We start from the raw sequence: 144179 nt of genomic DNA on the forward strand, positions 1-144179 counted from the left end.
TAATAACTGTCAAGTGTGAACACTCTACTGATATATTTGTGTTTCACTGTGTGTAACTAATACAATATGTTTATGAACATTGACTATAAAGGACGACATTGTAAGTCATTGACAGTTATGATTTGTTTTTGTATGTTATGATACAATTAAATAAATAACAAGTACATGTTCAGAACTGTTTTAAAATGTAATTAAATATATGTTGAATATGTAAGAGGTCTGTAGGAATGTTTGGCAAATTATTTATGTATTTAAGGTCTAATGTAATGTTATATTACATTAGTACGTTTATTTGAAAATAGTACAGTAGTGCTGCAAAAACAAGTAAATGTTGACTTATTTTTTTCATACTTGACGGCTATACAAATGTATGTATTTATTTTATTTCTAAGGGGCCATGTATGATATTTTATAACATAAATGTTACCATTTGACATAGTCTGCCAGAGTTAGCTTAAAGCTCATTTTCATCTGCAGTCACAGTGACACAGCAGCATTAAACTAGACCAAATGACCTCGTTCTGTCTCAAAGACCCCATGCAAATGTGTCCGATCAAGCCGCTGGGTGTGAAGTGACCAATGCTGTGCCAGAGAGATAAGCCAGAGCTGAGAGTAAGGCCTGTCCATTTGGCCAGGTCAAGACATCTCAGTCAGACACACGGCAAATGGCACACTGTCTGTCTCACGTTACCACTGTCAATGAAGAGGCCGAGAAGCATTTTTCACCGGACACCAATGGCAATTTCTGTGGGGCTCCACTAACACACATACACACACACACACACACACACACACACACACACACACACACACACACACACACACACACACACACACACACACACACACACACACCGTGTGCAGGAAGTACCTCATCCCTGCGCTGTTTCTAACATTTTCCCCTCCTGATTTTATTCCGTTAAAAGTGAATAAAATCTCTCTCTCTCTCTTAAAAACATTACACCACCAAATGGGGGTTGTTTGATTTTGTGAGACACCCTGGGGTCCTGTCTGCTGTGAAGTTTCTCCTTCACTGACACATGTACTGTATATTAAAGTTATAAAACAAACCATAAAACTGATACATCAAACAGTTGTTCAGCCAGTTTTCTGTAAGCTGCCTCTTCCCTCCAACATAAACCACAGTATGTCACTAATGCGTGGGTCAAAGCTGAAAGGACTGCCAGAGTTTTTAGTAGCCTTGTAAATATTAAAGTCTGCTTGTAAAGTTTCATAAAGTGCTGAAATCTCTAACAGCTAATTTATTTTACTGTCTGTGTGCGAAAAATGACAAAGCGGTTGATGTGAAACCCTGTGCGGATTGACAAGTCATCTCATTACTATGTTCAAACTGTTAACTGTGGGTTCATGCACACTGGCTGCCTGGTGGTGTATTACAGGAGGTATGGGTTCATGTCTGTGTGGACTCTGACACTGTGAGTTACCACTAGAGGGCAAAGCAGCTCCAAAAATCTCTCAAGATTCAAGACACCATCAGTTATTTGTGACTGCTGAGATATTGGAGATGAAAAAAGACTTTGTTTGGCAGATCATTCATTCAAAATGATGTAAATTACTAATTACAATATGTAATATATAACACATAAATCCTCAATATAATGAATGCTTGTTACAGGAACAAGCCAATGCATTTTCCACAATGAGACCTTTACATCAATCTAGCCTGATAGTTCATTTTTGAGGAGGAATAATCTCTTTTCATTTTAACTAATATATAACTGCCTGTTTGTAACACATGCTGCTGCTGCTGTGTAGTTCATAGGTCACCCTCTTGCTTTTTAGCTCTAAATCTTTGTTGCAGTCAAAGCACAGTTGAATTTCAATGAAAACAGGATTGTGGGCCTATAAATAAGGCAGCATATATCCTTCGTAGACACAGAAGGTGCTGAGATGTATTGTATTAAGTGCTTCCTGCCATGGAGGGATGTGCCATGGCTGTGGTATGGAGCTGGATCTGCTGGTCTGCAGCTGCTCCTGTGCATTATGTGCTGCTCCCCTTGGCTGTGCTGTGCTCCACAGAGAGCCTCTGCTCCTGTGAGTCTGGGCCTCAGGCCCCACAGCCACCTGGGCCACAGGGAGAAGGAATGCACCGACTTAATGGTACCGTAAATCAGTCGAGCCACACAGCGATCCCGCCTTTGCCATTGGACGACAGTGTTCCTCTGAAAGCCCAGCCCACTGTGAACTCGAGCCCCCATACAAAAGCCATGTGGAATGAGAGTATGTGGATCCACTCGCAATCCGTTTGCACGGGAACATGTTCTGCATGACTACGCTCTCGGTTGCTCCACTTCTCCAGTCACCTCTGCAGAGGTCGAGGAGGTCTCAGCGAGGCAAGACAGAGAGCAGGAGGGTTGAAACTGAGTGCGAGGAGATCTACCCCCCCAAGGCTGATGGGAAACTAGTTGGGGGCACGGAGGGGTTGAGCACTGAGGCAGACTGCCATAAGTGATTGCAGCTGCTGTTGAGGCCTTGAAGTTGGCTACAATAACATCCAGCAAGTCAGGCAGATGACAAGGTGTGAGGGAGGTTGTTTGTTTTAATCCTCCTGTAGGTGCCAATTCAAAAGAGACACTCCGAGAGTCAATACAACAGAGGTGAAATCCAGAGTTTATTTTGGTAATAGTGGTTTTATCATATTCATTCATATATCAACTGTCTATGGATGAGTCCATACTCTCATAAAAGGTTTCGTTCAAAATATTCTGGAGCATGTTTTATGTTTTGGACAGTTGCACGTTTGCAGCAACTGTAAGAATTGATTGGTGCTATTATCTCAGCTGTTGCACATGCGTCAACTTTTATATTCAGTAAAGTGTGTCAAATACGTTGTATTTACTATTATTCTATATTTTTATGTTATTCTAAATTGGGAATTTGTCTCTCAGGTGGCATAACCTGCATCAATGATGAATCTCACAAGAAGATATTTATATTCACTGTGCAGAGCTGCTGCTTCTTCTTCTTAGGCTGCCTATTCTCTATCAGGACCAGCTGAATGGAGGTGCAGTAGCTGCAGCAGCAGAGATGTTGGTGGTAAAAGATGCTTCATTTTTCTCCCCAGGACTAACTTCTCCATGCAGTGTGGGACAGGACTAATGACAGTCATGTTAATGATGTTGACACTCCCACCAGCGCCAGCCAGCGTACAGTAATGAGGGGAAGTAAATAGCAGGTAGCTGACAACACGGCTGCTTCCGCTGCTACACAACTAATGATCCCTTTCACACCCCCTGAACATACTTTGTAAAGATGACAGCACACAGTTTAGGAGGGTAAATCCTGCCTTTCTTACACCTTCACTCCACCTGTCATTGGAGAACACCTCTGTTAAAACATGATACACCATCAAATCTACATCTGTATTGTCCTCCTCGATGCCAGAGATCCAAAGGGTGGGGGGAAAACAGATCTGCAGCCATGTGCAGGCCAGATCTTTCAATTGAGGATTAGCTCTACTAAACCTGTGAAGCCCAGTGGGTAGAGCATGGCATTAACACTGCAGGGTTACAGACTGTATTACCACTGCATCTCCCTTGGTTAAAGAAGCATTTCAATGATCTTATAAAGGATGCACACATGCGAGGGGCTTGGGATCAAATATAATGTTGGACTTTACCAAAACTTTGATCCAGCTGATGATTTGATTGCATACATCTGCTGTTGTTGAACTTGATAGCATAATACTTTCATCAGTAACATATCAGTCTGCTGAGTGGAAAAATTAAAAACAAGCCCAAGTAATTTGATACCGTGGAGGAAAAAAAGAAAGGGAAGAAAAATGAGTGTTTACCTGCTGTGCTCCTCTCATATCTGAGGGTATGTGTCTGCGTGACCCCGCTCTGAACTCCAAAGTGAAAAATTCATTCACCTCAGGAGCGTCTGTACAGCATGTGAAGATTGATGCATGTGGCAGAATCCATGAGTAATGATGTCAACAGTCATCTCGGCAGTAGCAGCCATTATTATCATCTCTAGCATGAAATGACACAGGGCCTAATCTGATCCCTAAACAACCTATCACGGCAAACCCAGAGCACTCCGCCATGCTCTCGGCTCACAGAAAATAATTTACATACTGGAATCAGTGGGACTGTGAGATCTGCAGTATTAATGGCTTCCCCGAACGAAAATGATCTCCATGTTACGGCAGCATATCACATGTAAAGGACATGGTAGATGTTCTGCCTAGCTGCATGTTATGTCTCATGTGATGAGCATCAACCCCATTTGCCAGTGGTCGTGCCCTCCACAGAGCACAGGAAAATACATGAATCTGCCCCGGCAACGGAGGCCCTGAAAGCTGCACCGTGACACTTACTATGAGCAGGTATCGTTGATCACTGTGTGAAAACACGGGCTTCCTTTTTAAAAATGTATGCAGATACTGCATATTTAATTAATTTGACAATTATTGATATAAATCGTTCAATCTGATCATTTAATTTAATTAATATTAGCTTCTTTATGTAGTGTTTTGCACATGTTACCCAATATTTCCTGCTCAGTGTCCTGCAATAAACAAATGACCAAACACTGTCAGAGCTGAACATTTTCTGAACCTCATGCTCACATTGTGACCAGGTTTTGTTTGTTTGGTTTGTGTGTGTGTGTCTGACTGAGACAGACAGACAGACAGACAGATTTACTGTGGGGGTGGACAACATGGGGGGTGGAGTTTCCATCAACACAGTGTCTGTAGAGGACTCTCTGACCCTCTTGTGAACTTTCGCGGGGGTTGCAGAGGCCACTGGCGGGGCCAGAGGTCAGCATTCATGCTCATCACAAACAATGCACATCTTTGCCCACATGACAGAGAGAAGACAGTCACCACAGGCTGCTCATATGAGCCAGAATGTAGTTACGAAAAAACCTTCTTTTATGATATCTCTCCCTTAAGTATTCATTGATTGCTCAATACATTTTGGTTTTCCTCAAAAAGAAACTAATTTAGTGTTTATTTAGTATGTTTCATTCAGAAGTGCACCACAAAACATATGCAGAAATAGTGAGTCTCGTGGTGTATATATATACAAATATATATATATATATATATATATATATATATATGTATACTATAGAGAATTGGATTTCTTTAATTCCTGATTTAATTAAGCATCAGATCTGTTTAATGTGCAACACCTTGAACTACTAAAAAGCCTTTGTTAGTGAAATCAGTTTTCATTTTATCTTGGACATATCTATTTCTGTAAAAAAAACATATATGAAACAACCCTTTTTATGTTGGCTGATGTTTGTGTGCACATGCATGATTATAAAAAAGACAAAAACAATATTGCTAAGAGACAGAAATTTTATATGTCAGCATTATGAATTCCCCAATTTTTATACCTTGCATCTCTGTACAAAGAATTATCACAGCATCAATAAATCACTGCATGGTCATGTCAATGTTAAAGAGTGATCCAAACATAGTATGGGCTGGTGGGTGGTAAATTGTTATGTCAGCACAGAGCTTTGCCGAGAAAGGAGTGCAGAAATGTCCATTTTGCCCTTGTGGCAACATGTGCACCTGCTCTTTAGTCTCCAGCTCTGAAATGTGAGGGATCTGGAGCTGCTAACTAACAGGGAGGGGAACATCAGGCTCATCGCCATGTCTGCTGCCGTGCTGAGGAGTGGGCTGACAATGAGGAGACAGAAGGACGCCAAAGGGATGTGTCTGTTGCGGAACGGTAGGAGTGACTAGCTCAGCTTTGCATGGCCCAGTCATATGTCCCCCCTTGTGTCCCCCCGAGGCCCTGCGAAATGCTGAGCAGCAGGAAACCAGCACACCAGAACAGACAGGCCCAGCGGTGCACCCATTCCACAACAACACAACAACATATCCCACAATCACAGCCTTTCCTGGCATATGCACATATGAACATCTGCACATAAAAGCACATAGAGAAACTTCTAGGATGGTTGCTGCAGCATAAACCCTGGAATTCACATTGTTCCGCTGTATTGAACTCAACTGAATTTCACAAAAATAAATCGAAACCCCTGAGATGCTTTCTAGGCATTTGTGGGTGTTTCACTCTATTGCAGTAATCAGCATATAAACACATTTTCCATAATGTGTATTAAAAGCAGCTCAGGCTTGTATTCCTCCTCTAAACCACTAGGGGGTAAACCTCCCCACACTAGAGGGCTGCTGATGTATGCAGCAGGTCTAACTGCAACTAACCCTGATCCCCAGGACCAGACCTCCCTCTGCTCTGTTATCCAGCGGTCTAAATGAACCAGCCCACCTCCTCTACACTATCATGATGTAAGGCTCTCTTAATTCGATTATCCGCAGCGTGAGGACTTGTTATTGTAATGCGTTATCTTTTCTCTTGATTTCTTCTTGCAGCATCTGGGAGATGTTGTCATTCCAATGATAAACACCATTTTCACTTGAGCCTTTATTACTAGACACTGTGTGTGTGTGAAATGGAGATAAATGAGCGTGAATCCCAGAGCTCTGATATGCTACTATAAGCTTTCACCTCCTGTATACCCCCCAACACTCTGCCAGGGGCCTCGTCTGCACATGGGAGATGCACCAGCTAACAAATGACCAGCAGAGTTACACACTTTGAGCAGGAGGGGAAATTGTTTTGTGACCACACATCGACAAAACACTCTTCAAGAAAAGATACATGTGCTGTTTGACTATTTGGCCTCTCTAATCCTTATCTAAACTTTGGATAGATTGCTCAGTTAAACTACCCCTGTCCATGAGCTGCCCATTTCTGTACCCATATATTATAATATGGTTGTGCACTCACTGGTTTGGCTCTTTGACATGTGTATGAAAGAGGATATTCATCTTAAAGTCCAGTAATATGATGAACTGATGCTCCCCCAGCTTTTTAGGGGCTACATTTTTGAGCAGACATTGATGCAGTGTGGGAGATATGAAGAAACAGTGAAACATAAAGGGACACCATGTGACCTTCAGTGTGAGTGATTGTATTTGAATAAGCTCCACATCTGTTTTTTGCAGGCTGGAATGTCAGAATAACATTCGCTTGTGTCCTGGTGTGACTCCTGACCCAATGCCCTCCTGACTCAAAAACCTGTAGGAACCTACTGTAGGAAACCACCTCACTGCATGCGCAATGACTGTCCACTGCCACAATGAAAATAATCTTTTTACATCGTGGATCATATTGGAATCTAATAAGAGCAGCAATTTTTGGCCCACCTTAACCTGGTGGTGAACTCTGCAGTTAATACGCAGCGGTTATTATTTTACCATCAATCAACAGCGAGGCAGGCAGGGTGCTCTCTCACCTCACAGCACTGCACTGCCTTGCAATCTAATTGTGCCCAAGCTTCATCAGTTTCCAGAACAATCAATTCCTCCTCTAGCTTGATGCATGCAGCCGTGCCCTCGACCACTACACAGCCTTTAATATGAGCTCCATCGTCCAGGCCCCCGGACCAGAGAGCCAGGAGGCAGCGCTGAAGGGCCCTGGCTCCAAACCTGTGTTCCATCATGATTTTTTTGTGGTATCTCTCCTGACAGGTCGAGTCTCTCTGCGTAGCTTTGAAAATCAAGATGTGGCGAGAATGTGATGAGACCCTTGAGGAAGTGGCTGAACTTTTGAACCAGCGTTCCGGGGACAGTCAGGGCTACACAGACAATATTAAGTGGCCTACTGCCTCAGAGCTGTCACTAATGGGGTAAACATTGACATACGAGCGCAGTCTCAAACAGCCATTCATCTGAGCAACTTCGCTAACCTTGAGAGGAGGCAACCTCCTCCTGTCTGTGACAATCCCAAACAAATAGAGAATTATTTCCATGCACACATTTCAAAGAGGAATCCCGCTTGACTAAGATGCATGGTCCCTGAAACCACACACCGTGTTTTTCTTCCCAAGCTGCACTATAAAAGTTATAAGTGTATTATGATATTGTATTTATTACAGTGCAATAAGTGCACACCTGTCTCATAAAGAACTCATTTGTATTTCAATAACAAACTTTTCCCTCCTTTTTTTTTATGGATGAGCTTGTCAAGAAAAAGGCTTGTATTCATTTATTTTGCTAATTCATGCAAGAATCCCACTATAATGACACGCGATATAATGGAGTAACCCTGTGATGTGTATCAGAACCTTAAAATGTTGCCTTTGGGTTTCACACAGCGTCGTACACTTATTTGTTATACGTGTGTCATTGCTGAAGATGAAGACATATGGCTCTTTTAAAGTTGCTAACAATACCAATCAATAATCATGAATGTCTCTGTATTGTCATATTTCATAAATCAGCTCCATTGGCTCCGGATGACAGTGATCATTCTCTACAGAGTCGCAGCAGGAATGCATGCAAATAATCCTTACACTGACAGTCCTCTGCACTGACCAAACTGACATCCATTATTTTAAGGGGTTTAACAGTCATGTAATCTTGTATCTTGGATTTAAGTCATTGAAGGCTTTAGATTTAAACCTAGACTGTAAGATAATCCTTTACTACATGTGACAGGAACAGTAAAGAGGCTCACACTGAGATTGAGACACATTTCAGATTTACATGCAGTGGGAAACATTTTCGACCTGTTCTTCTCATCTATTCAGTCCCTTATGGTTAACCCAACACCAATCCAACATCCCAAAAGTTGTTTTTTATTCAGGCTACTTAGATCAACATGTCTGCATGTCAAGGAGTTACTATTTAGCAGTAGATTTATGTTTAAGAGCACAGCGGGATAACCTGCTTGGCAAACTGTTCTGGTTCCCAGCCAAAGCTATCTGTAACACACACTTTGAATCAGAGGAGCGGGCTGAGCCTGAAAACAACCCAGAGGTATTGTCACAAACTATGTTTTTTTTTTCTCTAAATGAAGGAAATGCTCACATGGACGCAAACCGACCCCTGTGCTGCATGGAAGTCACGGCTTCCTCTCAAATACAGTAAGTGATGATGGACGAAAGGGAAAATGAATAGGCCTGTCGTAAACACACAACACCTCACGGACACATTCATACACCAAAAATAACAGAGAGGCTCTTCCTCGTGCTGGTACACAAAGCACAATTGAGAGTGATGTGTGTTGCAGTCAGGCAAAGGTTGAAGTACGTGGGAAAAAGCACAAGCACATAACCGCCGAGAGGCATTCAGCAGGAGAGCGATCCGTCACTGGTCTTTTTTGCAGGGCTGTGACAGAGCAGCTAAAAATGACAATGTAATAGCTGGGATGACATTTTGTTTAAAAACCTGATGACAGAATGATCCCATGTCTCTGTAACTGTAGCTGCTGCCGGCCCAGGAGTCAGCCATTATTCTCTACTTAGCCACTGTCTGTCTTGGTGGTCACTGGGAGCGCTGCTTGTAATGGGCTATGATGAGTTTGTATGACTTATGATAGGATCTCCCATGTCAGCCCATGTCATGCAAATATTTATGTCAAGTAGGAGCACTTGAGTGTGCGAGCACATGCTCTGATAGATGTGAATTCCCTGTTGGTTCTGAAAACGTTTCTGAGGCAGTGGCCTACTTCCTCTCCCACTCCCCAGGCCCGGCCACCAGCACCGTGCCAGGGCACTGCCCCCTCTTCCTCTGAGAGATCCTGTGATTGAAAGCGCTGAACATGGTGTTTACTTTGGCCGCACCTCAGAGAGAAGCAGATGGAGGGAGAGAGAGAGAGAAAGAGAGATATGAGGGCAGAAGAAGACAGATAAAAGACAGAGGAAGAGACAAACAGGCAGGCCGCAACAATCTTATTTCTCAACAGGCAACAATCACTGTCTTCTCTGTGCTTATTTAAGCCCTCATGTTGCTGCAAAACCACATTCAAGAAGCAGGCAAGTGGCCAAAAACATCTACAGACATAATATGATGTAATGGCATCAAAAACATTGCTGGTTTGTGCGATTGTATAAGTCAGCTTTATTTATTCACTGGTACAAGAAGGCATTTAAAGAGAATAATTTGAAGTGTGAGAGTTGATAAATAGTAGTTGTGTCCCCCCATTGTGAGGAAGCAGTCTAAGTGGTGAACTCTCTCTTTCATCCTCTTCCATTGCCTGTGGCTTTCCCGAGCGTCAACATTCTTCCACTTATCTTTATAGCCATTAGCGCTGTCAGCCTCCCTGCTTCTCTGCTCAGGCTCACTGTGAAGTTCCTCGTCGAAATTCCATGAATATCAGTTGACAAGCGAGATGCCTTAAAACGTAAGTCGCAAACAAATTGAGTTATTTGTGTTTCTGGAGGAGGAAACAATGAAGAACACGAGAGAGAGGAGTGTGCTGGCCTTTGGTTACACCTCCGGCCTCGTAGCAAACACACACTTACACAAACAAACAAACAGTACAGCCTGAAATCGAGAGTTTAGGAAAGTGGCCTCTGAGTGTCTCATAGAGGACAAGTAGGAGGTGATGGTGTTGGGAGGGTTCTTCAGTGAGACTATACATGTGATAACTGACTCTGCGTATGCTCTACTGGGTGATATTATAGATTTCATTGTCATCTAAACATGAATTAAATTGACACATTTCAGTTTCACCAAGCTAAAAGGAATACATTCTAATACAATCCTATGAGATCAAACATATCAACTGTGGATTATATAAATTTATATGCTGATTTTTATTCATTTATTGTCTCGTTCAGTTGGAGAAATCATTAGCTGCAATCCTGCAATTAATCCTACTTTCATTAAAGTAATTATTTGTTAAGTGTTGATTCTTCTTTATGATTAATTTGAGGGATGTAGTTTGCAATGTTCAACTGAATTTCATTAGATTGAGAGGCGTTCCTAATATAAATGAGGTGGACAAAATATTGGAAACACCTCTCGGTATAATGGAATACAGTTCAACAGCAGCAACACAAACTATGAACCATTTGCTGGACATGTAAACAATACAATGTTTTGTTATAAGTTGTTATAACAGACATGCATTACTTCACTAATAAATAAATAAAAAGATAAGACAAGCCTTTATTGATTCCATAAGGGGAAATAAAAAAAAAGAAGGTGTTTCCTATTTTTTTCCTAGTTGAATTGCTTTATTCATTGGGGAGGGTCGTTTCCACCCTTCACTGAAGTATTGAAGTACTGGTGGAGTCCTATAGGGGGAGTATGGCATCACCTCTGTCTGTCATGCACTCACACACACACACACACACACACACACACACACACACACACACACACACACACACACACACACACACACACACACACACACACACACACACACACACACAAAACACACACAGGACCACACACTGATGGAATGAGCAATCCTGTCATCGGCTTGTAATTACAGACTTTATCCAGCAAAATCCAACCAAAAAAGAGAGGGAAATACATTTTCTTCAGTCTGCTGGTGTGACGTCTTTCAAACCTTACCACTGTTAGCTGATTTCAGTGGAAAGTGGCAGCCTACCCTTTAATTTGACACTCTGTTGTGAAGCTTACAAGCTGTTTAAGTCCAATTAGGTCGAGGAGAGCAACACCACCCTCTTAACCCAGCTGCCTTCAACTATTGTTGATGGTCTAATCCCTGGGTGCAATAGAGTTTGGGACAGACAACATGAGGATTTGGCTAATCCCCCATTAAGGACTTCTGTAATCCTCTCAAAAATCCTTTGTAAACACGCCAGGTTAAATACTGTAGCAACAGCAAAGGTCAAAAGGATTAACCTCACAGAAAGTGATCTGATGGTGTTTCCAAAAAGAAAAAAAGTAGCACTAGTTTAAAGGGGATTCTTGGCAAGATTGCATGTAAAAAAGGTACAGATTTACTAGAAATCATTTAAGTTATGTCTTTCATTGTATTACACATGGTTTTACAGAGAAAATGGTATTATTCCAACGTTTTCTCTTTTATTATGCAAAGAATAAAGTGATTCAACATGAAACCCAAACATAATGCAAACAGTGATACAGTTTATTTAAGCACAATTTGCATAATTACAAGTTAATGTTTATTTTGTTATGTTTAATGGGCAAGTTTTCCACCCATAATCTGCTATCATTGAGTAATTATTTATCATAACTGTGATTATCTTCTAATTCCAGTAATAAAAATTCCCTGTACGATGGTAAAAGTCCCTGTGAATTCCTCTGTGGATGGAAAATGTATACGCTCCATATGCTCTCTGGCTACTGATGTCAAGGCAGAGTGATTAGGTGGAAGTGGAGTTTATGTAAGCAACAGTGAGCGCAAATCGGCCCCAGATCTCCCCACAAGATGCTCGCACTCACTGAGCCTGCAGCACTTCACACAGAGGATTGAGATATGTGATATTAAGTAGACGGCCATAAAACCTTGTCTGGACCCATGCGGTCGACTACAAGTAATAGGGAACAGTCAAATATATATTCAAGTTTTCAATAAAAGCCTGTTGAAAGTGTAATGATGTTAAAGCGCTGTCAGGGGAGTCCCAGCCTGATGTTTTATTGGCTGTTTATTTTATTGGAGGACTAGCCATGAATCTAGGTAGCCTTCACTGATATTGCCACAGTGTGGTTGAGCCCCTCAGTCTGCATGAGAGATTATGTTAGCCAAACATTTGTTTCTCCGTACTAAAAGTAACCCAGGACTGTGTCTTTCCAGTTCAATGGTGAAAAGAGCAAACAGATGTGTTCGGTCTTCAGCCTCCTCTACATGTCAGGTTTTACTGCGTTCTTTATGATGTTTTATTCACAGGAAAAAGCAAAAATGTACTGTTATAACAAAAAAATAGAAGCCTCTACCTTTGCTGCGTTTGTTGCCAAGCTGTTCATGGGGAAATTAGTGGAATAAAATGTGCAGTTATGGTTAACGCAGCAAACACTCGCTGTTTGTACTGAGTGGAATTAATTCTTATGGAATAACTGAAGTCCAACAGGATCTGAGTTAATATCATAGCCAACATGAATTCCTGCTCGCATGGAAAGCTGTGTGATTGTTTATGAGCAATTCAAATCCCCAGTGATAAAATAATCATTTTTACTACAATGCAGAATGCTCACTTCCATAAATGTGGATGGGATGTTGGGCAATTTGTGTTTCATCTTCGCAGCTCACTAACTGTTGGCTACACTGCAATATGTGATAACTACAGAGGTAATATTTGGTCCATGGGACTAAATCCATTACAATGAGCATTTGCATAATACAGTAGTGTCGTTGAGCAAATGAGGAATATGTAATGATCCAATCTGTGTGGAGCAGAATGAACACTGCAAGTAAATATGTAATGATTTCCACATGGCTGCACATCTGACGGGAGGAAGAAGAGCCCTCACTGTGCTTCCCCAATGACCCTGATCATGCAGTTCTCAGTGTGGTCAGCACTAAAAGTATCCATGACCTCACTACAGCCATTGGCAGGAAGTGCTGTAAATTTGGTAAGCATCAAGTGTGCATCTTAAGAGACCAGCAAGTCAGTGCAGCACACATAATCAGTACAAAAAATACTTACTAGCTGTTTGTGCAAACTGACAGGCTGGTGACTGATGTGGTTGCAAGAGAGTGGGCTGCATGGATGGCACAGATCAGCCCGATGAGGTCAGAAAGCAAAGCTCTCGCTGCATTTGGCCCAGCTGATCTCCAATTAAACAGGACATTGACATCACACAACAGAGCAGAACATGAGAGCCACCTCTGCATCACTAGCCAAGACTTGTCACACACACCCTCTTAGCTTTCCCCACAAGCCTGTGAAGGAAACACACACACACATAAGAAGCACAGAAGAAATGGTTGCACCTAATTGTGTCTTTATATTCAGGAAAAGCCACTGGAAGCATAGTGGAGGTTCATCCCAGGAGTCTTCTGCTCTGATGTTCGGTACATGATCTAGTTTCTGTGTTGGTCTGCACCGCTCTGGCATTCCCTGTGGGGAGGGAATAGCAAACCCTTTAAGGCGTCCTTAGCTATCAAATTTCTGGCCTCAAAATACAGAGCCCCCCAGCCAATATATCTATGACTATTATCTATCAATTAATACATCTGTCTCCATTGTAGGGGTCCACTGCCCTGCTAGCGGCCTGACCAGGCTGTGAACTCTTGCATTCCTAAAAAACACGGTCATCCAGCCTCTGTAATTTGTCATGTTAGAAGTTGACAGTAAAAGGTCATCCACTCCCATCGCTGGAGGCAAGAAAAAGCACCAGGATGAAAGTGCACGTTCAGACGATGGCTATTGCTGGGCTCTCCCTATTTGTATAAGACTGGGAAGACACACACACAGCTTTATCTAATCTAGACCACCTATCTGTCTTATACTTCCCAGACTATCTGAAGGCAGAAGCACTAGAGGGCCCATTAAAAGGCACTCCAGTGACGAATAATACAACTACTATATGCCTTACTAAACTAAACTTTCAAAACAGGCAATGTTTGTGAAGCGTCTTGTTTATGAGAGTTTTTCTAATATGTGGAAAATGAGCCTCCTCTGTGCAACAAGTCACACCTCTGTCTGTTTTAAATTTATTATCTGCAGATTTTAGACGAAACACTTTCCAAGACATGAAATGAAATATATCCCATCTGAGGGGTAGTTTGAATTGAAGAAGGGCCTTTGTCTTACATAGATGTATCCTGACATAGATGTAAGCTAACACCACCCTCCACTAGATGTGTATATTATATATTTATCCTCCTGTATAGTCGCACATTTAGTTTCCAAGCCGACAAGCTATCCATTAAATTGGGCCACCTCTGACTCCACTCCAAAGAGAGGGCATGTCTGCCAACAGGTCATCCATCATGCACAATATCAATTGATTCACAAACATAAACAGAACATCTTTGATATAAGGGACAGCTGGATCAGAGGGGGCACGTCGGAGGAAATGCACTTAGGCATCACAGCAGAATAGTCCAACTCCTGTCTGCTGCCCTCACTCCCCCAGACTGGCATGATTTAGCTGGGTCGCTCGCTTCCTGCAATTATTTTACTTCCGAAGCACAACACGATCGGAGCCTATAGCACCATGACACTGTGGGGTTGACTCTAATGACTCCTCCGGTTCACCTATAGAAGAGCCTCGATGAATATTAACCCATTACCTTCACTATATTACTCCCAATAAAACAGCAGACCTATGCAAAACAAAGTACGCTGCTAATAGCATGGAGGTTAAAAGGGCAAACGTTTCAGACACCATTAAATAGACATATACAAGGATGTTGTGTATGTATGAGAGGCCCAGTTTGGGCTACTGTAGGATCTCTACCGTTAAGATAAAAGACTTCTTATAACAAACTATTGAGGGAAATGTGGAGGAACAGACAGGTTTGTGAGCAGCTTTATTCATAACAGCGATATTTGGAATTCATAAAAAGCAGCAAATAAAACAAACCCAGGCAGCATAACATTGAGTACATCCTGTTCTTAAAACACTCATATTTCGAGAATTATTTTTCATTGTGAGCCTTTGTTTTATCCTGTACTTCAGCCATTACGTCAAGCAGAACAACAGCCAATGCTCATATATTTTAATTATGAAATTCTTGTATGTTTTATTAATTATTCATTGATAATCCTGCTGAAAATGATATGAAGCAATTCCGTTAAGCTACATTGAAATATTATCAACTGTCGTGTTTTAATTCTCACCCAAGTGGCTCCCCTATCTCCATTTACATTAGCCTCCTCTGCTCCAGCATGCAGCATTAGAGAGACGTCATTAAGTGAGGACCAGTGGGAAAGCTGCCCGCATGGGAGCAAATGGAAGTCGTAAAGCAGCACTACTCATCGCATGGACATTACACACTGACCCTCCCAATCTCTCAGCCCCTGCAATTGGCTGACAGTGTGCATCAATGACACGGTAAACCACAGGCTTTTCAAACTCACTTAAGTCTGGCATTAATTATTCCTCTAAGTATTCTGTGCCCCTGTTAATATTGAAATTCATAAATGCATAAGGTTAGGGGCGAGCACGTTGTGGTACACTTACCAATGTGATGATACAATTCCCATTTGATGGTGGTCACCTAATTAAGACTAGCGAGCTGTGTACTGAAAGACTCATATGTCTTTGTTATAACAGACACATTTGTCTCACAAGCAGAACAAGTTCAGAGTTTTTTGATGACTTGAAACTTCCATTAACTTTCATTTAAAATGTACTCGCTATAGTGTCTGAGGAACCACCATACGTCCATGTCCATCTATATCTCCATATACCGGACGAAAATGAATTACCCGTGGTGCTAAATTGAATTTGTTGCAGCGCAGCCTCAAAATCCTCTGAATGTTTGGTGCCATAAGTGGATTAAAATCTTTCCATGATGTAAAAATATTCAATACAACTAGTGGGTCTCTCTATTTCAGGAAAACACTGCACTGCTGATGCACTTTAGCTTTGTCATTTAAGGTAGGAAGGGTTCAGATTTACTGCCCGAGGGCCATGTTGTCCATCTGAACCCTTGGCCTTTGCTCCAGGGTTCAGAGGTGCAGACTCTGCTTCGGGTTCAGACATCCACAGCATTGCTCTGTATGCAAATGAGCTGATCACAGGTATGAGTCAATTGTCTGCCATACCAGTGCAGTATTGTGTTAACAATACTAACACAAAAATCAGAATGATAGGCATGTTATAATTTCATAGTCTAGATCTAAATTAAATCCAAATGTATAATATGGTTTAAAGCAATATATTTATATTGTGGAAAACTCACAGTCTGCATGTGGTTGGAATGAGCCTTAGCCCTTCCCAAACGCATAGCAGTTGCTGCAAAGCTGCTGTTATTTTTAGCATAATACAGTACAGCTGGTTTCTTTTGCATGACCTTTTTTTAGAAGTTATGAACTTGGTGACCCAGAACCAACTACAGCTCTGACTTGAGTTAACAGTCAGCATCCGCCCATTTGGGATCAGAGCTTGTGCACAACGTCGTTCAGTCTCTGACACGAGACAACTTTGACCAAAGATTTAATGTCTATATGTTTAATGTTTATATAAAGAATGTAGATTTAGAGTTAAGTAGGCCAGGAGTAATGTTGCATCAGATCATAATGTAATTCATGATGTGTTTAACACTGTTTGCCTTGAATGTAGGTCAAACACTGAATGTGTAAGCAAGTTATGAAACTGACTGCAATAAAGCTGTGTGTTTGTAATAATGTGGGAAAACAGGACTCTTGGTCATTTTTGCTTTTAAATGTAATGCTTATTATTTTATTTTTGATAGTTGTGGAAGATCATATAACTGTTGATGCAACTTTTGAAAAAAAGTAATACTCATACTGTTTTGAATAAACAATTTGATCGTATATCCTGTCTTTGCTGATCAAGAGTTTTGTGTAAAATAAATTAAAGGGCTGTTCCATAAGTACACCTGTACCAAATATAGGCTGGTTAAGTTCAGTGATTGAAGAAAATACAAGCGCGTTGTTAATTGCTGTTTTACAGTATAACATTTTTTATCAGTTCGTACAAACTAGTTTGTGTTGTGCATACCTCCACCTTAAGAAAAACAAGCTAATTTTCTGAACCAGTGATTCACTCGTTAGCACTCTGTTTTCTGGTGATAATATGCAGATAGCTTACGTTCATTCAAAAATCAAGTGTAGGTGCATCTTATGGCTTTGAATCATTCTACTTCTAGTATGTGGGGGAGGGAAGGAGTCGAATAAGGTGCAAAAGAGATGTTGAATCCCTTTCTTTCCACACAGTCTGTGGGGATCCTATTCTGCAATAATGGTGTAGGGCTTGTGACATTCACTGCTGATAGAGGACATCATTTCACAGGAGACCTCACAGAGCAGCTAGACCAGGAAGAATGTGTCCAGACGGAACCGGGCTGAATTGTCAACATTTCCCTGTTGACTAGCCAGCTAAGCAAGTTCTACAGTGCAGGCAGATTTTAACATCCAGGAGGCTAACAGACACCACACATGCACACACCTCCCTAAAAAAGCCACTAAAACCAAACTAAAGTGAGTACACAGAGCCTCCTGAGTGCCTTGTCTGAGAGGGAGAGGACAAAGGTGAGGACTGGCTGTAATAAAGCAGTATGCCCGCTGTTAAGAAATGAAATGTAAAGCCATCACCGTGATCCATCTTCATTAAACAATTTCCCCTCTCCCTTGCTTGCGAGGGTATCAGTTTCAAGGGGTCAGGTGCTATTTCTCCTCCTCTTGGGTGTCGGCATGTGTTTAAATATACTATAGAGTGCAGCACCAGTGCAGTGAAGCAGAGGAATGGGAGGCCATTGGTCCCGTGCCGATTGGCTGCCATTCAAGGTTACTCTTGGAGGGTTTCCCATCACCCCCCTCTAAGTGATACATTGCAATCTGACAAATGCAAACTGTGACATTTAGGAAAGCACTGGGAGAATAACTACTGTTGTGTGGTTAATATTGGCTCCTCACTGCCAAACTAGATTGTTGAGCAGGCAGCTTTACAAGCCTGATGTCCATTACACAGCCGGATCATTTCATAATTACACGGCATGCACTTTTCTCTTTTTTTCAGCATTTTTTTCCCTCAAATATTTTAATAGTTTCATGGCAGAGGAATAAACCGCCTGAACGACCGTAGCAACTGCTGTGAAATAGTCAAAATAAAATGGTACACTGTGCAGATACTGAGAATAAACTATCTTTACCATCTGTGAAAACAAGAGATTATTTGTTTTGGATGCAAAGTTCATGTTTTGCCTCAAATTCAGGGAGCGAGTGGCAAGTGCGATAGCTAGATTAATTAGGAACGTCTAAATAGAGCATAAAGATGAAAGTGCTTTTTTATAGGTAAATAAAAGTGTGTGTGCAAAGATCAGATGTTGTTGTTGACAACGTAATTACATGATTTATGCCCTTTTTCTAATCTAAGTCAGGGATGGCCTCTCTGTTTTTGCTGATTCATAGGGAAAATACACCAGGACAGATCAGATGAATTGCCTTTTCCTCTAAGTCTTGTTTGTCTAAATAAGAACTCTGTGATCAATCTTCAGTCTTCAAGTTTATGGTCTTGACTGGCTCCTCGTTGTCTGAGTAATGGCAAGGCATTTTCGAATAGCTGATTACCTCATCGCGGGGAAAATCTGTTATAATTTGAGTAAGCAGGGACCCATCTCACTGCCTTATGCAGCCAAAATAAACACACAAGATAGGACGTGTAAATCCTTTTGGAACTTTTATATAATTCTGTATGCAGAGATTTAACCAAAACATAACAACTATGGCAGCAAAATCATATTTTTTTTATGCAGACAGAATTACAGTAAGCAAGAGAGAACCAGAAGACTCATGGGAGAAATTTCTCTCTTTTTGTTCCCACATGCTCTGAGCTGTTCCCCATGTAAGGTTGCAAGGCATACATTAATTATACCGCTCACAGGAATTGCTCTGCTGCCATTGTCGCCGAATTACCGCCTTTCGCTACAGATAGGCTTCCTCTTCTTTAATGTGCCATTTAATGCAGTTTCTCCTAATCCAGTTCATAGATAGAGGTGAATGGAAATGGTGCTGTGTGTGTTTTATGCAAATTGCAAGACGAGGTGATTAATTTATAATGGCTTTCAGTGCAATTGAAGGCAGCGGGAACTGATCAAGGGCAAGGACATTATAGAATGGTACAGGCTGCATAGGGGTGGCTCTGCTTGTTCTGCACTGTACCACAGCATGACAGTATCTCATTACATCTAGACAAAACACCTCCCCCATTGATAATGAGCATTTTTCATGAGGAGGGACCGTTTTTCGTCTCTCTCCGTATTTTTCCTGCACTGAGCTGCACATCATTCTCCATCTGGCTAAATCACGTATTGATCCAGCACTATATCTCATATCCATGCACTATAATGTGTTGTGTACTGTGCATGCAATGTGTCGGAGCCTTTTTTTTAAATCAAGCCACCTTTTCTTTACTGTGGATGCTTCATATGAACTGCAATGCATCACCATCCAGAATTTAATAACAATAGCCTTTACATTGGCTAACTAAATTGTGTTTCATACTGACATTGGCAAGCTCTTTGAAAGTAAACCAAATACTCATGCACGTGAACTAACATTGTTTTCTCTCAGGGTCTCTTACTCTCAGTCTCACATGCATGCAGCCACCACTGTTAATGGAGCGGCATGCTGGATGTAATTCCCTTGCCTGGGGAAATAAGACTGGGAAACTCTATTTATATGTTGGATGCCATTCATAACTGATTGCAAACTGCTGAGCAGGCCTGGACGGATTGAGCAGAGTCAGTTGAGATTTTCACTTTTGCCTGATGATGTACAAAATGTGCTGGCATAATTCAAATATACAGAATCTGATGCAGCGCCAACCAGCTGTGGCGTTCTTTCTCACAGTCAGTTGATCATAACATACAGTGTGTTTGTATTTAAAACCCTCTGGAGTCCCTCTATTGGTTTGTGAATACACTGGGCATGTTTTATTTATAGTTACATAACTTTATTTATACATCATCTTGAGACAAGTAAGAGAAAACCAGTTGAAAGTGAAAATGTGGAGCATTCAGGCTGTATCTCATTTAAGTAACATAAAAAAGAGAGAAATTATGAAAAATGATTAAAGTTATCAGTGATTAACAGGCATGCATTGACTTTAATTGAAAAAGGCACACAAAGGAATTGGGATAAAACCATGTATGTTTAACTAAACAGTTAGACAATATTTTTACAAACTAGAACTGCTCTATACTACTATTTTGAGTGATTCAATATTTTTCCTTTTTATAGGTGCCTGTATAATTTCTCAATGTATTTTGGGTTCCTGACAGCTTTGTTAAATTCCCAAATTGATTAGTCGGACTGATAGCAGAGTAAGTGCTGAAGAAAAAGATACCATGTATGTGGGTTTTGTAAAGGAAAGAAAAATGAATCATAAAAAGTCAGTGAAAGTAAATCAAAATGAACCTTGGCTTCAGAGGGTTTAAAATGGAAAAACCCAGTTAAAGCCATTTTATAACTAAAAGCACTGCAGAGGTGAAGAAGACTTCAGTGCCATTGAAACAGGGTTATTTAATATCGCAGCTGGCTATCTGTCCCTGCTGCTTCTCTTGAGTTCATGATATTAAATATTTACTAGTGCTTCAACAACAGTAAGACGACGGCATTTCATAAGTGTTCCTTAAAGCGAGTAACCTGGCTGCTGATGAGCAAAACGTGTGTCAGCTGAACAATAAGGTGTCGGTGCAGTTACCATTTTTGTTTAATTACTTGACTGGCCTTGTGTTTGTTTATGTTTATGTTTTTGTTTTGTTTGCACATGTGTAATTAGAAGCTCTAGAATTCAATAGCATGATTGTGAAACATTCCTCCTTGCTGCTTGGATGAAAGGTGCATTGTCGTATTTTTACAGGAGCCCTGAACAGCCCAAGAGGTTTAGCACAGAGACACAAAGCAGCAGTGGCACCGTTCATACCTTCAGGTGACAGAGTGCTGATGATTATAGCAAGGACAATGCCCTGCATGTGTCAAACAATTGGCAAATAATTTATGTCATCTTTTCCACTGTTATTTCCGTGGAGGGCACTAACTGTGTTGCCAATATCAAACCTCCTGCAGAGGAGAGGCAAAAAAAAGGGGACGTGCTACAAAAGACTGATGGAGGGAGAAAGGAAGAGGGAGCAAGAGGAGCGGATTGGGGGAGGGGAATAAGTGCCAGGCTCAGCTTTTTCCTGACTGAAGATGCACAGCCATCTGTGAGGAGACAAACACACGTATGGCCATCATTTGTCCAACATCTTACGTGATGTGAAGGCTTTTCACTCGCCATGCCAACCTGTGTGGCAGATGATGTATGTGTTTCTTCAGTCCCGTGATTACTAGCATGGAGCTGCAGAGCAATGCTCTTCACCTCATCAGTTCCACAGGCTGCGCTCCAAGGTGGGTGAGGGATTCGCTGCAAGATGGCTTCTGACACACAGCACAACCAAGGCGTACCAGCATGAATATTATACAGTGCATTTCACCACAGCCACCCACTGTGAACAGATCAATCGAGGTGGATGAGGTGAATTAGAATTTTAATAGAGTGCCTAGGTGCAGTAATTAAAAAGAATGATTATATTTTCCCTAAATGTATGAAAAAGTTTGGGTCCATTGGGGTGGTGCTAGCTGCTTTGGTCTTCTATATAGAGTGTAAGTGAACACTACCTATTTGTTTCTCATACAGTCTTTCGTGGAAACTTTTAAAGTATGTGTTGGTAATCTTGACAAACTAAGCTGGATTCTAAAATGCATCCAACAGAAAAAAACAGCCCAGTGCCCAACTTGTTTCCAATGAAAGAAGCTATAACAGCACGAGATCCAAAAGTCCTTAAATCCACCAAGAACGTCGCCAAGTCTGTAACAGTGACAGCCAATCCCTTCAGGCCTCCCTCAAAAGCCACTTAGTGATCATTATGAGGGTAAAAAATATAATAACAAACGTAAACAACGAATGTGGCTATTGTTAATACTCCCAGCTGTTAAGCTAGCAGCTTGTGGAAGACTCCCGTGACGAGCAATGAGTGGACGGGCAGAATATGCACAGACAGGCAGGCAGTAAGGTTATTAAAGTCCTCCGTCAGACACAGATACCACATTATTTTCTTCTTTTTTTTTGTCAGAGCATTAAATGAATTGATTGCTGACAGGATGTAATGAAAATTTCAATACAAATATAAAAAATGTTTTTGAAGAAAATTACAACCCTACTTTTAAGTGACACTGAAATTACAACAAACGATATAATGTGCTTATATTATCGGTATCTGAATCAGTATCATTTCCTTTCCTCATTATAGTTTTCTTCCGTGTAATGGTGGTTAATATTTCTTTTTAAAAACAAAGCTTTGTTTATCTACCATAAAAAGCAGTTAACCTGCATGTAAATCACATTGTTTCCTAGTCCACTCACAGCCATTAATCACTGGTAGAAATTAGGAGAGATTTATTAAATTTCACTTAATTTGGAAAATTAAGCCCATTGCTCCTTTTGGTCTATAATTATCTTTCATGGCCGGTGGGTGATGCATAACAGGTTTATGTACAACTAACACCGCACAACCGATAAGGTAAATACAAACAAGAGGAGGAGGAGAAAAGAAGCAGAGACTTCAACACAGTGTCACCTGATAAGCTGAGAGACAAGCCGGTGATAATTGTTGTGGGAGCCACGGGAGCAATAGGCTCTTTGAGAGAAAGGTAACAAACCAGCACAACAATACAGATGAATCACAGTGGAGGAGCTGCTGCTGCAGTTTACCTTCCACTGAGGCCCCATTAGAGTCAGCTCACAAGTTTTATGTTTCAGACTTCTAGTTACAAGACCAGGCTTCAAATGAAACATATCCCTGCTTTTGAAAGTTTAAGGTAAGGTTTGATTCTTTTTCTGGGAAAGATTAACAATTTACCTTTGCTGTTAAGCATCAAATATTCAATTATTGAGCTCCAGAGATGAGATAATGTGACCTGATACACCATCTAACAGAACAAGTCTCTTGCTAAGTTGAACAGCAGGACAGGATGTTATTGCTTTAAAGTTCACTACAAAATCTGTGAGACAATTCAAGACTTAATCTCAATTAGAGCACCATGGGCTGTCTGTCAACGAAAAAATGGCATTGTTTAGTGGCTTCATCCAGAAAGAGAGCGATGTTTTTGTAAGTTGACCCGGGCAACTATGCTGTGTCAACTGGTGTCAGGCTACAAGTGCAATATACCAGCTTGCCCGCAGGCTCATCCCCAATCGGGGCCCCTTGTGTCCCAAACAACACAACCAAAGATAAGGCTCCAAGCCTCCTCCTTGTCAAATGTTTCTGGTTGAAAGCGCCAGAAGAGGTGACACTGCCACGCCGACTAGACAGGAAACCGGTTAGCCAACCTCTGTTTGGTATGTCATCAGATCGCAGTTGAACTGGAGAGCGAGAACGAACATGGGGGCAAGAAAAAGAACTTGAAGTGGTATCCTTATCAGGCGGTGGGAACAGGAGTTCATCATCTAAATTGATAATTCTCTAATGCTTAAGGTTTGTTCTTTTGTTCCTCCAGGGCAGAAGTCGAGGGCTCTCCTCTAATGGGACCCTACACGACAGAGGAAGCTTTGTCTCTTATCAAAGAAGAAGAAGTCCTCTGCTGCTCTTCGATGTGCCCCTCAGAGAGCATGTTAAAGACGACGCAGCATCTTTCATGTTCCAGTTAAGGGGAAGAGGGACAAGTGAACAACCCAACCTTTAACCCTCATGTGACTTTTCAGAGCATGTGGTGATTTGTCTCAAGTTTGAGCCTCAGAAACAATGACCAATCATTGACTGACCAGAGCAGCAGACAATAATTAATTATTTTTTTGAATTTAGAATTGAGTAGATATTCAGGTCTAATTAATTTCCCTTGAACAATGCAAGTTTTTGAATTTCGGATACAAACCAGGCCATCCAGTTCAGTGGCTCTCAAAATGGGACGCTGGAAAAACTCATTAGGGTTTCCCTTCACCTCCCTCAGCTGTGGTTGAGCTACAGCAGGTTAAGTGTCACTCAGAAATTAGCGTTCTCCTGGTAGAGCAGTGGACGCCACATCAGCTGCTACCATTTTTGTAACTACATTAAACAAACCCTCTGAAGGCCCCAATGATGCATGCAATCTTAATTTTTATTACAGCAATTTATTATACACTCCCCAAGCTTATGACAGCCCCGACTGTCATTAACAGATTAATTATAATTTCCCCCCGCGCTCAGAGTTAAAGAGAAACGTATAACACATACAGGCGCCCTTTAAAAACAATGTGAGTTGGGTAACCGTATTTCATCATTCCAGTGGCTTTACCCTTCACCCATCCTGAAAGTAAATGAGATGAAGTAACCAGGGGTCTTGCCCCTGAGGTCCTCCATGCAGCCACTGTGCATAACAAAGTGATCAGACACAACTAATGCACTTCAAAGATGAGAATCTCCTCCTAGTTCATCTTGTGACAAGAAACTCTTAGTAGAGGAGCCGACAAAACCTGCCTTTTGGTTCCATCTCCTTTGTGCCACTGTCCCTAAAATATGGCACATGTACAGCACTAGTTTCCATGAAGGATTTCAGCCTGACTCAAAGTTTTGGTAAAGATAAAAATTGCAAAAACCCTCTGCAAAAGGTAAGGTCGCCTGACTTCAAATAGCTCCCTTTTATTTGCTGTTTTAAGTTGTTTACCACCAAGGCCACAGCAGACAGGACATTTTTGTTCAGTACTTATAGTTGTTTCCTCAAGCCTGAAATAATAGACAAAATCCTGCACTGATAAACATTTCCCAGCTCTCATTAGGGCTTGTTATAATGTCAACTCAGATTTAAATTAGAGAAAGTTGTATTTAGTCTACAGAGAAGGTTGAGAGCACACATACTGACATTTAAAAATGTATTTCAGAGGCAAACTCCTCAACGGCTACAGAGAAACAAGCTGCTTGTCTAAATGTATAGACTTTTGCACTTCAAAAAACTCTGTTATCATAAAACTTAATGATAATATAATGCATAGCTTCTCAGAAAAGTTAGGAATACATATACATGTCACAAGCACCCAAAGCTGCTGTGAACCAGCTCACATTAGCAGCTGCGCTAACATGAACAGCCACTCAATGAATGTCTGTCTCCTGCAAATTAAAGCAAGAGCAAAAAGATATTGAGGTCAGAGTAAGTTTAGCTAATTTGTATTAAAGGCTGTAAGGCAAGTCCATTAAAACGCTAGTTGGGCGTAAGGTAATAGCCCAATATTGGACAAAGGTGGGGCTTTAAACTCATTAGATCACCCTTAATCATCTGTAATGACCCTCACCTGTAATTTGCACCTCATAAAAGATCTTCCATCTTAGAATTCATCATCTTTGGTTACACTGATGAATTTAAAAACACGGTAAGATTGAGAGAGGGCAAGTGTTGGTCTTTAAATGGTTGAATATGTTATATAATATTTAATGGTCATGGAAAATACTGCCAAACTATGATGGGCATCTCGATCATAGGTCAACTCAACAGTTAGAAGCACAAGAGCCCCTTCACACACATAACGCATCTAGAATAAAAATGTAACTTTAGCATGTAGGGAAATCCTAGTGTTTACCATCAAAATATACAAGAGACATTATCCAACATCGTATGTTCGTTCAAACAGCGAAGGCAAAGCTTCGCTCATAACAAACTGTGTCAATAAATGATGTACATATACCACATCTTATTTATCAGACACACAGGATCATCACAAGAGACTTCGCACAGCTGGTTGTGATTGTTCTCTGAAGTGTTACAAGTGTAACAACATGATGTATTTTCCATCTAAAGCCATAAATCTGACACCTCTTTCAACTGTCACCAAGTCACACACTGAACAACTCATCACCAAAGCATTGATCATAGAGCTTGATAAGGTTTTATTAAACAAACAGAGTAACAGAGTAAGCAGTTTTACCTTAAAACATGAGTTTATTGTCACCCATTTCTGTGCAAAAACATTCGCTACCTTATAATAATCCAGGACTATGACAAAATTACTAGATGCTAATATCTATGCACACACTCTGAACTAACAGATAAATATCCTTGAGATATTGAACATGTTCCACACATTACTTTAGTAATTCATGTAGTTTGTGGCCACAAACTAACTTCTTATGATAATCTACCCATGAGGAGTTTGGCAGGAGCCAGTATAAAAATATTTATTGTCATCATGTGAAGAACTATTACAGCGATTTTATATCTCAGACAAAGTTACATTATAGGAATATAATATAACATATAACATATAGAATATAAAATATTTTATTTTTTGGTAGACACTAATTGCAATATGAATAAACTGTACGGTTAACAGGGGTGTATGTGTAATGAGAAGTAATACTAATATATATATATACAAAGATGTTGTGGCCTGAAACAGTAGGTAAAAGTATATAAAGGTAAATTGATGGCAGGCAGAGAATCATCAATACAAAGATCAGGCAGTAGGTCAGGCAGTCTGGCAGGGAATATGTGGAGATGGGCTGGTGTTCTGCAAGGCTGATCAGGGAAAAGGGAAACAGGTGAGTAGGTCGGCAGGGAAGGTCAGGTGCAGGGAATGCTGGGAGAGGGTCAGGCCATGGTCACACCAGGGCAGAATTAACATTAGTGAAAATAAGCCTACCATTTACTTCCATTTTATGCAAGTGAAGAGGTGAAGAAAACATTCGCTTTCAGTGGTAAAACAAATTTGCTTTAAGTGGTTTTCAACTTTGTGGTTAACCCGACTTGGCACTGCCCACATTCTGTTTATAGCCTTGGCAGGCAACGGTCACTCGCCTACGTGTGAAGGTGCCCTTACTGCAGGGCAGGAGGGAGTGGCTGGATCTGAAATGACAGGAAAGTTAGTATGGTGTCAGGGAAAAATCTGCACACAACAGAATAAAAACTATAGGAGCTGGCAGGGATTGAGATGATCTATCTTGAAATATAGAAAATAAAGAACAGGTTTATTTTATTTTTTTCAGAAAGACATTTTTTAGGTCACAGAAGCTTTTGGAAAAGTTGCTATAGCCTGAAGGTGAGGGCAGGAAAACAGGTAGTAAAGTGAGTCTGTGTCAGTCTTCCCCAGGCTACTTTCTGCATAAATGATACATTACAACTGTTCTTTGACCCTCAGCTGCACATTTGAGAAAACAAGAGTGGTTGCTAGAAGTTGCATACAGTATTCCTCAAAATACACAATCCATTACAATGCAGCACTCCTTAAAACAAATATCCCTTGACTTTGAAAACTTCATTAAATGCTCCAGCTGTGTTTTCGAAGGCACTGATTGAGAATCTATTGTACTGGCTTCACTATTTGTTGCAGAGAGCTTAAATAAACAATGTGTGGAGCGCTGTGTGAGTAATGCTACAAAGTACAATGTTTCATTTATGAGCTGCAAGACACAATAGTAAAGAGAGCCACATTTCATTAAATGTTAATTAAGACAAACGATCTGCGAGGGCACAACATCTCTTAGGTGGCTCTCCCACGTCACGTGACAACCAGATGGACACGACCAATAAATAGAGAAGACACTAAGAGAAGGAGGAAATTATGGCAACCAATGAATGATAACCCTCATCCCTGAAGTATTTTGGATTAGACTCCCTCTAGGTCTGTTTGTTTATCTAAATTAAATTAAATAAATACAGAGCTCAGTGCATGGTGAGGGAGAAAGACGTTGCTGTGGAAGAGTGGCATGACTGCGGGAGCAAGCCGAACTCGCCAAGGTACAGCTAAGACCTGCATACTTCTCTTTTTTGGAAATCATGGAATTCAGTTTATGTTGTCGCCTGTTAGTTGCAAATACAGGCAAAAGGCTTGATGGTAATTATATCTAACCACCTAACCACAAAACATTTTAAAGTGCTATCCGTGCCGTAACAATTTGTTGGCAAACAGTTGTTTATTTTATACACCCAGCACTTACGGAGCAACATTGTCATTCATTTAAAGTCGTGTTTCTGGTCACCTGATGATTTTAAGTCCATAATTCACTCTCCTTTTGGCTCAGTTTTTGGTCTCCACCAGCTAGGTACCAGGTAGTGTCGAAAACATTTCCGGTTAAAGGATACCTGCTTTCGATCCTTTTTGTACCCGGATTCAGAAAACGATGACAATTTGTATGATTTAGCTTCCATGCCAACCACCAGAAGCGTTCTTTGGTTTTCTAGCAACATGTTTTGGCCCACTACCATAGCAACTACAACCAATATATACCTGATTATCATTTAATTTGATAAGTGTTCCATTTCGTTCTGCTCAAAACTTCTACCATCTACCTTATGATGATGAGAGCCGTGAGAGTGGACCAAAACAGTTTTTCATATGAAATATGACCTTTAAAAGCTTTAAGTAAAAGACATTAATGAGGTTGATGATGTAGTTTTTTTCATAATTGTTTTACTTATGCAGGTTTTTTGACGATTTCATATATAAGAAATCAGAAGTACGCTTGTTGGGCTCTCTTGGAGTTTAAGGCAGATCAGATTCTAAATACATGGGGCATGATACAGATATGCTCACTGAGACAAAATATTATTTGGTGCTGCTCTGTGCACAGATTCACTATGAGGAAACAGCTCAGAATGTAAGTCACATTAGTAAAAAATCCCATTCCTCCAACCCTCGACTAAAGAAGTCTAATGTCAGCACTTCCCAAGTAGAAAATCACTTAATTTATTTTCCTGTCGGTCAGACCTGACTAGAGTTCTGTCAGTCACCATAAGCAAAAAAGAGCCATGAACACACTGCTCTGCTACATACCATTAGGAACGGAGCAGACATATTTTAAAGAGTTACTGGTTGTCAGCAACACATTTTTCATGAGAGAGACTTTTGGACTTGATCCAGTGTTCAACATGCTGCTTCAGGACAAGAGGTCTGAGGATGTAACACCATGTGGGGTCCTTATGATTTGTACAAGACAGCGCAGCTAGAAGCATTTACAGCAATTAGTAAACTATCTAAGTACAAAATCACTCTAGAAATAATGTAATTTAACATTATATATTTAAAGAAACAACAAATTTCATATCCTCAAATCTTGGAGAAGATGGTTCTGTTATGTATGCAGTCATTAGAGGCAGTGGAGAACAGAAAAGAGATTGATGGACTCGTGTGCAGTCTGTGCTGCCTGGTCATACTAAGGCGAGCTCCAAAGTGCTTTCCCCAGGGCAAGCGAGACTATTGGTCGAAGTTCAGATATAACTTCATTTTCTATGTGGATGAAATGCACCTTAAGGGCACAGGCAGCGGGTGGAAGAGTGGAAGGGGCTGTGCAGAAACTGTGTTTCCAGCTCACACAGATGCTCGGTGAGAGTCAGAGGCTAGGGCATAAAAGAAATCCATTGTGGCTGTGGAGCCTGACTGCTGACAGAAATTAAATTGTGTCCACAGACTTTTCATATAACAACCCAAGGTCTATGTCAATAGTGCCAGAGTCTCAGTACCATTACTGAGCAGGGAAAAAAAGCTTTTTGTTTGTACTCCAAATGTCAACCTTTCAGTTTCCTTTATCTGTCTCTCATGTGAGCCATTTTTAATTAAGAAAAAACATCCCAATTTCTGTTGTGAAACATAATTCAGGACAATACACATAACGGCCTTTGAGTAGTTAATAACAAATCTGCCGTATTTATGTATTTTTGTATTATTGTTTCTTAGTGATAACATGAGGACTCTCATCAAATCACCATTGTTTTTATTTAGTCAACAGAAATGATGATAAAACCTAAACCATGTTACATATTTCCATTATGACATTCATATGCTACTGAAATATGAAATACTAAAAAAGTAAATATAAAGATGTCACATTACCATTGCTAAAAAGGCCATTGCTCTCAGTACAGCTATGGTTTCATGCTGTGTCCATCTCATTTTACTTTCCTACTTTTTCTGTAAAACACAACCTTTCTCATTGAGCCTACCACATTGTGTAGCTTTTATATAACGCACAAATTTGAATGGCTGGTAGTACCGAACACCATCAGTACATTGGCACGGTAAGTAAGCCAACTTCCCAAGGGAGTGCTGTATTTGAGTATTTTTGTAATCAATCACAATCCCACAACAATAGCATGTTAACTAGTGGTAGCTAGTTTAAGCTAGCTAACTCGCTACTCACCTAAACTAACATTAAACATTGTAATGCCGGAAGTTTTCTTTTTACTTTTCTTCGTTAGATTGAAAGATCAATACCACTCTAATATATGTTTGGTAAATATAAAGTCACAGCCAGCAGCTGGTTAGCATAGCTTAGCGTAAAGACCCGAAACAGCTAGGCCGGCCACTAAAACTTCATTTTCTTCAAAAGGAATTGATTATGATGGAATACAAATTCATCCTGGTATTATCCTGGTATTATTGTATTATACATTTAGAATTACCAGGAAAAAAAGTTTAGTTTCAGTTTTAAATATAAAATAAATGCCCAACTGTTTTCACAACCATATCCACAGAAACCACTGTGTCTAACTGTAGCTATTTTTTTTAAATATATCTTAACAGACTGGCAGTGAAATCTTGATTCAACAAGACAAGATAGTCACAAAACTCCCAGCTCAGTCTTAATCTCTATTAAATCTTTGAAGACAGATACAGTGCTCAAAAGAATATCAGATTGACAGATTGATACATGAGGGGTCCGGACATGTTGATAGCAGCAATCTGTATGAAACACAGGCCAGAGCAGCGAGGATAAATTACTTATTTTTTTGGATGCATGGATCCCGCTGTTCAGCCTAGTTCACGAAAAGTTCAGTTGAGCAGCAGGCTCTGCTTTGGTCCTTTTGAATGGATTCACTCTCCACTATCTCTCTGGCAGGCCGAGGGTAATGGATGAGGTGCAAGGTTCCAACAAAAAGCACATCTGCATCCACACGATAAAGTGTCTCACAAAGGAGAGGCTGGTTTCTTTGAACAGGGACCCTCTTGGAGTTTCCCACACATGGTCCTCATAAACAGTTGGAAGTCCACAAAGTAACCAAAATGTTGCTCTTTTAACAAAGGCTGTTGAAGTTACAAAATAAATACAGATGCATTCACACATTTTCACAACTGACAGATACGTTACATGCAATAATGATAATATCTGACCAAGAATATTCCAGTTATGGTGTGGCCATTGGTGCAAACTGTTCCGAGAAATGTTTTTTCTCTTTGCCTTTGGTCCATTATTGAGCACATGCCATTGCTCAGGGTAGACAGTATTGTGTAATTGACTGGCTGGCCCTGAGGCAACTGGAGATGTTAGGCATCTCTGTGGTCACACCTCAGTGCCTCACAGTTGGCAAGGCTGGGCTTGCAACAAATCACACTCCACTGACAGCCACGCTCGTCTTTCGCTACTCGCATCCTGTGGAACTGCAGCAACAGCAACAAAACAGCCTGGAAGCCAAGGGCAGCACATTTAAATATTACTCAGCAACAAAAAATTAGCCCAACTCTATCTGCAAAAAAAAGGACCAACTAGTTCCGATCAGAGAACTGTGAGCACAGTGTGGGAGCGCTTACCCTGCCTGTAACCTTAGAAATGGCTGGGAAACCTCTGCTCCAGCAAATGGGAAGGTCTGGCGGGGGAAATGTATTGTCTGGGCACTCCTGAGAGAGAACAGATGGGGACCTGCTCCTGTCGTTGGGCCAACAGGACACTTGAACAGGCAGATTGCACATTTACATTTACGCCTCGGAACTGGAGACATTGTGCGCCAGTGCTTTATACAGCCTAACATGCATCATTGCATCCAACATATAAGAGCTGATACACATAGTCAGTGCATGAATGTATAGGTTTTCAATGCGGGACGTTAAACAAATCAAATTGAAATGGTTGTATAAGAAATGGGATGATGTAAATAATTGCTTGCAAAATGATCTATATAAAATCAGTTATTCTGTCACGGACAGACTCGAGGCAGGAGAGACACAAGCACAAACAATACCAGGCTTCGTTCCTGGGGACACAAATGTATTCAGATTATGCCCAGTGGTCAGAGTGCATCTCCAAAAATCCTCTAGTTTGATTTTATCCCATCTATCATTATTCTCTTTGGCAAACACAATGCCATTGGTTCCCAGAAGAATTATAGGGCAGCACTGCAGAAGACAAACAATTTACTGGCACTTTGCCTCACTGAACAGCACTGTCAGCCTGCCAGAAACCATCCATTCTAAACAATACATGTTTTAGTCACCAAGCTGCACATTTCTTAGACACATAACTCACAGTATTCATAGAACCATTGAAGTTAAGCCAACTACTTAAAATAATAGAAGCTATTCAAACACTTGGAAATGTGTACTCTCATCACACAGATTCAATTGTATGCTTAAAGCGTTTCGATAAAGGAATATTAATATATTTAAATGAGCGGACTGGATGTTCTGGAAATACCCCATCACCTTCCACACCTCTATTCAATATGTTGTGCTCTAACCTACCTCACCTTTAAAGGGGAAGAGCAGATAAGATTCTCCTTGGCAGGCTTTCTGCATTAACTCCCTCTTCTACCAGAGTGTAAATTAAGAGGGGAGCTAGTGCAGTGTGCCGAAGCAGGAATGTGGGCCTGAGGCAGAGCAGAGCCAAGCAGCGGGATGCTCCAGGGGAGCCGGAGGCCACATTATGCTGCAGCAGGGCCAGAGAGCTCAGTGTCTGACAGCCCTGCGCCCTCGGCGGACACACCAGGACCACTGCCACCGTATTCTCAGGACATTTACATTATTCAAAGATAAATGCATTGTCAATTTTGTGTCTCCCAGCACTAGATATGTGTGCCGCTTCACTCCTCCCGCAGCCAAAGGTGTGCTCACCTCCGCCCGCTGAAAGACACGCTACAAATGAAATCAAATGTCTTTCTCGATGGTGCAGAATTACTTAACCCTGCACACTGCCACTGTGCTCTAGATTGTGATGCAGAGGGCTGTAGGTAAGGAGAACAATAGAGGTAGGGAATGTGTCTTTGCGTTAGGGTAGTTTTAGAATGTAAAATACACATTGTGGAGTAGCAAACAGAGACTTAACACTTTTCCTGTATGTTATTTTTACATAATGAAACACGTCATCTCGTCAAAGTCATATCAGCCTGGGTGAATGGGAGACTTGATAAGGTGCTCTTGTTTGAAAAAAAAATAATATAATTTGACCTTTTTTGTGGCTTAATAGCAACACAAAGCTTACAACTTGTTTACATTTACAAAAAGGTCAAATCTAACCAAGTTATATGCTTTGAGGAAATTAACTACCTTCTCTAAAGGCAATTCAACTGCCCACTACTTGCAATGTGATACTCAGAAGAGCTGTCTTAGAGCAACTGAATCATTTACAAGAGTAAGGCATCATGGATACTCACTTTCAATTTGTAACAGATTTGTTTCAGTTGTAAATCTATGCAAAGGATACTTTCTTTGATGAAAAAGCTAAAGCCAAAAATGAGTTGTGGCACAAGGTTACCTTTTAGGATTAGATACATAGTGTGTCACATTTAATGTTTTAAAAGATGTGTGCTCAAAGCCAAGTTGCTTCTTTTTGTTCCAACAGTTAAATGATATGTCTAGTGATTGTCTGTATTTTTATTAATGTCAACAAATACCATGAAAAGACCAAAAACAACATTGATATATCTTATTCCTCTGTTGTTGTCCATAAACTATTTAAAACACATCAGCGTTGCAGACTATTGCACTTGGTGCCACCCTTGCTTCATTTTCATGACCATGGGCAATGCAGTTTATTTTGAGTCAATCCCACCTACATCCTGCGGCTGCTGTAATACTTGCTTGAGCAAATGTGGATTAATCCGCCGCTGAAAATAGTCCCCTACAAATGTGCAGTTTACTCCTTTTTTGAATACCATTTGTTAAAACACCCAGTGCCCAGCTGTTTTAGGAATTGATTTAGCCGTTTATGAAAATGAAAGTACATGTTTGTCATAGTTATTTAAATAATTACATGGGCATTGGACTTATTGCCACATACAGGGAAAGACAGAATTGTCTGAGAGATATACTAACACATAGTTGGTTGTTTGTTTGTTTTTTCATGGAATTTGTTAAAAAGAGGAGAACAGAAATAGGAAACATCACCCACCTCATCCTTCAGATGTGCCTGTCAATTGATTTTCATGCCACATGCTCCAAGCCATTCTTAATATACAAAACAATTTCTCTGTCGTGAATTTTAATTTAGTAGAATATTATTTCTGCTGTCCACAGTAAACCATCCCGTACAGATCATGTGTTTCACACTGATAGAGATCTACATCCTCAGCAGAGGTCAGACCTCCAGTGACGCAAGATCCGGTTTCTGTCCAATGTGAAGGAAAAGTTACAAAGGACAGACTGTTGGACTGATGTTGAAACTTCCCTCCATGGATGAATTCTTAACTTTAATACTAAAACTTATGAATATACTTATTCATTCAACAATCCATCTCTCATATCTAAAAGTCACAGACTATTTTACTGAAATAATGTGTCCGGGATTACAAATGAAAACCACACAGGATCATTCTTTATCCAGCAGACAGATTAAATTCCAAACCCTGTTACTGTAATAGGCACACTTGTAGCTTGCCATGAATTAGAGCTCTAATTATATTAGGTACTATTTTAAACAAAATAACACATTTCTTATGATCCATAGGTGTAATTTATAGCAAAGCCAGGTTCATTTTCCTAGGCAATCAATTTTGTGGTGTAGCAGAAGACTAATATAATTATGTAAAGCGCTGAGAGCTGAGTATCGCAGTCAGCACAGAAGGGTTTTTCGAAGATAAATGAAGATGCAATTTATTCACTCATAATTTCATACAGAAAATGCCGTGAAAGAAATCCATATGAGCATCAGAAAAGGGTTGAGCCACTAATACTTTTTGATATAGACTACCAGAGCATTGTAGTCAAGGCTTGGGTAATGTATGACTTCAAGTTTCCTCACATCAGTGAGCTATCTTTCACACGAAGAAGGAGGAGAAGAGCCTTTTTGGCCAAGCCCTCTAAATCATACCCCGAGGAGCGAGTCATTTATTATAGTTACAATTATATCAATATCACTAACACATAAGAGCTGCGATAAATCCACGCACATCAGTTTCTGTGACAACATGCGTGATCAATGTAGGGAGGCTCCTCAGCTACAGTTATTCTTAGCAATTTAGTTACAGCTTTATGAATCAGCAAGCCTACGTGCTCAACTCAAACCTCAATGTGTTAAAAATAAGATTCAGATTTTCAGTTTCTTTCAATTCTCATCATTCTTTATGGTTCCTCCTGATATTTTGCATGCACTAACCTATAACCCTGCTGTTTTGGCATACTGAGCCTCCAAAACCAAGCACCACCTACGATTCACTGGAAAATCATTTTAGAGGTGTTTGAAATGTAGATCGTGCAAAATGTGAAGCGACTCTACATCACTCAGTTGTTCCTCAGCGAATGGAGTCTAGGGCTGCCGTCTTATTTCAGGCTCTTCACCATTAACAAATAATTTATGTGGCCATTTAGTGATGCGTTTACTTTGCTCGGTGTGTGTGGACTGACTTATCTCATGCAATATGCCCTCTTTAATAATATACCAAAAGAAGGACAGATGTAGCCCCTTGCAACTAATACACAAATAATGAGTATGCACATGGGTGTGATGTAGACCTGTAGTAGCTGTATAATCTGTTTCCTTTCAGAAGGAAAATGCAGTGTAGACTTTATGAGTTTGCAAACAGCACAGATGCCTCCACCATGAACAGAGTGTGTGTGTGTCTCCTTGCTCATTCACCTACACACTGTGTGTTGAATTCTTAATGACAGCAGAGGCTGGAGTACATGAAGGACTTCTGACAATGGTGTCCTCCAACATTCACATCCTCTGTCAGTATTTGCGGATGGTAAGGGTTTTTGATAAAAAAAAATCAGTTGTCCTTCCTATTCACATCTGATACCAAAGATTTACTGGACATCAACACAAACAAGGAAAAACATTAAATCCTGTCAGTTCAATGGACTGACTGACAGGATTACAATAATTGCGTATAAAGCACTTTATACAAACCCTGTATATAAAATGTGAACTGTGTAGGTGCATGGAAAGCCAAAAGATGGCATCTTCTTTACATAATTAAACAAATATATTTTTGCTCCCCTGTAATTTGTATGAATAGATAAGGTGAGTATCAACTGAAATAAACAACTTCAAGGCATTTTAGGTCCTTTATTTGAGGAAAAATGTGCATTTAAGATATCAATACATTTTCTTTTATCAATATACATTAAATAGGGTCACTGGCAATTTCATTTAGCAACTTTTACATCACATAATTTCAATTAGGCTCTCTACTTTATTCATATAATCAATAACATCCTGTTATCCTTGTAAACATGTGGAAATGAATTAAACACACAAATTGAATTATTTAGTTTGCATTCAAAACATTTTGTTGTTCAGACTGGAAGAGACATACAACGTGTAAATAAATAAACAAGTGAATAAACAAACGTACACATGTCCACAGCAATGCATAGTAACTTCCTCATTATCATACAAAGGTGGCAACATATTTTAAAGCAAATCTCCCTGATACTGGATCCTGCAATATTAGGAATTTAAGCAATTTGTTGTGTACTAGTTTGATTGGACTAGATTAAAGTCAACAACAATAATAAATATACACTTTACAGTTAGATTCATCAGACCAACACAGTTCGAGCTTTCCATCACAGTTTTGAGAGAGCAGCACATTTCACCGACAAAACACAAACTATTGCCTCATTACAGGAAATAAACGAGTTGAGGGGAGCTGGGATAAAAACCGAAAACAAACTGAAGACCTTCAGCCCCCTTTTTCCTTCACGTCCTCTGCTCGTCTCCTCTCTTTAGGTCTGGACACAAACTACGGACCAGTCCTTCTAGTTTTCGTCAGATGTTGTAGAGATTGAAATCCTTTCTCTGTTCTCTCCCGTGTTGTGAATGTCAGTCTTGATCCGATGTTAATCCACTGGAACTTCGCTCAACAGGACGCGTTTAATAAAAGTTAAAGAACGAGACACTTTCCTACTCATCTTACTTTCTTCTGCGACGTTTCCACAGCTCCTGCTGCCTCCTGTCTCTCGAGCCAGCGCGTGTAGAAAAATAAAAGCCCTCTTGGGGATGAAGGGAGATGAATGCTACTGGCTTACACAGAGGAACCATCGCGATATGTTCTGTGAACTTTCATCGAGGTCTGATTAAAGAATTGTCTTGTGTCGGTGCCGTGGGAAATGATATTTTCTTCCTGCACCCTATAAATTAAGAAGAAGAAGCTGTGACTACTCCTTTTTTATTCTACTTACATTACTTGGAATAAAAGGCTGACTCGCTGCAAGTTCTCTTTCAAGGATGCTTAACAAAAAAAAAAAGCGTATCAAAGTGTTTTAATGAGTTAACTGCCTCCAGTTAGGGTGACCTATGTATAGATGAGCCAATGGCTGTTAACACCTACTGATCTCATTAATACTAAGCCTACAGTAGGACTAGGCTACTTCCCCCACATGTAAATATTACCCTCCACTGAGCAGGCGTGGTCTGCTCTGCTTTTATCCAATCAGGAACACAAAATAAACTCCCATCTGCACTGCTTGCTCCAACAAAGCGTCTCTTCTTTTACTTATTTATGACTGTGATTTAATTTTTACTAAATTGCAAATCAAAATTGAAGCATAACCTCAAGAAGTGCATATTGACAGCAGTTGAACTGTCAAATCGTAATCTGTTTACATACAAAGATTTAGACTCATTCATAGCAACAAAAGACTCTGTAAAGTCACATGTTTTAATAAAGTTTTGTAACCAGACCAGCTTTATAATGCAGTGTTTTTTTTGCAGTGCAAAGGGACTATGCTATTTCCAAATGGGGTTAAACTTCCTTTCTGCGTGCCACATTGTTGATCCCAGCTACTCTCATGTCCAAACAGTCATGGGCGTGATGGAGACGATAACATCTGAAACTCCAATTACTCCATTTGGTGCTACAGCAGTGAGATTTCGACTTTTAAACTATATATATCATGTCCTAGTTTGATAGCCTCTGGTGGCCTATATTTTCGTTATAAGGTCTAAGACTTAATAATTGAAAAATAAAAAAATCCATAAATGATTTATTTTTCATATTACATTTTTGAATATATATTTTCTCACACAAGAAAGAAGTTTATATGTTGGTTAAATAATTGAATAAATACATAAATAAGAATGAATATTTAAAAATGCAATGCTTTTTCATTTGAACAAGTTAATTGTATGCGAAATAATGCAGATCACATGCAAGTATCTTATTACCCTAATATTCAGCATGTTTTTGGGGAGAAATACTATTTCGTTCATTTTTAAAAAATGCTTTTTTAATGAAAACTATTAGGGTCTCAATAATTGACTAGCGGTGCAGAAAGCTGCAGTGGGGGAGCTGAAAGAAGAAAGAGCTCACCCGGGGTTAAAATGGCCGCCATCCACTGAATACTGAGGTGATTTGTAGCCTATTGTAGCAGATCAGAGCCAGAATCCAGGAATAAATTCATTATGCAATAAGATGAAATCAACCTAAAAGCCATGTTGTTAAAGGCTTTGGGATGATAGTTCCGTGCTGAGTCACATTCAGATGAAACTTTCTGGGACCAGTGGGGCTGTGGGACCTGCACAAATGTAATATCACTGATGATTTCATTTACCTTGATGGCGCTTTTAAATCAGAGATATCTCAGACACTGAACACACTAGGTTTTTATAAAAAAAACTCTCCCCCACCACTAACGATTGGGGCTTCTCGGTTTGAAATGTGTTACTTGGATTTGGAATGCAAATGCTTTGTTCAGGAGGAGGAGGGATCAGCAAGGAGTCTGAAAGCGACGAGTTTTTGATTAATGAGCTTTGAAATGGCTCTCCAGGAGCAATAAAGGATGAACTGCTCTCTCACTCCCCCTCTCTCTCTCTCTCTTTCTCTTTCTCCCACACAGACACGTACAAATACACGCATATCCATCGTTGCATCATTTCCCAATGTCAAAGTATGTTTATTTTTTGTTCTTTTGCTTTTATTGTCACCTGTCTGCTCGGCCTTACCCATCAGTACATGGGCATATTTATTTACTTCCACGTCCTGCGTCAATTTATGAAACAATATTGTGAAGATGTGTACCAATCAATTAGACAGCCAGCGATTAGACTTTGGTCTACAGGAAAATGGAGCTTTTTCCTCTTGTCCCAGCAGATAATGATGTGGCCGGGTCTAAAAATGATAAGTGACATGTGAGAGATGCAATAAGCCCATAGACTCACTTCCCTCATAGCAATGAGACATCAATAATCTCCAGAGCCCTTTATCCTGCTGAAATGCACTTTGCATTGGAAGCATAGAGCCGTCTGATGAGTTTTAGATATCCTGGTGTCTAATTATTGATTCGGACTGTACAGTAGAGTTGTGGAGTCAATAAGCCTCCTCGGTACTCTTACCTGACAGTTTCACCGGGAGGAGTTAAAATAATCAGATACATTGGGCGACCAGTGCTGCAGGATGTTTTTTTTGTTTTTTTTAAATCAACAAAATGCAATAAAAAAATACAAGTTTGAGCACTTTATTTACAAAATGTTAAACACAATAAAATATAACATTTCAATATCATTAGGGTTTCATAAATTTATGGATATCCAACTGAATGGAATAACAATGGAAGACAAATTAAAAAATAGTAATGGACTACACAAAATGACATGCTGGTGTGTATAATATTTCATACTTCGATAGTCTACGTTTTGCTTTAGGTTTGACACAAGATTAACCATGGACACATAGTGGAGTTTATACACTATCAAATGTCCCATTTATTCCAGATTTACAACTAGAAATGCTCTTCTTTCAACAATACACTGCGAGTCATAGCATTTTTTTTCAAACCCTGTTTTGCCAACACTTCCAAGTGCACTGATCTTTCCAATCTTACAAAAAACTCCACACTTATAAATATTCGCATATAAACGATAAATAATGTGCAATACGAGAAGTAATTAAATAATAAATAGGCTATATGCTAGTACGAAAGATTATGCAAAATAATACAAAATAAATAAATAGGATGCCCGTGAGGAGAAAGAGATCCTACAAAACAGACGAAAATTTCCCTACAAAAGTCCTTCACTCTAAAGATGAGCGTCTACTTTCGTGATACAAGACTTACCTTCAAGTAACGGCATGAAATATTCAGTCAAAATTTGCGCATTGCACTTGAGAAAAAAAAAAAAAAAAAAAAAAAAACAAAGAGAAGGAACAACTGACAACCAGGCTAGTCTGCCTCTACGCATCCCCAAATATTCAACAGAAATGGACAAAGCTGTATTATTTAGAAAATAATTACACAATAGCATTAATAGTAATATCAATAATACTGTAATAATAGACACGACTCGCTTGGAGTGTAGTTATTAGACTAGTGAGGTAATAAAAAGAGCGCAACATAATTTTGGCACACATACACACACGCGCGCGCGCACAGACACGCACACGCACACGCACACACACACACACACACACACACACACACACACACACACACACACACACACACACGCACACACAGAAACCACATATTACAAATGCGTGAGTTTAGGCGCTTCCTGAATCCTTCCCTGAGACGCTTGGTGAGAGGTGAGGTCTGTGTATGTGGGATGGGGATCACAGGGTCCATGATGGTGGTTTCCTGGGATCTGAGCGGCGCAGCTGTAGTCCACACTGGTGGATGAGGGGTGGGGAAGGTGGCCGAGGTTGAACATGGGGCCAGAGGCTGGCATGGAATCAACAAAATTCCCACCCACATAAACGGGGCTGCCTTGCAAATTGGCGTTGGCAAAGCTCCCGTTGCTCTGCATGCCGTGGTGCTCGTACTCGGAGCCCGGGTACCTCTTCTGTTGCGGGATGCAGCCACCCAAGGGTGCCGTGTACGCAGCCAAACCGTACATGTTTTGCTGGGGTTTGGCGAAGGACGGGGGCGAGGGCGCGTCATAGCTGAGGCTGCTCACGTTCTGGAGCTGGCCAGAGTATCCAATGTGGTTTGGGCCACTCAGCGGCGGGCTTCTGTCCGGGGAGTGTCCCAGGGGAGAGTGAGCGAGCCCTTTAGACTTCTGGTCCTTTTTGTATTTCATCCTCCTGTTTTGAAACCAGATCTTTATTTGACGCTCGGTGAGATTCAACAGATTGGCCATCTCCACTCTCCGGGGGCGACAGAGATAGCGGTTAAAGTGAAACTCCTTCTCCAGCTCCACAAGTTGTGCGCTGGTGTAAGCAGTTCTGACCCGTTTGGAGGCCGGTCCGGGTGGGCTCTTCTCGTCACTCAGCTCGCCACCTGTAAAGGAACCACAGCATCATCTTAGCCTCTTTTCAGCCACGTTATTACCAATGCAATCACAAACCAGGAACCAGTCCACCACCACCACCACCACCACCACCCTCCATCCCCCACCCCCACCACCCCTGTCCCCGTAGTCACACGCACCATCATGATCTCTACCTGCGCTGGTGCAGCTGCCGCTCTTCTGCTTTGAGTTCTGCCGGGTCTCCTTCATCCAGGGGAAGATCTGCTTGGTGAGGGTTGGTGTGGCATTACTGGAAGCGCTGCTGGAAGGGGATTTCTTCTTCTGTGGCGCAGAGCTGTTGGAGCTGGGAGAGGTTGCGGACAGTGGAGGTGCCTGCTGCTCCCCAATACTCGTAGCTTGGCTGCTGCTGCTGCTGCTTTGACTGCTGCTCTGTCGCATGCAGTCTCCGTTCAGGTCACTGTCTTTGAGGGTCGGTGGCCGGACAGCAGAGGTCTGGGTGGGACACACTGAGCCCTGGTAGTCATTCTCGATGCTGGGAGCAGCGTAGGGCTGATGAGCGGGGCCGTAGTTGTAAGAGTCTGGTTTGGGGAAGGTGTAGCCTCCAAAAAGTCCAGAGTTATCGTAGTATGTTGCTTTCTGCATTTTGTGGATTCAAAGCCAGTAAGCCAGTGCAACTCTATCCAGTGGCATGGATGTTGTTTATTCACGTGATAGGTGTTTCCCACCGTTGCTCCAGTCTGTGACCTACAAAGACAATTATATCAGACTCATCTGGGTTCACATGCATAAGGCCCACACTCATTGTAGCTGCAACGACCTTAGCATAGTCTAATGTTTGAGAGTCAGGGATTGAATTCCCAATAAACCAGGAGAATCACTCTGCTTGGCCCCAGACACTTATGCTGCAGCAGCTATTGAATTAGAAATGACCAACTGTCTCTAGCTGTGGTACATCTCACAGCCCCAGATTCACTTCTGGCACAAACAAAAAGTTAAAGTTTAACTTGAGATAAAAGGACCCTCTGGGAGGCTTTAGGGGTTCCTCAGAAATAAGCTGAATCAGCATTTGACACACATACACACAATACCCTTTTCACTAATCACTAGGCTTGACAAAGCCCGTCATGCATTGTTCCCTGCAACAGAAATATATCGCCCACCAACGCCGCGCACATGCGTCTGGATCACAAGTTTACGCACACAAGAAGCTACATGCTAATCTCCTCCACTGTTTGTTATTAATGTTAATATAAAACTATAGGGCAGTAATTGTGTGTGTGTGTGTGTGTGTGTGTGTGTGTGTGTGTGTGTGTGTGTGTGTGTGTGTGTGTGTGTGTGTGTGTGTGTGTGTGTGTGTGTGTGTGTGTGTGTGTGGTGTGTGTGTGTGGGTGAGAGACAGGGTTGTTGGGTGGGTGGGAGTTAGATATGATATTCATTAGCCTTAAACATGTCTTAACCCACATATTTGGGCTGGTTGGTTGGTTTTCGGCCTCTGACCCATTCATGCAAAAATGTACCATTCATTTTTGAAAAATAAAAAATATGTAAATGTATCAAATTTTCTGGATATTTTTGATAGCAGCAACATTTGTTTTCCGGAATTTAACAGAGAAACGCAAGTCAGAATTTGAACTATGAGTTGAAACACACATATCAAAGGGCCCTGTGCTGTATGTTGGTGGCTCGAGGAGGTGCAGCCCGCGCCGTGCATAACAATTGCACCTGTCAGTGTGGACCGCGGCACAATTTATGACCACGAATGTTATGGTTGTAAATGGCCTCAGAGAGGAATGAAAAGCAAAACAGTCCTCAAGACTCTCAGCCCTCAGAAGTGTAAAACTAAGCGTAGGAGGAAGGCAAGGGAAAGAATTTCATACTCGGCGACTCCCATACAGAGGCTCGGTTTATAAACGATGCCTCCACGAGTCTGCAGCCAAACACCGAGCTGACAGACCGGAGAGAGTCTGCTGGTGTAACAGAGATTACGCATCGGTTAACGTGTGGGGAACCGTGGGAGGAAATGGTGAAATTCTTCTTGATTTTACGTTTTATAATTCGATTTTTTTCTATTTTTTTGTTAGAATGTTAACATAATAAATGCCATTTTATATTTGAATGTATTGTGGAAAAACGGTTTTAGTTGCGCTGTTGTTTCTGTTCTTATAATTGGACATGTTGGAATGGGACTCTGGCCTGCGCAAATAATTACCCGTACAGGCGAAGTTAAAGCCATCCCTCACGTCTGTGTTTGTGATTTAAGCCTCCTGTGAAACACTGCGAGCGTTAATATGAAGTCTAATAACAAATCACCCTTTCACCTTGTTAGCAGTTGGACTGTGCTGTCCACTCCCTTCATTAAAGAAATGTTACTCACCGAAATCTGCACAAATCTCTTTTATATCCCTCACGCATTCATCACTGCTCCCACCTCGACCTGGAAGAGAAATGAAATAAATGTTTCGTCACATTAGATTTCTTTTAAATCACAGTCAAAAATATAGGCTTCAAATTCGAGGCATATATTTCATACAAAAAATAAAGATTCATATATTTTAGCCCAGTCGTCTTTTAGAAAATACATGGAATTATATTAATTGAATTATAACAGCTCCAATTAAAAATACATTTTTAATTCAAATAATTCCTGCACAATTAATAAATACATTTTGCCCTCTTTAATGTTGAGTGAATTGCCACTGCAGTGACCACATATGACACTTTTTTTTCACCCCCAAGTCTCCGCTTGAGAAGAAAAAAAGTCTTACATGTGCACTTTTTAAACAAAGAGCGAGCCCAAATATTTAGCAGTCATAAGCTTTTTCAGGTGACCTTTGGGTCATTCAGCACTATGTCAAAGTTTAATGAACAACGAACAGTTTGGCTACAAGTAGACTGAAGTCTTAACTAAATTCAAAGCAGATTTTGAAACGTTGGAGAAGATGCTCGACCGACGGCAAGAAATCAGAAATTAAACCTCAGGATATTTCTGTGAGTGTGAAACCAGCTCGGTTTCCCTGCTTGCACTGGAGGATATTTACTTAAAATATCATCATCATGGAGATTCAAGCTTCCTTCGATGTGGAATACTTGTTAAAGCTCGTCGATAATCGCCTGAAGTGCTTCTTTGAGCACACTGGGCTACTAGTAGCAGACATGGTCCTCTTTTCAGACAACAGTGTTCTTCGCCTACGCGTTGTTACGGTGAGTTTGGTTCACACAATGGCCCGGACTCAGTGTGGAGGGTTATTATCCCAGCTAGTAGCTTCTCCTGGTATAAACTCTGTTCACATCAGGTTAAACACCACTTGAGAGGCGTTTTGTTGTTGTTTAAAATGTGTGTTACATGCAAGAAATAACTGCTGTGTGATGTTATTGTCTCTTCTCGTTGTTGTTCCTGGAGGAAGCTGCTAAAATAATTTGAAATCACCAGTTGCAGCAGAAGGTTTCGCTATTATGCTGCTTTTTGTTGATTTGGGTAGAAATTCAGCAGCTGTTCTGCACTATAGGCACAATCACGACTATTAAGATGAAGTGCATATAAATGAATTCCCTTATTCATTGTACATGTAATCTGTTAGCAGATTATGGGGAATAAACAACAACAAATATACAATAAACACGTTTCTATTGGGAGATTCATTTCAATAACCAACACCAAAGAAAATTAAAAAAAAAAACACATGAGATGGAATTAACCGAAGTGAGCAAAAAAAAAAAAAAAAGTATCCAAACAGTAGGAAAATTAAGTATTTGCCTTTATCCTTGTTCACTATCCAGCCCGGTAATCCTTCAAAACATCCAATATGAATTCGTGTATAATATAACGTTGCAGGTTAACAAAGCCATATAGTTGAAAACACATAAATCACGGCAAACGCCACTGTGACGATAAGACAACAAATTAATGTGATTTACGATCCAAGAGTCAAAAAGAAAAAAGTTCCTCTCCTACTTCTTCTCTTCGGAGCCGGTTTTCATCGAAACGTGAAATCAGCTGAAAAGCAGCTGGGCCGCTCGAGCTCAATCTGTCGATAATATTTGAAGGCATTTTTCCTCAAAAAAAAAAAATATATATATATATATGAATGAATGTGCCTTTAAGGAGAAGCGGTGGAGTCCATATCCGCGCGGTCGCCGGCGAGAGCGACATTAACGAGCATCACCTCCTTGAGTGGAATAAATCATATATATTTCCTTGCATTATATTAACCCGTGGTTAAAGGTTGCTTTCTGCCATGCGATTGCTTACCTGCGAATCAATTCATCATAAAGCAGCTTCCCTCTCAGTTGCTTTCCATGCAGTCTCTAGAATAAATCCTTCACCCTTTGTCTGTAGACAATGCTGTCCTAAACCTGATCTTGCTGTTTTTCAGACATTTCCATATACCAATGGAGACAGTATTCCCGAAAGATTGGAAGGACTCGCATTCAACTACCAATAAAAAGCGAACAAGGTATCCTTATTCCAGAAAAAAAAAATCCCTGGCAATCAATCACCCATTCAAATATACAGGAATTCAGAAAAGCATAGGCCTGTATACATTTGGAGCTAAGATTTTGGGATTTTTTTCCTGGTGTTTCGGAAGCTTTGTGATGACAAATAAAGGCGCTGCCTTTAGGTACAAGCATATTTGTTCACGTGATTGTTCTCTTCTACATCCGAGCCTTACCTCACCGATCCGTTTTGATAAAGGGTGGCGTTTATTTCCTCATCTGAACTGTGTGAAAATGTTCCCACTGCCTATTTCCTTTTTTAATCTCCCCCTGAATTACAACTCGCCTGCACTTCAGTATTTAAACACACGCATTTCATTTTATGCTGGTATTAATAATAAAGATGTGAATATTCTCCTGCTACATCAGAGCAATGTTTACAGCATATAGTGCAGTGGGTTTGCGGGCGTTATTATCATTTATTTATGAGCATTTATTATCTAACAGCAGCTTTTAAATTTCCAGCCTTTAGTAGTTTTTCTCTTCACTTGTTCTTGAAAGAGATTTCACATTAAAACGTTCAAAGTGGGCCATAAACGCACCACAATTAAGTCCTTTGGATATTATTATTACACATGCTATAGTTAAACTAAATTCTTCTTCTTGTCGATGTCCTATTTTAGTCGCCAAGCTACTGCAATGATGTGGGACTTGCATTTTGAAAATGATTTATGAAATAAACGACATGTGGGGTTTTCTTCCAGCTGTGGCTGGATTGTATTCAAATAAACCACATTATCATCTTTTGTTTGTTGTGTCTGACTCCACACAGTGCTCAAACACAAAGAAAGGGAGAGGGAATGTATTCTCCTGCATTGTTTTTAAAATCAATCACAGATAGATTAAAAAAAAAAAGAAAAAATGGCAGAGTTTGATAACCAATAAATAAATATTTTGGAAAAGACTAGAATGGATTGGAAGAGGACGATTTGGAGCTGCAGAGAGCGTCGGCTGCTTCAGCGGCAGGTTATCTTTGCTGAGGAGAAGAAGAAGAAAAGAAGAAGAAAAGAAGAAGAAGAGACGCAGGACTACCGTCGCAGCATATGTTCAGAGGGTAATAAAAGTGAAAGATTTACAGTTTTCGTCCGGCCCCCCAACAGCCTCGAACCCTTTCAGGAATTACTGGGAATGATTTACAAGGCGGCAGAACTGTCAGCCTGCCCAAACTTCTACGACTTCTCAAGTCAGATCAAAATCAAATCACACCCCCTACTAACAATAAAAACAGTAGAAATCCACCTCTGTCCTCTCAAGCAAAAAGTAAAGACAACCTTTTATTTATCTTTTGATGAAAACTTCGACTACATAAATCATGAAGTGTTCAGTTCTACTAAGTCATTTCTAATCAACCCGTTTCTTTTTTTTAAAAATGTTTTTTTATAGTACCTTTTTTAAATTTTTTTTGCACTAAAGTGGTATAAATCTCAGTAAGACACTGAATAAAGAGTCAGTGGGCCCTGTGGAGGGGCCACTCTCAGCTCTGTCCGAAAGAGCATTTATTCAGAGCGAGCAGCCATAAATACATGTCATTGCCCTTTAGTTTTTACCATTCATCCTATCAATCCAGCAAGCCAAGACATTCTACCTCTCCTAATAAATGATACATAAAAAAAGAAGACATGCGTACAGCGACAAAACCACAGCATACAGTCCTGCTCACAGCGCACACATCAAAAGGCATCAATTTGTCAAATATCAAGACATTTGATATCGTCATTTACCAGCTATGGCAAACATGAAAAATGCTGAAATATTTACCTACCCAAGCATCCATCGGTTCGGATGTGTTGCTAAAGTGCGGGACTACGGTTGCGCCGGGTATCGGATATTATTTTCTTGGGGGATCTCTTCAGTTTTCAAGTCTGATAGAGTCCTTGCGATTAATGACGACGCCGTGTTTCTAGGGGGACGTGCTGCATTAATTATTTAGACAATCACGTGGTCGAGAGGAGAGAGCGGAGCGGTATAGTCTCTGGATTATATCTCTGGATGCAGACGGCGCACTTTAATATATCTTAGGGGGGTTGTCTGGCTCGGAGAGGCTTCTGCGAAAAAACAGCTGGAAATCAAATATGGCCGGATGGAGAGCAACGACGTTGTATTCCTGCACTGGGTGCAGTGTCATTGAAAATGGCACTGCCTTTGGCTCCCATTTATTGCTGTTCAGACATGTAGGTCAGTGTGGCTGCACACTGTACGTGGTAGTAGGCTGCTCTCACCTGATTACTGCTGGAGGGAACTGGGTTGTGATACTGTTTGATTTCAATTCACGTTTATACACCAGCAGGTGAGACTCCGCTAAGGTTTAATATAGCAGCTTTTAAATAATGAAATAAATAAAGATACACTTTAATATCATTTATAAGTAACAATCACTGGTTATCTCAACAGTTATGTATTAGATAGGTTAGTTTTTCCAATAATGCTAATAGCAGCCCCCCCCCCACACACACACACACACACACACACACACACAGACAGACAGACCCCCCCTACCCTCCCCCTCTCTCGCTCATCCTCTCTTCAGCATCTATGTGCAGATCATTTATGGCAGGATGGTGGATTGGTAGCATCACTTTGTCTCAGCTTCTCTCTAAATCCATATGACACGCACGCGTATTTTTACACGTACACAAACATATGAGCGCCATGTGCACGCCCGTATGCCAGCGTGCGCTCAAAGGGTTTGACACAGTGGTCACTGGGGATGAAAACACTGCTGAGTGACTAGAGATTGTCTTTCCACATGTCCGTTTATGATCACTTTTGTTTGTATCAGCACTGATTCTGCACTGAGAAGGTTGGAGGTCAGTGTAACAGTGGGTCATATCCAATAAAGGCTTAGCGTGAAGCATGATGGGGGATAATATCAAACATAAAGGCCTGGTAGCCAATATATGTGTTATCAACCCATTTCATATGGTAGGTCATTATGTGTGTATGTATACTTAATGATAAATGTGGCGTTTTTGATTTTGCATCTGAAAAAGTTATTTGTTATTTCAATCAGGCCAGTGTATCTCATGTGTGTTTCTATTCTGTGATACAGACTCATGTAAATCACTACTTTGCAATAAAGTCACGTTAAAATCTTCCAAGAACCCAACTGCAGTTTTCATTGAATAAAATCACCTTGAAAAGCTCCACTCAGAGCTTATGTTGATGTTTTTGCGCAATCGCTCCTTTCGATAACAGCTAATAAGATAAAACTAAGACAAACTCCTTCTTTAACATGCTTTTTAAAGATAAGCTACCCTTATGGTAGACCAATGATATATTTATGCTCCCTAATTTCATGCTTGACAAGAGAAGAGGCTGAATTAGCCCATGCAGCGCACATTTGGTGCATTTGTGGATGTTTTTTTTTTAAAGGGTGCTGAATGTCCATATGGCTCCACACGCGTGTTACCACCCAAGAAAAACTCTTTTCCCACCAAAAGTGATCCTTTTGAAATTGCCACCTAACAAATGACACCCAATAACCCCATAACAACAAAATAACTTAAAAAAGAGAATAAACTTTTTACCAATAAGAAACATTGTAAAATACCTCTGTGTGCCGGGAAAATACGTTTCCTTTGCAATCTAATTATTTCTCGAATGGAGAAACCTTTTTAAAAACCGCGACAAAGTGCTCTCTGCAGTCATTTAAATGCATATTCAGTAGAAATCTTTATTTTTCCAATATACTTCTCGCATCTCAATGCACAATACAAGGTAAAAAGCATGTACAAAAATAAAACTGAAAGATTGCATATTGACATGAGGAGAAAAATACACAAATCAGAAGCTTTTGAATAGGCCTGTTGTTAAAACACGTGTAAAAACTATGGAATTCACTCACTGGCTCTTGATTTGAATGCTTTGGCTTTTTAAGTGTGGAAAACCCCTCCAAACCAAAGCGAGCAGCGCCTGGGAGGGAAAATGCTGCTTGTCCGGCGGGTCAGGGGTGTTGGGGTCAGTCCTCGCGGCTGAAATGTGTCCCCTGGATGAACCTGCCACTGCTGCTTTGTCGACCTTCGTTTGAAATACCTTTTCAAGCCTCTCATCGCAAAAGGCTTCACAGAGAAGACCTTTTTCGTACTGGGAGAGCTTCTGTGCTTTTTTTTGTCCGAAGACAATGACGGTATTAAACAAGAAATATCTGTCTTGAAACGTGACGTGAAAGCCCCCCTCGGTTTGCTCTGAGTAAATGAAAAACTAGAAGATTCCCACATTAACTAAAGACTAAAACTTTGCATAAAGCCATGCTAATAATCCACAAGAGTTCCAACATATTTTTAGATTAATTAAAATTTAACGAATACTTTCAATTTAAATTGTATGTGTGCTACAGGAAAATGTACACGTTTTTAAACAAATAAATAATGACGTAAACAAATCGTATCAAAACGAAATAAACAATTATACTCCTAAATATTCTGAATTTGATTATTTCCGATGAGAAACATCCAATATCAATTTGATGCCATGCAGGAACAAATGATCTTTCATATAAGTATTTCAATGGCACGAGAGAGCCTCTGAAAATGTACACTGTTTACAAAGATGTCACGAGAGATTTATAAGGGCACTCAGAATAGTATGAACACAGGAATGTCTTGCTTTTTGGGAATAATATTTAGGCTAAGAAATATCTAAGCTTTATTGTACAAAATAAGTTAAAACATACTAGTCACAAATAAACGTAGAACTAAAAGATCAACGGGTTTTTTTGCAACTCACGAAAGTAGGTCGCGTTTGGCGTGCTCTTTGCAAATATTGGTTCCTTCAAGTATAAAAGTATATATTGTGCATTTAAAGTGAGGATTGAATAGGAAGATAAACTGAAATAACCTTTGTGTGCGTGTTTAATTTGAACCAAGGGCTTTCTTGTTCTGCTTAAAGACATTTCAATCTTTAAACCAACGTGAATCCACGTGGGAAGAGCTGCAACACTTTTTTAAAATCCATGAAATCAACCGAGGTTGCTCATTAAATGTCCTCGGATGGGCAACGTCCAAAAAATAAAAATAAAAGTTTCTTTCTTTCGTTTTTGTGTCTCTTTGAAGAAATGAAGACAATGAAGAACTTTCAAACCTTTCACTCTCACAAAGACTGATTGTTTTTCTGACTCTTGAGTCAACACTGCTGGGGTCTTTGTTAAATTAAAAAAAAAAGGCTAAAAACAACATCAGTCCATGCAAAAGTCAGATGCAACCTCTGTCTTATATATGTACAGTTTATTTCTAAAGGTGGTACACCTTCCTCCTCTCTTATAATGCTGTGATATCAGTCTGGTTATCCTTCTGGATGCTTTGCAGATGGCTTGCTGGTGCGGATCTGCCCTTGGTGTTGGGTAGTTTGTGGTCTTTCTTCCATTTCATCCGTCTGTTTTGAAACCAGATTTTAATCTGCCTTTCGGAGAGACAAAGAGTGTGGGCAATCTCAATCCGTCGCCGCCTGGTTAGATACCTGTTAAAATGAAACTCCTTTTCAAGCTCCAAAACCTGCTGCCGGGTGTAAGCTGTTCTGGACCGTTTGGGCTCAGGTCCTGTGTAATCCGGATTCACTGGGAGAAAGAAAACAAACAGGAGAAAAAAGTCACCAAATGTGGCCAATGCAGCATGCAGGAAAAAACAATACAACAAGAGGAGTCGCTCTATAACCTGGGGCGCTCAAACTTTAAGAACATTGAAGTAGAAGTGAGAGCAGGAAATAAGGAGTGATTTTTGACTAGATTTCTGCAGATTTGCTGCAGATTTAACCACCATTACAACCGGTCAATATGCGTTTTCCGGAGCTTTCAGGCGCTCACCTAGTGGCCTATTTCCTGAGCTATAAAAATTTATGACTTGTGTAATTGGCGAGGCCTTTCAAAGACTCCCATAAATATTACACTGAATGATTTCTAAAGTACAGGTCTCAGTTGCTCCATAAGAGAAGAATATGCTGAAAACTTACCAGTGGTAATGTGGACTTTCTTCATCCAGGGGTAAACTACTGCAGGCTGCTTGGACTGTATCCCATTCTGGCTCTTTGTGTTTTGCTGCTGTCCACAAGTCCGGGGACCGGCCACTTGGACCGGGGGCCCCTGCTCAGTCTGTGCGCTAAAAGAGCCCGAGCGGCTGGATTTCTCGTGCACATGACCTCGTGGCTGCACTGTGGAGTCCTGCACAGTGTTGCAGCTGAAGGGCTCCTCCGTGTAGTTTGACCGTGGGTAGATCCCTGGATGCTGAAAGTCTGTGTTCTGCGTTGGACCGTAGAAGTCCGAGCCCTGCTCAGGTATATAGTTATTTTGTGAATATTCCTCGCAGGGAGGAAATTTGGGATCCACATACTTAGAGTTCACCATAAACGAACTCATGGCCATTAATTTCTGAAGGTAGAAAATACTAATTTTTCTCGAGTTGTCTTTTTTTCCTCCTTCCATAAAGCCCTCCTACTTGGTGTCAACTGAATAAAGTTAGCGAACCATGTGACCAGATCGGCCAATAGAGGTGATGCTGGTCCATAAACGGGTAAACATACAACTAAAAGCAATTTCACATGACTTAGGATGCACCGAAATTAGACCCAGGTGGCTAAAAAAAATATATATTGCAAAGAAACATCCTCGTGTACAATTTGATTATAAAAACACATGTTGAAAAAAAAAAATGAAAACACATATAATTCCAACATTATATTTAAATATAAACTGATATATTATTAAGACATATAAAACAATGACTGTGTAGTTGTTTTATCCTAGCAGATATATAAATATATCAGTTTCTAAGGTCTAACTTGAAGGCATGGTGTTCAACAGAGAAACCAACAAAAGATACAAAAAGCCCCTTGGCATAAAAGCAGCGAATAATGACTGAGGACAATTGATGGACACTGTCTTTGTCAAGAAGGGGTCATCCAAAAGTTACACGAATCTCATCACTTCATCTGCTCCCATCCCTTTGAAAAAAAAAAACTGTCTCGGGAGCCTATTGGCCAGCAGCAGCAGCCTCTGGGAATCAATAATGTAGAGACACAAGCGACCCAGAGGAAGAAGAAGAAGAAGAAGAAGCTACAGATGGAGTGTGCTGTGGGTTCCTTTAAATAAATCCATGTGGTATTTCATTCCAATATGCTGAGCTAAATAGAAATGATTCGTCGTTACGTTTGATTTCATGTGAAACACTTTGCTTCAGATTCCCTTTAAGCCTCTAGAGTTTCAATGTGCCCTGAGCGCTGCTTGTGAAGTATGCGGTGTTGTCAGATTTACTCTCATTCATAAACCAACACTGTCACTGTAGCATCTGAGAGTACGCCGGGAGACAAAACGCCTGATAACAAGGTGGCAATAAGTCATTTAGTCGACGTTTTTTCATCGACCATATACTCCCCTAGAATCGAATCTGTGATTGTGGTTGATCACACAAATTCGGTTCTACAGGGTATATATAGACGACGGCAAGCGGCACTGCCACTGTGAGCAACCAAACCACAGCACTTCATTCATGGAGCACTTCTGCCAAACACAATGAACGTGGCTCGCAGGAACAATGTTACATAAGGAATAAGAGACATGCATCACAACCACACGAGGTAAAAAAAATAAATGTAAAGAAGTCCTATTATAGGCTATAATCATATCAGTATAGTGTCTATTCAGTCTCAACACAACTATTTTTAATTAATTAAAGCAGCCTTTTCTTTCGTTTTGAGGTTTTCCTTTAAATGTGATTTTTTTTTTTTGGTACAAGCATCTCCTTGAGTTCAGGTCAAGAGCCATGTCAGAGGCTTCTTCTGTAAAAAAAAAAAAAAAAAAAAAAAGAAAGAAAGAAAAAGAAAACTGTAGGCCTACAGGCTACCTCTATCCAGAGGGACATTCCTGTCAATTTAAGCACCAGATTACAAGCAAAAGACACTGAGCATATTATCAGCCAGTAGCTCAGGTCAACCCAGGTTCCTGTGCAGTGGGTCCTCTTTCTTCTAGCATAGCCCAAGTTCATGATTAAGAAAAGAAAAACAACCGTCTTTAACGAAATTAACTTTTCACTTTAGTAATCTGTCGCCGCATAATCAAAGATAAGCATTGGTCAAATGAGGCAGTATAGAAACTGATCAACAGATAACCATAGAGCTACTTTCAGGCTAATGTAGAGCAGCTTATCACCACTGCCTCTAAAGATGACGCGAGAGGCCACGGAGGTCAAACTAAATCATTTACAAACTTATCAAAAAGTTCAATTATTTTCGCTCCTGCTGACAGCTCAAAGGGTGCAAAAGTTTACCAATTCCCCTTCAGCCATTAACTAAACTGTCATGGCGGCTACTGCGAGACATCTGTACCAATGAATTTAAGCTGAGAATGTGGAAGATCGCCTCGATATTTTCCTAAAAGACCAGATTCAGCAAAAACAATATATAAATAAATAAATAAATCCAATCACACAAAATCAATACTGTGCTAATTACATTCTATTCAAATATGTAGCCTTTATAAACCTGGGAGTTCAACACAAAACAGTTTATTTGTATTGCACCTATAATGGCACTTTGAGTCTGTCAGTTTCAAACAATTAGATTATTATTAAATATTTGTTTTGAATATTTGGCCAAACGTGACACTGGGTTCACGTGACACTTGTTGAAAAGCTTGATTAAATATTTGGCCAGACATTAAACCATGTTTTCTGCTTCAATAAGAAAAAATGGCTGTACGTTTAACTGATTAGGCCTTTTTACTGGATGGTGCTTTAAGTCGTTTTGTATAATATAACGTTTGGGTTATGGTTTCAGCTTGATTCATGTAGACAAGTATAAAGTGTGGGAACAAACCCCCACCCCCCCAAAAAAAGAGAAATAAACTTATTTCTGCATCTCTTAATACGAAGTAAAGATTATTGTTATATCGCAGACATTAAATATTCGTTTCAACCACAGTTAAAAGATAAATTATAAAATCTTTTTAAAAAATCGTTCTTGTACTTCACATTTCAGTTTTAGTTAGACAGGCTGACCTGTCTTTCACCTTCCCCTGATAGTCCTTCAGACGGGTCAAAGCCGAGAATCACAACAAAGGAATGATAAAGTCAGCGTTTCCTGGCAGCTTGTGTTAAACGAAAGGCTAACTAGTTCAGTTGGACTGTTTTTAACCCACATTTACAAGGATTTGCTACTAAAAAGCTCAATATTAAGCGACTGGTACCAACAGAACATATGAGGCCTAGTTCATGTTATTTTCGGGAGCTTTTTTTTTCAATAATTTAAGAACAAATAAGGCTTAAATTCCCTGCCAACTCTGTATTTAATATTATTTAACCATCACTGGGTAAATAAATAATGATTGAAGAAATGAATAATTTGAAGGCCCTCAAAAAGAAAAGCATTAAGGCCTTATGTGAACAAAGCAGCAGCCATGACATGTGAAAACTATAAAAACTGTTTTACAAATTGTATTGTTGTAACCTCAATGCTTTTTGTTGTTGTTTAATTATGTCAATATGATTAACTCAGAAGCTATTGTTCCACAAACGAATTGCGAATAATAGAAAATATAATTGTTATAAAATTAGATTTAAAAAAAACCAAACTTGTATTGTCCTTGAAATGATTTCCCCCCAAATCCTTCAAGGATCTTTAAAAGCTCTGGTGACAACAAGTTGATCCCTCCGACTACAAGTGAATAAGAAACCCAAAGCTACCAAATACCTCCATCATATGGCAGTGAATCAGACAAACAACATGAATAACACCATTCTAAAATGTTGTAAAAAAAAAAGCATCGATTGAATCTTAAGAGGTTTAAACCCAAACCAAGATCTGTAATGAGATTAAACACGATTTCCCTCCAGCATCATCCAGCTATCTCTGTTCGTCTGAGCGCTCACTGCTGCCGCTTTTAGAGGCAGGAAACAGAGCAGCCGGAGCACTATGCGCGTGACATCACACGCCCATACCACGGGCATAATGATAAAACTCAGCTTACCGCAGAGACAGAAACACATGGCACGAACAAACACATCCATGTTGAAGGGAACAAGCAGCCCGGTACGAGCTCCCCTTCCAATGCAAGCTCCAATCCAACCCCATCTGCACGGTCTTACTAATACACAATGAGAATTATATTTTGGCTTGTCAAGTCCCGGGCCATAAAACAAAGTTTAATGGCATCACGTGTTTCCTCACAGCCACTCACAACACCGCGCAGGCCCATAAATAATCCTCAAAGTTGCACTTACTCAATAACGGCGATTACACTGATGTGCACAGAGGAAAAGTGGTGGAAAGGAGGAAGCTGGGAGATTGTAGACTAACCGCCATTATAGAAATGGGAACAGAGGTGCACTGCGACAACATAGAAAATACTTTATTTTATATTGTAGCTATTTGCAGGCCTGTTAGTCACTTGTGCAATTATTGAACAAACAAGAAAGTCTGATAACTTGGTCTCTGACTATTAATACTTATAACCTCATGACCTGTTTTCCTCTTATTTAAGTTAAAAATGTCATTTTACATCGCTCATCACTGGACAGACCTGGTTATTCCGTTGTACTGAAGCCGCTTGACCTCTAAAGTGTTAACAAAAAGCTGCATCACTGATATGCTGAAGTACATTTTCCTCCCCAGTGAACCTGACACAATACGACTGATGTCATTCATTCTTCCGGGCCAATCCCGGAGTGCAGAGCAAGCTTTTGCTCCTCCTCTCCTCTCCCTGTGCACTGCAGAAGGGCTGATGGTGTTGAGGTTTTGGACGGCTGCCACTGTGGGGCAGGTATGATAGATGGATGGGGCATCAAATCAAAGGCTTGTCATTTTTTACATGCATGTCCTCATAAAAAGTTATTTCCCTGGCGATTATTCGAGAGTGAAACCCCTGTATGACCTGCACTCACACGTTTTGCTGCTGTAAATTGGCACTATGTTTTCTGTGGTTGAGCCATTCAACCACAGAAAACATAGTGCCAATTTACAGCATGCAGTTTTTTTTTATGCTTATTAATAAAGTCATTAATTTCCAGCTTCATCAACTTTCTTAAAGACCGTTTCCTTCATCAACATCATTATTAATTATCATGAGCAGGATGTCATGCACACTGTCTTGACGCTCAATAAACTGTGTGAAACAGTTTCATTGGCTCAATTGGTCTCTGGTTACAAATAATCCACTGTGCTGCATTATAAATGAATAGCAATAAACAAGTGGTTTGCTGTAATTCACTTGATGGCTTTGTGCAGACAAATACAGATCCTACAGAGCACCACATGCAGTGTCAAAGCAGCTGATCTCATTTCTTAATATGGATCTCTTTCTGGCTAAAGATTGCACATTTTCCTTCATACAATTCTCCAAAACCGCTTTCAAAAAATGAACCACGTCACATGACCACGTGTATGGGCCAACCACTGTGCACGAGAACATGCTTGCAAGAGGCTGCTGACTGGGAGCAGTGAGGCTGACTGTTGGGCAACAGCGCCTTCTGCTGGCATTTTAACGGCTTTCCCCTTTTTTCCACTGCAAAAAAAAAAAGTAACTTCACCTCATCATATGTTTGATGAAAGTATGGATACATATGTGCAAGAACGAGGAAGAGGTTGCACTTTCCAAATGCAAATTCGTTTATTCCAATGTTCGTCTCTTCAAAAAGGTTGGCTGATGCAACCTGATTCAAGACTTTGATTAAATTGAATTTTTTTGAAACAAATGAAACTGCATTTGGCACAATTAGAATTGGCTTCAGCAAATTGCCCTTTATAATCGGAATATATGTAGATGTGTAGACTGAATATGAAGCAAGTGCCATGCAAATAAGGACACTGTTTGCAGTGTAGATGTTATTACTTATGAAGCAGGCAAAACAAAATAAACTTTCTGCTCATGATAGTTAAAAAATATTTTTTTTTTTCTAGTGCAAAACCAAAAAGTTTAAATAAGTAATACAAAAAAAAAAGCTAATGTTCCCTTTAGCTTTCATATAACTTGATATAAACAAAAATTGGTTTTCACACAATAATCCAAAATAATATTATATCTGATTACATTTCCGGGGAGTGAAAAGGGAAAACCACATCCATTCATGGAAACTGCTATCTGTTTAAATGTGTGCAGGGCCTGCGGTCAGACATTGTCCACCATAATTATATTTTTTTTAAAAACAAAGATATTTTGTAAGTTAACCACATTGTCAAATAGGAAAACAGAGAGTGAACCCTGTCTAATTTGCAGGCTTCTACTAGTGCCTGTCTTCCAGGGTCCATTTTGCCGCATTGCAGTAAGGCTGTAAATACTTTCGCAGCTGCCTGTCAGCCAACAGTGAAATACTGTCTTTGTTCATGTTGGCCCCATCTCCAGGCAGCTGAAGAAGGCTATGAAAACTACTTCTACTGCCAGACTTGCATATGTGAAATACAGCAAAGCAGATTCCTTCTCTACCGCATTTTTTAGAAAGTAAACAGCATGTGGAAATATCGTGGGGTTTGTCAGATCAATGCAGATTTTCTGATAGCTAAAGATATGCAAAATAAAAGAGCTTTGGCTTCATAAACAGAGGGATATTTAAAAAAAACAACAACAACAAAAAAAAACCTGTCGATGTTCTATAAGCTACTTCCAATGGAAAAATAAACTAACAATGTTCCATAAGCTTTTGTATTGGGACTGCAAACAGTGATGAGCATCAACAAATACTCTTCAGACATAATCATCACTGACTTTAAACACGAGCTGTATTTCTGCATAAGGATCTTGAATTAGAAGATGTAAAAAAAAATAAAAGAAGATGTCTAAGAAACATTGAATGATCCAGGTGTTTATCTCCTAAAATATTATCAAAACTATAATCAAAATATATTTGATTCGTGCAGCATACCAGCAGTGGAGACACATTTTTCTACAATTCTAACATCATTACCCACATTTTCTTCGTTTAAAGTTTATAAAACCATTTACTGAAACATTTGAAACAAGCAAATAGAATGAGAGCCATTACCGGGCTGCTAATTTACATGAATAATGACACCGGAAGCTGTCAAAGTTCACATGCAGACACATGAGCGTTAATAGAGACCATTATCACACAGAAGGCTTACCTATAGCCGGGAGGTAATCCATGTTTAATCTGAGAGGTTTACCTATGCGGATCATTTTTGATAAAGCAGTGGAGAGCCAGTGCTGCTGTGTGCAGGAAGAGGTCAGATGTGGAGAAAGTTGAAACGCTCCTCGTGTCATCCTGGAGAATGAGCAGCGCAGTGCCGCAGATAAGTGCTGATCAGACTTTTATGAAACGAATGCAATTTTTAAGAAAGCCGACCGTGGCGTATCGGTTAGAGCGCCATTGACGCAGAATGCTGTGGGAAAAAATCGCCTGGGAAATCAGGAAAAGAGCCATGAAGACGTTTGCCTCTCACACATGACCAGTGGCATCCAATGACAGGCGATGGAGGCACATAAAAAGGTCTATTACCAAGTTGTAAATTGTCCTCTCACAAAAAGGAATTTCGACTGCAGCAGTTCTCGCCATCTTTGTGCATAATAGCAGAAGCCCCTCCAAGTCCTCTGGAGACAAACAGCTGGGTTTTCCCCCCGTGCTTTTTGTTCCCATCACTCAGCCAGAAAATAAAGTCTAATCTTAAAGTGCAAAAGAGCAGTAAGACTAGTTTAAGTCTCATCATAATACAAATTCGTTAATACAAAAAAATAAAATGATGCAAAATGAGTCCCCTTTTCTTGGACATAAGGAACTATCCTGTTTAAGCAATTTTTTTTTATTTGTTTGGGATGAAGAATTGTTTTAAAGAAATATTTTTTATTTTATTTTGAAATGAGTCTGGTGGGTTTTGCGCATATTAAAAGAAAGATATGAAGAGTATTTATTTTCATTCCTCTTGTTTTTTTTATTCAGCGGCCTATGTGTTAACCAACTGTTAACACAATTCATGTTATAAAACCAGCTGTCTTATTAGGCTTACTTAAAACTAACATTTGTTTTTAAATTAAGAAAAAATAATTTAAAAAATAAAAAGTATCCTCATCAGAAATAGTCTACGACATTGGCCTTTATGTGTGGATGTGTTCAATTATTGTTCTAGACGACAATATGTGTTGAATTGTGAGGCTTAATATTGTAAACTGTCGTCACGTCCTTTTGTACAATTCTGAAGCAAAAATGAATTTCTTTCTTGTCATTCTTGTTCTTATAGTGGCATGCCAGACTCAGTACTGTGCGATTTATAGTCAAGATATGGCTCGGCCTCTGGTTTCCTGTGTGTTCCTGTGTGTGTGTGTGTGTGTGTGTGTGTGTGCGTGTATGTGTGCGTGCGTGATGCAAGAGATCAGGATTTGTTGCACAACTATGACATTATTGTAACTCTATAGTGCAGTGTAGTCCACTGGGAAAATGTCATTCTATTGGAGAAAAAAAAAAGCGATCTGGATTATCGTCGCCTTCGTTTCGCTGCACAGATACAGAGCTGGTTGTTTGCTCATTCCGCTTTCTCTCGGGGTCACTGCTGCTTAGAGAATCGTCTCGTTGGTGGTGAACAAATGAACACTAAATGAACACTAAATGAACACTAAATGAATGATGAAGGGCCAAAGACAATCTAGCGCCCCTCACATTGGCCATTTCCTTTGATTTTGGAAAACAAATGGTTAGATAGCCTAATAAGAGCTGCACACATCACATAGCTAAACATGCATTTAAATAAACCAAACCGACTTGTTGGTAAAAATGGTAGTTAGTTAGTAAGATAATCTTAATTTGGTTTAATAAGAAAGGAAACTAGACGTCAGCTTTACCCTCCACTGCTTTAGGTTTAAATTCCTGCCTGTTCGGCCTATTTTAAAAAGGAAAAAAAGGAAACCAGAGACATGGGGGTGAGTGGATGGTGATGATGAGGTGGTGAGCCAGGCTTCACACACAGCTGCAACATTGTTAGACACATAAAGGACTAATAAAGACGTGGCAGCCACCAGGACAGCACGTCTCACAGAGGAGCAGGTCACCATGTCTGCATATTAATTGAGTGTTTGCTTTTTTCCGGTTCTCTCAGAGTATCCCAACGAATCCGGTTTAAGAATAGAAAGTCAAATCAGCGTCCTTTCATATCAGTTAGGTTGGCAAAGCTAAGCAGCCACATAAATAGTCAGTAAATTTGCTCTATCTTAACATTTCGACCTCCTAAAGCTTGTTTGAGATAAAATATATATATATATTTAAATTAAAAACCTGATTGTTACTAAAGCTAAGAAAATGTGTTCAAAGAGAGGTGCCTAATTGGAAAGTACAGGTTCCGGTAATGGAACATTATTCACTAATTATATGGTTTACTTTTATTACAGAGCTTAAAAGGCCTAATTTCTGCTCGGCCTGATTCTTAGGAAAATAACCTAAATATGCAGAGGCCATTTTTTTTCCCCACTGACAATGTCAGTGCCTACGATGATCCGGTGAAAGATTTCGGAATGGGTTATTAAACGGGATCCACTCATCACAGTCTTCATAATGTATCAGAAGGCTCTGCACCTATAGGCCAAGGTTCAGCACGTCACAAACAGCGTGACGTCACACACGCCACTCTGTAGAATATCTGTTTGTCAAACTGCGTCGTACCTCACCTGTGTAACGGTTATTGTTGTATGCGTTCGTGGATTGGATGTGAAACAATACAGCGTAGTCTGTGGTGGGATGTGACCAGGTACATTTACCCAAGTACAAGTACAAATGTGAGGGACTTGTAATGTATACTGTACCTGATTTCATGCTGCTTAATACTTCAAAGGGAAACATTTTACTTTTTACTCCACTGACAGCTTTAGTTATTCTCTAGTCATGCATAGTTATCATGTTTTATCAGTTAAATCATATGTTTTGTAGCCTATATGTAAAATAAAATAAAGTATCCAACGTTTAGAATATTTAAATTCAGCTCCTCCTCGGCAACTGTAGACAGTAAAGTGCTAATTACATACAGATGCTGCAGTAATAATGACAATAATACAATGTACACCCTACTAGTAAAACAATCACAGGGATCATTCTTCAACATTATGAGTGCTTTTACTTTTGATGCATTCTGATGATAATACGTACTTGTTGCCTGCTTGTATTTCCCATGCAGGACTTTTACTTGTAATGGAGTATCTCAATAATTATTATATTCTATTTAAAGATGCTTGTTTAAGAAAGGAGATGCTCTGAGGATACCTGACAACACATTCTGAATGTATACCACTGTCTATAGGGTTGACAAGAGCTATAACTGAAGGTCTCAGGAAACAGGCTCAATTCCTCAGTCTCTCTCTATCTCTCTCTCTCTCTCTCTCTCACACACACACACACACACACACACACACACACACACACACACACACGCACGCGCGCACGCACACGAGAACATGGATATAACCTCAGACTTCTACACGTTTTATACGTTCACATATGACTTTGAGGAACTGTTCTGGAAAAATCCTGAACATAAGTGTGTGTTCCCAATCGGTCAGAGACAGCTAATTTCCACGACTCTTATTTTCATACAGCCTCCACACTATATGTCACATTTAATGTGTCTCAACGAAGCAACATTGCATCCTGGTAACATGACTGTAACTAATGACCATAGTAAAGTTGGGTTTAGCTGACCCTCACTAATGACCTATATGAAAAGAGGCACATGATCTATAACCGTAAATGAAAGAAAATGCTTGTTTTGCTTATCGCGTGCATGTGAACAGCGTGTAATCACGGATTCATGTGTAAAATAAATAAAATGAGAAGCTGAATATCGTCATTCTGGGGGTCAGGTTTTCAGCCGTGACAGGCTTCAGTCAACTGGACTTATCACATCAAGCACAATGCACAAAGAAACACACAATCAATTCCATATTTCCTGGTATTGCTTCAATGCTTTCACTCTGAGCGCTGCAGATATACAATATAAATATGTAATAAATGCCTCAGCACTGACGCTTGATGGTCAGTAGATTTTGCATTAGAAATATATATTTCCACCAAAGGCCTCATACGAACCACTAGATTGCATTTAGTGATTATTTCAAAAACTGCCATGTTACTGGGCTGCAATATTATATATTTATATAATATATTTAAACAAAAAAACATATTGAAGTTGAATTTGAGCATTTTTAGTGGATACAACACAAGGCACAGGGTCGCTATTATGTTTGGTAACTCTAGAGATAAATATAATATTTGAATAACCTCGCTGTAGAAGGACAAGGAAAAGACTAATTCGCTGCTACTACATGTTACATGCCGGTTAAAGGGGTATATGGCCTTCCAATGGAAAATGTAGAGGAATGCATTTCCTATAGTTGGCTGCAATTGTTCTCGTAGATCCCATCTGTAAATTATGATGAACTAAGGCTGCTCCTTTGTGCAAATGTAGGACGTGTTAATCAGATGTTGGCTCTTCCAACTATGCAACTGTTAAAACAGGCGTGCTAATGTCGTTTCAGAAAGGGAAGGGAAGTTGTTTTATTATTATCACTGGTTTAAAAACTGACCCCGGGACACTAGATGTTGTCTTGCCAACATGCTCCAGCTGTGAATGAGTTGCTGTAACTGAGACTAAAAGACCAATATCGCCCTCTAGCGCTCTCACTGCTTCCCCAGTGAAGCCTCCTGCTCCAGCAGAGGTCAACAGATAATGTTTAGTTCTGCTTAATCCAGGGATTTCACGTTTGATTTAAATAGTGCAGTTAAAACAAAACTATTCTATTCATTTGCAGAAATTTAAGAACAATTTAATATGATTAAAATGTATTTTGTTTACTGTGGTGCAGCCTTTATGAGGTCAAATTAGGACACATTGGTTTTACGGTTCAAAATAAAATAAATAAGAAGGTAAAAACTGCATCGGACACCAGTCAAAGTTAAGTTTTTTTTTTCCCATCAGTGGGAAGTGCAGTTGAGGAATAAACGTGACCATTAAGGTGGGGGTGATTTCCTCTAAAACAATTCATCGACCAGACACCCTGGAAAAGTGTCTACATTCGGTTTGTCAGCAACAGACACAAACGCCCCAGAAAAAAGGGGGTTTCAAAGGAGAGCGTAATTACTGGCCAGGACCATAAACTCATTTAGGCCAGACGTCTAGCCATTTCTATAGCTTTATTGGACCGCGTTTCTTCCTGCTTTAAAGTAATTATTCGTACAGGTTGGACAATAAATTGGAAATTCGCCGCAACACCTCTCGCAATCGTAAACACTTTATGACTTGTTCTCCTACGCTTGGAATCCACTGTTTAAAAACAAGTTAAATTCACCATACATAATTGTAACCTCTTACAATTATAGAGCAATTTGAATCAGATTAATTTGTCAACTGCAAAAAAAAAAAAAAAAAGAAGGAAATTGTAAAAACAGAGAAGCACTGACTATGGGTTAAATTGTGTGTCCTATTTTTTTGAAATAGTGCGGCTACAAGACATTGTAACGCAGTAGCAGTCTTACTGAAAACAAAGGCTAGTGTGATTTAAAAAATAAAAAATAATTACGAAAAGGAACGAAGCCAACAGTGTGACAGAAACCTATAGAGAAGCTTGTAAAATAGATTAAAGGGAAATGTTAATATACGCATTTATGTTTGAGACTAAATGGAAAATTTGCTTTGGTTTATGAGAAAGCAAAATAAAAGCCTCTGTTTTTCCTTCAAACATAGTAGGGCGACAGTTTTAAGGTAAAAGTCTTTGTGAAAATTGGATCAATGCAGTATTTAGTGATGCAGTATTCCATGTGTGTGTGTGTGTGTGTGTGTGTGTGTGTGTGTGTGTGTGTGTGTGTGTGTGTGTGTGTGTGTGTGTGTGTGTGTGTGTGTGTGTGTGTGTGTGTGTGTACCGACAATAGACAGCAGTCGTGCAGCTGTGAAAATGTTTTATATACAACTCCAATTCTATAACAACTATAAGCATTACACATAGACACGTTTCCTACTGACAAGGGAGGCTCGGCATATCTGAAACTTGTTTTTGCGGTTGAGTGAAATGCAAAACAGAGGAACATATCAGATGAAACAGCGTTTGACGGATCCAGTCTGAATGTCACAAAGACACATTCTTGCGTATGCCCATTTCGAGGCCAACACTGTGTGACAACGACACGCAATATTACTCTAGAGGGTCTAAAAAAAAAAAAAAAAAAAAAAAAAATGGCTACCGATGCTCCTACCAAAATGAATTTAATTGTTCAGATGGCTTCCTTGGTACACAAATGTGTCAAAAGGCAGTGATTTCATAGCAGCTCCCTGCCGCTCCTCTCTCTGTTCATCTTCTTCATCTTCATCCTCCTGTTCTGGAACCAGATCTTCACTTGTCTCTCGGTTAAACTGAGTATGCGGGCCACCTCAAAGCGTCGGTCTCTTGTCAAATACATGTTGTAGAGGAACTCCTTCTCCAGCTCTAAAGTCTGATATTTTGTATACGGGCATCGCTTCTTTCTCGTGGAGCGTGCGTGGATCCAGTTTGCTGCAGGGTTGTCTGAAAAACACACACAAGTAAAAGACACGTGATGAAGATGTTTTATCGTTTTAAACTTCAGAAAATGATGAATCAATTAGGGTTAAGGGATGCTGTGAGCACACATGCTATGTATGAAATGAAAAAGCAAAATGAGGAATTGTTTAATGTGATAGACAATGCGTAAAGATAGCTACCCAGGGCCTACATGTTATTATTATTACTGGTAGATAGAATAAGAAACAAAACAACATCTAGATGTATCCCTTAAGTCTATCTGGGGTAAAATCTCATTAAAAAAGAAGCAACGTGCTTCTATTTGGGGTGTTCTGTGACATGTTAAAGCCCTAGGATCCTCTGTAACAGCCCTAGCAGGGCGGGTATTTCCCCTTCCCGAGCCGAGCCATAGTAGCCTACGAGACACTTTTATAGGTTAGTAAAACCTCCAGTTTTACACACCCAGCTCGTCCAGTTCTTAGGGTTGTAAATCAGGATTAGCTATTTCGTTTACTTACTTGGGTCAAGTTGTTGTTGTTTCTCCTCTTTGGGCTCGCTGTGAATCGAAAGTTCACTTCCACTGAGCTCTTTGCTCGCTTTTTCCGGACACTCAGATCCTCCGCAAGCGAATTCACCGGCGGTCGGCCGAGCCTGAGCCTCCACCGGGTCGCACTCTGTGGCTTTCGGTGGCAGGATCTCCGGCTTTGTCCCGTACGAGCGGCTGCTGGAGTGAAATCCGGCGAACGAAACGTGGTTGGAGACCGGGTCCATCCAGGAGCGGACGCCCACATATCTGCCGTCCGAGGCGGGGAGATGGGACTGGTGGTGGTGGTGGTGGTGGTGGTGCATGTACGGATGATAAATTCCCTGCGGGTGAACCGAAGACCAAGCCGATGAGAAAACGGCGGACTTCGGTGCGAAATTGCAAGAGGAGAAGTCTGCGTTGTCCCCGGCACCTGACGGCCTCGGGGTCACCGTGTGCGGAGCCTGGATGAAGCGAGCACCGTACGCGTCCTCCGGCTCCTGGCCCATCACAGCGTCCACATAGCAGTTACTGAGGGTGCCACTGGAAGACATTTTTGATCTCTTCCTACTCATATAATAAGGGTTGCACTGTTACGGGAAGCGTCCCTCTATGAACAATCATAGTATTTTTTGCTGGTCTGCATCTACAGGGATTGGTTACATGGATCACGTGGTCATATTTACCAATACAGCGAGTAAATCATGTCCTTGCGCTGTTTTTTTTTTTTTTTTCTTGGTCAGTTTTAATTTAGCTTTTCATTTCAGATATAATAATTAAAAAAAAAGACCCATCAGATGTGACTGAGGGAAAAAAACTATCGCTCAAATTATCAAATTAATGCACATTTCTTTTTTTTCTTTTTTTTTTTCCTCTTTCTCATGTACGGCGGCTGCGGGACGCTGCAACAATACAAGCAGCTAAAATAAGGGAATAATAAATGTTCATATCCTACACATAGTCTACCAACACACAGCATCTTAATGTTGGAGAAAAGGCGTCTAATATCATCCTGATACCCCCCATGCTTGTAAAAGGCTTTATAGACTTACGGAGTCCTCGTAAAATAGATGTAATAACATGCTGTAAAATAACAGAAGCCATTTCCGTTCACATTGCGGTGTATCCTTTATTATTACTCGGCGATTTAACATTTTTTTTTCTGGTTAAGCTTTATTTTTAAATGCGAAACCGGAAAGGGCAGTTGTGAAATTATTGTATTCATTGAATGGAAGGCAATAATGTCTTTATGCGTCAATAAATGTTTTATGAGGTGCGTGTGATTATACATGCCGTCAATAAAATAAAAATAAAAACACTCTTGGAGAAGCAAAGTATTTCTGTGTGTTGCTGTCTGAAAGTTGTAAACTCATTTTAAATTGGCTTCATCTCGCCTTGTTTTAACATAAATGAACGTTCGAGGTTCTTTTAAAAATAGTTTGTTGACCTTCAAATACATTCAAGATCTAGGTCAGATCCGCAGACAGGATCAGCCTGATAGGGATGTCATTTCATCAGCGATATCATAAAAGTAAAGGTATTCTCTAAAATAAAAAAGTTATTCTGGACAATTAAACTACATCCGACGAGGCTGCTGAGGCCTTTGCCGCACAGAAGGAAGGACCAGCTAAGACTTGTAGCTAAGACTTGTCTGTTAAATTGTGCTTGAACGTACCCAAACCCATCTGATGGCCCTAATAGTTTAGTCACAAACAGAACTAAGAATCAAAACACCACCTTTATTTCTTTACACGACCTCTGACTCTTTGCCTCGCTCTGCTGCACTGGTTGTACACAGAAAGGATGGGACATTTTGTGTTATCTTGTTTGGATTGTTTATGCGTAATTTCACAAATATCAGTCTAGTTTTCAGTTTGTCTTCGGGGAGCTGGAATGTCTTCAAAAGCTTGTAATAATAGACAAAATATTTCAACATAACAACTAAAAACCGCATGTTTTTAAACTGCTGGTAGACAATAAACTAAATATTTGAATTTAATCGTGTAGGTTCATCGTCAGCTTAAGTGAGAAACAATTATGCTCTAATGCAGTAACATTTAAACGCATTAGGAATAGATTTGGAAGACAATTTCTTTCTTGCAGTAAAGTGCAATACGCTCGTTTAGAAAAAAAAAATGTTTCCTTCCTCTTCAAAGCAGTTTAAAGCAATCTGGGTCCATGCAAATAATACCACATTTCGACAGTGATATAGCGAGGTACCTAAAGTAATTGTAGACAAGAGACTTTGATAGCATAAACAAACACAAAACAATATCATTTGACAATTTATTGCAATATACATGCACAAACATGCAACATATTCACAGATTAACATCGTTTTCCGCCATAGAAACATTTCACTGTTGAGCAAATGGCTTGCACTTATACTGTAAAAACAAATGTTGCACTACACGACAATAAATGTGCTTTCATGACTGAAAATAAGAACTCTTTTCCAAACGCGACACAACAGAACATCCACGTCTACTGGCTAAAGGGAAGACATCTACTTCTCCAATAATTTAAGACCAAAAAGTGTTACCCTGATATGAAACAAAACAAATACACGACGCCACACAAAAAAAAAAAGTACTTATATTGGCTTATATGGTCACAGTTTCGTTGAAATTGAAGATAAACGTCTAATGCCACTAAAGCATTAAACCTGAATATGAGAGAACATGAAAGACAGCTAACCACACACAGATGCACGCTCACGAAAAGGTGAGATTTGAGGTCAGTTCACGGATGCGGTTTTCTCTGTTCATTTTTTTCAGTTTCATCCTGCGGTTCTGAAACCAGATCTTGACCTGCCTGTCGGTCAGGTTGACGCCCCGGCTGATCTCTAGGCGGCGCTCTCGGGTCAGATACATATTGAAGAGAAACTCCTTCTCCAACTCCAAGGTCTGGTGCTTTGTGTAGGGACATCTTTTCTTTCTCCCACTTTTTGCAGTTAACCAGTTGCTTGTCGGTGCGTCGCAGACTGCAAAGATTCAAATAATAGCATTCAGTATTTCAGAGATTCAGTTTGGACAGACTCACCTGCTGCTTTTGGATTACACCTCTGGGAAATAACATATATTGTAAATGTTTCCCCAGAATAAATAACATGCAGGGGGGGTGTTATTAGTCACGTACAAGACACCACTAATAAAATAGAAATAAAATTAAACCCCCAACTGATGAAGCTGCACATCAGAAACACATTTTTACACAGCTTGACATATGATCAAATACTATTAATTTAATCAAAGCTTCAAATGTATTAAAATGTTTGAATGAATTCAAAAAGATTGCAACTTTAAATAAAATACACCGAAAAATCGGAGACAAATTCATTAAAGGCATAAATGGCCAACATACAGCTGATTCTGATTGTGAATTTTAAACAGATTTTATCATTATCTAGGTAAAGACAGAGACTCAACTATTCTGAATTACACTGCTGCAAATGCACCAATTGTATAAACTCCTGGAGTGATTCATTTTGCATCTATCCAACATAGATTGCAATGATTTCAGTTTCTGAAAACCGTGCATTATGACCAAATATAAGTCAACAGAGAGTGAAATGTTTTTTTTTTTTAAATGCACATTATTTGGATTTAAATATCTGAGGACAGAGGGACACACAGCCTGCATGCTGCATGGTAAACCCATTCTCTGTTGCCCATTACTGCAACCTGAGAAAGACTGTCATTAAACATTACGACTTTAGGGTTGTTTGTGTTTTATACTTGGTTTTATGATGCTGGAACCTTCTCAGCACTGCAGCGACACAAGATAAAAGCTTTCATTGTAGCCAACCCACCTTTTCCTTCCTTCTGTTGCGGCTCAGGACTGGACACAGAGGCTTCCATGTTGCACTTTTTCTCCCCGGAGATGGACTTGGGATCCGGGCTTTCTACTGGGACCGGTGTCCTTGAGGTCTCGGGCTTTTGCTGGACCTCCTCGCTTTTCTTTTCCACCTCAGCAAAATGTGAAGGCGCCGATGAGGGCTGCGGTTTCGGGGTGACCCGGCTGAGCTGCGTCAGTGTTTGGGTTGGACTCGGCGGATCGTGGCAGTAGTTTTCCTGATGTTTCCCATTCGCATAAGTTTGACTCAGTCTGAAATAGCCCGGAACCGGGACCTCGGGACCGTCGACAGTACAAGATTCGGATATAACGTCAGAATATGCGGGGATCTCTGTCGAGCTGACTTTCTGTACTCTCTTATCGGAGTACATGCAGCAGTTACTCTCTTCCTTTATGCTCTGTGAAAATGTACAGTTTGACATCTGGTTGGGCGGCTGTATTCTGCAGGGTCTATTCGGATCAGTCCAGTTATCTATCTGAGGTATGTACGAGTGGACATTCATGCCCATATTTTGGTGGTTGACCTCCCCTCTTTTGCCAAAAGACGGCAGGAGTCCACAGGTTTGCATTCCGTAAGTTCCCATTTCTGAGCCAGACGGCATGTACATGTTGCTGCTGGAGTAGAAGCTGTCCGACCTGCAAGCACCAATTAAAGAGTCCACTAAAAATGGATTTGCCGCAGGAGAGCTACTAGAAAAGGACATTTTGGGGGGTTAAGTTCTTTAGGTGGAGAGAGATGTCCTTTGTAAGATGACATATCTAGGAAAAACAATCTCCGCGTAAGTCAGGATGCCTCCCGACCACATGACAAGCCCACCAATGAGATTTGAAAATGGCCTTGAGACGCAGCCTCCTCTCCCTGCACACACACACACACACACACACACACACACACACACACACACACACACACACACACACACACACACACACACACACACACACACACACACACACACACACACACACACACACACACACACACACACACTCGAACTGCGGATGCAGACGTGGTCAACAGCGACCCCTACAACACGGACTTGAAATTGGTTTACAGGCTTAACAGTGGCTGTTCAACCAAACTGAAACAATGGCAGTAAAAAAAAAAAAAAAAAAAAAAAAAAAAAAAAAAAAAAAACTATTTGAGTTGTAGCCGAAAATAGTCCACCTTCATGTGGATCTTACGTGTGTTACAACTGATACTCAATTAAATGTTTACAATGAGTTAAATGCTTCACAGGGTATGTGTGTCTTTGCGTGAGATACATGAGTGTGTGTAAATGTGTGCGCGTAAAATGCTGCTTATATGGCGCATAGGCGACAACTGCAGACCATCTAAAAGAATGTCACCATTTCTACTTGATGTTGTGTTTTTTTATAACCCATTCATACCAACAGAGTCCACATATTTGCATATAGTTTACAGTCATGAATATCGTTGAAAGAATGGATAACAGCATAAACAAATACACATTGTTAATATACTGTTTGCTCTGTCAAGCTTGCAATATGTCAGGGTTTTAGGTTTGTTTTATTTTCGTGTATAGGTTTTTTTTCCCCTGTTGATATATATACATTATATAATATATTTCCTACAGCATGTCAGCATTGAAGTAAACAATGTGGAACTTAGATCTGTTTACTATTCAACACATTTAAATTGATAAGCTTCTAGAAGCTCAGTATGTATGAAGGTCAACATCGTTACCCTGCAAGGATTTACCTTTCAAATAAATTCCACTTGAAACTGATAGAAAACTGGTCCTTTATTATTTGCACAGATTATTAAGCACAATATCTTCTATTTTTTTTTTCACAGGAATTTCAGATGTTCAAAATAAAACCGTCGTGTACAGCCTGGTGATTTTTATACTCAGGGCTCCATTGTTTTAGTCTGCAAGGAAGGCAAATGCAAATGTGTGCAACAGCGTGCCTGATAAAAAAATCTGATGTTAGACCACAAATATCAACGAGCATACAGGTATTTTACAAATAAACAAAAAAAAAAACACAGTAAATGCAGCTTGAAATAATGATATCTTTGGTATTTATGTGAAAGTATTTAAATAATACTACAACTTATTTGAGAGGTTGAATAGATCTGTCTTCCAGGCTGTTGGATATTTAAATTGGGGTTAAATAAACATATAGACTATTCAAATAATCTCAAGATTCACAAACAAAATAAAGGCTCGTTAACCCAAATTTATCACTGAAGTATAATACACTCATTGTTATACCACGTTCGGTTATTTTAATGGAAGAAAAAAAACATTTAGCCTAACAGATAATTAAAAACACTGGCACCAGTGTTGCTTTAATTATCTTGTTTCAAATAATGAAATTGTTGAACGATATCGTTGCTCTATTTTGCATATGTGACGCACTTGACTGAAAAACACTTTAATATTGTGTGTATTCTTTAGGTATAATCAACAATTCATATAGCACAAAATGTTTGTTACACAAGTACCGTAAAAGTGGAAAAACAAATTGGACCTCGGGTTATGTAGTGTTAATACTACTAAAAATAATAATATTAATAGTAGCAACAATAAAGGCAATTATTAGGAGATCCACTTATATTTCAAACATAACGGTAGATAATATTCAAAATAAAAAGCCTAGCCTGAGGGTAGAGTTTAAAGATGACACCGATATGGTTATTATTATTATTATTATGATCATCATTATCATTATTATAGATTCAGGCAAAAACGCTGTCTTTTTTTGCAGTAGGTTTTATATTTTTAAAAGCAAATAGCCAGAGTGAGATAAACAATAATATAATAACAGTTACACAGCTGCAACAGGACATGTTAATAAGCACATTAGGACAATAATCCCCCACAATGATAGAATATATGGAGTCTAGAGATAGCTTTCAATCATGTGCGGCCTGCAGGTAAAGATCGAAGTCTGTATTTAGAAAAAAGGTTCAGGTGACAAAGACATTGAGTAAAATCCTATTCATTTAGTTTGTCCTTTCAAAACACTTGAACATGACTTGTAAATGTACTTGCCGTCTGGAAGACACGGGAGTTGCATCAGTTAAACGGGGCACTGAGAAAAATAAATAATGTGAATAAAGATTAACCGGGTGTTTATTTTCTTAATTAATCTGTAGCCTGCACTGCTAAATGGTTTGATACACAAAAATAAGTGTTTTTGGACGTTAAAAAACTAAACAATTCAGGCCAACTAAAACATGAACAAAACCTGTGTTGAACGGATATTCATTCACTGAATGATTTTCATGCAGGTTAGATTAAAATTGACTGAATTCTGCGTCTCCACTTGCAGCCAAAGCTGCAAGCCTGCCCTCATGTGGATACACAGGGACACTCTACACAGTCGGTAGAGCAGTTTCACTGTGGGACATGATGACAACCCAATTAAACGCTTAATGAAACCCCAGTTCTCTATAGCCTTTTTGGGAAATAACCGTAGATGTGATGAACCACAAATAAAATAAACATTAATCTCCAACTATTTTTGTTTTTTTTTGATAGAGGACGCTGAAACAAGGGGTGCGATTGTTTCTGCATAGAGCTGAAGTGAAAACAATCACATGAATGATCAATAAAGCGACTGTTTGTGTGGAATGAATACGTTTATTTACTCCGTTCCTTTGATTACAAAAATAACAGATATACAACACACTGCTGAGGTAAAGCAGCCTGTGATCAAGTGAACTTGCACAGAGATGGAAACGTTTCACCTGCATTAAGTCGTGATGGAAACGCGCTTTTTCTCGCCAACAATCAAAAATCTTTCACTTCTGCAGCAGTTTAGAGGCGTCAAAGCCACATTTCGCCTATTGAGAATGATAGAAAAGCAGATAAACTTGGATAAGTACTTATCCTTCCATATGGCGGTACTTTGTCTTGTAATATCCTCCATGTTATCCCAGCCAGCAAATACCAATACAAGGGCCCAAAAAATGTCAAAAGCAGATTAATATGGACGGGATTAGCAGAAATCTCTTGACTTCTCCAAACATGTGTAGCTTAGAGAAAGGGAAGACCAGCAGAGCTCTTGTGGTCTGGGGGTTGGGACACCAAAGTCCAATAGCCCCCTATTTAGACATTTACAGCTAAGTTTATTATACTGTCTAGACGGTTCAAGGTTTAGTAAACAACCCGCGTCCTAAAGCAGAGGAAATAACGAACAGGCCTGCAAGCGCCAAATTTCTCCATTGATGAAAAATCCCCCTTTGCTCGTGTTATGTTTATTGGACTTGGTTAAGTTCATGTGACAAGTTTCGTGACTATGATACAACATGTGTCGTGTCTAATTTTATTTCACACCACAACGTGCATTACATGCGTCTAATAAATGGACAGTACACAAGGAGGACGCCTACATATATTTCATATAAATAATAGGGAAAGCACAGCTCGCGCTTTGCTTGAATATTTGTTGCCAATAACACGAAAATATATGGACACAAATAAATAAAGGCAGAAATTGAAACAAATATGGCATCTTGTTTGTTTTCCAAATGCTAGTTTATGTAAAAAAAAAAAAAAAAAAAAAAAAAACCAAAACCAGTTTGAACAAGATGAGGGTTCAAATATGTCGAAGGAACCAGTCTTTAAAACATGTGTGTATGGCTCCTGCACTCCTGTGAGTGTGAGTGTGTGTGTGTGTGTGTGTGTGTGTGTGTGTGTGTGTGTGTGTGTGTGTGTGTGTGTGTGTGTGTGTGTGTGTGTCCGCGCGCACAGCTATGCCAGGTATCAGAATAAAGGATTCCCAGTGAAATACTGTAGACGGTCGCGGTTCAGCTTTTTCTCTTTCATCCTCCTGTTCTGAAACCAAATCTTCACCTGCCGATCGGACAGGTTTAACATCCTGGACAGCTGAAGCCGCTTCTCTTTGTTAATGTACACGTTGAAGAAAAACTCTCGTTCAAGTTCTCGGATCTGGTATTTGGTGTAAGGGCACCTCTTCTTCCTGGATTTGGTGGATGAAGCTGCACAACAGAAGAAACAGGAAAACTATTGAAGATCGTGTACTATAATTAAGACTATAATGCATTTTACAGGATCAAGGTTACACTTATTTATTTAATTATTTATTTCTGCACAAAGGCTCCTCTCATACGCACGTAAGCATACAAACACACACAATTAAAGAAATAAAAAGGGGGATTTTCCATTAAGATTAGCTGCACTGATTTATATAGGGAAGTATATGCAGGTAGACTACTGCATTCCTTAACAGTGTTGTAATACCTGCATAGCATTACCTATAAAACATCTCAATAAACTTTAACAAAAACAATTTTCTTGATCTTTTATCAATATAAATCACTTCCAGCCACACTGCCTTGTTATCAGACACAGGGCAGCCTTTAAAGCACGGTTTACTTAACTGTTTCCCCATTGTAAATACCTTTACAACCGTAAACTAAATCTTATAGGGATATAAAAGCTTTTGCATGCTTATAAAGAGTCACATAACCCTGGACGGTCTCAGTGGTTGACACACTGCAGTCCAGGCACTCTACCGTTTAACCGACACATCCTATATCCGAGCCAAAGAGGGGAAATACTCACTTTGTTGGCTGCTCTTGTCGCCGCAGTTGGAGGATGAGTCCTCGTCGACGCTCGCGCTCGGGTCAGCTTTGTCCTGCTCCAGTTTGGTCAAGGCCTGACTGTTATCCGGAGCGTCTGTGGGAGCAGCAGAGTCTGTCTTTTGTTTAGGGAGCTCCGCGTTGGGCTTGTCCGAGTTAGGATTGTCCAAAAACTGGTCGAAGACCTGGGGGAGAACCCCATTTCGGCCGACGCCGTTGAAGAAATTGCACGGCGAGCTCGTCCCACCGTGGTGACCGTACAAGGACTCGTTTTTGAATAGCACATCCGCCCTGCTGCTGGAGGACTGGATCAAGTCCCGGTGCATTATCTCGTCCGTAGAGTAGTAAGACGCGTAATTGCCCCTGTAGTGCCATTTGCTTGGATGGTCCAGTCCATAATCCCTGAACGCGACTTCTCGGACAGGTTGGACCTGGGCTATGTTGGGGGAATAGGGGAAATTAATCTGACACGAAGTAGTCTGCGGTAAAAAGGAGGAGACTGATGTAAAATCTGGCGTCGAAACGTAGTAAGTACAGCTCGGTAAATACATATTTGACGCACAGCTGCGATCCTCGTATTCCGTCATATCTCTTCTTCCCCGTCTCCCCTTTGCAACAGAGGAGAGCAACCGGCAGCTCGGCTGTGTTAAACTTTGTCCATCTATAGCACCACAGGCGCGTGGAAAGACCCCGCCAGGGAGAAAAAATCGGAAACGTAGGCAGACCTGCAATACATCTTGATCGATTCTTGAGGTAATTGTGTCATGTGATCCAGCTAAGGAATTACCATACATCAATATCAGTCATTAAAAAACTGACCGGAGAAACTCATGTGAGAGCATGCGAGAGACTCATTGGCTCCCTGGCTGCAGAGGAAACTCCTCTCCAGCCTTCTTGCCCTATAGCTCTAGGAAAAATTAATTTGTGAACCACCGCTGGAATATTTAATTGAAAGCTTTACTGCGCCATCGTCATTGTATAATGACATGTAATAACATATGCGTTATACTAGTAGACAACGTGCGTTTATAGCAACAGTTAGGTTGGACACGTTGAAGTTCAGCCACGAATTTAAAGCAGAGTTTGAGAAAAAAAAAAAAAAAGAAAAAATGGCACCAAGGCCACCGTGAATCCACTTCAGCTGCATAGTCAACCCAGAAGCCCCTGTGATCCACAAGCTACTCATTAAGTCACTTTTTATGCAAATAAATGTGAGGCTTCATTGCGTATAATCGCTGGTTGGAAGACATTTAAATACACAACAGGGACATATTTTAAGTCATTGTCAGATACAGTTGTCTTGGCCTGCAGCATCGTGCAAGCAGGCACAGGCACCACAAAAATAAATAACGAGACCACAAATTGACTGTGCTTTTACACATTCATGTATAAATTCCAGTGCGAAACATGCAAACAAGCCCATATGCGACTCAACTTTGAACTCTGTTTGTATAAGAATGGTCAAACCCTATACATCATTCTTGCTTCTTCATTTGTTACAGCCTTATAATAAATGCAGATGAACGAGCGCTACAACAACCTAAACACCCTGCAGTGTGTGTTAGTATATGCTACTGCAAAATGCAGGAAAAGCTGGTTCTGGATGCCAGAGCAACATAAGTCAACCGCGAGCATGAATCACTGTGCACATTAAGCATGGCCAAGTCCAAAACAACTGGCTTTGACCGTCTGTGATGTCCACGAAGCATTCAGCAACAAGCCTCTCGACCCAAATCATTTTATTGCACTAAGGCAGCCATGCCTGCTGAGTTTAGGCCCCTCTTCTCGGTGGAGAACAACGGAGTTAAAACACTGGTGAACACGGACACACGTCTTCAAGCCTCCATTTATATTTTCAGTTTGCCTCCGTGAGTATGATTTTTATATCCATACTCTATTATTTTACTTGTTAGAAAATAAGAAAGGAAAAAAACAAACACAATTTAAGACAAAAAAAAGTACATCATAGTTTTTGCAGGCCCAATGCTGGACAGAGAACACACAGCTACCATGCGAACTGTGAAGATCAAGTAGAAACGCAGCTCTATTTGAAGGCCAGTGTTGTAGTCAGAGGACAAGTAGATTGTTCAGTTTAAGCCTGAAGGTCACGCACAATGTGGAAATAGCTCAAAGAGGACTTGGTTTATTGTTATTGGGGGTAAAATCAGCTCTGTGGTCGGCTGTTCTTGTTTTCAACCTTTACCACACTTCACGTTGAAACCCCGCAGGCAGTTAACGCCATGCAGGCCAAACCAAGTTTGAATTTATTTAAAAAACAAAACATCAGGGTGAAAATGTAACACTCTTAAACTATTTATGCGGCGGTTAAAGTTTGAGGTTGCAAAGAGACATCTTTATAAATCACCAACAGTACTCTGGTGAAAAACTAAAACTACATTTCTTATAATTCTCAAACAAAGTTAAGGCGACCTGTTGCTCGTCACTGGTGGGACTGTTTCGTTTAGATTGTGGCTGTTATGTTCTTCAATTATCTGTTTGCTGTGAAGCATTTTGAAATGTGGACACCATAAGTATTTTAATTATTATAATTAATATCATTCCTCGATTCGTTTTCCACTTTTTGGATTAAAATAGGGATTTTCTTTGACTGTGACACTCATTTATGCGCTCAGCAAAGAATGTATTAGTCACATGTTCACTTCAACATTTCACATTTCCATAGTTTTACAAGGTACAGTTAAAAATTGTCAGGGAACAAACTTAATTTCAAGCTAAATTGTCTACTACTACAATTTTACCAAATATAAATGGGGAAATACTTAAAAAAATGTCCATATTAAGTTTCAACTAATTTCTACATATGGAGAATTAGCTTTGTGCTAATATTGTGGCATGTAGCAATGCAAAGCCTAACTTGACCTTAACTTTGTTTCGGTGCCCCCACTATCTGATGTTGCTATATGATGCTGTCTGGCTGCATTTGGCAGTAAAGCAATAAAGCAACCAATTCTTCATCGGACGCATAGAAAACTTGTATCCGTTCAAAATAGTCTGAGCAATAAAAAAATAAATAATAGTAGGTGAAAAATGTGTGGGAACGATTTTAAACTGAGAAAAAAAAAGACAAACCTCCACTTGGGACAACAGGCCCGCAGCGTCTGGGTGTGTGAATGTAGAATGTGTGCAAAATAATATTTAAAATTTAGCAAAATTGCGCCAATAAAATATACACACTTTGCCACAACACCTCTACAATATAAAAGACCAAAAGAAATAAACTAGCATCTGTAACAGTCCCTGATGGAAGAACCATGTCTTCCCTATTCATTACAAATGACTGGGACATTTGACTCTGTCTCTCATTAGCCTTTGATATGACTGCAGTGGTGAATTCGTGTTGCAATGATGCAGTGACGATGACGTGATAATGATGCAACGGGAGGGTCCATTATTAGATTCACTCACGTAATGTTTCATGTGGCCATGTTGGTGGTTGGTAACCCTTTGATGGTTGCCTTTAATCCCAGTCTGACCACCTGTAACCTGTAGGCTTCAACGTTGTCAAAATGTGAAAACAACAGTGCTGTGTTTCGGTAAATATAAAGAATATAAACAATGATTCTGTTAAACATAGTCACATACACCGCACACCCGAACAATACTCACGTATTACGCACGTACGAGCCTGTTTTTGGTGTGCGTAAAGTGCAAAGAAATTAAAGAGATGCCTATATTATTTTTGAATTCCACCAGATCCATTTGTTCATATCAACGGTAACCCCGCTCTGCCATGTAGAAGTGTGTGTGTGTGTGTGTGTGTGTGTGTGTGTGTGTGTGTGTGTGTGTGTGTGTGTGTGTGTGTGTGTGTGAGTGTGAGTGTGTCGTTTGTTTATTTTATTTAAGAATGGACAATGCACATTCACCAACATAAGCCACCATGTAAATGTTCCAGATTTGGGCATGCAGGCTAATTCTGGTAGATTAGTAGAAAAAGCTAAACAAACACACACAAAAACACGTGACTCATATGGAGAATAAGAAAATGAACATATATTAGCAAAAAAAAATTTGGGGAGTATTTGCTACTGAAGTTACAACTAATATGGTGGATGATTCAGACATAATATTTCTAAAACAGTCGGTGATTATGTTCTGCTCGCTGTGAAAATATTGTTTTGAATATTATATAACCTCTGAAGCTTCTTCAGAGAAGGAAAGGGCCATGTGCTGCAGGGATAGCTGAATGCAGACTAGGACATGTCATTTAAAGTGAAGAGGGCTGTTTTAAGATGATATTAAAGTGTCCTTGAATAGCCTAAATGAAACAAATACGTTCTTTATGCATACATGATCGATTTATAAAGTGGGGAGTATTCAGTTTACCGTAAATGAAAGGTAACAGCACACGCATATGCTGGTCTTTTCATTACTGCAAACAGTCCAAAAAAAACAATGGAGGACTCCAATGTATATCCTATCGAATGCTATTTTTAAATCTGTCAAATATGGTGGAAGAGATGCAGACTATTGCCACATTCTGCACATTCAGATTACAGGTATGTGATGATCAATAGGCCCTGAATGAGGTGGATTAACTTGAAACCTAGGCTATTCGATACACTGCCTTAAAAAAATAAAATGATTCACAAGATTCACAATAACTTCAGGCTTAATCATTTTTAAAATGATCTTTATTTACAAATGTATTAATCTGCAGGTTGGGTCCATTTTACAAAACGTGTGTCCGTGCGTAAAATGATTGCTGGTCTAATGCGTCATTTTACAAATAACGTCTTTACTGTGACGATCTATTCAATCTAAATTATGCCTCGGATTTACTTTTGCTCTGATCCTTTTTTAAATACATACTTTATGAAGCAACTGATCTGTAATTAATTGTGCAGATAAGATAAAACCTGGTCTGACAGAAGTAATCCACTATTATATTAATACTGTTATAAAGCAGTTTTAATCAACACCATCAGAATGTTTTCTATCAACAAAGATCTTGTTGGTTTTTTTTGCACTGGAAGTAAACACCCTTTTGCACTCAATTGTTTTCCTCCACGGACCGACTTTGAATGTGGACGCGGACATATAGAACAAAAACATTGTTACTTTTCTCATTTAATCAGATTTACAATTCATTGGACAGAAACTCGGGCATTCAATTGAATAACAACAATTAGGAAATAGACATGCAATCATAATATATCTCGTAATACTGACTTGTTAATCCTTTATCTGTCCGTAAACATGAACTTGACTGTTTGCTTCCACACTAGGCCCCCACCACATGAACAGGCCATCATATGAAATACACAAACACAGAGACCAATATTGCTGTTTAAACAAGTAACCTTTTTAGGTGTGATAGCATTTTAAGCTGGATGAGAAACAATTTAAAGGTTTATTATTATCCGCAGATACAAACCAATAAGGAGCCAGGGCCTACTGCGAATTTGAAGAAATTCAAAAGCATAAAAGACCAATTGGATAGGATCACTTCTACCTTATAATCTGCATTTTGATTACTATTAATATAATTGAACCTAGGACTAAATACAATCTCAGAATATTATGTGACAGGAATATAAACTTTTTTTTTTTTTTTTTTTTTTTTTTACATATCTATAAATACAAGTCCATGCCACAAACCGAAATGTGCGTGTGTGTGTGTGCACATGTGATGTGCGGCAACATTCATAGTGCAACACATCTCGTGTCATGATCAAGTCCAAAGGTCATCAGTACGCGCAGAAAGCATGCTCGCGCATCATCAGTCGTTTCTTCTTCATCCTCCGGTTCTGAAACCATATTTTCACTTGTTGGTCACTCAGGTCCAGTCTTTCTGACAGCTCCTTCCGTTTCTGTCTATTTATGAATTCATTCATCATAAATTCATTCTCAAGTTCAGCCAGCTGCAGCTTCGTGTAAGGTTTTCTCTTCTTCCTGGTTTTCACTTGTGACGAGCACCACGGGGCAGCTGCTGGGAGCAGAGGTAGAAACAAAGTTTTATACTTTAAATTAACACCAACCTCAGGAGCAGGGCTTTAGACTGAAGGGAATTAACTGTTCCCAATAGTACTACTTAATCTTGCTTATATCTTAAGGAACCAAAAAGCGGTTTAACACATTAAATATTATAGAGCTCGCCTACTGTACATATAGGAAAATATGGCTAATATTACCATGAATTCAAGACACAGTATAAATAATCAGACCACAGGAGACATAAACTGACCATAAAATGCATTATATGATGTCAACACTAACCAACTCCCTTATAGTAATATGCCATAGACCAATTGCATATTAGTAATGATGTGACAGGAGATCACAAGAGAGAATCGGCATGAGACACAACGACGTGAAGCACAGATATATATATATATATAGTTCCTCCTGTGTTCTCATAATGGAATAGAAATAGTTATAGAAAACCTTCTGCAAAAGTCGTCCTGGAGCATGTGTGACTAGCTGATGGCTGAATGGGATTCTGCTCCCTTTTGGTGTCGTTCACATTCAGCGGATCCCCCGAATCCGGATCCAGCTGGGCTGCGGAACTGCGAGACCGACTGTCCGGGTCCGAGTAGCCGCGGTCACCGGCGGCCCCGAGCACCCCGGCGTAAAGCTCCTCTCGCCTCCCGGACTCCTCCGCCTTGTGGTGCGCCACCTGGAAGCATCGGGCCGACTCCTCCAGATGCGCCTTGACGTGGCCACTGGACGAGCTGGTATTTATAGACACCGGGTTGGACAGAAAAGGTGGACAGTAGCCTCCGAAGGCGCGACTCTGTGGCGGTGGTGCCGCTGGTCCAGACGTGCACGCACTCGAGGAAGTCCATGGGAGCGTGCACACATCTCTCCTGTTGTAAGGGAGGTGGTGCAGCCCGGGTATGTGGGCTCCATTACCCCGCAGGTTGGAGAAATACAGCGACTCAGGGGAAGTCAAATTCAGAAGAGAACCAACATAGCTGGGGTTTAGAGGATTCCGCTCACACATTTCCATGGAGCTTTCCTCAGACGCTTCTCGCGAGCCTCTTAGCGACTCCTGGAGAATAACGGGTAGGTAATTGTTGATTTGTTCATACAGCGTCACGTGATATGCAAAATGTGTTGTTCCGCCCCACCCTTGCTCCCAGAACTGCAAAAGCAAAAATACTCCATGAGGAAATATTTTGGTATTGGGTGGGTGGTGGTGGTGGAGGAGGGGGGGGATGTAGTTCGATTTTAACCACATGTTCAGCCGAGAATATCATAAGAATATTTGGCTCATGTCAAATAAAGTGTCAGGGGCTCTGATTTAAAAAAGCACAGGCGCAGTATCTCTTCTGGTGTCATTGTGCTGACAGTAAGAACAGCAAGAGGACTCTTTGGAAAATGCAGGGCCTTAAATGCACCACAGGAGACCGGAGACAATGCGCAATGGCATACAAAGGCTTCATGACATATTTCCAGCGCAGAATTATTACAATTATACTGAATGCTTTTGGGGATAAAGGCTATAATTCTAAGTGGTTTCTTGCATTGACAGAAAACAGTCCATCAAAACACAGCACAGAAGGAAAATGTTGATGAAAACAAGTCATAAAAATCCCCTTTACCCACATGCAAAATCTTAACGAGCTCCAAGCCCTTCTATTATGTGGCTTTATGTCAGATACAGTACATTGTAGCCTTTGATGTGATGCCTTTCTTGTGGTCACTCCCTGAGAGAACAATGTCGCATTAATTCGTGCGGACAAGGAGTTCCACGTTACTGGAAAAAGAACGTGTGAAACATCAGGAAAGATATCAGCATTTTGAAAATTCACACCGGCCTTCATAACACCTCGAATAAATATGAAAACATTTTTTCTGCGTTTACCACCAGAGGTTCTTATATAGGCCACCTTATTTCTTATATCTGACAGGCAACATCTTTAATGAACTGCATCCAGGCTTCTTGTGCAGTGTGAGTTGATAGTTTCTTTAAAAGGAACATTAGTAGTTTTTTTCCGGAATGAAGAAAAGGAATATTTCCACCGTCATCTTTATATAAACGCTTCTGCGTTGCCTACCTACTGTACAATTACGACCTCTAGTCAAATGTCAGCACCTGGAAATAAACCACAAAAAAAATCATATAATTCCCTTGCAAAATGATTACACTATTGTTTAAATTTAAAGCCATTTACATTTTAAATATCAAATACTGCGTAAATTTAGTAATCCAAGTCCAAGTGCATTTGACCAGCAGTACTTGGTGTACTATCAGATCTGGTCAGTGCTGCCCTAAAGAACCAGACGCTCGTCCTATGGGGATTTAATAACGTGTATCATGGTAAACTGTGTACGTGTGCGGTTTATAATCACCAGTGTTATGTCTATAAGATTTACATTATAGACATCTGATAATCTATCGGAAGAAAATACTAACAGGCCTCCATCAGGCTATTTTTTGTGGTATCATTGGAGATTATTTTTCTGCAGATTTTATTTCTGCAGTACACAATGCCCCACCAAATTTCTCAAATACTAGATTAAGTAAAATTTGTGTTAATGAGTGTGAGTGTGTGTGTGTGTGTGAGTGTGAGTGTGAGTGTGTGAGTGTGAGTGTGAGTGTGTGTGTGTGTGTGTGTGTGTGTGTGAGTGTGTGTATGTGTGTGAGTGTGTGTGTGTGTGTGTGTGTTGGGGATTTCAAATGCACCGACACTGAAGACTTGGAGCAGTCGGTTTTTCCATACAAAGGATCCCCATAGTGTGGAAAAAGCGCTTCTGGATGATTGTTTTGATCAAAAGTTCCTGATCACTTCAGAGACAATGAAGTAATTATATTATAAACAACAAATCTGTAGATTGGATTCCTTACAACTGCACGGTGTCCAGACGGACTGGCTAATTGTAGCTTCTTGCATAGAGCCAATCATTCTACATACATTTCACTGAGATTGAAAAGAAACCGGATTTAAACCAAGCTAATTTCTCAAAATGACCATCAAGTAAGCATTTGAGTAGTTGCGGGTCTAATCCAATAGGTGGCGGTACATGTTCGTATTTGGCCTTAATCCTGCCATGCTGTCTTTGCTATTTTCATTGTTTGTCAGTTGTTTAATTCTGCAATGAAACATCAGCAGTTTCATTCATCGCTGGAGTTATGCAGATTTACTGCTTTTCTGCGGGATAATATGATAATGCTAAAGGTGTGCCTTTACCAGCATCAGCAGACAAGGTAGGAAAAGTGCAAACATAAACGTGCATTTCTGGTTTGTTCTAAATGACTGTTCCTGGTATGTTTAAATCAAGAACAGAGAACACAAAAAAGCTGGCATAAGATTTGGAAAAGCGACACTAATGCATGAATGCACAACTGAAAAATATAATGTAGAAAAAATGAACACAATGCTACAAAAATGAATATAGAAACTACTAACAAAGATAATAATATTACACGACTGACTGCAATATCTCTATAGTGAACGCTTGTGTTATTTTAAGCTTTTTAAATGTATTTGTTAGTTTTGTTAAGGACATTTTCTAAGCTATATTTAAAGGTTGTCAAAGTGTGGTTTCAATATTCAGTTCTCATACCGCGTTACGTAAAAAATGTCTAAATCGCATTTGGCCCCATGAAGGACAAAAAAACAGTGAGTAATATGAATTAAATTAAAAGCAAATTGTATTTATCGCATGAGAAAATATGTGAACAAACTAATCCCAATTTAAACAAAATGAATAAACATAATGGATTCTTATTTAACTTGCTGTTATACCTTCTGGCTGCCACATTTCCATTTTAATTTGTTTTGCTTTGCGGCAAATTTCGCCCAAAACGTGGTGTACCATCACAGACTGGGCAGAGCAACTTTTCTCTTTGAAACATTCATATTTCATAAGTTTATATTTGGGAAATTGAGGCTTTAAGTTTTTCTAGTTGAATTCAGGCCAACAGTCTTAGGTCACAAAGGAAGATGGGCTCCCACAATTACAAAATTAGGAGAAGGTTTAGTGTTCGGTTTTGGCCTCGTTTACTGCTCTTCGTCCTTCATGTTTAGGGTGTCCGGAGCCAAATTGAGGATCTCTGTCTGGTTGCTTTCCAGGCCCTTTGAAGGAAGCTATCCGCCGTCTATTGTCCTTGGTCATAAACTTGCTGCTTCCCTCGTTCAAGTTCTCTGGGCTGAGAAATGTTGCCTTGAATCTTCCAAGTGTTGAAATCTAAACAGTGTCTGGAGTCAGTGGGAGCCAAAGTGAGATTGCAGTTTAATTCGTGGTATATTATTGAGAGGGAACTGCAGATCACTAGATTAAAACAAGATTACTTGTAGTTTTTCATGGGATAAAAAAAAAAAAAGTTTTGAATTATTTTCTAGTTATGTCGATTTGACAGAAGCCACAGACATTAGGAGGGTTTATAGAGCAGGTTCACACATGTGGATTATTTTCAGCTGCAGCTGTGCATCGCGTATTTTTCGACTTTTTTTTTAGCACTTCTTTGAAAAGTTGAAACGGAAAATATGTTTGGTTGAGGATATGAAAAAGCTGTCAAACAAAAGGGAGTTACAGAACCTGAATCATTTCAAATGAAATTAAACATCTGGCGATGAAATTTGACCTAAATAACTGTGAAAGTATAGGCATATAAATGAAATCCACGGTTTCCCGCAGGCGTAATGAGTTTGGTCAGCTTCAAAGTAAAGATCCGAGATGAGATTAAAGAGTTTAGAGAGTTAAAAAAAAAAAAAAAAAAACCCTCAGCGACTTTATGCACTTGATGGAAAATGTTGGTAAAATAGCCTAAATGTAGAATATTTAAATTAAAACCAACGTAACACATGTTGCACTGGTTACTCCTTTTAAATCAAGTTTAGTTTGCACAAACTTGGGCCTACGATGAACGACATTATCGCCAAGGTCATGTTTAAAACAATGTAACAATGAGGTATACAATGTTCTGTTAAGGTTCCAATAAATGAGTAATAAACAAATAAAAAACAAATCGACAGAAAGTAAAAGCAAATAATGAGTAACTTGTGAACGCTAACCTGTAAAATACTAAAGATGTGTTTACCTAAATAGTGTTATCCGTTATAAGGAACACTTCATAACGTAGTGCTGTTAAATGACTTAAAGCTAGTGTAGCCTAAACATTCACTTTTCATCATCTACACATTAGTTATTTTGACTGAAAGTTCCTTCGACTCATATTAGTCGCTATCAGAATCAGAAGTTCTTTATTGCTTTATTATTAAGTGCGTAACACATAAAAGGAATCTGCCCATGCGATTGATTGTACATTAAATACAAAAACACAGTGCAATAATAAAGACATAACTTAAAAATAGAAATAAGAAAATATACAATAGACTATTGCTGACTATTGCTGATAATACTATATTCTACTGAGAAGTTACTAGACGATAATCCGTGTTGAGCCAACCATTAGTGTCTTAAAAAGTATGTCCCCATCAAACCTACTGAGATTTTACTCTCTTAGTTTCTTAAAGACAAAACCGAGAAAGCAGGGAATTGACCAACGGTATTTTAAATATAAAGACGCAGAAACATGAGTGATTGTTTAAACAAAGTTTACTTACTATTTTTCTGAGGAAATTAATGTTGCCTTTTAGGCTACTCTGTAATGATACATTTATATTGAGAGAAACAGCATCTTTATTGCCAGCATAATGATATATTAAATATTTGCTTTGCCTTGCCTTACGTTTCTGATTGACTCAGTGATGTGAAGCAGTCGGTAAAGACATTTATTTCATCGATCACGGTGCTGAGCAGAAGAAAATATATTTCATGCCTTCCTTTAATTTAAATATTTGGAAGTATTCAGCTTTAAGACTTTAAGACTGTTATTTTCAAAGTTTAGGGCAGCATTTTTAGTTTGGTCCCTTTGCTGTTATTTGGTTTGTTTGCATTCACAACAGGTTGCCACTAGATGGCGCTCTCACGTAAGGAAAGAGCTCTGGAGCAGCAAAGGCACAGTTGTTCAAACACTACAGGAGCATAAAACAGCTTCATTTAGCATTCAACACTGAAACCATTCATTAATGAGTTGGTTCAGCTGACTGGGGGTTTAAATAATAAAAAAAAACAATAATAATAATCATTATAAAAATATTTTATTTAATAAATCAAACAGCTGATGCTTTGTCTTTTACACAGACTTAAGAGGGGAATAAAAAATGTTCTTCAGCATCCATAATAACTTTTAAAAAACTATATCAAGTAGTAGCAGTGTGCCAATGTGTTTCAGTGAGTTCTAAAGGCTGATTGGCTCGAGCTCTGGTATTACATATTACATCTATGCAATAATGTGCTCTAAAATCAACAAAATGCCCACAAGCAGGGGACATAACTTAGAATTTGTCATTATATATTAGAAATGTATTATATATGCATCCTGTAATGAGTGTGACTGTAGGGGCTCAGTAGGGGAACATGATGCAGACCAGTGCTGAATAAGAAAAGAAATGTGTATGATGAACGCAAAACATTAATTTTACATACTGCTTGAAACCACAGCGTATTAGATACGCATACAGTAAAATGCAAATTGTGTTTCAATAGTTATTTGACTGTAATTTGTGATGGAGTTCATTGTGTTGTTTACATTTGTGTGTGAACACTTGATAGTTACTTCATAGTTTTACAAAGACCATTCAGAAAACAAACAGGCTATAGTTTGTCTATATCAAAAAGAGCAATAAAATATGTCAATGATAATCTGTCTCCTCTCCGTGTCAACTTCTTGAACAAAGTGGCTAACAGGTTAGACTAAGTAAATCAACACACCTGGATTTTATGGTCAGGCTACTTCCATTTAAACATATTTTATGTGCGATGGCTTCTATAAATCTGCACTCTAATAACAGACATTAAACAACATATCTGCATTTTGTTTTGTATGTAAATCTGTTAGGATTAAGTAGAGATATCATTTGGCTCCTCTTCATGGGGTTTTAAGAACTGATAAGTAAAGGGACTATTCACTGGTCCCAGTCCCAGACTATTCATTGGTCCCAGTAAACCAGTCAAGTTTCAGTTTTTGTCTGTGCAAAATGTCATCACTTCATAAATTCGAAGAAATTCTCTCCAGACGTTCCTGAGATATTACAATCACAAGGATGGGCCGGACAACCCGCAAACATAATGCTTAGAAAACAACAGGGCATTTTACGTTTTGATACACAGATAAGCTCATTAAACATTAAAAGATTTTTAAAAAATGGTTATATTGAATTTATCCTTAAAATAATGTTTGTAATGTGCTTTTAGGTGCAGGCAACCTTTTTCATCTTCCTGTATTTATCTGACCCACTGCGTATTAACACACACCTTGACAGCTTCATCACATTAATTCCTTGTTTAAACCATTGAGTGATAAGAGAAAGTATTACAGATGCATCAAGTGTCAAATATGTCAAATATTCTACAGTATTTATTTTTTAATTCTTACTACAGCTGATGTATCATTACATTACAATCATTTAGCAGACGCTTTTATCCAACTACATATGTTGTGTGATTCATTTTCCATTGTCTGCTGCAGTTATTTATGGTAAAGGACTGCTCACATTTGCCCTAATAGTTGTACTCTGTTAGGGGTTTGAAGAGCCTGGGTTAGTTTTTTCTACTTGCTAAGATGGAGTCAAGTTCAAGGGGTCAAGGGGTCAAGGGATTCAAAACTGTCACACAAAGCAATCCTGCAATTTACAAAAATAAAAGCACTTTGACGGATTCTGCAACCCTAGCACGTTTTAAACCACTGCCAGTTGACTGATGAATGAGACAAGTTGTTTCCCAAAAAAAACAAATAAAAACGAGCTTGATGATCAGCAGTAATGATAAGTATAAGTATATTTGCATAAATATAAAAGATATGGACTGAACATGTCACTGCTTTGACGAGCAATGAAACATACGGGTCACATTTTTGTTGACCTGCCGGATATTTACATTATCAAAAAAACATGCAGCATTTTAACATTCTTATCAGTCTTGAACTCATCTTTCAATTTTTAACAAATGATGTGTATGAATATCAGCAAATAAAGTGGTTGTTTTGTTGCCTGCAACACATTTTAAGGGGGTCCCAGGCTGAAGAGAGGCCTTCAGAGAGGAATGGTTCTATTGCCAGGGTCGTAAATTTACACTCTTGAGTGGTAGTCAACGTCTGCCTTAAGCTGCAGTTCCTCTGGTGGCCACTAGATGCTGCATCCTACAACACTGACTGTATTGAGGTGGCTGAGAAATCTCCCCAGTCAAGGTAATCCCACATTTCCCACGTGGGGTAATCCAACATGTTTTAATGTGCTTCTAATTGGTCTTTATCACAGATGAGGTTTTGGCATTTCACAGTAGGGAAAAACAAAGGCAATAATATAAATGAACGATTCAGTTTCAGCTGCTTATCGGGACACTTGAATCAAACAGTGGCATCTGTAATGATATTAGTAACACCTGCTTATCTGCTGGTGTCTTTTAAATCTCAACGTTCAAAGACACTGCACACCCTTGGTAAGCACACAGGTAATTTGAATCATTTGGCTGATAAAACAGCTTAGGACTGTGTGGGTGTGTCCTTGACTCTCCTGTTAGCTTTGTTGACAACTATCACCATCATCACTCTTACAGGTAGATGGATGCAACTCCCATCATCGCTCACCCACTTTTCACCTGAGCAGAGGCTGAATCGGAAGAATAACTGAAAATGCATCTGTGGGTGTGTGCAGAGCCCTTTAAGCTTAAAGATAAATGTTTTTGCTCGATCGACAGCTATTTCAGCCAATCAAAGCCATGGTTGTTGCTGCTGGCTTGTCCCACTTCAGCCCTACATGGCCACTCCTCTTCGTCCTGATCTGGATATTGACTCTGATCTTATGCTTCATCTACATCTCATTGCATTATATACGTTAGCCTATGCTTGTTTGTGCTTTGCTGCTTTTTTTTATTGCTTTGCATGGAAAAAAAAAACCAATTAGTCAATGTTATTGCTACATTATTGTATCTACATTTTCTACTTTCTGTTTTGAGAAAGTTGATTATGTTGCCTGTTATTGCAACTTCTGCGTATTTCTGAAACCCATTCACTTCATTGGGTTATGAAAATTGTGCCAAGGGACTGCCTGTAAAAGTGAGAGGGCTGGCTAACAGACACTTACGGAAATGCTAATTAATGTGCATTGTCATTATGAATCAATAAACTAAATGTATGACCATCCTTTTTGGTTTGCACTTCCTTGTAAGTCTAGCCAACTTTACAGATTAATACCCGTCTGCTGTGTTTCATATTCTTTTTTTCAATGTAATTAAAGGATAGTTGTATTTGAGTTAATCATTAAGAGTGTTTAACACATGACTTTCAAGAAAATGTATTCAATTTGGCCTCATGCTTATTTAAAAAATGCAGAATCCCTTCATCTACTTCCTTTAAACCTTAATTCTCAGAATGTTGTTGATGTTTATTATGATATTTTGCACACAGATGGATCCACAGTAAGAACAGTAAGGTGTAGATTAAGTTAACTGAAGTGAAAATCTGGAAATTGCCAACCAAAATGTTGAGAAACCCTGTGACCTCTGCACAATAAAAAATTGCCATTCGCACTCAAATTTTAGATTCATATCTATGGAACCAAAATGTTCTTGACATATGTTGAGGCAAGGATCCATTCAGCGTGTGCTGTTGTTCATCAGTTCAAGTGCACACTTCAACTGAAGAGCTTAAGAAACATGCATCTGTGCCTCTAAAGACGAGCATAAGAGCCACTTCAAGTCATACACACTAAACACTTCATTGTCCGAAGATTAAAGTGTAGCCGACATTTTGGGGAAAGACCCTCTCTCGAAAATGCCATGTACAAATATGCACTCAGTTAAAAAAGAAAGAAAATTGCATTGTTGAAAAGTGAATATTTGCCATCTTGAGAAACTATTTGTTCTATGCTTGTGTTTGTTTTGCTCCAATACTTCAGTGATACGAACACGTGAACTTAAGAACGTCTCTTGAAGGCTTTAATCAAACAATGTGACCAATCAAAGCTGGTCCGAGTCAGAAAATGGGCAGAATATTGATAATTGGTCTATTATGCTCTACAATGGTAACTTAAGTAAGGTTAAGAGTAAAATGCAAAGACACATTTGAAATGATCAGAGGATTATACAGTTCAGAAGTGTCTGACATCTAAAAATATCTTAAGGTAAAACTCTCTTCCTAGAAAGATTCATCAGCTGCACAACATGTATGCAAATGACCTAATTATATAAAATGTAAATTCCCAAAGCTCTTAGGAGATTGCAAACACCAGTGTCTTAATTGAGTACAAAGCATTTCTTTTTCATTAAACTTTAAAATAAAATATTGTGTTCACTAATGAAACGATGGGTTCATTTAACTAAATGAAATGTATTAATTGGTCTTATCCTGTGAGTAGTAAAACATGATTATCTTAAAGATTAAAACATTATTTTACACAAACCCATTTTCTTGAACAAATGATTAAGTGGGCTGAAATGTTTCAAAATGAGGCATAAATATGATATTGAACTTCAGGCTGTAATTGGTTCTAATCCTGAAGCCTTATATTTGTCAACATTCATGGTCATATTCTGCATTATCACAGAGGGCAGACAGACTTTGTTCTGAATTGAATCCCATTATATTGCTCACCATATTATAAGAAGTAAGACACAGAGTGAGGTTAGGGATGTGGCTCTTTGGCTTTTTGCAGCTTCAAGCTCCTCTGAAAACTATCAATGACAGTTATAAATATTAAAACCTGCAGGAGGCGCCAGAGGACGCAAAGAGGATGATCTGACGCCTTTAGTCATTTCTCTTCGAGAAACTAGGAGTCCATGTATGGGTGTTATGTCTTTACACACCGAGTCTCCGGTAGAGTTAATATGAAGCATACATGTGGCAGCTATTTTCCTGTAAATACACAAACTAAAATGCATAATAAAGGTTTTGACCGGGACGAAATTAATTTAAAACCGATAAGAGATTCTGTTAAAAACGTAAAATATTAAGTATACGTTTTTAAAACGGAGTATTTCGTTTAAATTCAACACCAGAGGAAATGGAAAGAAACAAAGAAAATGTGAATAATGACCTTTAACGAAATGTTATTTAAATACCAGTGTCTACTGATTGTCAAATGATGATTGTTTTTAAGTAGCCAGCTATTTCATATAAGTAAGATATTTCTACATGCATAATATATATATAAGAGTGTGCTGTTGTCGGTACTAATGCAACCATGATCACCACATCAAAAGGTGTCTTTGAGGAACTGTGTGAAAAAAATAAAGGGTGGAAAAGTATGAAATGTGGTTAAAAAAAAAAATCACCATGTTTTAAAAAAAAAGAGAGAAAAAATAGTACTCTTAATCTCTCATCACACACTTGCACCTTAATCCTAATGCACTTCAAAATTCTGATTAAAGTCGCAGAAATTGTAAAAAGAAAAAAAAAAAAAAGAAAAGAATTCAGGAGAATAAATGAAAAGAACAACGATTGGAGAGGGGGAGGGCAAAAGAGAGCAGGGAAACAATAGAGAATCAAAGCATAATAATATTCCTAAATGAAGAGGGAAATGTTGCGCCGCTCATTTTATTAATCAGACTGTCAATTTCACCCAAGAGGCCAAACCCCAGAGCAATCTAAAGCAGACTCAGAGATCAACCCAGGGACAAGCACCTCGCTCCTCACTCCTCTCTTCCTCTCCACTTGGATATTATTCGTCTGACCGAAGGCCGCCTCCATCATCAAGTGACAGCCCTCTCCTATTTATTTGCTTATAAACCTGTTACAATAAATGATCATTGGAGCAACGTCAGCCGAGCATTTTAACAACGAACAGCAACCACTTTTTGATGAATGACATTTTGCTGCTGTGGGGAGGACGCACCGGGCGTTTTCAGCAGTCGCTCTTCGATTGCATTCAGATTCTTTCATTTTTTTGCGTCTTGCTTATAAAAAGGTTTAGAGACAGTTATTTTAGAGACAGTTGCTGAGTTGCATGCGGATTTAAGCTCCGACACAACTCATTGGTGCTCCAGCCCCCCTTTGGACAAGTGTTGTGTGCTGTTTTTTCCTTTTTTTTTTTTTTTTTTTTTTTTTTTCTTCCTCTTTCTTCCTCGTCTTGCACGGCTTAATGATGGAGAGGATAAGAAAGGAGATGATATTGATGGAGAGAGGTCTGCACAGTCCTGTCGCAGGCAAGAGGCTCGCAGACACGCCGGGAAACTCAGTCCTGGAGGCCCTGGAAAACTCTCAGCACAGCGGACGGCTGAGCCCCAGAATAACTTCGGCTTCTCTCCATGGAAATCACGGGGACATCCCGACGAAAAGCAAATTTGAAATTGACAGTCTTTTCGGTTCACACCACAACAGTGAAAATACCTCGTCGGCGGAAATTTCTTCGTCAGAAAGCAGGAAGAAAATGAGCCTTTACTCCGAAGTTTCTCCAGATTCAGATATTAACAGTGATGTGGAGGTGGGCTGCCCTTCGCATCGCTCCCCGAGCCAGCACAAGGAAAACAATAAAGGTACTTAAATACTTGATGTTTTTTCTCTCTCCATATTTATATTTTTTCCATTATTGCTGCAGTTGTATTTTGATGTTAATAGAGTGGGATTTAGCCACTGTTGTTATTCTCTCTCCATCCAAAAACCGAAATAAAGCTAAATTATATTATTATCATTATCATGCCTGTTATTTGTAGTATTTTCTATTATTATTCTTATGGTGGTTATTATTATTATTATTATTATTATTATTATTATTGTGTTTATTATTATTATTATACTCTAAAGGATACATGTGTAATAATAATAACAAATATTTTGCATTTGCCTATTGACAAATTGTAAATCAACCTTAAGAGTCTTATAATAATTGCCATTATGTTGTCAAATATAGCCTACTGCAAGCCCACACACATGCTTATTATTGAAGTATTATCGGTAACAATGGGCCTAAGAATTTGCTTCTTTCCGTTTTTTTGTTTTTTTTTTTTAGGTTTTTCAGATTCTGGATCTTCCAACATAAGCTCGAACTCCCTTCAGAATATGAACGGTAACTCATCGGGAGGATCAAACAATTCAAACAGCGACCAAGTGAGAAGATATCGGACTGCTTTCACCAGAGAACAGATCGGAAGACTGGAAAAAGAGTTTTACAGGGAAAATTACGTGTCCAGACCGAGAAGATGTGAATTAGCCGCAGCGCTGAATCTGCCCGAGACTACGATTAAGGTACAGATTAATCTTCATTATTCTTGTGTGTGCATGTGTTTGTGCAGAGAAAGCAATGCTGCATGTTTATAAAAAAAAAAAGAAGAAGAATCATAATACTCTGCAGTAGAAAATACAATCATAATAATTATTCATATTCATGGAAAGTTGCAGTGTAATATTTTGATTTTTTTAACCTGTAAACAAAATAAAGCTTTTATTAACTGGTCACCCCATTGGTGCTAATAATGCAACCGGTATGTGTCAATTTATAAACTACACAATTTAAAATAACGAAATCCCAACACTATTTAAACTGTTATTTTTTTATTTTGGAGTTTATTTGAGCTGCTTCTGCATGAGACATTTGTGCATTTTCATGTTAAACGACAGGAGCATTTATAGGACATCTAGTGTGGTCTCCATGTAGAGGACACAACATGGCAGCTTCATTGGGCCTCGCTGTGACTCTGTGTGCAGGTGTGGTTCCAGAACAGGCGGATGAAGGACAAGCGGCAGCGCCTCGCGATGTCCTGGCCCCATCCAGCAGACCCCAGCTTCTACACCTACATGATGACGCACGCAGCAGCTACAGGAAGTCTCCCTTACCCTTTCCACTCGCACATGCCTCTGCACTACTACCCGCACGTCGGCGTCACCGCAGCCGCCGCCGCAGCCGCCGCGGCCTCCAGCGCCGCCTCGTCGCCTTTCGCCACCTCCATCCGACCCCTCGACACCTTCCGGGCTCTCTCACACCCTTACTCGCGGCCGGAGCTCCTGTGCAGCTTCAGGCACCCGGGACTCTACCAGTCGCCCGCAGGCCTGAATAGCTCTGCGGCGGCGTCGGCGGCGGCTGCGGCGGCGGCGGCGGCGGCGCGGTCAGCGCGCCGTCATCCGGGCCCTGCTCGTGCCTCAGCTGCCACAGCAGCCAGGCAGCGAGCGCACTGGGCTCCAGGAGCGCCAGCGCTGACTTTATCTGCACAGCTTCGGGGCAAAGATCCGAGAGTGGATTTCTGCCGTATTCTGCCGCTGTTCTCAGCAAGACCTCAGTCCCGTCACCAGACCCACGAGAAGAGAGTTCACTGAACAGATAACTCGTCATGCAGCCCACGCGACCGTTTCCTATTCTGCTCTAGTCCTGTTCAGGGGATAGGCCAAGTTTAAAAATCACACCTGGGGTAAATAATTCGACTAGACAGCATTGTAAACAAACACACACACACACACACACACACACACACACACACACACACACACACACACACACACACACACACACACACTTAGATTCATTTCTACAGGTTTGTTGAGTCCAAAATACTATTTATAAAGAAAACACATGAATAGTATCGCACCGAAATTTTTTGCAACTCACCAACAACCTTTTATAAAAAGCTTGTGCTCTTGTGTTGTGCCAGTAGAGCATTTTTTTTTTTTTTTTTTTTTTTTATTAAGGTGGATTCATTTATACATATTTTGGAAAAAAATAACAGACCATGCAGTGTGTTCATTCTGTCCCATGCCTCAATCAATGTGCCATTCTAAATGTATTTATGCTATTTATTTCTAAAAAAAAAAAAATCAAACCAACCACTGTAACTGAGGCATATTCATATAGGCCCATTTCTGCGGCTCAAAAGGCAATATTCAGCGTGAGGAACCCACTTTACCTTGAGTCCTGTGTTTCTTAAGATTCAACCCTAAGCTAATTATGCTTACTAAATTTAGATAGCAGAAGGTCCTTTCTGCCCAGCAGCATATCTTTCTTCACTAGGCCCTAATAGACTGAGATTTCTGGCAGGGACAGCTTCTCCAGCACCCAGACTCTGCTCTATGGGGACCCCCTAATCAGCTAGAAGGGTGCATATCATTTTGAACCGCGTCTTTCGTGTCAATTTTTATGTTAATAATGAGAGGATCATGACAAAAATTGCCAATCATGTACCTAGATGGAGCTTCTTTGAATACACGACTGCAGGAAAGTTCCTCGTTTTGAGACCCGCTGTCAAGTGCTAACAACCCGCGCAGGGAAGTCATTAGACATACAAAAGACCCGGAACAAAGCGACAGTCCTGGTACACAGATGCACTGTATAAAACAGGATACTATATGACAAGTGCAGGGTTTGGGAAATATTGCATACAAAGCAGCCTATAAAGAGCCCCTCAGATTTAGTTTGCTGATAATGTGAAATACCTCGACACACAGTAGAATCTCTTTTTTTATTTACATTGCTGCACCTCATTATATCAAATCCAGTATGAGGTGTGTAATCCCTTTAGGACCTCTTCACACAGTACACACAGTGACGGGACTGAGCAAGGCGAAAGTTCAGACTAAATAGTCTGGCTTTACAATCTGTCTGCGCCTGTAAAAATGGCTATGTGCTATTTTATTCGTTCCTGTTGGGACATCACCTATGTGTTAATTATAAAACATGTGAACTGTAAATCGTGAAATATTTTGCAAATACCATGGATAGTCCTACTGATAGTTGAAAACTGAATTATTGATCGCCCTGGAAAAATGCTTCATGAAATGTGGATGGTAGGCTTGTTTTTTCTTTTTAACACATTTTTATTTATTTATTTTGTGTGACTTGCTGAATGTTTTTTAATGTTTAAACACTGGACGTACAAGCCAATAGGAGCATCACATAGTCTACAAATTGGCCTGTAAACAAAAAGTAAGACTGAATTATGGAGAACATTTCTTTACGGTCCACTCAAAAGAGGCTTCAAAGGGCTGATAAACGAGCACTGAAATGAAAATGATGAAAATAGTATTGGCCTTTGTCCATAGGGTCTCTGTTATAACTCTATATCGCTGTATTTAAAATATCAATGACTGTATGAATTTAAATATTTTAACTTGAAAAAAATTGTGCAATATGAAATGTAAATCATGTTATTTATTGATCGTGTTTGTTCTTGGAAAATAAATACAAAAAAAAAAAATCTTTACACATTTTCGCTTCTTTACATTAATGATAACATTTTTGCCAAACAAACAAACAAACATGGATTTCGTTGCAGTAGGTTAACTAACTTACCTCTAATGTAAAAGCTTGGAAGAATGTAACACTGTGTATATATATTAAGAACATTAATATTATACATGTTAAATTACAAATTTCATTCCGACAATGAAGACATGTTAAGCTTATTGGGGTGCTGTGACACCATTTCTATAGCAAACACTGTAAAGCATTACTTAAAAAAATACGTGGTAGCTACAGGGAATATGAGGCCTGCCATAACGGGTCATTCCGGCCCTATAATTTACCATTATTTTTACATTACCTCTAAATGATACAAGCTGATACTGTCGTTAATTGCACTTGGTTAAAATATAGCCTACACCAGAATGCCCCCAAGGGACTTTAAGATAAGTTGCTTTTTTGAACGTCCCCATTAAAGAAATAGGATTAGGGCAGCAAATATGGGCGTGATGTATCACCATGTTTCCTTGCTCTTTACTAAAGCGAGGGTTGCAACCCATACAACAAAAGCATTGAGATAGATGGAGGTGTAGAAAGGAAAAGACAGAGGCCAGAAAAACACTGCCCACAATAACACGATTAGTTTTGTATCCAATGTGCAAGACCGAAAAAAGAATTCATCATAATGCAGAGGACTGTCTGTCACCTTCGCTGAATGGTTTTTGACAAGAAAATAAATCTTTGGGTTGTTTAATACATTTTTTATATTTTCTTTATTTCGTTGCTAATAGAAAAACCAAATTAAATGTCCACCAGCGAGATAGAAATGCAAAGATCGATGATCCTGCCCCTACTGTCCAATCACCCTTATTTAATTGACTGTATTTTCAGGGTAATTGAACTGCTTGTTGTAAATTGAGGATTTTATAGAAACGACATGAAAACTACATTTACTGACATTCATCGCATCTTTGACATTGATTATCTGATCAGCGCCGTGTCATGCTAACCTCCAATTCTTCATTACACACTGTTTATGAGCTGTTACAGAACAACTTGCTTGTTCCAGAGTGATTGATTGCCTTATTAACGCGTGTTCTTGTAAGTGTGACCGGACTGATTACGATGCATATGTTTAGAATAATGTTTCATTTAGCTGACTGCGAGTAATGCAGGGTGACAGCTGCTGCGGGAGGACAAAAAAACCTAAACTACAGGGAGCAAGCGGGGCCAAAACGCATTTAAGGTGGAACTGGAAGACAGCAAAGACCCCTAATGGTCAAATGCAGTCATTCAGCGCCAGATGAAGGACTGGCAGCTCAGTAGGGTCTTCTCTGAACCAACTGAGGTCTAAATATGACATTATTATAACGAAACAAAAAACACAACATGTACTTCTTTTGTTTCTTTTAATGCTTTAAACGCAACTTAAATCCACAACTGTGAGACAAAGCTCCGCTTCTTAAAACATATTGTCCCCACATTTGAATCTGATGCAGTGCAGTATTTACAACTGACATACCAGCTGTTACATCCAAACATTCAAATCAATCAAATCTCTTCAAACATTCAAACACTGCCAAAAAGCACACCAGCACTTCACACCTAAAAATCCTCTTAAGGTTAGGAATTTACATATTCAGCAGGAATATTTTTTTTTCCCCAAAATGTACGGAAAACATGCAACATGAGCCTGATGAGATTTATGCCACCATTATGCTTCTAAAGTAGTCTCTGCTCTGTTTGTCTCAAATCATTGCCTCTGTTCAAATGTTACTTTCATATATTACATGACATTAATTCAACTATAGCTCATTAAGACAGAGTGAAATGGTTAAATTAACTTATCAACCCATAATGATGATGAATGAGGTATTAATTCAGATACAAGCTGGGCAATTTGCAATTTTGCGCGTTTTGATGGTTCTCAAATAACATTTAATACAACGGGTCATCCCCTCAATCAATTACATGAGCATGTGAGTCGGTCGTATGGAAAATCCTTTTTTCATGCATATGTATCGAAACATGTTCTCAATTATCTTTGGAAATTGGTTTTATTGGTTTAAAGACCAATTATTGTAGAGGTCCGTAGCTCCGGATACGGTTAAGGTGGTGCAATGCATTGCTATTCTTCTTGAAAACAGCCTGAGACACATAATATAAACAGTACATTTTGTTTCATATTTCAGTTTTTTATTGTGTTTATAAAATTTAAAAAGGAAAACATTCCTAGAAATACAGTTTATATATATATATAATATAAGATTTAACATTTTTTCGTGTAGAAAGTTGGTTGCATCCGGTTCCATCAACAATAAATATATTTTAGTCTTTTTCTTACACATTATTTGTGAAGAACGAGGTTTAGGTGGGACGTCTCTGTTGCAACTAAATGTGTGCAAAACTGTAACTGATTGTTACACTTGAAAATACATAGAAATAAATGAAAATGATTAGAGACCTATATATATCAAATCAAGTTGTCACCAAGATTATTGATGCAGTTTATCGTGCACATACAAGATGTGCACTTAATTTATTCAACAACAAAAAAATTTAAAATAAAATGTGGTTTAACATGCTGATCAAATTTCCCATTGTTGGTTGCCTCTGCAGGTATCAAAATCAGAGTGATATGGGGCCGATTTTTAACTCACCATAATTCAATCATATTGCTCTGGATTAAAAGTCAACACTTTTCCTTTCAGTATACCTTCAACTTCAGATAGACAGTATGAAAGATAAGAACAGATCCTGACCTGTGTAAAGCTATAGAAGTATGTTTAAATCAATGTTGTCAACAACATTTATAGAGGTTGATGGACTCAAACAAGTGTGCAGCTATTTATTATTTTTCTTGTAAGATGCTGTGTGAGTGTTTCTCCCCAGTGACCAACTCAGGGTTGGGACTTCCCTGTTATCTGAATCTGATGTTTAAGTCCAAATGGAGAGGGAGATTTAAAATGTAACATTTTCTTCTGCATGTATGCAGGGATTTTTTTCATGTTTTGACCTGCTCATGACTTTTCAAATGCAACCGATCTGTCGCTGAACACTTTCATGAGAAATACAAAGTAATACAATAAAACAATATAAAATAGTTTTGAGGTCAAAGCAGAAGGGCTTTGAAGTTTGTATATTAATCAGCTTTACCGTTTCATCATATTCAACCATTCTGGTTGCATTGTAAATATCTTAAAAACATAATTTATATGATTTACTGAGTAAATTGTTTCTAAAACCAGTCACACAGAAAGATAGCACATAACCACAACCACAAAGTTTACCATAAAGTATGGAAATAGGAAGTAAAAAATATTTGACTGAGGTGAGGGCAATATGGATAAAATCTTACTTCATGCAATACTGTTTTATTGTAGTATATATATATATATATATTGCAAATATCTTTATAAATAATATATATAACGATGTTTTGATGGAAAAACAACTATGAAACAATAACTTGATGTAATAACCCTATGGAATACTATAATAACTGATCAGATTGATGCAAAAATTCTATATTGTCATAGGAAATAACTAGTCATACATTTGCAACATTGCTCACAATGGGTTAATAACAATCCAAACACAAACATTGTGATTTGATTATAATCATAAACTTCTCTTCACTTTATATGAAAGCTAACTTGGTATGAACAGCACAGCAAAATATATGGTTTATTGTTTTTGTAGATTTGCAATTAACGCACACCCCAACTGGACCCAAACCAGGGAAACAATGTAGCAACATTTATCTTTACCATTTGGCTATAGACATCCTGTAAGTAGAGTATGAAGCATTGGGTGTCATACGCAACAAAAAACTCAGTTTTGACCTGCACAACACTCATATACACAGACGCTACCAGACACAGGTCATTGGTAAACACGAAGTACAGTCTGTTGCACTCCAACTTATATTGCACTAAACCACTCTTTTGTAGGCTGCAAGGGCTGCAAAAGAAGGCTGCATTTCTCAGCCATGCTTGGAGGACACTTTGGAAAGAGCCACCTTTGTTGACCAGTTATGACCCAACTTGAAAGGCATAGTGTGAAGGACTTACCTGAACTGGGATTCTGCTGTTTCTCTTTGTGTACTCACCTTGTGCTGCCATTTCAGACGTGGGTGCATTTGGTTCCACATCAACACATCATCTTTTCCTGATATCCACTCTTCAGTGAGCCCCAAACTGATGAACTTCATTTTGGTAATGAGCCCTTTCTTGTCCTCAGCAAGGAAACCAGACGAACACATGGATTCCTGAAAGTGAACACACAACTGGGATGTAAAAGGACTGATGGTATAGTTGGCAATATAATAACAGCTAGCTAACAGTATCTAGCTACAGCCACTTGCTATGAAACACAGTGGGAGTTGGCCAACTCTTTGCTGTGGCTGTGGGTTGGAAACCAAAAACACCACTTGTTGCTGTGGCTTCCGTTGTAGCTACAGCTGTAACTGTGGCTACTGCTATATGACTGACTGGCTACTCTATACCATTCCTAAGACACTGGTGCTGGTCAGGAAGAAGTAGCCAACACAACCATTATAATTAACTGCACAGCCCCTACATGCATTTAATGTGTCCATTAAAAAAATTGTTTTTTTTCACAGCCTTGAACATCACAACACCACAGATTGTATATAGCTATTTACTAGTCAACAGTAAGCCACAACCGACTCATAGTGTCTTCATAGAAAGGGGCTGTAGCTACTGCTTGAACTTTGACCTACTACAACAATGTAAGCAAAACATTTAGAAGCATTAGAAAGCAAACCATTAAAATGTATTTACTTAAACACAACCTATCCACAATGTAACATCAACAGAGTCAACTTTACATGTTTAGTTAAATGATAAAGATAAAATATCTTCTTTGTTTGTTTTTAACTGGGCGGCTGACATCCAAAATGTTGCATTAATGCCAAACACTGGATTTAAAATCAAACGCCATTTACTAAATTAAATAATAACTCTGTCCCACTAATTTCAACCTGATATGTAATCTGTTTTTCAGGTGTTTAAGAGAGCCCAAAAGCTCATCTCAACTTGGTCACCCTTTTACACTGATTAAATATCATTGCATTCACTTTGCATGAAACTCTTTTAACTACACCTTTAATCATAGCTTTCTTTCGAAGTGGAACATTTCAACTGGGTACATTCAATTTGTTTTTTTTAATGCACAAAGCTCCATATACAGCCCCTTCCCTCAAACCCCAAATTTCTTTCCTACTAGTTTTCTTTCTCCTGTTCACTCTCACTATGACTCGTTAAGTCCACTGAAGTTCCCCTGCTTCTAAATTCAAGATTATTTGCATTCATTTTCCTTGCCATTACCTTCTGCTCCTCCATAGTGGCCTATTGGTTAAAAATAACATTTGTAGCCAGTGTTCCTCTCTAAAATTCACCTGAAGTCGTGGGCGAGTGTGACAACATGTTGGCCCACACTGGAGGATAAGCAAGGAGGAACAGGCTCTTTTCTGGTATCGCAATGTATTGCATTTTATTTGTATTCTATGTACTAGCATGCACAGCAAATCGACAGAACTGAGGAGCAAACCCTGGCAATTGCTCAACTACCTTTAATATACCCTGACATTAGGCCTAACCATGACTGGACCAAACCACTGATGGGGAGGCTTACTAGATGGATAAGCATAAACACACAATTCAGCCAAATAGATTTACAATTTAAATAATGATGTTATCAAGTGGCCACACAAGTACATTGATAAACATCTATGCAACCACTAGATTTAGGATAAAACCCTCTTGTCAAAAATAAACATTTGTTCCAACCCCTGCTGTCCACACATGGTAGAACCAGGAAGTATAACTTGGCATGAGATTCTCTGAAGACCCTTTTGCCTGGGAACCAATGAGCTAACAAGTAAGTAACTAGGTAAGACACTGCTTTGATTTTGCAATAATGCAGTAGTGATGGTGAAATTAAGCATCATAAAGTATTGGAGCTTTCTAGCAAATTGGTTTGCAAAAGGGTTCATTTCTTGATGCTTCACGTGTACACAAAACATCCTGTTGGCCAAAGAGTGTAAAACATGCAGATTTGATATTAACCAAGTGTTCTGTGATATACAGTATTTTGCGAAAGTAAAGGCTGTTGGAAATGACTACAAACAGTGTAATAAAAATCTATTACCCTGTAATCCATGTATATCAATAGAGTGCCTACTTTCTTGTAAGTGTTTTATGAGTTTATAACATAACTGTATAATACTGTAATTTTCTTGTAAGTAATGCATCAATTGTGTATAAACCAATCACTTTGTCAATTGTATCATAATATAATAATGGCAAAAGGGGAAATATGTTTGTTCTTAAACTGGAAAGTGGCAGAGGTGTAACTGGGCAGAGGGCAGAGGATGTGCTTGTATATAAAGTATGTACAGTACAGGGGAGACTATTTGTCTTTATGGAGTAACAATAATGTATCTACGGTTTCGCGCCAAAATCTGAATCACTTTCTGATCCAGTCACGTGGTTTGGACGCGCAGCGAGGCTTAGGGCGTCATTACTGACGTCATTGGTCTAAAGACAGAATAGAAGCAACGAAATGCAAGTTTGGGGGCTCTAAACCTTTCTTTCCAGTGTTTAAGAATGAAGACAATGAATATTTGGACTCTATAAAATATTCAAATAACTTTAAAGCTATGAGGACTGTGAAAATCTATTCAACACTTGTGACCTCTCTGGACTGACTGATATTGAAAGTCTTCTAACTGAGTTGTTGGTACGATTTGGACTGTTTATTATGTGAATCTTTTTAGATTCCCTGGCGTAATATGAATTACATTTTTGTTTGCTGTTTGTATGTGTCTGTGTTTTATATGTATGAACAAATGTCTCAATAAAGTTATTAAAAAAAACCGATGCGCGGCCATACACGCTCCAGAAACCTCGGCAAAGACCGTAACATGACTACTTAGTAATTATATTCCTTTATTGATCCCCATGGGGGAAATTCAAGTGTTGCAGCAGCTCAACTACACAGACACAGACAATAAATACACATACTATACAACAAAATAGTCTGTCATTTCATAACTTGGCTTGTTATGAAATGACAGACAACATGCATACATGTTTTGGGATACTGGCCCAACTGCTAAAGCATCACACATACTTGTAGCTACAGGACTGGCTAACATAGCTGCCAAGAGCTGCAATGGCAAATATATTCTATGTTGCACAAGCACAAACATGAATACATGTATGGGACCAAATGCAACAATGTGATGCTTAGAGTCTCCATAAAGGGTGATATTTTTCATGCTGAAAAGCACTTTATACTTTCGGGAAGAGGGGGGAAACAACAATACCACCGCTCATGCTTAAGTCAGGTGGGCCAGTTTCATGTGTTTTTTTTTCTTTTCGATTCTCCCTTTGATTTAAGACAATCAGAAGCAATTGTTTTACATGGACCGATACTATGCCAGCCTGCCGCTGATTCCCTGCCAGTTTAGCTTATTCTGCTTACAACCTGCCTGCAGTGCTTCACTTGCTTTACATAATCATAATATATTCTGTTGTTTCCTTAAGATGGATTTATCCTTTTCATGTGTGGGATTTGCAATGGCCATGTATAGGGCTATATAATGTTAGTCAGCCAAGGTTCTGCCAAACTTATTTGCATCAAAAGAACATAAACAACAAGGGTATATCATGTGGAGTTTATAGGAACTCCTAATAGGTGAGCTTAAACTGTTATATAATGTGTTTCTGATCCTAAACCGGGGGTTACCTGACAACCTGGCTCTTGCATTTGTTTCTTTAAGGGTTCTGGAGGGACTGAATCGTGTAACAGGAAGTGGCAGAGGGCTGCAGATGCTGTCTACAATCAACAACATACAACATAAAGCTTGACAAAACATCTGTGAGAGTGGCTAAACTTTAAGTCTGTTGTATCAGTGTAGAAGAACACTGGGGTTTTCATTAAGATACATATTTGCATGTGTATGTATTTTCTTTTTTGTGACTGGCTGTGTTGTGTGAATTTTGTGCTTGACAATTTCCTCTTCCAAGGTCTCAAGAGATTGTTATCTAAATGAGATTAACTGATTAAATACAGACTATATATAAATCGAGGCTTACTGAGAAACGTTCCATGTCCTTTCAGTGTCTCGTCATTGATTCAGAAGCAGGACCTTTTGTTGCAAGTTACCCCACTTGCCTCATGTTTTCTGCCTGACAGTATTAATAAAGGTTAAGAAGCAATTACTTATTTGAAAAACTTGTTAAGCTAAATACATTTTTGCAATCCTGCAGTTTATGCAAACACAGCCATGTAGTTTCTAAACAAAGATGATCAGTTCCTTGACTGACACATATTTCCTATACCAGGCTTTGATAGTAGGCATGTTTACGGAACTGTTGGGACCAATTAATTCACATAAAAACTGAATTGCTAATCTAAACATCAATATGCAAAATTGTACCTACTCCAATCTAACGAGTTTTAACAAATCTGCAAAAAAGCATAACTGCTATTATATTCGCAGACACCTTTGGTGAGAGTCATTTGGGGCTCAGTGTGCTTGTGCAATGACCCCTACTAATAATTGCCAATCAACTGTCCATCTGACAATCAATACTAGTAGGGGTTGGCTGACATGGTATATATATATACAGGTCCAGTCAAAAGTTTGGACACACCTTCTCATTCAATGGTTTTTATTTATTTTTATTTTTTCCTACATTTTACATTAATATTGAAGACATCCAAACTATGAAGGAACACATATGGAATTATGTGGTAAACAAACAAATGCTCAACAAACCAGAATATGTTTTATATTTTAGTTTCTTCAAAGTAGTTGAATGAGAAGGTGTGTCCAAACTTTTGACTGGTACTGTATATGATACAAAAAAATCTACTTTAAGATTAAAAGATGAACAAAAAAGTGGACTTCTGGGCAATATATACCAAAATTGGTAATGGCATCCACTTTTTTAGTTAATCACTCTTCATACTACAACAACAGAAGAGATAAGAGATAAAATAAGATAATCCTTTATTAGTCCCGCAGCAGGGAAATTTACAGGATTACAGCAGCATAGAGGATAGTGCAAACAAGAGACATAGTAAAAAAAGATCAAAATAAGTATTATAAATAAGCAAATGAGCAGTAAAAAGAACAGTAAAGAATCCACAGTAACTGAAATATTATATATACAGACAGAAACTATTGTATTGCACAGTGTATTTGTATTGCAGAGGTTTTTATTGTCATGTGGTCTACTGGGAGCAGAGCAGAAACAACAACAACAACAACAACAGACTAACTTCATTTTTGACTTATGAAAAACTTTCCCCAATGTGATAGTGTTTATTTCCCTTTAATAGTACAGGCCTACTAGGGTTGCATAAGAGCCCTCACCAGGTCATCCCCCGGCCTCCTCACACACACAGACGATGCGTTCAAGGCCCGGCAGTGCTCATGTTAATGCGGCTCGTTCAGCGGACACTCCCCCATCTTGGCTCTCACACTCTCCGTCAGAGGACAGGAGGACTGCTGTCCGGCTGCAGGCTGTCTAAACCGGGACGTACTCAGACTAGGTAAACACTGCACTGCATCTCCAAACATTTGTCTGTGATTCATTGACTTTGCCGTCTTGCATTCTTTTACAAAGCTCGTTCATTAAGTTGTTGCTTGTCTCGATGAACTACGAGCTTTCTTTGGTGTTAGCATCCGCAGCTAGCGGTGAGCTAACCCATAGTTAGATAGTGCTGCGGCCATGCTAAGGCTAACAGTGATGCATGCATTGAGTGGGTGGAAAGTTATTTTGGAAACGTAGGCTGCACATAGAGACATGGCAACACTGTACTTTGATGTCAGATGCCTCCGAAAACACGGAGTGAACTTGTTAAGTTTGCTTACTTGACGTCATTGTAGTTGCCTTTGAGTGGCTGCAACCTTAAGGTTATTTTGGAGGCAGTTATTTGTGGAGCTGATGTGTTGTATTGCAACTATACTGAGTGATGTTTCAACTTTTCTGTTCACATAAAGTACCAGTCAAAAGTTTGGACACACCTTCTCATTGAACTACTTTGAAGAATCTAAAATATAAAACATATTCTGGTTTGTTGAGCATTTGTTTGTTTACCACATAATTCCATATGTGTTCCTTCATAGTTTGGATTTCTTCAATATTAATCTACAATGTAGAAAAAAAAAAATAAAACATTGAATTAGAAGGTGTGTCCAAACTTTTGACTGGTACTGTATAACCACACATTATAATGCTAGAATAATTAAGAGCACATTAGTACAGGGCATTACAATCCATCACTGTCTCAAACATCCTCATCTCTAAAGTTTTTAGTTGTATCAAATGTTTTAATCAATTGTATTACACTGCATTAGTTCCTCATACATTGCTAACTGAGTGTATATTGAAGCCAGTAACTATTGTCAACAGGTGGAGAGTTAACTCGCTTGAGGAAACCAGAGGAGGGTCCCAGAACAGAATATCCTACAGTCCTTGAACAACATGGGTGCAGTCATCTCACGGTGGAGGGTTCGTTTACAAACCTTTACTGTTTGTGTCTTTCTACTTGTATTGCATGCAGCTGCATTAATACAAATACTCTTATTATTGCAATAGATTTGCTCTTTCAAAGAACATGTGTAGTTACAATCTTTTTTTTAACTTTAGATTTGATAAGAACTCAGCTTCCATGAATGTGTAGGACAAATAATTCAACCACACCATACTTCAGGCACAAATAGTTGTCACATACTTCCAGATGTTTATGCTAATACTCCTCCTGGCATTTTCATTCCTTAGCATATTTGCATGCACAGGCTAACTGATTAATATCGTGAACGACAACAAAAGAAGAAAAATGTGACGCATATACAAAATGTGCAGAAATGGGTAGATGAAACAGGAAGTTTCCACATCTATTCAGGAAGTTGCTTGCTAAAAGAGTAAAGTCGTAATGGCAGATGTCATCATTTCTTCTCTCTGACTTGGATTTCCAAATGTTTGCCTTACAGGCTAAGCCATCCACTGTGGAGATTTTGGAGGGAATCGATAAGGTATGCTTGTGAAATGCCAAAAGTGCTGTTCTGAATTCTCTTAAACACATTTGACATTTGATTGATTAAAAGTCTTGATTTTATATATTTGCTTGTTGTGTGAGATAACATGCTATACATTTGTCAAAGCACAATAAGTCCTGGCTCTAGCTAAACATTTTACTACCTAACCTGCACTTTGGGTTGGTAGAAAAACCCTGTAAACAAAAACATTTTCACAAACATTACCAAACCAACAATTGGTATACATAAACAGATGAAGTCATTCATATGGAAGATAGTCTACACAATAATTGTAAACCTTTGACGATAAAAATAGTGTGAGCAAGTGCCTCATGCAAGAAATTCAACAGTGTTTTCTTTGTGCTTTTTGCCCTGTTTACATTAAACAGAACAGAAGTATTTTACAATGAATCTCTTGAGGTTGGGTGCGTCCAAGTTTAAAGACGGCGCCCATTGTCAGTCAAATGAGTGAAACACAGATGAAGCATTATCATTAAAACTGAACCTCAAATGCATCAGTGTTATTATGCCCTATGTTATTTATTAAACACATACATGTCAGAAACACTCATGATCTGTACAGACTCAGTATGCACAGACTTGATACGATAAGCAATTTAAACTATTCACACTGCAGCACCACAGTCAGCGGGACATATGAAGGGACGGTTACTGGTAAATTGCTTATTTGCATAAACAGTGCTTGAAGGTAGACTACGGCTCATTACAACTTGAGTTTTATTTTTGTAGCTCTGGCCATCAGTTATATTGGTTATGATAACGTTTTACTCACCAAAGTAATTGCAAAGATCTGTGAATGTGGTGATATCACTGAAAATAGGCCCAAAGGGGCAACAAAAACAGGTTTTGCCAGATTATCTCTTCCACTTCATTTGGAGGTAAAACTGGAAATTAGTGCAATGGTTCACAAAGGACAAATTGTGTAATCATTTTACAGTTCGCCTTTGCTTCCAATGCTAAATCATTTTGGCCTACCTGGGCGTTTGATTACAACCTGTCTGTGTATTATTTCACTGGTGCTTAGTGAACACTTCAGCCTGTTTTTGATACAGAAACAGTGCTACGGATTACATGTCATATAAGCTTACATCTTTTGACCATAAGCCTGAAGCTTTTTTTGACAATAACTGATGTGTCAACGAATGCTATATCACCTCCTCATTTGCTGACTGATGGGGCTTTAGTGCTCTTCTACAGTTAAGCTAGCGTTAGGCTATTTTCAGCACCTGTCCTTGGAGCAAGAGACACTACACATATAGTGAAGAGGTCATGTGGACATTGACGTGGTAAAGAGACGGTTGTTTGGCCTGCTAGTTTTCCTCTATAGAGAAATCATGGGGATGGTTGCACCACACATACGCAAATGCATGCGTGTTATACTGTAAGGCTGAATGTGAGATCTGTTTATCCAGTGCTTAGAGTGACAGACACACATGTTATAGGAGAACCATAGTGACCAGAGAGGGTCCCATTCTGTCCACCAGCTATTTATAGATAGGGTAACCAGCGCTTTAACACAGTGAGGTAACCTTTCTATATGAACAAGAGATGAATGAGCCATTTATGAATTGGAAAATTATAATGAATTATATAAATAACTGCCTTTTCTGCCAGTAGAGAAGTCTGATCATGACGATAGCCTTTGTTTGGTATGCTCCCACTAGTTACTGCAGTGTTTGACTTATATTTCTCTGATATGCTGCATGTTCACCTTTTTTAAATTTCCATTCATGCTTAAGATGTTGGTGTTCATTGTCAAAAGTTCAACATGTAAACATATGACACCCATCTTCACTGTTGAGAGACATAGCATTTAAGGCAGTAGTCACCCTGGATTTGCTGATGTACTTTAGTTTGTACTTTATAAAACAGATAAAATATTTTCAGTATACTTTCAAATTCGTCCAAATGTACAAAATCCTAAAGGGATGTAGGGCTGGCGCTCTACTGGAAAAGCCTGCTGTAATTAATGATCCAGACCTGAGGGCCGGAACAGGAAACATGTCACCACAATTAAATCTCACCTCACCATAAGGAGTTAGTTTAACTCACCGGGAACTCTTGTGAACTCTGTGTGTGTGGGTGCTGTCTCTCTCTCTCAGATAATTGCATATCACAATATATAAAATGAATGCAAATTGCATATGAAATAATCAAACTGATGTTGCTTTGAAGCAGTGAGCTGTGTTTCACTGTTATCCATTAAATGAGACCGAGCTCTAAATGTGTGTAAAACAATAATGGTTATTCTTATGGCACTTGGATTAATTGTAGTTTGAATGAAAAAACTGGTTCACTTAACCAAAGTAATGTCTTACTAATAGGAATCTCATTTGTGTTCTAACACAATATTTGACTTTTTTCCTCACAGGATATACAGATCCTTGAAGAATACAGTGAGAAGTATCAGAGGCAGTTGAAGATATGGGTCGGGCGACTGCTTCTGTACTCGGCTCTTCTTTTCCTGATCACATGTATAGTTGTGTATTTCTGCTACCTGCCTGAACAGTTGATGGGACAGCTCATATTGTCTCTTCCCTTCGTAATATTTCCGTTTTTGTAAGTGTGCGAAATATTCAGTCACATTTTCACTGAACTGTCACTACAATGTGTTGTTACCAATCAACTTTTTCATTCTTTTGCCTTTATTAGAGTTTGGTTACTTCGAAAAATCCTCATTATTATTTTTTCACGAAGAACTGAAAGAAATAGTAAGATCCTTTTTGAATATTTATACATAACTTACCATATAATGGTCATTTTTGTTTATGTTCAAACTGGTGTTGGAATTTCAAGTAAAATGTTTTGGTTTTTTTCAGATGAAAAATTAGAAGATCTTAAAGCACAAAAAAGGAAAATAGTAAGTGATGTTTTTATATTCGTCCAGTTTCATTTATATTATTCCTTGGCTTTTGATCTGTACTTTCCCTTTGCTTTTCACTCCAAAGACTGATACATTTAACACTTAAGATCAGAACAGCCCGGCATCTTGCCTGAACCTAAATGACAGAAGTACTGACCATAATGTTTCCCTGTTTTTTGCCAGTGAGATTCTAATCTCATTCACGTATCTTAAATATATATAGAAATTGTTTCAGTGGTTGTGCTAGAGATGGGAAATACTGTGTCAACATCACAGATAACGTTTTTTTATTTAACAATTTACCAGTTTGCCCCATTTTGAGCCAACACCTCAGCAACCAACTGCCAATTATTTAACAAAAACAGCTATTGGATAACTTAACACCTGACCAACTGTTTAATCTCTTCTAAATGAGGTTTATTTGCATACCAATCGTTTGTTCTACCGATGAGCACAGTAAGCTTCATACTTAAGATTTTTTATTTCTTTTTGAAAACCAAAATATTTTCGGAGATTATGCATCATTAATCATGCATCAGTTTAAGACAATGGTTGCTTGACAAAGTTAGTTATAAGCCTGTTATATTCTTTTTTTTTTTTCTTTGGTATTGTTTAGTCTCACCATGTCACTCAGTGTAGCAGTAGTAGTTATTAAGCCATTACAAAAAATGCACAACAAGCATCCTAGAGATTTTCTCTGCAATGTCCCTGTCCACCTCTGCAAGCTTGAGAGATTTACAAAGTGATATTTTAAAACTTAAAAATCTAATTAAAAATTTTAATGCATCTGTGTCTTGCACCCTGGTCAGATAAGTGAGAGAAACTTATTATAAAAGTAATAATCTCTGTGGAACACATTGTCATTTTGATGTCTAGTGGTCTCCAGCAAAGTGAAGACTTGCACTTCATTCTGCAGGTTTCTTAGGAGGCCTTGTAGTATTGCTCCTATTGATCCTCTCAGCATTCTGCATCAAGATGCTTGCTAATCTAGGATCTGTACAGACAGAGTTTAATTGGTACAGTGACTTAACCCAGTAAACCACTCTGCTAATGTCGCTTTAATTAATAGCCTCAGTGCAGGAAAGAAATAAATCTGAGAAATTGCTTGTCATCCTCTGTCAAGTCTAATAACTTTCAATAATTAGGGCTGATGGATTTTCACACTCTCCATTATCGAAGTAGTGAATGTAATTATTCTTCATATTATATGTAAACATTTGGAAATGTTTAGTACTTAAATGAAGATGTACTATTTAGTGAAGTATTTGTGCCCTCTCTTGTGTTTATGTGTAATGTTAGGGTAGGTGATTCTTAGATATTAATGTGTGTTGATGAAACTCCTATTAATTACATTTAATGACCATCAAATGGTAACTAAGCAATAGAAGGAATCATTTCTTTGTGCAATGTATTGGAAAAATAATGTAAGCATTAATGCAATAATACTATTTAATGTCTTGTTTTTTTCAGCTTGAAGAAGTTATGGAAACAGAGACATATAAAAATGCTAAAATGATTCTGGAGAGATTTGATCCTGATTCCAAGAGAAAAATTGTGAGTCCTTTTTTGTTTTACCTTTTGTAACATCAATCAATTTGTCTAATTGTTTTCCATATAAAAAAAACATACTTTGAACTCTTGTATTCTGTATTAAGGAGCTTGAATCCACTCCAGTTGGACCTCAGATGACTCCAAAACCAGGCCAAGGTACCAATGAGTTCTGAAAACTACGCACTATTTCCCCTACTTTTCCCTTTTCAAGTCTTACCATTGTTAAGCAAACTGCTATCTTTTTTGAGTTAGAGCTCCGCCAACGCAATATCATCCCAAAGACCCCCTCAGTGGCAGTGAATCCTGCAAGCGGCGCTGCTGCTCGGCCCCCTCTTACCTCTGGGCCCACCTATCCTGGACGGTCCTCCCACTCTGCTCCAGGTGGACCCCCAGAGAGGAGCCTGTCTGCTATAGCTGCTCAGCAGAGCTTGATGAGGAGGCCTGTGACCCCTGGAACACCTGTTCAAGGAGTCGGTGAGTTACCTGCACACAGGGGGACCACATCATAATGTGGTCGATTAAGGTGTGATTTACTCTTCCCTGGCTCTGTGTCCCTAGTTGCTCAAGGCTCTGTGGTGTGTGTTGTCAGCAAGGGTGGTATATGTTATAGAGTAGTTGTAATGGTAATTGCATGAATGTATTTTTTAACTATCTTACTCAAAGGTTCAGCCTTTCTCAAACTTGTGTATAATTGTGAACTAAGATTACAAATGGGCGATATCTTTTGATACAGTCAGAATGTTTATGCTTGGGCTTTACAAAGCCAGCCAACACGATGAAAACTTTCCATAGAACATTTGCTGTATACGGAAGACATCTGTGGAGTGCAGAGTTGCCGGCTATTCAATATAAATTATTTATGGACTATGAACACTCGATAGCAGATGCAAATAAGTGCAAACGGTAAAGGACATGTGTTCCTAGAGGAAGCTGCATGCTGTAATTGCCATGTGGAATGCCAACTGTGAGCTATGCACGTATCAGGATTACATTAACTATGATTAATTAGCCAGACCTGCGTTTGTTCTCTGGGCAATGCTGGTGGAATTTCACTAAATGTCTTTTAATGCTTGGTGAAATTGCCTTTGGCATTGGAAACACCTTGCAAATGGTTTACATGACTTGATGTTATCACCTGCTTCTGCAGAAAATTGAAAGTGAAAAGCAATTTGATACAAAGAGTCACCACAGAGTTTCCATATGTTGGTAAATTAATAACCAGCAGGATATTGAGACTGTGCCAAGTCTCACAGAAATGACCAGTCATCTTCCTATGATTGCTCTTGATGTTAGATTATATTAATTACTACTCACCAACACAGCAGGGATTCTGGACGTGCTTTGCAAGTGAGATGCAGTGTTAATTCATTAAGAAAAAGGGGCAGGTTTTTGTGATATTCATCATGGTTTGTGCAGTAAACTGTGGATTTCAGCCTCACTATTTCACTTAGTTTTTACTGTAAGCAGCCCCTGGTTAATGCAGTTTGTATGTAACAGACTCTACAGACTATTTCTAACATGCATTGATGTTCTTTAACAGGGATGCACCCCCCAGGCCCGCCCCTGGCCAGACCTGTGGTCCCAAGAGAAAGAGGCGCAATGGACAGAGTCATTGAGTATCTTGTTGGAGATGGCCCTCAGAACAGGTACTCAACCTCTGCTTTTGAACAGGAACAATTTAGATTCGTTAAAACACATCACACATATTTTGTATATATCGATTTGTAGGATTGTATAATTAAAGTAATCTGAAGCAGGTTCTGAGACAACTTATATTAAATGCAGTGCTGAACTATCTTTATGTAATATAATGCCTGCCTTAATGTCTTAACTGGATTGTCTTTCCTCCCTCATAGATACGCTCTCATCTGTCAGCAGTGTCTGTCCCATAACGGCATGGCATTAAAAGAGGAATTTGAATATGTTGGTAAGACTTAAAGTAACACAACACTCTTGTCAGTCTCCATCAAATACTGCGCCTTCATTTGCCCTCTAGCATTTGGCAGTGTAGTATATCATAGAGCTCTTAAATGCCTCTGCCACAATCGACCCCTGTAAGCAAAAACGCATCAAGATTGAATATGCAAACCAGTGCTACACATCAATCTGAAGTGTTTATGCATCTCAGGCATTTTCTGTCATTGGTTCATATTCATGTATATTAATCTATGTCTGTTCTGAGAATGTATTAGAGAAGTGACATAAACTATGTGTACGATGTTTTATTTTTGTGCTTTCAGCCTTCCGATGTGCATATTGTTATTTCTTGAACCCTGCGAGAAAGACCAGGCCTCAAGCACCCAGACTCCCTGAGGTCACTGGCGAACTGAAGATGTCCTCTGAGGCACCCTTACCTTCGTCTGCTGCTGCTGACGAAGATGACGACCAATCACTTTTAGGTGAGAATGACACTTGAACAGGTTTTATCTACACAATGCAAATGTTACCAATATTAAAGCATTTAGAAATTAAATGTTGATAAAATATTAATAAATTAGAAAAAAAACTTTAAATGTATGCAAATCTAAGCTGAATGTTTATAATTTTTTTATCGCAATCAGGGCAAACCAAGCTTGCTGACGTCTCCACTGACACAGACACCCAACAGCCATGCACACCAACAACCACAGAGCCCAGCTCTGCGTCAGACAGCCAAAGCAACCCAGAGTCACAAGATCTGCCCTCTGAGAAATCTGACGGAGAGCAAGATGTGTCTGCCATGGAAGTGGAATAAAACAGTACAGTAGTTATTTCAACACTGTAGGCTGTCAGGCTGGAACAATGTGATAACCGTTGACTTGCAAGTAAATGCCGTGAGTTGAAATAACACAATAACAAGTCAGCAGTTGATGTGATTTTCAACTTACAGTACAGAATGTCCTTTCTTTTGAGAATAGCTTTTATAGTTCTAGCCATGAATATTAAATTGCATAATGCTAGCATTTGGCTGCAACCTCCATACAACCCAACTTTCCTGTCTGATTACATTTCCTTCCCGTTCTCATAACATCTTATTCAAAGCTGTAAGGATTATCCTACATGGTGGGGATTTTGTATAGGAAAATTATTTTCCTGTGTTTTCTTTATTTTATTATCCATATTTTATTTGTATTTGACTGAATTTCTCAACAGTATTCTATCTTGGTTAATTTGATACTGTGGAAACAAAACAACAAATATTTTGTGGGGAAAACAAAATGTTATTTATGGGAAATATTTATAAATATTTTTCTATAATGCTGTGCCTTTCATGAAGGTGATGACTGAGATACTCTGCAGCACGGTGATGCTAACACGTTTACACAACCATGGTACCATAATAGGAATGCATATACACCATGTATTTATCGCTAAAATGGAGAAGATTTATGTCCGTACTGTGCACCTGCCCTAAGTGCCTTTTTTATATTTTAATTCTCTGTTTCAGAGAGTTGTCGATACAACTTATTTACATATAGACCATAAAGTCATTGAACTGTTTACAGACTGTATCTGTGTGCTGTATGTCGGAATTCTTGTTCTGAATAAATAATAAACTTTTTGAGAGCATATGTGTACGTGTGTGTGTGTTCAGTCACAACACATTCAGCGAGACAGATGCTTATTTGTTTTTTCAATAAGGCATATGCTGAAGAATTATTTGACTGATGTTGCCGTGAAAACATTTTATATGTTGTTCTTTACAGACATCAAAATATGAATCAAAAGGTCAAACTGACATGTAAATAGCCATGATGGCAATATCTTTCATTTATTCCTGCCACCTTCATTGTGTCATGTATTTTAAACTGCCGCCCCATTTTTATCTCCGGCCAGCTTCTCACTCAGGAGCATGTTTAAACAGTCCGTTTTCATTAGCAGGCCAATTTTAGCTTGTGATCATTTTATTTTAGCTCATTGATCATTTCAGACAGAGTAAGATAATAGGGCTGACACAGAGCCCGACCAGTCTTGATTGCTTGACCCTCTTCATTTGCAACAAGAAACTCATTGCGGCTACAAAGTTGCTCTCCGCCATCACATGACCCTTTTTCCCCTGAAGATAGACCGTAAACTATCGGAGAGGTCAACACCCCACGTCTTCTATGGGTTTTGATAATGTATGTTTACAGAGACGTAACCTCCTGGGCCTTGTAATGCATCAATGTGACATAGACAGTAACGCCTGATTCCACCGCATGCTGTTTGAGGTTGACCTCTGACAAGAGACAAACAGGGGAAAAAAATGGGACATCAATAGGACAATGTTTGGATGTTTTCACACCATTGGGAGGTTGTCCAGTATACATAGCCTGAACATATGTGCATCATCATAAGTAATATATCACAAAAAGATCTCTGTGCTATGTGGTTTGAAAATGTATGTTTGAGTAATATTTTTGATTCCACAGCACTGAATCATTTCTTGACAGTTTGTATCCCATAGTCAGAGAATTATTATTTGTTTTAAAACATTCAGTTTTTCATTTGGTTTTCTTTTATCCATACAATGCATGAAGAATTTCACAGACAGATGAGTTTTCACAGAGAGATCTTTGCCTTTATAAGTATTAGCATTTATATGGAGGCAAACAAAGCCTTTTTTAGACCGATTAATATTTGAAATTACCTTTCAACTCTCTAATCAGGATGTTCATACTATAATTTGCACCGAATTGACCTTGATCTCAACCTTTTACATGAATAGTTCGAAGAAATACTGTTTGCATTATGTGAAAACAAAAGATACACTCTGGTTTTTGTGTCCAACTGAAAAAAAGGATTTCATCTGGATTGCTATCATGGAGACACTAATTGATTTTCAAGGATGACAAATGACATACAAAGCCCCAGTGCCAGGGTAATTTTGAGCAAGAGATGAAAATGTACAGTGCAGCTGTCCCAAGGTTCATAGTTCTTTTCATACTCATCTCTCACATGTGCATTCGAGGCCACTTGACTCAAATTTATACTGATCTTTTATTTATACCCAGAAAAAATGGCAGATAAGAAACATAAGTGTTCTTGATATTGTGTTTTGTCATATCTAGCAGCCAAAGATTGAAATCCTGCGAAACAATTTTCTGTAGAAATGAAAGAGCGTGCCCTTCTGAACCCCGGAGGAAAATAACCCCACGGTGCGAAGCAGAATATGAAACAGAGGCACAGAATAAGTAAAATAGACAAGTGCACCAGGCTTGTCACTTTTCCATTTGCTGCCCCCGAGTGTGAGCACTTCAAAATTCTCCTCATCTCAGCGAAGACCTTCATCGTTATGCTCTATCTACTGTACTGAATACGAAAAAAGCCCCATATCACACAAAGGTAATAAAGAAGGGATTTTTAAAGATGTACCATGTTTCTGTCCATCATAAAGTAGAATGCAACAGGAAGAACAACAAAGTCATAAATATACAGCACAAAACCATTGTGCATTGGAGGCGATGTGGAAAATGCTGAGATGAGTGTCACAGAAGCAGTTTAACATGGTTTTGATATCAGACATCACCATTGGCTCTTGACAACAGCATCATTACACAGTAATAAGAGCACAATCTCCTTCAGAGAAGCATTAAAATCAGATTAGATTATACAAGAGCTTGGCTTGATGAGCTGCGAGGGGCGATGGTTCCCGAGCACTGGATCTCTGGTTATTACTGTTGCTCCTTAGCTGCTTGGGCTTGAATTGCCACATGACAAAGTTGAGCAGTTTTTCACAAAAGGTCATCAGCCTCCAAGAAATTAGTTTTTAAAATTCAAGTCGTTTGAAACGTACACACCCAGATGGATGGCTCTCCATTTTCCCCCCCACATTCAATCTGTCAAATCACGAATGCGTGCCGCTGAATACATGATGCCAGCAATAAACCACTGTGCTGTAGTTTATGCCAGAGTGACATTCAGGGATCAGAGAGCATTGTCATTCTCTGTCCTATCTTGAACTCATTACACCACTGAGTGATGACATCTGTTTGAGCGCTCATACAGTTTAACAATTATTATTGCAAACAATCAACTGTTGTACCATGATTAAATAATAAACTAGAGAAGGACATATGCCTATACAGCCTATGCATGGAGATATCTATTACATTATAGTATTAAAACTAAAAAACTTAAGTTTGAGGTACTAGCATACACTGAATTAACTCCAAATAATATAATATATTTAGGCTATTCTTACTTTCAATGTTCCTGCACATACACATAGACATAGACAATTGATATATTGATTAATTTGATATAGTGTCAGCAGAGAACATGCCCTCGGAATCAATAACATAAAAACAAGGTTAACCTAAATTTACAAGTCCTGTCATATGCAGGATAATAATTCAATTATAGTGCAGAGCACAAAATATATGTATATCTCTTTTTTTTTTTCTTGTTGTTTTACTAAAGTATTACATATTTATGTGCTCAAGAAACCAAAAACCAAATAGGGAAGAAATGGAAGGCCGATACAACACACCCCTGCTACTACCTCATGTGGAAATCATACAAAGCATCCTGCAGGCAGCAGGTTCATTTTATAGCTTCATCTATTACCACACTGTCATTGTTAATTGTCTTCTTTTTACCTCTGCAGGATTCTCCAAATTGGTCCTATCGAATGTGACAGGAGGAAGAGCATTAAGCATCTGACAAGATGATATCTAAGTTCAATTTCCTACTCCTCACCTGATTTATACCTGCAGCAGATCATTTTCCTTTCTGTCATAAAGACCTCTATAAATCAGTGGTGCTTATGGAAGCACTACAGAACAGGGTCTCTGGATTTGTATCCCCTGTGTTTGCTATTAGGAAGCCATTACAGCCACATTTTCCTCCTTCAAACAAAAATGATCAAATCTAATACTGGCAAGATTAGAGAGATAAAGAGAGAAAGCGCTGGCAGAGCTGTTCAACACAGCCCCCTATCTAAACAATATGCTCTAAACTCAATAAAAACAGGGCTTTTTGCTGGTGACACCATTATCCATCTGTTTGGACAAAATTGCTGTATCATGGTATAAATCTGCGATACAAGTGACATATCCTCTAAAATAAAAGGGAACATTAACTGCTCTATCTTCTAGAGGCCATGGGACTAGCTGGCTATAAGCTCAGTCAAGTGTGATGGCAGTTATACTGTGTTTTACTAGACTGCAGACAATTATACTTTGCTCCTCTCCCCTAAGAAGACAAACTGCCATGGCTTCAGCTGAAATGATTTCAAATAGATTTTCCAAAATGTCTGTCGCCAGATTGCTTCCATACATTATTTCACTTAAATGGAGAGAAAAAAGAGGGAGCAAATCCACAAATCAATCACAACAGCCCACTTCACCAGATGGAAAGACGAGAGCTTCCAGTGTGTGTGTGTGTGTGTGTGTGTGTGTGTGTGTGTGTCGAAAGGCCTGCAGAGAAGGACAGTTATAGGATGTGCGCAGTCCTGCCTCTTCTATATGTGTCTCACTCATCTTGAAGGATGACATAGAGTATGCACTTTCAGCGGTGAGCTGGCAGTGCTGTAAAAGTGGAATAATGTATAATGAACTGACCCGCTGACTTCTGGCAAGTTCAACAACTAGTTCGTTCAACCGATCATGTGTAATCCATTAAAAGGAGAGGGACATACAATTATTTTACATGACAGGCAGCAGACACTACTATGATAAAAAGATAGGCCTTGAAAATACGCCAGAGTTTAATACTATTGATGAACGTGTTGTATTTTAAAACAGTTTCCTAACACAGGAACATGTTCGAGATAAGACAAGATAATATAAGAAGAGACATAAAAACATAGTAGGTGGAACCATGACAAGGGTGGAAAAATGAAATGCTTTAAAATATTCTATTATATAATTACACTTTCACTGACCAATACATAGGCTAACATCTACTTATATATCTATTCAAACAAGCATACTTTACATGTATCTATTTTTCTACTGTAATGTTACATCCACGTTGAGACCAAATGTATATAAACGTTGCGACATTCATACCAGCCAATAGGAACGGTGAGTTTCAGCCAAACCTACATCCAATGAGAGCACAACTTTTTACGTACAATTATGCAAAATAGTGAAGTTAACTAGCTTTTTATAGCGTTATAAGTTAGTTAAGTCTTGAATTTAGACACCACACTTAATGTACGACAGTGAAATTCCACTGGAGGAAAGCAGCCTTGTTTTTAAATTAGCACGTGAGAAATTGCTAACGGTGCCTAGCTAGAGCTAGCTAGGCAACAGGTGGAGCAGAGATGCTGCAGTGCTTCTCACCTGGAAACAGTTTAAACGATAACGTAACTGACGTTGTACTGACCGTGGGTTAATTTGTCCTAGTAAATAAACTCAAATACTGTTCCGTTATTTTCAGCACAATTTTGAAATACTGGAACTCTACTAGTATTTCCATTTAATGCTACTTTAACGTTATACTTCGACTTCACAACATTTTGAACAAAACACATAGACAGTGTTCTCTGTTCACCACATTTAACAGCTATAGTTACTTGGTACTTTTCAACTTAAGATTGTATATACATAACATATGATCAGTTTGGAAAACATTACACTGTGGAACTTTGATTTGAATATGTCTTCCCCCACTGCATTTCATCCTCTCTAGGTTTAGGAGCAGCAGCCAGGGAACCAACTCTGATTCTGAGGCCAGTACCTCCATCCATGGAAATGGCAGAAGTAAGTAAGCAGAGATTCGTAAAGCTATTGTGTGTTTGTTTCCAAAGTTATCACAATAGGTTGAGGCCAACTATTGAGAAATTTCCTTGACTGTGCAAATGTAGCTAGAGGTCCTGTAAACAATGTACGTACATTTGACGAAAAGCTTTTTAGGCAGAAGACCCATCAGACAGACACTGTGTTCAGAGTGTATTTAGCTTTAGACAGATATTAGCACCCTATGAACAAATGCAGCTCCTGAATTATTGCAATAAGGCAATGTATACTCCCAAGTACTATACTGTACTGTCCTGTACTTACTAATACTATACTATACTATACTATACTATACTATACTATACTGTGTGTTCCATTCAGGCTATGGTTTCTGATAAACCATTGTTAAAAGGCCAAGTTCATTCTTATTGACTGCAAATTGTGCCAACATAACTTTACGCAAAGTGAAAACATTAGCAGGTTATAGAATACTTAGGTCTCTGGTTTAAAGCTTGGGTAGGGAACATTGGAGAAACCAGCAAGAGTAAGCTAGATAATGCTGTTAAACTTGCGGGTTGCTAGTGGGGTGTGTTCACTGTGGTCTCATTCTGAAATATACTGATGTGGGTGGGCTATGAATATTCTTTCTGGGCATGCAGTGCCTCTGGATAGCATGCACGGACCCTTTAATATTACTGTATCATATGAAAACTATATCAAGACATAATTAGTGAGCTGTTACAGCAGTATGTATAGTTAGTATATAAAATGATAAGGATAGAGCTAAAGTAATTTGCAGTTCCACTATGCAGTGCACGACAAAAATAAAGAAGTTCTTAGAAGCAGGGAAATTAGGATGAAACATAAAGTGAGAAAAAAGGATTTATATATTTTACAGGGTTCATGTAATGATCTCTACACACATACTATTTCACATTAGTACAAAATACTACAATTTATGTAATGTACTTAGTATTATAGTTTTGATTTTCGTCAAAGGGCCTGACCAAGGCATTCTAGCATAAACTCCAGCACCCGCTGACCCTGGAGAAAATGCATGTGTAAAGAAAATGAATGAACCAATGAAAGAAAATTTCGAAGGACATGTTCCTGGTTCAGTTTTTGATTGCTGCTGTTTTACACAAAACTGAACATGAAAAGACATGCCTGGTTTTGACTAAACCTTTGTGCACACACTAAATTGTCTGAAGTCTGGTTAGACACTGTTTAAACACACGTATCAATCTGGAAGAGTTGTAACCTGACACAAGCCATACGACACATGCACATACCATGTTCTCACAACAACTAATTTTATACTTTAAAAGACCAGCACAAATCCTGTATTGTCTTTCAACCCATAAGGAAACAGTCACACACATAAAGACAGTGCTGCAATTCAGCATTATAGTCATGCACATTTATTACGTTTACTCTAGATGGCAAACACCCATGCATGACTCAATCCATCTCTGTTTTGTGCAGTTAGAGTTGTGTGTGAGATGAATATATGCAACAAAAAAGAACTGCCACAAATGTGCAAAAAATTTGTGCTGAATTGAAACAACAGATAAATTAAAGAGCTGCTTTTCCGATTTCCATTCTCTAAATGAAAGAATAACAACCTCTCATGGATCTTTATCATTATTTGAGCTTTCTTTGTGTCTCTTCCATAATGTGTCTATTAAAACATCTGAACGAAGATATACATAATGTACCTTCGTTTTAACCATTCTGTGTTATTGCACAGATACTATATCTGAATAGAACCTTGAAAAATAATTAGGTTAGCACAGCATGATTACAGTGATGTCAAGATTTAAGACTTTGCATCTTTATTGTGTATATGAATATAAAGTAAAAACAATTGCAGTGATGGAGAAAAAGTCAAATGCATTGTTTATGGGATTTATAAGGCTCTGGGAAATGTGATAATGTGCATTAAAATATCACCAAGAGAGTAATCAATAATCTGCAAATGACAGATCACAGGGATATATATTCTGTGTAAATCATACAAAAGGAAACCTACACTTGCTCCTATTACTTACTTTTAGTGTAATTATACTTAGAGTGCCATCCAGTGACCCACTCTCTGTAAAACCCTCCTAGAGGAAGTCAGATCAGCAGAATCAGGGCTGTCATTATAATCTCTTTTTACAGCCTATATTATCTCTACGGACATGCTCTTATGAAAATCTCTCTTTACATCAGTGTTTCTTTGTCTTCTCTTTTGTGACCCTGTTTTGAAATACTCCTGAAAACTTGAACACTTAATAAAAAACTTAAGACATCGAACGTGATAAATAAATGGTAAATATAACTACAATACAACATCACAAATATGGCTTGAGATAGTGTGAGTGTGGAATAATGAATGCCCTTCCCTTCATTCTGATGACAGCAAATACTATAACTTGACAAAAGTATAACAACACTTCACGCTAATATAAGTTAATGATCAATAAGCTTTAAAACATAGTAGCCTGAACCATCATTTTTGCACTTTTTAAATCTTCACGGAGAAATTTCTTCTGAAACCATAAAAATGTTCCCTTAATGAAATAAAATAAAGTAATGTTCATCACAAAAAGTCTGTACTCAAGTATCTTGCCATAAAATACACTATATCCTCTTGCAGTGTGAAACAAATGGAAAAACAAAAACAAAACATCTGTGAGGATAGGGGGTGGCAGCACAGGGCGTAGAAGACGGCAGCTCTTAACAGCATTTAACTAAATTTAAGTTGAGTTTTTCAGTGTTTATTACATCGCCAACAGTATGACAGCCCCCAGACAACATTCATGAAAGTAATTATCTCAATAAAGCCTAGGTACAAAAACAATCCAGTGCCTCTTCTTTGTGGACATTAGCCTGTTGGCACCACTGTGCTGTGACTGTGCACCACATAGTTCTTTACATGGATATTCCCCGTTGCCAACCGTAATTAATTGCTTTACAGTCTTCGAGGCCATAATGCTCATCAGTTATTAATTAGAAATTCATTTCACTGAATAAATAATGCTCATGATTGATGATGAAACTTGTAATTAGGTTCTTGGAGTAATGCACAGGGGAGAAAGCCTTTACACTTGAAACCAGGCTATTAAATACTGCTCATTTAAGGGACCGCTATACCTCTTGTCATAAACCCCGGCTGCCTCAGTAGCATCTGCATTCAGGGAGCAGGAGCATGAGTTGTTATTCACACAGGTTATGTTAGACTACCTGCTTCAACAACAACTCGTGATCCTTTATACTACTGAGCTCTTTTGTTCTAGAAAACTTAACCATTCCATCACTGTGTCAGTATCATTGTCAGGTTATAGCAGCAATGACCTGTTCTCAAGTTCAAAACAAAGGCGTTCAATGTTTACACCAAAAGCAAAAAAGATTAAGTTATTACTAATCTGTGTCTTTTCAAACATATAGTGTGGTTGATACGTTACGAAAAGTCTCATGGGTCCTTCAAAGCATCATAGCCTACAGTCTTTTTAAATGACGAGAGAGAACTGTGAAAACTCAAGCCATCTATGGCTCACTATTGATTTTACACAGAAGACCCAACCATTGTTGATAGCCTCTTTGATATATTTTCTTGCAACCACCGGTCCCTTTGGAGTTTTGTGGAAAATAAACCAGTCAATATACACCTATTAGGATTTCTTGATCTGAGCCCATAAACCTATGGTGTACAGTGTTTCCGATGCTCATTGCATCATAACAGCAGAGAGACCAAAAGCTATTACTTTCGAAGGATGAACGATCAACAATTTAATGGCTTTCTGTAATATTCTACTTTAAAGCCAATTAACATGATTGACCAGCAGTAGAGAGGAAGGTTCACCAAGACGCCCCTCAACAAAAAGGCTGAAGGGAAAAAAATAACAGCAGCTGATGATGGTGTAGCCTCCTCAAGCTCAAACACTACTACTGGTCCTTTTCACCTGTCATCAGGGGTGAGAGTGAGCAATGGTTATCCCCCACTTCTCCTCCCATGTGCTAACCAGTATCTGCCCTATTAGCAATTTATAATGGAGATCAAGAAGTAGTCAGTGGAGAATGAAGACAACTGTCTGCGCCCATTCCTAATTGGCTTTATGTTCTCTTTCTGATAAATGGTTTTGCAACCACTATAGAGTCCTGTGGATTTTATTGCCCTAATAGGACTCAGTAACTGGATTTACTAACAGATAGCAGGTCAAAAAGGACATAGAGAGCAAAAATGTTAATTAATATCAATAATGGCCAATTATTAGTTTGACAGAGGGATCCAAGCTAGCTGTGTGCTCTAATGACTCTGAGCTAACTTGAAGGGAAACACTGGCAAATTAGCATAACTGTGTATGCGCACTCCATGGAGGTGCCCAGCAAACATCTGTTATGTTAGAAATTCAAATAGAATTCCTATTAGTAACCCTAGCTGTGGTTGCATAATCAGTCATTCTTCTCTGGCCATTTTGGAGGCACTAACAATGCCCCTGTGACTGGTGGAACTCCTCCCTTTGGGCTTTCCAATCAAATTTGGCCCCATGTGGACCAGGTCCTAACAACAGACGAGGCAATGTGGACTTCTGAGGGGAGCTTTGTGCTCTGACAGGAGCTCAATCTATCCACCCATGACACATGACCGAAGAAAGGAAAACTGTTATTTATTTGAATGCAGCAGATACGAGTTAAGGAATTAATGTTGAAATATAGCTTCTGACCTGCTGGGATAAAGCTACTTATTTTCCTTTGCCCTTTGTGTGTTTTTAACCACATGCGAAGTGTATTTGGGGGCTTTGCCTTGTTTGCAAGTTGTATTTATGCCATGAATTCTACTTCAGTACTGAATAATTGCATAGTATGAAAGAAGATGGTAGACAGAGATTTATTAATGTATAGTGAGGTAATCCAAAGACAGCAGCTTCTGTAGGATTTTGAAAAAGAAAATATTCTGCTATGTCATTGATTTTCTATTTGGATCAAATAATGTTAGTTCTCTGTACCTTATGGGGATTACTGCATATTACCGTATGGATGCTCGCTCTTTGTTTGTAATCAATGGCTCCTGTTACACAGAATAAATGCACTCCAAGAAAAAAATCATCAACACCCAAGATCCATCCTTAATATCTGTATACAATGACGTAAAATAAGAATAACATCCAGTTATCTTGCCGACAGTATTGAGTTGGCTTGTTGGCCGCTGGGTTGAGCTTTATTTTCCATACCGACACTGGTGTGCTGGAAAATTATGGAATAAAGAGGGCTGGACTCATGGGCCTTATTCTTCTGTCCGCAACCTTAATAAAACTATTCAAAAGCATTGTCAAGTTTTACTTGAGGCTTTGGCAATATTGTCCTTGTTACATACATGCCAATAAAGCAGATTGAATTGTATTGCACATTATTAACACATCTAAAACATATTTGGAATGTTATGTTCCTGGACACAGTTTGAAGTGCGCAAACTGTTTAATGCACCATTTATCACAATAAGTGATAAATTACCCAATTTCCTTCTCCCTCCCTAATAGATTATAATTAAATCAAAAACATTGACTAGTTTTCCTTTGCGACTCCAGTGTAAGACAATCCTAAAACATTGTTTACCTTCTGCAGTTTGTAGTTTGTCTGCTTCTCATTAATATGCTCCCTTTGTTTTGACGTTCAATATGAAATTGTTCTACCCGACAGTATGTGTTGTATCATTTTATTTAGTCTTTGTCACCCACTGTGTCAGCTGCGAGTATAAAAAAAATAAAATACAAATAATTTCTCCCTGTATATGGTTGAGATATTTCCATCTAACCTAAAATTCCCAGCCTGCCTGATGAGGGTTGGAAACTTGTAGGGTGCTCAGTTTAATGTCACTGCATTAATTTATAAGTAATATTACCCTCCGCAATCCGTGAAATAGTGTGAGACTGCTGTCATGACTTACAACTCGGTGTGACCTTCTCTGTTATAATCTGAGCATGTAATTCCCTCTAGTGTAATGTCATGTTTGATCAGAGGAGCTACCAGTGTCCTGATCTCAACAGTGCACAGCAGGAGGTGTGGCGAGTCAAATGGACAACCAGAGGTTCCTCTTAAGGGCAAAATTGACGCTGTCTGCATATTTTTCCTTCACTGTGGTTGGCTTTGTGGGACGGTTTAATATTTGAAATTCTGGAGCCGTCAACAGTGCGATATTTGAAAAAAAAATTGTGTCACGATGATTTAGAATTTTCACTAAAAAGGAATATACATGAAATAAAACCTTAAGTACGTGTTTGTAAGAAAATAAAATGCATTTATTTATTCATGTATTTATTTGGTTGTAGACTTCTTGCTCAAAGTATCTTTTCATATTTGAATTTATATCTGCATCCTAAATTAATATCTGTTTGTTAATAAAATGAAAACAGCAACAACATATGTTTAGTGCACAGTGCTGAATCCAACAGATTTGGGTACAGTATACATGACTGGGCGACTCCATGGTTGTATATGTGAAATAGCTTCAGCTTTACGCTCCTCTCCATTTCACGGCCTCGGGTGTATAAATTTACTTGATGATTTTGTTTCTCTTTCTTAATTCATTGCAGTCGGATTCCTCTTTGATGCAGTTCTGTTGTCCCCCAAACAATTGAAGTGGAGACAATGGAGGCATAATGATAGATCCGTGTACCCACCATCTGTAAGAGCAGCTGCTCCCTTGCATCTGTACAATATGCTGGAGCGGGGAGCCTCAGTAATCTGCATAATAAGGAGAGGGCTTATCTCAGTCTAGTTAATAATCACAAGCAATCGATGCACTTCATTCCCTCACTCTTGACTGATGAGAAAAAGCAGCTAAGTTTTGGTATGTCTGCCGTATCCTCGAGATAGGCAGGGGTCACGGCGTTATGCCAAGCTGTTGATTTTGCCTGGAGCTACAGATTTAGTCTGCACTCTATTTCATCTTTTCATGAATACCATAATTACAGCAGGACGCTCATAGGCAGGACGAGTTATCATACTACTTCTCCCATCTTCACTCCCTTATAGGCTTTACAGCCTCTGTAGCAATACTGGACCTCATATCAGGATTGGGTGTATGACTCAAAGTCTGTGATAAACACATAGCTTGTGCGGTGTTGATAAGAGTCACACCTTACGAGTAATAGTCTCAGACTGGCTAGAAGATTGGCCCCGTAAAATATCGTTGGAAATGTAACCTCCTGTCTGAAATGCCTGCTAAGACACTACTACCTCTGTGCATATCACAACTGTAGTGTGTTGTTTTCTACAGGACATCACGTCCAAGCTCAAAGAGACATTTATCTCTGAATTCAGAATATTTTTTGCTGGCCATACAGTTACTGGTTTGTTTGATTTGAGACGTATCAAGTAAATTACATTATAATAATCAACCAAGTTAACAAGTTCAGAAATATGTCCATGAAATGTAACATTTTTAATTGGAACAAGCAATTTATAAAGAACTGATTTGACAATAAACATTTATGATACTAAAACACAGTGGAACAATCCTATAAATTCAACTGGAGGGTTTGAAAGTCATTGTCTTATACATACTTGTTGACAGTCTGTGAGTAAACTATCTATCCATTGAATGGCTTTTTGTGTGTTGTCCATATATGACATCGAACATTTCTTCATGCAATTTAATAAATGCCTCTGGGGTTTGTGAATCAGTATATTATTATTTTCTTAAACAAACACCCTATTTATTACACTTGGTAATGGCTCCTAAGCAGACACTTAATTGATTGGATAGAAAGTATGCAATAATATTGATCAGCAAAGTCTCCTCTCGGTATTCTCTTGTTAGGTATGCTCATTAAATCCAGTCTATTTAATACTCTGCAGTGTGAAAGTCGAATGAGCTTTAATTTTTTTGTGCTCTTTGATGAAAATACTGTGAGAACTATTTCCACTGTTTAACAGAAAAAAGTGCTGTTTGAGAAAGTACATAGTACATATATTTAAATTTATGGCAGAGGTGATCATTTATAATGTGTCAGTCTTTAAATCCTCTTTGTTGTCATTTAGTTACATAAATAAAGTCGTTTTTTTTTTACTTACAGCTGCAATATAAATGAATATATTTTTTATATAGCCAGGAATATATACTTTGCATTAAGAATTTCCAACCACTTCCCATGGTTCCTGAACCTCCTAATTAAGCATGCATGATGTTTCTCTCCCAGCTGCTAGGCTTCTGAAATGCACTTGGCAGGTGTATTGAGCCCCCCAGTGAGGCCCGAGAATGAGAGCGGTATACGTAGTAGTGCAGGTGTGACATGTTAGGAGGAGTCCAGGTGCTTATTGAGTTATCAGAGGCAGCCACTGCACGTTTGATTTATCGTCTGGGGTTTAGCATTGCCATATATGAGTGGCAATATATCAGACAACAAAATAAAATGTTCAGAAAATTACCCGCTGGAGCGCCGCAGTCGTGATAACTTACATCTAGCACACTGTCGGATGTAGTGTGGCACGGACTGACACTTCATGTGAAAAATTGACAATGCTTATTGGATGTGTATAATGACAACACACACTAAATCATGAATGCAAAGGCTTTAGCCAAGCCACAGATTCACCTTGAATTCACCCTTTAAGCATTATGATTTGTCACTGATTTGTGGTTTATGGTTTGTTTGCACTTGAATCAAATGGCTAAGTTACAGCAGCACAACACTGTGACACAGTTCTCATTAAGAGCGCATTAAGACCCATTATAATATGTTTGAACATGTCATAAACAACAACCATTAGAGCAAGTCTTCAGGCACTCATCATACAATGTGTGCTCTTTGACATGAATGCCATGCTTACCTCTGCATTCTTTAAGTGCCTTTACTCAGAAAGAGCCAGCCAGTCTCCATGAGCACATAAAAGGTACCCAGATTTATGTGTAGTTTCTCATGCTAGACTCAAGCACCATCTGATAAACAAGCACTCTTTGCTTGAGGCTAAATAATACTCTTTGAGGTCCTGATTTACAATGCTGTGAAGGATCCATTTGTGGTTCAGCTCCGAGGCACGCACCTCTGTGATTGGTCAGCCGTAAGCTCAAAATTTGGGCTCAGATCTACAGCTCACGAGTTTGAGGTTTTCTAAATGGACAAATGCATAAATGATGGTAGGTTTTTATACAAAGTTAATAGATGAAGAGAAATGAACTTTTCAGAGATGTAAAAGGCTCTTAGATTTAACAAAATCCTCCCCAATTCCCTCTGATTGAATCTAAAACTGAGGCAGCGTGCAGCCAATCTAATATTCCCGGCTTTTTATAAGGAAACTCTTTGGGGTATTGGTCCACTAGACGGACTCCTGAGAGATCTGATTAAAGGGAAATCCCTCTATGTTTTACCCTTACCTTCTCCCTAATAAATCAGATGCACATTGCAAATGCCTAAATTCATCTCACACCACCGTGGTTGACGTAGGAAAGAATAAGTTCCCAGTGAAGGGGCTAGATGCTCGAAATACTAATTGTGCTTTGCCCTCTCTCAGATGTGTCATATGAAAATATTTTTACATAAGTTGGCTTTACGGTAGGCTTTACTTTGGCATACAAATAAGCCTTATCATTTTGAACACTTGCAATTGTTCGGCTAGTATTTTAAACCGTCTGCAGTCCTTGGTCTGAATATTGTAGTTATCTTCCTGCTCATGAAACCTGAGAACTATTTTAGCAACAATTAGGTCACATTGATGATGATGTTTTTAATGGAGCTTATTTAAGGTGTTCATTGAAGGTATATACATATTCACTTCACCACTTTACTTATCAATGCTTGACAAAGACAAATTAGATATCATGGCAGTGAGTGATCTAATTATGTACTGAAGTGCATGGACCCAGTGTTACGACATGAGCAGTAAACTACTGTTAAATAAATTCAAGTCAAGTTGCGAGCAGACTAGAGAAGAAGAACAGGCAAATTCTCCGCAGCTGACATGCACAGGATCATGTGTTTACATGGTCTTGGTGCATGAAAGAAAATTCTGTGGCATGGATATTAACTTGTGAATTAGCTGCTAATGATAGCATCAAGTTTCATTAATGAGAAAAAAAAACATAGATCATTTACCTCCTGTGGATTGCATATAAAGAGAGACTAAAGAAGTTCACATTTAATAAAGATTTCATTCATTCTAATTTATGTTTAATTGTTCTCCCATTAAACATTCGCTTTCTAAAGACGGTGCTTTTCTGTTAAAAGTGTTCTGTGCATTGGAAGCCTTGTAGCCAATTCTCTCACGCCTCATCCTATACATCAGACTCTCTATTTACAGACCTTAACTTTTAAACCTTTCACCTCTGAGATATATTTATCCACATATCCAATGTCACTAACAGAGCTTCCCTCTTTAACACGCCATGTTGAGCTGCAGTTGTTAAATGAAGTTCAACACCTGAGAAAAAACAACTAAAAGGGCAATATTTTTTTGATTGGTAGTTTATAGAAATTAAACGCTGTCATTGGGGTTCAAATTCAGAGCTATTTAAAGCCTTGTCTTTTATTTGATGTTTATGGGGTTGCGAGAAGGCCATGACATTGTTGGGTCATATTTTGACACATTAATTGGATTAAGGGTTTTTCATCACAGCTGCTGGGAAATTAAGAGGAGATTGAAAGCCCCTGATGTCTTGTAATTACTGTTTCATGTTGTGTAGCCTCACTTATGAACAGCAGTGCTTTCTGATAAATGGGCAGTAAAAGCAATGATAAAGCAACTACCATACAAAAGAGTTAAGAAGGAAATGGCTCCTTTTTACGTCAAAAGTTGTGATCAGGAGAAAGCAGTTAAATTTGCGTCATTTACAAATTAATACAAAGCAATGTTTTTATACTCCATTTATTTAAGCAGTAAAGTCAGAATAGAATTACACGGTTTAGTCCGCCGTGACCACAATCAAGTGTGAACACAATTAACTACACAATTTAGGCAGAGTAGCAGCATGCTTATCAGAGGAAATGTTCCGCCCAGTGTGTTTCAGGCCAGGCTTTAAAAAGGGGGTGGGGGGCTGCATTCAAAACAAACCGCTGTCCCCAATATCAGCTGGTTAATCCTCTCCCTTTAGTGGCTTTATTGGTTCATTCAAGAGGGTCTGTTGACATTCCCCCTGCCCTGTTAAAAGGCAACTGCATCTCAAGTGAAATCTGGAGTGTTCTTTACACAGGCGGGGAGCCCCATGTGGCTCCTGCCTCCCAGTGGGCCTGTGATTTTCCTGCTTTAAGTGTCTACTGTCAACACTAATTTGTCCCACTCCTCCTCCGCCCCCTCCGGAGGGCGGAGGCTCTCCTAAAGTTTTAATAAAAGATCAGCTATAACTCCCTGTTTTCTGGGTGTGAGACAAGAGCTTTAAAAGCCACAGAGGCAATAAGATGCCAGGTAATGATTACAAGGTTTGAACAGAAGCAGTTACCAATACCACATGCTGTTTAACACAGCACACTGAAAGTGTGTGCTGCAGCTTAAGGCTGTCTCCTTTACAGGAGTCATCTACAAATCACAGAGTAGTCTCCCCTTTCAATTATGGGAAATGAAAAGCAAAGTTATAATATTTCTTTTTTTGTAAGTTTATAGGACTAAAGTGATTTTGATTAAATGAAAAATGTAGTTGATATGGTTCAAAATCCTGAATGTTGTATGTGGCAATCTACACTATGTATACTGTGCTTAAATAAATAAGACAAAAGTGGCAATTGGATACAACTCACTCTTGAATCACTTAAAATGATCATAGAAACCAAATCTCAAAAGACGTTTGTGTAAAGACTTTGTTTAAAAGTTACAAATCAATTTTTCACTTTGTTTACTCTATGTGACTGCATTTGTCTCTCGCCACTGTTTCTGGCCTAACACAAACTGAAAATGTGCTGTAGCCCAGTAAATCCCTTTGTGCGCCTTCATTTATTCGTTTTTCCTCAGGATTAATAAGAGCAACATGATTGCAAATAATAGTTTCTGACATGTTTTCCTTGAATACCATTTCAGAGCTCGACAAAGTAAATTGCTCCATTTCATTTGTCTGCCTTTGACGTCTTAAGGAAAATCAATGGAAAAAGTAATTTCTTACCTGCCATTTAACCAAATCCCCATCAACCTGAATGATAGGTCCCTGGGAAAGCAGTCAGGAGACTTTCTTTTCAATTATCCATGACTTGTTTACATAGTGTTTTTGTTCACTGGACTAGATGTGAACATACAAATCTCATATGGGTTCTGCTGTTATTGAGGAGGCTTAATAAAATTTCACTTCTAAGGTAGGCAAGAACCATGTAGGAAATTGTTCAATATCTCAGTCGAATCTCAATTTTCACAGCATTGTTTTGTCGCACAGTGTATTGTAGGGTTATGCTAATGTAATATGCATAATTCATACACCTAGGGCCCCCTCCTCATTTTTGATTCTGCTGTCCTGCCTGTTCATCTGAAGCTGAATTAATGCTACATTGTCCATTAGGCGGCCATAACACAGGGCAATACTGTCACACACTGTGGTTGAACTGAAATTCCCTTGAGGCAAATTGTATTCTTCATTTTTCCATTTTTGTAAAGTCGGCTATACAAGAATTGATTTGCAAAACACTAGATTTCTCATTTTGGGTATAGACGGATTTTTTAGACGGACACCGAGATAATAATTCTGCGCAGTAATTGGAAGCGGCATTTTCACGAGGAACTGAATATATATCTTTTCGTACAATACGGAAGTGGATTTTGGCTTTGCTTTGTGCAAACTGTGTTTCAGCTTGTACTATTCCTAGGTGGATCAGTGGCTGTGAGAGCACAAAGAAAGAGCGTTAGATGTGGCTTGTTATCCTCTCCAGGGTTCACTTAGAGAGCCCCAGATTGCTGCAGTTGTGACCTTCATAAGGCACTGTCTCCCTGCTGGGAACACACACACACACCAAGCACATCCACTCCACAGCCGGCACTCATTGGGTCATGATGGGGCTAAGCAGCCCCATTACAGCATGCTCATCTAGGCTGGAATCACGTGCACAAAGCGTAGAGATGGACTCTAGCCAAGAGGTCTTGGGCCCGTGGTTTCTTGTAGAATGTACTGTACTTAAAGCTGCTGGAAGAGGGCTACAGTCGTCAGATACGCTTAATTATTATCCTTTTTTTTTTGGTATGCTATATCCGTGTCATCTTTTCCTCATGATACCATTCTTGTGATGTTTGAGGCCGAGCTCAGTGTATTATAAATCCATTTTTTGGACATGCTGCGGTCAGTATAATGATCATTATGTGGCTCAGATGAAAAAACAAGGGAATAAGGTGAATCAATGATCGATTTTACAACGTGACTTGATTCATGGGTAGTGCCGTGATAAATGGCCATCTCATCGAGCTTCAGGGTAACTGTCGCAAAAACATTTGTATTTTTTGAAAGAGAACTCATAAGAGAGGCCTTTTGTTTTTGCATTGAGTCGTTCATTAACATGATCAATCTTAACATCCTAAAGTGTTATTCAAGGAAACATACTGTGTTAGCTAATGACTGCAGATTATACAGCAGCATACAGTGTAAAGGTAACTATGAAACATTTCAGATATTCATTATCGAACTGCTGCTGCAGCTGTGCCCTCCACAATCTTCTGAGATCCAGATTTGAAATCCCCCAGGCACCACATCGCCCAATGTTTTTTCCCCTTTTTATTTAATTAGTCAAATGAGATACAGGATTGCCTTTCTCATTGTGGTATGTAGCTTCTGAGCCAGCTCTGTAAGAACACAGGCATGTATAAAATCAAGCAGAGGATCTGTCTTTGATTCTGGCTGATGGGAGGGCGAGCCTCACCTAAAGGTACTGAAGCAAAGAAATAATGGTATACTACACTGCTTGTGAAAAGCAATAGGAGAACGGAGGGGGTTCACATTAAAAAGTGTCTCTCTAGGTAGCTGACATGACGCGAGTAGTCAGACGTAAATAATGACAGACGGAAACTATCATGAGGTCTGTGAAGCATCCGCACGCTGCCATCATTTTCTGTCTAACCTTGCATTGCCAGCAGCTCACCAGCTCCGGAGATCATTTAAAAAGCAGACTAACGATGCTGCCAGACCTAACACCAGTCGCATGGATTTGCATGAGTTTAGATCAGCTAAATACATTTTTTATATCAGCCATAGGTGCTTATTCCCATATGCACCTTTTTTTTAATTCATTTAACATCATTTGAATTTATATATCATTTTCAATAATTCATGTAAAATATAGTTTTTAAATGTCATCATTATAAAGGGTCTTCAGACGCTGTTTTTACAGAGGGGTGTGTGCGTGCTGCTTTTCTGTACATGTATGTTTGCCGGACTACTGCTGATGAGGAAAATAGGGTTCATTTTTCTCTTTAAGTGGATATGTCACTTTTTGAGTGAGGGTAAAATGATGATACAAGAGGACTAAAAGTTAATATCAATTCAATTCAATGACATGGTGCTTCCATGGGTTGGCTTTTTAATTATATTCTGTTCGTATGACATACAGTTGCTTTACTACCTGTAAATCAAATTGATATCAGGTACCACGAAGGATGCAATTGAGAAAGATGGGCCTAATTCTGAAATGTTTATTTTTTGCATTGCATTGCAAGAGATGAGCAAAGTCATTTAGTTTGGGCAGAAGGCTTTTCTTCACACTGATGCACCGACCCGCGGTACGTCTGAAATAACATTCTTATAATTGCTCTATGGCTGCAATACCTTTATAGTGTTTTTATATTTCTGATTAGGTCATTCATTTCTAGCTTCAGCCGGAAAGCACATGACCATATTTCATGCAGAGAATATGTACGAGATATGTTGCATTTAAGTGATGTGAAAAATAATTTGAATATCTGCATAGACTCTCATTTATCGTCCCAGCTCACTGGTTCCTTACCAGAGGACAATAACAATGCAAAACAAGAGCCCATTCTGCTATATAATTAAAATCATCTTTGGGGACATGTTTTGTTCTGCACACAGAATTTTGAAACTTAAAAAATGGCATGGTAATATATTTGCATAATATAACAATGAGTCCCACTCAACAAATTTATTAGTCTAGATTCTGAAAAATCCATGGCAAAGCAACTTGCATACTATAATTGGCATCTTGTGGTTTGCTTTCCTGAGGAGAAAGTGAATTTTCTATGCTTTTATAATAAATAGCATATTTAAGCACCCAGGAAATCACTGCAAGACATCCATCCTGCATCGTTTCATTTATTCTAGTGTGTTTAATTAAAGCTCGGAAACTACATGCAATTTATGTCTGAACAGTGTCTAATGTCTGAGACTGGTTATTAGATATTAAATTGATGCATAATTCAGGCAATTAAGAAAGTAATCACACAAAGTAATGTAATGGAAGTTAATTATTACTGCATAAGCAAACAGTTCATCAATGCTAGTTAACGCTGTGACTGCATCCCTAATATGCTCACCAAGCACGGAAATTCCTCTCCCTCAATGTTTTGATGTGCTGATTAAACATCGGAGAGGCACATTAGTGAAGAAAAGAAGCAGGGCCCTCTCACCTCTGCTGTTCCTGAGCGACAGGGTTCAGTGTGTTGTCGCAGCAGGGGGGGTGAGGGTGGGTGTGTGTGTGTGTGTGTGTGTGTGTGTGTGTGTGTGTGTGTGTGTGGGGGGGGGGGGGGCACTTCTTGCCCGGTGCCTCTTTAAATGCCAAAAATGACGAGGAAGGTTGTTTCAGTGCAGCCAAGTCCATTTTACAGGTAGCGTGACTGACGGCCATGTCCCCCCCCACCAAAACATTTTTATAACTTTTTTTCTCTCATAAGATCAAAAATGTTCCCTGTCTGAGTTCCAGCTTGTTAACGGTGGTGATTTGATGTTTTCTTTGCTTTTTTTTAAATTAACCTCCATATATTTAGGTATCAAGAGTGCTGGACAGAGGAAATACGCAACCTTGGGTTTAGAAAGTTGTGATGGGCAATTTGCATTATTTTCTGATGTCGACTAAACAATTAATTGGGTTCTTGAGAAAACAATTAGGAGATAAATGAATCATTTGAGCATACCACAGCCACTCCATCAGTTATTTTCTATAACAATAAAAGTGGCAGACATATACACTGCTAAACTGTTAACTAGAGGCAAAAGGAAACTCAATAAGAAAGCTTGCACTAGCTTAGGCTATACAACAGGTTACCTGGAACAGACAGCCAGACACTCTTGGTCAATGGGATCCTGGTAGTTGGTCCTCTGTATGCGGGAATTTATTTAAATCTTTATTGTAAAAAGTGTTGCAACCGTCACAAATTCGCATCGCTGCTGGTTTGAATAGTTTTGATGGGAAATATTATTAAAGGCGAGTATTTTGCATTTTTTGTCGTTCTTTGTCGCGCCCTGGTGTGTTAAGACCTTTACATTGTCTACTGTGGCTATTGATGTCACTTTACACATTTTTAACACATATAGCCTTTGTTACAAACTTGAGGAGTGGAACTTGGAAGACCTGAAAGAGAAAAAATATGCAATAATTATGCATTATGGAAAATGTGGAGCAGGGAAAATGTAATCAATGCATCTGTAGTAAGTCGAAGATAAACAAGACACCTGGGCATTTTTTATTATTCTGACACAGTGATTAATCAGTTAGTCAGGAAAAATGATCAGCATATTTAACAATAATAAAAACATCTATCTATCTATCTATCTATCTATCTATCTATCTATCTATCTATCTATCTATCTATCTATCTATCTATCTATCTATCTATCTATCTATCTATCTATCTATCTATCTATCTATCTATCTATCTATCTATCTATCTCTCTCTTTTCGTAGCTTGAGAAATACACCTTGTAACCTTGGGTATTTGTCATTTTACTTGAGCAGAAACAAAAGCTCAGTGAAAACACAACGCTTTCCTGTGTGGGTTCAAAGACCCGAAATCACATAAAACAAACAATTGGGCAGCCTGACTCCCTCTCTCTCTCTCTCTCTCTCTCTCTCTCTCTCTCTCTCTCTCTCTCTCTCTTTTGAAGACATCCGATAAAACAAGACCTTCCAGCCACGGGTTGTTTTCTTGGGTAAACATGCGTGTCACAGTTGACCTTTCCCGAGGTCAGGCTGCTTTTATATTGGCTGACATGTTTCCAACTTAATAGAACTGTTTAGCTGAGATCCCCTGGGCCCCTACATTTATTAAGCTGCAATGAGTTGCATCTGTCTGGTTAAATCAAAAGGACCAATCAGCCGAGGTCAGACACATAGTAACAAAGAAATATAGACATGAAGCTGCAAAGCGAACACGTGCCTAATATGGGCAAACGCACACAACGGTTTCCACCAGGCACATACGCAGAAACCGTTGTGCTTAGATCCTCCAAATTTGCGACTAATTACATTAGCTTGTCCTCCTCTTAAATGATTATTTTGTTCATTTAGCTGCTTGTAGTATTAGTATATGTGTAGCATAGAGGGGTATATGTATTTGTATACAGTGTGTAAGGGATTGTTCGAGGCGGATCAGCATGTGGTTTAGTGTGACACTCTTTTGTCTTGTTTTCTAAGCAGTTTTCTGAGGTGTATTGATTTATCTTTGTTCAGCCTTTGTACAACATCCCATAATGCCGGTCATTTTCTTAGACTGATTTTAAGCCCCTGTCTGGTAATCAGGGATAATTGTCAATTATCACAAGGAACCATCAGATCAATTACTGCAAGATCAATGCAGCCACTTGGCCTGTGCTGCCTCTTTTCTTCCAGCAGAACTACCACCTGGAATAGTAAAAAGGCTTGTAAATCTAAAGATGCATATAAAACATCTAAAATGTTAAGTTTCTTTAGGGTTGTTAGTTATTTTGTGTTGCTGGAGAATCATTGCAGGGTGGTGTTTTACAGCCATGTTTCTGAAATAGCGAGGCACCAGATGCACATCTTGTTGCTGTTGTTTTATAACACCTAATGGAGACAAAACTATTGTTACCTCTTAAACTGAAGGTTGTGTATCATATCTTTTCCTTTTTATGAGCGAGCTGGAGAGAGCCTCTATTCCTGGTGGGTGAGATGACTTTTTTGATGAAAGTTAATGTCGGGGAGTCCTGATGTCCTTATTTTCCTCTCAGAGGCAAGATTCCACTTTCACGTCATGAAGGAAAGACGCCACACACTGAATGGCTTCCTCCGTGTATGGAAACAAATGTGCTGCTGTAATGGAATAGCCTGGTCAGAAGCCTAATGTATTATCTCCTCCTCAATGTATTTATTTACACTCAACTACTCCACAAATTGTCTTGTCATCTTAATGGCTGAGGATTAATCTCTTGCCACTCAGGCTTAGGTGCTTGAAAGAGATTGACTTTTTACAAACTTTGTTTGTGGCCCTAAAGGGCAAGTTAACACTTAAAGTCTATGCTTTGAGATGCTTTACAATTGGATGTGTTCTTCTGTTTTGTTTCTATCTGATTTAAAACACAAAGTAAATCTCATTGAGTTAATTATAAATAGGCTATTTATGTGTTCAATTATAATTAACACATAATAACAAATGTAGGGCTTGCACTTTATGGACTTTATACTTTGCCTTTTTCATTATAACCGTAGAGTGTCCTGTTCAAGGACATAGCTTACGTTTCTCCACTGAGGAAGGACAAGCTAAATCAAGACAAATGGTAAGGTCATCATTAAATCTATCGCAGTATCTGTAATGTTTAATACAGAGTATATTGTGTCTACATATTAGATATTGAATCCTTGTTTAAGACGGGTGCCAGAATCATGTTGTCCATTTCGATATATGTCAATTGTGCTATAATCATTTTCAGTGAATCTAGCAGAGATTGTCATTTACCCAGTGTCCAAACTGCTCATATTTCATCCCCACCTGAAAGAGGCTGCCATTGAATATAATCACATACACACCTACTGCATCAGACCAAGAGAGAACAGAGTGTGCACTTTGTGCACAGCTATTTATATCAATAAGTCCCGTGCTGAGAGGCACAAAATGAGCGTTTAAGCTGCAGGGCCCAGAGAGCTCAGTAGCAGGTGGGCAGGCTGCTTTGAGGTGCCTGGGCTGAGGGGGTAGTCGCTCTTTTACAGGTGTTGCCCATCTCGCTGTGCATCCGCGGCTCTGGGAAGGTTTTGGTTTGGGAGGGAGTGGGACAGCTGGAGCAGCAGGCATTGGGGAGACAGAGAAAGAGCCTCCTCTCACTGTCGGGGCCTCCGCAGGTCAGTGCCTCTACCCAAAGGGACGGCGGAGCGAAACGCCATCAATTCACAAACAAAGGAGCCACTTCACCCGCCACAAAGGAAACATATGTGATAGAGCTGACTCCCGAGCCGCTGCTCACTTTAACATGTCAGCCTCTCCTAATTAGCTTTGTTAACTCCCTCTGCTGTCTGCCCAACTGAGGCCTCTCCCAGTCACATGTGGGCTTTGTGTTTACAAGGGCAAATGCTTGGACTCGCTCCCAAAACAGACATTTTCCTTTAACTTGATACGCTGGTTTGTTTAATTGTTCCTAGACTGAGAATCATCTACAGTTAAAACACCTTCCCCCGAACAATTGCCCTATTATAGATGGATGCTATTGACATAGTATTGACGTATTGATTTCTGTAGCGCAAACAACCTAAACCTTACAGCCCTTTTTAAGGTTTTGCTGCAGGGCTTTACATGGCTTGTTTCCCGTTTTGTGTGCACGTTTGTGTCTGAGACAAGTTGTTTTAGAAGACAACAGCTGCTCCTCAATCATTACCGGGATGTTTTGGAGTGATTACTGGCCGGCCTTCAGACTGACGTCTGCCATGCGTTACATGCCGCAGTCCACACCGAGCCTCATGTGACCCCTGCTGCTAACACACTGGCAGTGCAATTTAACCAGGCTGATGACAAGCAGCATGAGATCTCTAAGAGAAGCATCCCGCTCACGGTCTCGTTGGGGGATTTGGTCAGGGGGGGGGTGTTTGAACTGCAGGATCCCTCACTGACCTCTCTGGAGCGCAAATCAAATTGGTCTTTGTGTAATTCTTCATAAATTTGAAGTCATGCGTAACAGATTTTCTTTGAAGGTAGGAAGGAAGTAAACCAGAAACTTCCTCAACAACAAATCAAATGAAGGAGGGGTCTAGATCGTGCTGTGAATGCATCTCATTATCATAAGTCAACCTCAGTCAGAACCAGCCATAACTAGGTGCCCCTCGCCTGAACGCTAGGTGGGTCTGACAACTGATTTGGCTGAAATATTTATAGCCTTCATGTTGTTTACGATTTGCTCCACTCTGTTTACCTCCCAACAGCGGTGGTAGAGTTTTTTTTTTTGCATTTGATGAAAAGCAGCAAGCGGCGAGCCTTGATGTATTCATACATAGTTCCATGTACGCTGCAGTACAGTAAGTGAATTCCACCAGACTAATATATAACTAAGCTTTGTAAAATTCAGTCTCTGGCCCTGCTGGCTGCCAGACAGTCCAGCACTTGAGAAGCTCCCGGCCCAGAGCTATGTGACTGCTGCTGACTGAGTGTCATGATCCCAAGATCTCTGCTTTCTCTTTGACAGGAGGGTTTGAAATTCTTGGGTTAAAAGTTCTCTGAGATTATATCTCAGAAGGCTTTTGTGATGATGGTTCATGACAGGTATTGCTTTCAAGTGGTTGAAGGAATTCTGCTGAATGTCTTCAATGGAAATAACGAATTGCATCAATGAAACATAAAAATGTGGACAATTATTATTACTCACATAATTCATCATTGTTTTTTTTGTTTTTTTTTAATGCCCTATGATTTGATTTGCTTCTTTGATTCAAACTGAGGTTTATTTTTGATAAACTGTTTCTTGACTGTACTCGATAAAATCTACAGTCGCAATACAGTATCAATAAATATCAGAACATTCAAAATGCATTTCCCATAAAATAAGGATTTGTCCTGCTCTTTAGGGATGACTCAGTAAGTCAGTTATTATCATTGTGCATTCAGGAGTAAAGGATATCACAGTGACCTAATTTACCATAATGGTATTTATCCAATGCTATTTATGTTATTAATTTCTTAATGTAGATGCAGGTGTAAACAAACATAAATATGTATAAATTACATAATACGTTAATGAGGCATTCATGTGTAGACAGCAGCCTAAGTGTTAGTATAGAACAAGATCATTTCCAATTATTGACATTTACTTGACAGATTAGTTGAAACTTATTTTAAGCTTGGTCTCTCTCCTTAGTCCACCCATTTTTTAAAGAGTGAGAATATTTACCACGCAAATGTGTATCAAAATATGGCATTATTCCCTGATAGGTGAAGCATACATACTTTGACATGCCTCAGCAACTCAATGTATTCTACACACTCACTGCCAGCCATGACAGCAGACTCCTTTTTTGTTCTTTTTTCTCCTCTTTCCTGAACACTTAGAATAAAAATCACAAGTACTGTTGTGGAGGAATACCAAGGTAACAGTCTGGAGATGTCTGGCCAAAAGGGATTTGTCCCTCTAGGTACAAGGTAGGGAACGGCATGCCCTGCTACTTTGCATTTCTGAATTGCTTAGCTGCCCAAGCATGCTTTATGTGGGCCAGGCTCTTGAAGTGTGTCATAGCATCATATGACCGCTGTACGGGAGGCTTGCTGTTGGACTTTACCCAACAAATATGGATTATGTTAAAGTGGGCTCTGAATTGACGAGGATATGCTAATGTGTCCCAGATGGGTATGTGAGAAGCGGACGGCGGGGACATGCAGACAGTATATGGCAGAGGCAGTGTTTGGCAGGTCCATCATTCCGTCATTAAAGGCCACATTATTACTTACAACAAGGCTTGCATGACAATTGCTGGAATAAATGCAGTCCCTCTGAGAGTAGCCTGTTGTGTCCTTCAGTTTCTCTCTGCTTTTTTCCTTTTTTGTTTTTCTTCCTCCTCGCAAATCTGTTCTCAGCTGCTGATACTGTAGCTCTCTGTGCTGTGTAAGGGGGTTTGTGCTTACCTTGTTCAAACATCAATAAGACAGGCTATTACGAGCTGAGGCCATTCATTAATATAATGAGATAGTTTTGCTTTAATTGATAACCGATCGGTGTTGATGAGACATTATGCACTTGTGGATACAATATTTTGCTGCATTTTTCCTAAGTTGAACTGAAGCACCTGCATATTTGTTTGAGAGAGGAAGGACTCCTCTGTAGCTATTATTCTGTTGTACCACTGCGCTACCAATGAGCTGTCCCCTCTGCATTATTATTGAACTAAGGTATTAGGTTTTCAGCTGCACAAG

The 144179-nt window shown here is 39.2% G+C and overlaps 8 protein-coding genes across 8 annotated transcripts; 2 read left to right on the top strand and 6 right to left on the bottom strand.

Annotated features, from left to right (window-relative positions):
• Positions 1-41045: 41045 nt before the first annotated feature.
• hoxd3a (homeobox D3a) lies at positions 41046-42410 on the bottom strand. The gene is made up of 2 exons (XM_054614845.1): positions 41963-42410; positions 41046-41797 (listed from the first exon to the last, which is right to left on the bottom strand). The coding sequence occupies exons 1-2, from the start codon at positions 42408-42410 to the stop codon at positions 41046-41048; spliced, it is 1200 nt and encodes a 399-aa protein (XP_054470820.1).
• An 8901-nt stretch (positions 42411-51311) lies between these two features.
• hoxd4a (homeobox D4a) lies at positions 51312-52674 on the bottom strand. Its single transcript, XM_054614846.1, has 2 exons — positions 52206-52674; positions 51312-51813 (listed from the first exon to the last, which is right to left on the bottom strand). Exons 1-2 carry the CDS (start codon positions 52672-52674, stop codon positions 51518-51520), a joined length of 765 nt encoding a protein of 254 aa, XP_054470821.1. The 3' UTR covers positions 51312-51517.
• Positions 52675-65414: 12740 nt separating this feature from the next.
• On the bottom strand, positions 65415-66798 carry hoxd9a (homeobox D9a). The gene is made up of 2 exons (XM_054615523.1): positions 66219-66798; positions 65415-65724 (listed from the first exon to the last, which is right to left on the bottom strand). The coding sequence occupies exons 1-2, from the start codon at positions 66796-66798 to the stop codon at positions 65480-65482; spliced, it is 825 nt and encodes a 274-aa protein (XP_054471498.1). The 3' UTR covers positions 65415-65479.
• Positions 66799-68937: 2139 nt separating this feature from the next.
• hoxd10a (homeobox D10a) lies at positions 68938-70782 on the bottom strand. Its single transcript, XM_054615655.1, has 2 exons — positions 70035-70782; positions 68938-69206 (listed from the first exon to the last, which is right to left on the bottom strand). Exons 1-2 carry the CDS (start codon positions 70780-70782, stop codon positions 68938-68940), a joined length of 1017 nt encoding a protein of 338 aa, XP_054471630.1.
• A 4035-nt stretch (positions 70783-74817) lies between these two features.
• hoxd11a (homeobox D11a) lies at positions 74818-80574 on the bottom strand. The gene is made up of 3 exons (XM_054615618.1): positions 80534-80574; positions 75640-76250; positions 74818-75053 (listed from the first exon to the last, which is right to left on the bottom strand). Exons 2-3 carry the CDS (start codon positions 76241-76243, stop codon positions 74818-74820), a joined length of 840 nt encoding a protein of 279 aa, XP_054471593.1. The 5' UTR covers positions 76244-76250; positions 80534-80574.
• A 790-nt stretch (positions 80575-81364) lies between these two features.
• hoxd12a (homeobox D12a) lies at positions 81365-82626 on the bottom strand. Its single transcript, XM_054615750.1, has 2 exons — positions 82062-82626; positions 81365-81603 (listed from the first exon to the last, which is right to left on the bottom strand). Exons 1-2 carry the CDS (start codon positions 82624-82626, stop codon positions 81365-81367), a joined length of 804 nt encoding a protein of 267 aa, XP_054471725.1.
• An 11137-nt stretch (positions 82627-93763) lies between these two features.
• evx2 (even-skipped homeobox 2) lies at positions 93764-95939 on the top strand. Its single transcript, XM_054615940.1, is given in 4 exon segments — positions 93764-94157; positions 94631-94866; positions 95326-95728; positions 95731-95939. Coding segments are annotated over 4 exon segments (1242 nt in total).
• Positions 95940-107283: 11344 nt separating this feature from the next.
• On the top strand, positions 107284-116843 carry lnpa (limb and neural patterns a). Its single transcript, XM_054615409.1, has 13 exons — positions 107284-107377; positions 108241-108339; positions 108822-108863; positions 111259-111446; positions 111540-111598; positions 111707-111747; positions 113221-113304; positions 113406-113457; positions 113554-113775; positions 114842-114947; positions 115158-115228; positions 115542-115700; positions 115863-116843. The coding sequence occupies exons 2-13, from the start codon at positions 108313-108315 to the stop codon at positions 116033-116035; spliced, it is 1224 nt and encodes a 407-aa protein (XP_054471384.1). The 5' UTR covers positions 107284-107377; positions 108241-108312; the 3' UTR covers positions 116036-116843.
• The last annotated feature ends 27336 nt before the right edge of the window (positions 116844-144179 follow it).

This window comes from Anoplopoma fimbria, chromosome 16, assembly GCF_027596085.1.
Source record: "Anoplopoma fimbria isolate UVic2021 breed Golden Eagle Sablefish chromosome 16, Afim_UVic_2022, whole genome shotgun sequence".
Taxonomy (NCBI): domain Eukaryota; kingdom Metazoa; phylum Chordata; class Actinopteri; order Perciformes; family Anoplopomatidae; genus Anoplopoma; species Anoplopoma fimbria.

What these genes read in the sequence shown, in the direction of transcription:
- hoxd3a (XM_054614845.1), bottom strand. Translation starts at nt 42,410, where the DNA reads ATGCAGAAAGCAACATACTACGATAACTCTGGACTTTTTGGAGGCTAC. An exon ending in CGGCAGCTGCACCAGCGCAG is followed by an intron (nt 41,798 to 41,962) that starts GTAGAGATCATG and finishes GTTCCTTTACAG; the next exon opens with GTGGCGAGCTGAGTGACGAG.
- hoxd4a (XM_054614846.1), bottom strand. Translation starts at nt 52,674, where the DNA reads ATGGAAGGAGGAAAAAAAGACAACTCGAGAAAAATTAGTATTTTCTAC. An exon ending in GAAAGTCCACATTACCACTG is followed by an intron (nt 51,814 to 52,205) that starts GTAAGTTTTCAG and finishes TCTTTCTCCCAG; the next exon opens with TGAATCCGGATTACACAGGA.
- hoxd9a (XM_054615523.1), bottom strand. Translation starts at nt 66,798, where the DNA reads ATGAGTAGGAAGAGATCAAAAATGTCTTCCAGTGGCACCCTCAGTAAC. An exon ending in ACAACAACAACTTGACCCAA is followed by an intron (nt 65,725 to 66,218) that starts GTAAGTAAACGA and finishes TGTGTTTTTCAG; the next exon opens with ACAACCCTGCAGCAAACTGG.
- hoxd10a (XM_054615655.1), bottom strand. Translation starts at nt 70,782, where the DNA reads ATGTCCTTTTCTAGTAGCTCTCCTGCGGCAAATCCATTTTTAGTGGAC. An exon ending in GCAACAGAAGGAAGGAAAAG is followed by an intron (nt 69,207 to 70,034) that starts GTGGGTTGGCTA and finishes GAATCTTTGCAG; the next exon opens with TCTGCGACGCACCGACAAGC.
- hoxd11a (XM_054615618.1), bottom strand. Translation starts at nt 76,243, where the DNA reads ATGACGGAATACGAGGATCGCAGCTGTGCGTCAAATATGTATTTACCG. An exon ending in CGACAAGAGCAGCCAACAAA is followed by an intron (nt 75,054 to 75,639) that starts GTGAGTATTTCC and finishes TCTGTTGTGCAG; the next exon opens with CTTCATCCACCAAATCCAGG.
- hoxd12a (XM_054615750.1), bottom strand. Translation starts at nt 82,626, where the DNA reads ATGGAAATGTGTGAGCGGAATCCTCTAAACCCCAGCTATGTTGGTTCT. An exon ending in CAGGACGACTTTTGCAGAAG is followed by an intron (nt 81,604 to 82,061) that starts GTTTTCTATAAC and finishes TGCTCCCAGCAG; the next exon opens with CTGCCCCGTGGTGCTCGTCA.
- lnpa (XM_054615409.1), top strand. Translation starts at nt 108,313, where the DNA reads ATGGGTGCAGTCATCTCACGGTGGAGG. An exon ending in TTTTGGAGGGAATCGATAAG is followed by an intron (nt 108,864 to 111,258) that starts GTATGCTTGTGA and finishes TTTTCCTCACAG; the next exon opens with GATATACAGATCCTTGAAGA. An exon ending in CTGATTCCAAGAGAAAAATT is followed by an intron (nt 113,305 to 113,405) that starts GTGAGTCCTTTT and finishes TTCTGTATTAAG; the next exon opens with GAGCTTGAATCCACTCCAGT.